Below are 144179 nucleotides of genomic sequence, written 5' to 3' on the forward strand. Positions count from 1 at the left end.
AACCGTTGACCCGAAAACCGATGGCTAGAACGGTTCCGTTTTTGGGTCGTATGGGTCATACGCTTGAATGACATAACATGTATGATACTGCTTAATGGACCTCACATACTCAATTTTTTACCTGTAATTTTTGTTGTCAGAACGAATTATCCATTTGAACCAGATGATCAAACTGTCAAACTAAAAATCAGTGGCCAGAACGGTTTCATAATTTTTTGCTTGCAATTTTTGTTGTCAGAACAGGCCGTTCGTTCGAACCAGACGATTGAATCGTTGATTGTCAAAATGGGTCATTCATTTGAACCAAACGGTCGAACCTTCGACTAAAAGCCAAACAATCGAACCTTATTTAAAAAACGATGGTCCAAGTGGTTTTGTTTCCAGGTCAGTTTTTAAAACCTTGATAAAAATAGAGATCCTTACCAAACAAAACCAAGGGAGACTACAACACGGAGGAGCAACTCCTTAATCCACACTACAACCAATCCAAAAATTTTCCAAATCGATATATGATGCTAAACCAAGATTGAGGAAGAGAGAGGGCTGCCCCTTCATTGGCTATTTGAGACAAAGACACTCAATAGGAATGGTGCTAATTCCCATGTTCCTTCTAATTTCGTTTGGTTTCGAGAGCTTCCCCCTCCTCGATGCAGAAATCATCCTGTATTTTTTTGATTCCGTATGGTGGCCTCACCTTCATACATTAATAAATTATTAGACAAATTTCTTTGGATGTCTATAAAATAGAATGAAAATCCCAGGTGGAAACACAAACAAAAGGAGAGAGGAAAAGTAAAAAGGGGAAGAAGTCTAGTCTTATTGAATTGGTGTAACAAATCTACTGAAAAAAAAGGCAAAGTGCACCTTGAATTGAAATCGATGAATTGCGTTTTTCCAGAGATTTTTTTTAAAAAGATTTTCCATTAAGGCTCAGTTTGGTAGGAGTACAAATGCAAATATGTACTATATAAAAACATATAAAATAATATAAAATACAACCTTTTGCACTCTACAAATCTATATTTATACTCTTTCCAAACTGAGCCTAAATAAATAATTCAAAGATAGAAAGAATCTAAATAAAGGCACATACACGGGAAGGAGGTCCCACTAGTTCTTCATTTAGGTGGGGTGGTGGGGCATCTAACCCACCTACCCACTCATTAATCATGGTGCTTTGCTGACTTGCACTGATAATTAGGAGCCCATCTTTTGATTCTTGTCAACTAATCTCTTCAATTTTGATTCTCCTCTATGTCAGAACATTTTTGTGAATGATTTTACAATCTAAGTGGTCCTATTCCGTGTCCCGTGCTAGGAAGAATTACTCCAGTTTCCATTCCAAATTCAAGAATATAACCGATACGATTGATTGGTTTGTCATTTGTGCGCATCTCTTATTCCATTTTTGTATCCCCCTTGCTCCTCAGATACAATTCGGTCCTTCTATGACCAAATCTCAAATTGTGGAAAGCCTTCGATGGATTCCTTATGAAAACTTAAATTTGTATATGGGTATAAACAATATCTCTTTATTCTTCATGATATTGACTACATTTTTAATCCCTATTTGCATATTTCAGTGGGTTGGTACGGTATGTGAAGTTTTGGGAAAAAGTATATTACAACATCTCTAATTCGTGAATTTCTAATGATCGTCGTGTTTGGGGCGGGGATTACATTCCCCATCCCTGACCCCGATTCTCAAATCACCCCATCTCTGTTTTCGATCTCTGTTGAGGAAAGAAATTTCCTTTCATCTTCAACCCCGATAGGGATGAATTTTCCAATCTCCGAAAAGAGAGACTGAGAGAAAATTGAGAGGAAGAGAAAGAGAGATTGAGAGTCTGAGAGACTGAGACTGAGAGAGAGAGAAAGAGAGAGGACCATTGCGAGTTGAAGCTGGCGACAAGAGAGAGAGAGAGTCCGATGAGCGACGACGATGGCGGTTGGCGATGATAGACTGGTAGTCTGAGATATTGAGATTGAGTTTCTGTTCTTTCTTCTGAGTATATATCTCTATCATCTGTTGAGACTCGAGTGGTAGACCAGTATTCGGCAACGATAGACGTTTGACGACATCCGATGTCCAACAGGTGAGTGGCGACAACGATGACGGTCGTTGAATCGGTGATGAAGACTAAAGAAGAAGACTGACTAGGGTTCACGGTTCAGAGTTCTCTATATGTGTCTGTCAAAGACTCTAACCTCTAAGTGTCGACTGTTTTTGTTTTTTAAGTTTTAATCTTTAAAATAATTAAATAAATGAATAATAATATAATATATAATATAAATAATATAATATTAATCGAAGATGGCTCGGGGCGGGAATTGCATTCCCCATCCCCGTCCCCAAACCTGATCGGGGATTCAGTGATAGCTCCATCTCCGACCCCAACTCCGCCAAAGTACACCCCATACCCAACTCCATCAGGTCGGGGAACCCGGGTACCCATTGGGGACAGGAAAAATTGCCACCCCCTACTCTATAGGGGCCTTGTATAGTAAACCCCTTGCGGGCAGTCGTCGATCGTCGTAAAGTAGTCCTCGCGAAGCTTTTGGGAAGAGGGGTAGTCTTGTGTGTAAGCATAGCATTTTTGGTTGAACCCGCTCAAACCAACTAAGAAGAACCCAACATGATAGACACATCTTTTTCTTTTGGGGGGAGCACTTTGAGTAATGGGTACCTTGTAGGACCTTGACCCGCCTAGTCGGGTCTTGTATAGATATGCAGGAAGGGGTGCTCCTAGGTATGTGTACGGGGTGTGCTTGTTCGCAAGAATGAATTCCTCAACAAGTTAGTTTAAGGGGTGTATGTAGACACACTTGCGTGAATTAGGGTAATGACTACAAGGGAGAAATCGAATGGAAACTGTACTTGACCAGGGATGGACGTAAACTCATAAGCTACAGAGGGTAGGAATAGTCATCTACGTCTTATTGTGAAACAAAAAATCCACTCCACCACAAAAGGCAGGTTGGTTCCTCTGTTATCGCCGGGGAGCTCTTGGTTTAGGATAAGTTGCTAAAACAAACGGGAGGGGAGGATTGACCTGTTTAGTATAACTTTGGAAGAAAGAATGTTGACAACTAGTGAAGACTTTTCTCCTCATTTAAATCTCTCTCATTAAGTTTTATAGTTAAAGTATCAACATGCACTAATATTCATTGAATCCTATTTTGACTAGAATACCCTCTATTTTTTGAATTTGCTCCCTCTAATTATAAGGTCACAAAATGTAATTTGAATTGCTACATTTCTCATCATTCAATTTCCTCTTATTAAGGGTATTAACTCTCATTCTTTCATTGAATCATATATGAATTTACCATGTCAAAGAAAAATGTGTTAAAGAATAATTGATTTTATTGATAATAGAAATAAAATACAAATTTAAAACCAACATAGAAAATGTTGTTTTTTCTATTTAGTGGCGAGTCAACAATTCAACCTTTTTTGTAAACTTTTGATGTCATAGTTAAATAATAATTCAAAAAAAAACACATAATAATAAAGAAAATACAAAAAATGTAAAAAAATTTGGAAACCTATTATTTACTATCACCAACAACAATAGTGACCGGAGATCCTCCTATTTCACCCCTCCTCTCTCTCCCTTGTCTTTGCAATGCAGGGCAACCATCGACAATTTTGCTCCGTCGACATTCTCGGAGCACTGACAGCATAGTGAGTAATCATTGAATTCTTAAATTTATGAACTCATCTAGTAGATAATTGATCTCTCTTTCTCAGAGTGCGTATATTCTCTGTATGTGTGGTTCTCAATGTAATTTTGTTTGATATTGGTGGAAATTCAAAAGGCAATCCTACTTCACTCAGCACTTAATAGAACCTATTTTTCAAATAAGTTGAGTTTTGTGCATGGAAATATGGAACAAGGCATGTTGTTCCAACTTATACCTCAAACTACATATGAAAAAATGTTTATCCAAACATATCCCTAGATTTAAGTAACATTTGTCAAGGACCATTTTTTCATAAAGGACAAGATATGCCTTGTATCTTATACAAAAGCAAGCAAAGGATGAGACCCTATTGCAACGGGGCTAATCGTTGACGCCCCAAGCAACACTCGATTGTGTTGAGAAAGTTTACGAAACAAACCAACAAGCAATAAAGACAACAATGATGACACACAAGTTAGTAAAAAATGCACTTTATATTGCAATAGATGACAAACCCAAGTATACAAGTTTGTGTCAAGGGGACCACATGCTTAACTTTTACATGGTTTTGGCACCATTCAGCTACCTACTTCCCCTCAAAGAGTAACTTAAGCTTTTGGGGGAGTGATAGAAGGAAACATTAATAGTGGTGAAAAATCATACTGATAATTATAATAATGCCATTGAGATTCCCCCATACAAAATACATATATTGCCTCACTCAAGAAACACTTAAAGACACTCGAATGGAATACTGTGGTCATAGTGGATGGCACTTATTGATGGCATGGAGAAGAGCTCACTTGTGACAATCTCCCCCATTCAATTTAGTCATCGTCCTTGAAGATTGGCTTCTGTTGTTGATGATGAAGGATTCTTAAGTTGTTTCATGAACTTTATCTCTTCCAAGGCCCCCGGGCATAAGCTTGGATGGTAGGTTTGAAGGTGCTTGTTTGTTGGGGAGACTTATGGCCGGGGTCCTAAGTTAAGTCCTTTTCTAGTGACTTGAAGGTAAATCAAGCGTGGCCTAGGTTGGCTTGCACTGTTAGCTAAGTTAAGAGTTGGTGCAAAATTTGAATTTGGATTAAAAGTTTATTGGACATTGAGGGGTGTTCCCCAAGGCTCTCTCTAGAGATGGTAATTTGACCTGTCCCCGTGGGGCCTTGCTTTACCCCGCTCCGGTCAGGGTGGGTTTTTTGACTACTGATCAGGGTTCAAGGAAACCCGAAACTCTAGGGATCAAGGACAGGGTAGGGATGGTATTTGTCCACCTCACCCGACCTTATATATTATATATAACTATTAATGTATGTTATATTATAATATCATATCATATCATATATTATATTTTACTATATAATATAAAATAGTTATAGATAGGTTTCAAAAAAATAAAAAGATAAATTTATATTGGATGTGTTGGATGGATTTCGGGTGTTGGAATAATTCCTATTGTATGTGTGTGGCACTCTCTTCCCATGGTGATAGGTAAGGCTGGTGTTGGAATTGGTCTTGGGTCTTCTCTTGGGCTCATCATTTGAGGGCACATGCGGCTTTTGTTGTTGCTGTGGCTTTTTGTTGTGGTTGTGGTGGTGCTGGAACTATCTTCTTCTTGGAGATTTCATGACCACTTCTGATTGTGGTAACTATGGTTGTTGCCATAGAGCTCTTTGATGTCCCTTGATGTAGAGTTGGATGTTGGAGTTGTAGGGTCGAGACTTGCTTCTTCTTTGCGTTGATTGATGCAATCATGTTGACCATGCAAGGTGATTGCTCATCGAGGATCAATAAAGTGTCAAGGTGAGGGGTTGGTGCTACTTTCGCCTATGTCGTGAAGTCCATGCCTAGGACCACATTGAAGTCATCCATGTGTATGACAGAGTGGTCAATCTCCTTGTCCTAGGTGCTGATCTTGAGTCTTACTTTGATGAGCCATGCCTTCAAAGAGTTTGGCACCTGCATTGACGGCTTTGATCTAGCTTGGCTCCTTTGAGATGACCAAGTTCAATCTTTTGGGCTTGACAATGGATATGAAATAATGAGTGGTCCCTATGTCGACAAGGGCTCGGGTTGGCATTCCCCCCAAGGCTTATGTCAACGTAGCTCAATCCTCTCTTGGTTGAGGTGGGTTGTTTGGATGTAGCTCATTTCTTCTGCAAGGCATTGAATAGTTGTAGAGATCCCACTCGTGGAACCTATATACTCTGTTCATCATCACTTAGCTTGGCAATGAGGGCATTCAACTTCTCTCTCTTCGGGCAATACTTCATTAGATGTTCCTCCTTGCAAATGAAGCAAGAAGGTGGGCATGTTGGAGTTCTAGGAGCTTTGATCTCCTTGTGGTTGCCTCTCTTTCTAGTACTCGGTTGGCTTGTTATGATAGAGTGGTTTCTCCTTTGGGGGACTTGGTGATTTATCTCCCCCACTCAAATTTGAGGCACATTAGTTGGCTAGAATGCTTCCCTTTATCATTTGACAATTTCATTTTGCCAAGTTGTTTAGCCATGGCTATGGATGAGGCAAGGTCCTGAACATTCCATTCTTGGAACTCTAACTCAGCCCAAGGATTTAGCCCGTCCATGAAATTCAAATATTGGTCTTTGTTTGACATGTTGGTGACCTCCAATGTGAGAGTTAAGAATTCTTTGACATACTCGTGCAACTAGTCGTTGTGCTTGAGTGTTTTCATCTTGTGACGAGCGATGTACTCTATGTTCTCTGGATAGAATTGTTTCTTTAACTCTTGCTTAAAGTCAGCCAATGAATTAATAACACACATATCACGTTTTATGTCTACACATCTTCTGTGCCACCACAACATAGTGACATTAGTCAAATAAATAGTAGCCATACGTACCTGAGTTATTTCATCATTCACATTAGTTGTAGCAAGATACTTCTCCATTTGCCACATGAAGTTGTTGAGCTCTAACATATCATGAGTGTCTGAATAGGGAGTTAACACCCTAATATTAATGCCCGAGGAGGTGAGCTTGGTCAAGGTGCTGGCTGGGTTGGTCATTGCTCTTTTCATGATGGCACACTCCCCCTTGATTTCATCCAATTTAGCTTGGAGACTAGATGAGGCATTTAGGGCGGACTTCAGGGATGCCCATTCAGCTTTCATCTCATTTAACTCATCCTGGATGGCCATTGGTGTGGAAATGGTTCTTCTTCATGTTGCCCACTTTGTTTTCATCTTATCAAGTTGGGCTTGGAAGTTGTCAAACGTGCTTTGTATGGCAAAGCGGGATGAGCTATCTCATTGTTGATTTGGGGTGCTGTAGACTTCCTTGAGGGTTCCATTCAAGACGTCACGGACCTCGTCCATGACCCCACTTAGGCGGTGTTCCACCTCTCCCACTATGCTCTTAATGGTCTCTATATTTTGTTGGAGTTCATCAACTCGGTTACACGTTTTACCTATGGTGAATTCACAATGTAGCATGCATGTGTTAAAGTTTGAAATCTTGTTGGTGGACTTTTCATGTCTGCTTGCTTTTGATGTCTAGGGCTTCAATGCCCTCGTCTTTGACTGTGTCATTAGCAGGTGCATTGTCGATCTCGTGGGATGGGTTTTCATGGTGTTACTTGCGACACAGGTCAAATGGCTACCGATGAGCTCTTGCTTTGATAGTAATTGTTATGGGGCTAATCCTCGAACCCTATGAAATACTCGATTGTGTCGAGAAAGCCTACAAAATGAAGCAACAAGCAATAAAGACAACACTTTGTGTTGAGAGGACCTCATGCTTAACCTTTACACGGTCTTGGCACCACTCACTTGTCTACCTTCCCTTAAAGAGTAACTCAAGCTTTTGGGGGAGTGATAGAAATAAACATCAACAATAGTGAAAAATCATACTTATAATTACAATAATGGCATTGACTTTCTCCCATAAAAAATACATATATTACCCCACCCAAGACACACTCAAAGACATTCAGATGGCATGCCATAAGCATAGTGGATGACACTTGATGGTGCATCGAAGAATCCAATTGTGACACTATTGCATGGTATATGAATTTCATGGAAGAATTTCAACTCTTATGTATTTGTTGTTAAATTCTGAGCATGGTTGGGAGATGAAGATTTTAGGTGCTATAGTTAAGAATTGAAATCTTTTAGTTGGCCATACTTCAATGTCACACAAAACTTGTTTCAGTGTACCTGCATATTCCTTTCTTTCCAAATGAAACTGGTAGTTGCATAGAAAAAATGAATTCAATGTAATTATGTAAGCTACAACTTAGACACATTGAAGTGCAAGCCCAATAAAGCTTCTTTTATTTACTTCTTATATTTGATATCATTTAGAGACTCTACACACTATACTATCATGATCTAAAGCATTGGGAACCTATGATCTTTATTACAATTGATACACTAATTACTTGATTGAGTTACATGCCTTTCAAATACCCCAACTGTTCAAACCCTACTTAAAGTATTCTCGAACTATCTCACAATTACTTAAAGTGTTCTTGAAGTGTCAAACCCTACTTAAAGTACCCCTAAAAGATTTATAGATATCACACATACTACCCATTCGTTAATTATTGGTCAAATTCCATTTACATATGACATGACATATACAACCCATTTGTTAATTGTCCGTCACATTCAATCACTTTCCTCAACTATAGGTACAGGGAACTCTTTAGTGCTTTATGTCGCAGCCTTAACCTCCTCTCTCGTAGGGGTGTCAACGATATTCGAAAATTTGATTTCAAATTCGAGATTAAACATAATCGAATTGGATTTGAATAATTTGAATATCTAATCGAATAAGTTTGGATATCCTATTCATACCGAATAGTTAATTAGATTTGAATTCGGATACAACTTAATTCGATTCGATAAATATTTGAATTTGATCGACCGATTATTTAATTCTTATATATAATATATAAAATATTTAAATGTCTAATATCATTTATATATATAATAATTAACTTATATGAATAATTTATATATTTATATACTTTATATAAATAAAATATTTATTAATTACCTAAAATAATTAATTAATCGAATTCGAATCAAATATTTGAATATTTAATCGAATTCGAATTCGGATACTGCTTGATCCAATTCAAATTCGATCCTTTCACACCCTTACTCTCTCGTGTGTCTAACACCTTGCATCTGAAATAGTATCATCCTTAGCCTCTTTTGTTGTCTTTGTCACTGGGGATGCTCGGATACATTTGCACCAAAAGTTTCTGTAACAAAATCTTTCTTCTTCCTCGGTGCCTTTTTCTTCATCAGGGGGTTACTACCTTCTGTCCCGATTTGCCGATTTGGAGTTTTGGACTTAGAGGCCTTCTTTTTCCCCCGCCCTTTTTCCTTTCTTTTTTACAACCTCCCCTTCAGAGGAACCATTGGATGTTGCACCCTTGTGCTTTGCGACATAAATTCTATTTTTTACCCTTCAAATTATTGTTGTAGGCTCATAGCTTCTTCAGATTGCAAGGATGACTTACTAAGCTTGCTAATAGCTAGAATCAAACCAAAGTGAAATCCAAGAGCATTGCAACAAAAATAATGCTGGGATGAATATTGAGGAAGTGATAAAGGAGTGCAAGCTATTCTACTTTTCAAGGCAGGAAACAACGTGTGTAAGAATTGTGCATGGGAAGAGGTCTTGCAATTCATCATTGGTAGCAATGAACCAAACCATGGTGGGTTAAACCACCTCAAAATTGTAAGTATTTTCTTTTTTCTTTTCTTTTTTTTTTTTAGCTTTGAAGAATCTAATTAGGCATTCTAGATTTGGTTTCTTAAGTTCCTGAAAACTCTATTGCAGGTTACAATGATATTTTAAGAGGTTCTCAGGTTGTACCCACCAGCATTTTTGTTTCTTAGGTCTATTTACAAGAAGGTTAAAATGGGAAAATTTACTTTGCCACTTGGAGTACAATTAATTACAATTACCAACAATGATTGTTGGTAATTCAAAAAGATTTTCAGAAGGGATTTCAAATAACAAAAACATTTATTTCTTTGTTTTTGCATGTTGGGAGTGAAGAAATGATCCTTCTGTGCGTAGAACAAGCAACATAACTTTTGAAAATTTGAAAAAATTGATCAAAAAAATTAAAAAGTGGAGATTTCATCAACTTGTGCATTATATCAATGCATATCCACTACTATACTTTGATACATCACAATATATTATGATAAGGTTGATACCATGCCAGCATGAGTGGAATTTCCATAAATATGTTCAATTCACCGGTGCCATATGTGTTCAGGCCAACAAAACATATTCCGACCCTCTACCAACATATCTCACACCATACATCTCATACATGACAGGTCCAAGTTTTATGATGGCCCCCAGTCTAATAATGAGATGTGGAGTGTTAGATCAAGTTAGTAGAGGGTTGAAAGTTATTTTGTTGGTAAAAGAGCTCAACTCATATGTGCCACCCCTCCCTTTGGATATGAATATTATATGCTTCTTTCATCTTAACTTGAGACGGGAAATGATCATAGAAGCCATGTATGAGATGTGTGGTGTGAGATGATATTGATAGAGGGCTGGAATGTGTTTTGTTAATGGGGCTCCCATTCCAGCGGGTTCAGATCTGTGAATGTTAGAAAACAAATGAGAAAAAAAAAAGAAAAAGAAATGAGAAAAATTTACATTACAGACTACTTACCGCCTACCGGTATGGTCACCGGCATCGGTTGGCAGAATGCAACGGGTTAATCTTCGGTGGGTGGGTTACAAAAGGGCAAGGGTTTCGGTTCGAAGTGAATGGAGAAGACTGGGAGAAGAAATCCTTTGGGCGAGAGAGGAGTTAACGGGGGAGCTTGAAACGACATCAAAGTGATTTTGCATGCATCTCGCTTAGTGCGTGTGTTTCATGACATGCGTCACATTTCGATTGTGTGAGACGTTTTTGGGGGGCAGATGAGAACCCTAAGTGGGACATGTTTTACATAGTTATTACGTGCTCACTCATGGTGCTTACCTAACGTACCTACTACATTCGGACCCAATATTAAACTGCAAGTCTGCAATGAGACCGGATCTGCTCCTCACACCTGGCACCTCACACACACATCCTATCATGTATCGGAAACATCTCTCATACTTTTAGTTATTATTCACGGGAGATGTTCCATGGTGGATGTGGATATGAGACACCCATTTGTGAGTAGTGTGAGGCACCTCACACGCACATCCTATCATGTATTGGGATCACCTCCCGTACTTATTAGTTATTATAAACGGGAGATGTTCCCAATGCATAGTGGATGTGGATGTGAGGCGCCTATTTGTGAGGAGCAGATCCCGTCACGTTTGCAACTGGTGGGGCGTTGTAATATGTAGGTGATGGAATCTGTTTCTCACAAGTGAGCGCCTCACAGGCACATCCACCGTGCATTGGGAACATCTCCCGTGAATAATAATTAATTAGTATAGGAGATGTTCCACATGCATGATTGGATGTGATTGTGAGGCGCCAGTGAGGCGCTAGGAGTGAGGAGCAGATCCGGTTTCAACATATAGCATCCGATTCCCATAAATAAAGCCAGTTTCAACAATTCCATGGGCCCGCTTTAGCTGTTCACCTTTCTCAGCTAAGCTTCGAAAACAGAGCTTCAAAACTGTCCCTTGCTAGCTTCAAGGGACAGTTTTCTGGTTTTAATTCCGACCTTCATCTTTTTAAACTGCCCCCATCTCACAGTTTTAACCGGATCTTACACCAAAGCAAACTGCAAACCAAACCAGTTTCACCCCTACGGCCACAACAAAAGTCAATCAAATCAAACTTTAAATACACATAAACCAGTTTCAGTCCCAGAAGACATTGCAACTGTGCACTGAGAAGACCTCCCATATATAAGAAGTATGGTTTGCGCAACTCAGAAGTGCTTCATGGATGATGGAAGGTGGTCACCAACAAGTGATTGTTGAGACTATTGGAGCTTTACTTCTCTCGATACGCATGAGACCCGCGTAGCAGGTGCTCTCTCATGTCTCCACAGTGACATGTCTTGATCAAAGTGCAATTTTGGGACCTTCGCCTCCCTGGTCGGTTTCCCTTTTGTTAACTCCTCATCCATTGTCTTCCTTTTCTCGATAGGTAAATCCATCATCTTGTCAATCATTCCTTGCTGTTTCTTATATTTCAATGAATTCTTGCGAGACGATCCCAGAGGGCTATTCACCTCCACCTCCCTCCTCCACCCCACGATGGAACTACGACGTCTTCTTGAGTTTCAGAGGTGAAGACACCCGTAGAAGCTTTATCGATCCCCTCTACAGCGCTTTGGTCGATGGAAGAATCCTCGCCTTCAAAGATGACGAGAAACTCAGGAGGGGAGAAGAAATCTCATCTGAACTTCTGAAAGCAATCGAAGAGTCAAAAAGCTCTATTGTCGTTTTCTCCAGAAATTACGCTTCTTCCAAATGGTGCCTCGATGAGCTCGCCAAAATTGTGGAGTGCAAGAAAACGATGGGGCTGTTGGTTCTGCCTGTATTTTATGACGTCGATCAGTCAGATGTCCGGGAGCAGACTGGGACTTTCGCTGAGGCGTTCGTCAGACATGAAGAGCGCTTCAAGGGGACGGAGATGTTGGACAAGGTGCAGAAATGGAAGGAATCTCTCGCCGAAGCTGCCGACTTGCCCGGGTGGAATCTGCAAGATATTGCCGACGGGTTGGATTCATTTCTTTCCTTAATTATATTAAATCTTCTCTCTAATCTTTTGGTTTTTAAGTTTAACGACAGCATGATCATTGAACTGTGCTTTGTTTTAATTACAACATGTTTTGATGTTGGATTTCTGGCAAGCTTACCTTTTGCTTAACCCCTTTTTTTTGATAGCCAAACAAACATATGCTTCCACCAGATAATCTGATGTTGAACAGGCTTTGCATATTAGGCTATGACATGAGCAGCCCCATTAATCCTTGAAATATGATACGCGACTTTATCAAAACGTATCAAACTACTTTTTATATAGTCCAAAGTAGACCAGTAGGACCAGGGTTGCATTTTCAGAACCCCTTAAAGTGAAAATAGGTATAAGAGAGTCTGATTCAACTTTTATCATCATTTATCCACAATTACAAACAAAACGCACAGCTTGATAGACCGCCCATAATTTTGATTTAATGCACCTCTGAACAAACTCCACTTGTCCACCTGCAGCTACAATACAACAATTATTGATAAAGTGTAAAATCCTGTATTTTGTATTGTTTTATATGTATTTGTACTGTACATATTTGTATTTGCACTCCTTCCAAACTGAGCCGGAAGGAGTACCCTGGTTTGATTGTATTTTTACATATTTGTATTTGTACTGTACAACCCAATCCTAAGGCTCCGTTTGTTTGAGATATAAATGCTGAACCGGGGTATTTTCTGACACTTGCAAGAATTTGTATTATGTACCCCGGTTCGTGTTTGCAAGAATTTGTTTCATATGTAAAAAAAGATCAAAAATGTATTTTCTGACACTTTTGTACTCTGAGAAGAGAGCATTACTGTACCTAATTTTTGGATACAATTTTGTGTTCTTTTGATAATTAACTTTTTGACCAAAGTTAGCATAAGATGGTTGGAGCATTTAATGATGGGCCCACACTTTGCACCGATTTCAAACAAACAAGATGAGTGCAAAAATGATTTAAAATGTGAACCATGTTTGCATTCTCATGAACCAAAAAAGGGTAAATATGCAGTGTACATATTTGCGTTTGCATTGCATCTAACTGCAGCCTAAAGAGCAAATCCTTGTGAACCTTTAATATCCCTTAAGACACCCATAACATTTTACATGATAAATCTGATCCTCCACACCTGCATTTGATCACAGATTTTTTATGGCTGCACTGATTAGAGAATTTGATGGGATCCAAAGTTGCAAACAAACACACAGAACCATTTAGAATTTGCAAAGTACAACTCAAAACCAATACATCAGATCTTCACCTGTTACTGAAAACTAAATACTTTCTTGCATCCTATATATAATAAAATACAACAGCAATGGAAGCCAGGAACTTAACTCCTTCATTTTGCGCATCCAAACTAGTAAAGAAAAAGAGAACGGAATCCAAAGAAAACCCAAATTGGTTTTCTTTTACAGTGCACCTAAGGGCTAGCAAACAAAACTGCTCTGGGTAAAAATAATTGACAAAAGAGATGAAAAAATCTACTCAGCCTTAACTTTGGAAACAGAACATAAGCTAGTTTCATATATACCTTTACTACATAAAACATCCTTGGTGCCTAAAAAACCCCTTCAAATTTGCTACCAAAAAACTTAAACTTTGGGAGAATTTTCAATTTCCAAACCTTGCTAATTTACATTTGTAACTGAGTAGGAAGTGTAATACTCAAAGCAGACCATTCTTTCCAACAAAACTATGCAACAGGACACTTACTAGACATAGCAACCGTAAAATTCAATTTGTCCTCCCTTACTTCTTTAAAGATGGGAGTACCAAAGTCTTATTAACTTCCATCTCCAAGAAACTATCATTTAGTTTTTGAGATTCCAGTGTTCCTCTTGTCTTCTTTTCCCTTAAGAAAACGTGGAAAAATCAATTAGTGAGGTTAGATTGGTTGGTCACCACTTCCTATAAGAGAGGTAAGCTCTGGCTGAGCAGAAGATATGGTCATATAGATTGAGAGATGCACATGAAAAATAAATTTAAATAAAAGTGTAAATACACTTTTGAGATTCCAGTTTTCCTGCATTTTTTTTTCTTAACACTTGCCCTACACTTTCATTCACTTTCTTAACATTTGTTGGGTATTTGTAGGGGATCTAGTCCTACAAAATTAAAGAAACAATTAAGCTCTTGGAACTTGATTTCATCAAATTCTTCATGATAGGATCCTTTGAACTTGATTTCTTCATGTTTTTATGAGAGAATCCTTTCTTCTTAATCAATACACGGTCTATCTAAGGGAAAATAAAAGGGTTTCAACACTTGTATCTCAAACATATTAGTACCTTCAATGTGTTTGTTATCATCAAAGCACATAGAGTCAGTGTATTTCTCTTCATACATCTTTAATAGCTTGATTAAGAAATGACACTTTCACTTATCTTTGTTAATCGTCTCTGACTTATGTTGGCCATTCTGGATTCAGATGTTGTTATTGTTTTGCATTTAATTGTTGAATGTTTGGCATGCATACTTTCTTTATATGATTTTTTTTTCATCCATTGCATATTTGTTGGGTAATTTGTGTTTATTTCTTCAATGAACTCATACTATTCATGCCTTAACTTGATTTTCACCTACTTATGTACTTGGAATTTTGTAAACTTTTGTCATTAGGTGTATGGACTTCAGGGGCTTTCTCTTCATTGGGGTTAGGTGCCTAACCTATACCTCCAAATATCTTGTTCTTATTTTCTTGATAGGAAACAGTAACTTTCATCAACTTTAAAGAAGAGAAGTACAATTGTCATGCTCCAAAAATAAGGTGACTCCTCAAATCACAAACAACTTAAAACCATGCCTAGAATAATGCCTCCCTATTAACTCCTTGCTTTGCTAAAGCATTAGCTAAACCATTTGCTGACCCCCTAGTCCATTTAAATTGTGCTCCAAGATCCCTTTTTAGGTTCATTATTTCCCTTACAGATTGTCTAAGGGACCAAACGCCCAAGTTGTTTGTTTGCATCCATCCTATGACCAACTTTGAATCCACCTTCTACTTCCAAATATTGAAAGCCTAGCTATTTATCCAATCTGAGCCCTTGAAGTAGCGCCGACACTTATGCTTTAATTGAGTCACCAATTCCAATTGGGTTAGAGAAAAGGGCTAAGACTCTTCCTTCCACATCTTTAAAAACACTCCCTACTCTAGAGGGTTTGGGGTTACCAATAGAACTACCATTAAAGTTCAGTTTCACCCTATACTGTAAAGAAAGGGACTAAATATCTTGAATGGTAGGAAATGATGAGGAACCCACTACTGCACTCCAACCTCTAAACAATTGTCTACAGAAAAAACCTTGATGAGATCCAAAGTTTTCAACCAATGTATGATCTTGATGGTAATTCCTGTGATAAGTTCACCTTTTGATTTTTCTTTCTCTTGGAAGATCCTATTGTTCCTCTCTTCCCAAATTTCCTAGATAATGTCTGCTCCTGTTATCCTCCATATCACCCTTCTCCTTTTCTTTGGTTGTTGGAAGAATCTAAAGTCAAAAAGGTCCACCATACTCGAGGGGGGAATCCACCTGCAACCAAAGAGAGAGGAGAACAAAATATCTGGTTCTTGGTATCTCATTTTCAAACATAGTTGCATCATTCTTGTTATATATACTTTGAATTGTCAAATTTGGAAATCCTTTTTAAGTATTTATCAGCTTTAAATATAGGAATCCTAATGTCATAGGAGAATCAATACTGTGGATGTTCTACAAAGAAAAGGCCAAATTGGTGCATTTCCCCACATGTATGTAGCATTTGTTTGAGTGGTGAGATGGTGATGACTTATCTATTAATCTCTTGTCCTATTTTTTCTTATATTTGGGATTGGTTCTCTCTCTCATTTCTTGTAGGTGGAATCCTCTCTTGGGTAGGGTGAACCTTTTTGACTCTAGCTTCTTCTAAAAACCAAAGAAGACGGGTGGGGTGATGTGGAGAACAACAAGAACAGATATTTTGTGGTCGTTTTGGGAAGAAGGAAATAAAAGGATCTTCCAAGGGCAAGAAAAATCAAAAGAACTTATATAAGGTATTACCATCAAGGTCATGCACTAGCTGAAAACTCTGAATCTTCAAGGTTTTCTCTTCAGATGATTTGATTAGAGGTAGAGGACAACAACTGTTTCCTCATCCTCATCTCCCACCCTTCAAGGAAGTTGGTCCCCATCTCTACAACATAGGGTGGAATTGAATTTTGATGGAAGATCTATAGGTAACTCATGTCCTCTGGAGTTAGGGGTGTTTTTAGAGATTCGGAAGGAAGAATGCTGGCCTTTTATTCAGGCCCTATTGTGGTAGGTGATTCATTGAGAGTAGAAGTGATGACTTTACTCAAGGGTTTCAAATTGGTAACAGTCAGGAGTTCAGCAGCTAGAAGTGGAGGGGGTTCCAAGTTGGTAATAGGATGGATGCAAGTGAGTAGATTGGGAACATAATCCTTTAGATAACCTGTAAGGGAAATTATGTGTCTAACAAGGGATCTTTGGGTGCAGTTAGATGGACTAGAAGATCAGCAAATGGAATGGCTGACACTTTAGCAAAGTGTTTTGGGCTAGTTTGTAAGATTGCTGTGTTTTGAGGGTTCACCATCTTTCTTTGGATGATGACAGTTGTAATCCTTTAATCTAATTAATGAAAGTTAACATTTTCTAACAAAAGGAGAATCCATTTCACAAAAGTTGAAATGAAGTTTAGAGCAAATCTAAATTTTTTTCAGATGGGGATCCTGTTTTTGTGCTTTATTTCAATTCATGTCTATTCTGCTTATATAACTTAATCTGGATGACAATCGACAGGAATGTATCAAAGTTTATCCAAGTGATTGTTGAAGAGTTTTCCAAGAAGTTGAATTTTGACGTTGCAACCTATCCAGTTGGCATAGATTTACGTGTGGAAGAAATAAATTCTTTGTTAAGCATTCAGTCAGATGATGTTCGCATTGTAGGGATTTGTGGCATGGGGGGAGTAGGTAAAACAACCATTGCCAAGGCTGTCTACAACCTAATTTCTTGCAGATTTGAAGGTGGCTGCTTCCTTGCAAATATCAGGGAAGTTTTGGAACAACCTAATGGTTTGGTTCATTTGCAAGAGTTACTACTTTCTGATATCCTAAGGGAAGAAAGACCCAGGATAAATGAAGTCGGTGAAGGAACCAAGATGATCAAAGAAAGATTGTTCAGGAAAAGGGTTCTCATTGTCCTTGATGATGTGGATCAAAAAAGCCAATTAATTGCATTAGTTGGAAGCTGTAATTGGTTTGGTTTGGGAAGTAGAATAATTGTAACAACACGAAATGAACATTTGTTATGTGAGATTGAAGCAGATGAGATATACCAGGTTAAGGAATTGAATAGTGAAGAATCTCTTCAACTCCTTAGTCGGCATGCCTTTAGAAGAAACCATCCCATGGAAGATTACAAGGAGCTCTCAAGTGATGTCATCAATTATGTTGGAGGGCTTCCTCTTGCTCTTGAGGTTCAGGGTTCTTTTCTATTTGAGAAGGGCATCTCTGAATGGAAAAATTCCCTAAAGAAACTAGAAAGAATTCCTCATAATCAAATTCAGCAAAAACTTAGGATAGTTTTTGATGAACTAGATGATGTAGAGAAGGATATTTTCCTAGATATCGCATGCTTCTTTAATGGAATGGACAAGGACAGTGCAATCACAATACTTGGAGGTTGTGATTTCTTTCCAGAAATTGGAACAAGTTTTCTTTTGCGCAGGTGTCTTATAACCATCAATGAAAAGAATGAGCTGTGGATGCATGATATGCTACGAGACATGGGAAGGCAAGTTGTTTACGAAGAATCTCCCGAGGAGCCTGGGAAACGCAGCAGATTGTGGTTTTACAAGGATGCTTATGATGTCTTGACGAAAAACTTGGTAAGAGATTTGTTAATCTTTTGTTGCACCTAAAGGATCATTTGGCTGGTTTTTAAGAAATGAAGTGAATCGATAACAAACTTCATGACTGTTGAGGTTCCTCAGTAGCTTTTTTTCTTGGCTGTTGAGGTTCCAAATCAATTAAGGGGTGATCAGGGGAGGCCTAGAATATTAATAAACACATACACACTGAATCAAAATTCTCAACACTCAACATTAGGCTTCACCACAAGTATAAATTAGCAAATAAAGAAGATAAAATAGAAGAGGAAGCAAGAATTAATTCTGCTATAGCTGTTGGCTATGGTAGAACTAGAAAACAAAAGAATTTTTTTTACTCAATTTAATGGAATAGATTATTTTTTACAAGATCTCTTGACATCCTTTTATAGACCCAAAGTAACACTCCCAACTCTCATTTGGATTCTAACTTCTAATTCCTACTTTTAATTCTTATGTGTATTCATACTTCAAATAAAAATTAAAAACTTCCTTTTCAAACTAGGACACACTATAATTCCCTAATTCCACTAAACATAAGAAACCCAAAATTACTAAAAATAGCAAGCCATCTTTTACTATAAATAGTCATGACGAAAATTACTATAAATGCTAGTCAACTTGTTGACTAGGACTTTGATTATGACTTGCAGAACACAAAATCCAGTGAACTTAAAAGTCTTTAGTTGGGGCACTTTCAAATGTTGGATTGAGCTGAAATTCTATAGTATTGGAGTTCTGTAAGTGTAGTTTAATGCCACCAAATTTCAGCCAAATCAAACAACATTTGACTGGACAAACAGTCACCTTTCCAGTTGATGATGCATTTTGCAAGTATACTATTTTTCTTCAATTTCTTTCGTTGAGACTTGCTTAAAATGTTATTATTATACATGGTGTTTGGAAGCGTGGGCGCTTTTGGGACCGATTTTCAAGAAAAAACGCCCATGCTTTCAAAACCCGTTTTTCACAAAAAAATGCTTCTACCAAATAGGTAGTGAGAAACACTATGCTGTTTGGCAAGCACCGTTTTTCATGTATGTGCTGACAGGTAAGCACCACATAGGATATACATCAGTTAACCGTTGGGGGAAATGGTTTACCGATGCATGAAACGCCAATCGGTGGGGTCTTGATTTTCGAGGCATGCCTGATTTTTTAATAATTGGCTGAACCAAACAATGAGATACATGGGCATTTGTTGAAACACCTATGTGGATCCAACGTGGCACCATTTTTTTGAAAAACGGCCACGGTTCCAAACATCCCCTTGAGCACTTGCATCACACACATACATATATTCCAAACCTGGCCTGGACTGAACTTAGGGCTGGAAATTTGTGGGCCAGGCTAGAAATTATTGCTGGGATACTACCAAAATTTGACACTGGCGATCCAGTTATGGGCTAAGATCGGAATTCTTTGCCACTTATCCTATTCTCAGTTCGAATGAGAAGTGGAGAATGGAGCGAATCCAAATTCTTTTCACCGTAATGTTATGTCAGAAGGAATAAGAAAGAACAAAGAGATCCAGTTAGAGATTTGATTTCATTCCTACATTTGTCATTAGGGATGGTCATGGAATGGGCTGGGGCCCAGCCACCCAGGCCAAGTTCTGGCCTGTCATTTTAAATATAAAATATTAAATATATAGTATTTTATGTTATATGACTTTATATGTATATAATTTATGCTATACATTACAGAATTTAAAATATTATATAATATGTATTATAGTTATCACACTATAATATTTATATATAATGTAAAATATAACATAAATAACACTGCACATATATATATATATATATATATATATATAGTCGATCATAGCCCAACCCGAAGTTCTAAACCCTCAACCCTAATCCTATCCCAATCTCTTAAAATCTCATACAATCTCTCAAGTTCAGATCTAGACTCAACTTTCAGTATTTGTTTGCTTGATGTTTTTATTACAAAAGAGAAAAAGTAAATAAGATGTGATTCAGTCCACTAAAAATCTGTAAAGTAATCTCTGATTATAGCAATGAAAGAAAGCAGAGAAGAAGAAGATAAAGGAGAAGAGAGTTCGATGATCTTCTCTCTTATCTCTCTAATTCTTTTATTAATCTATCTTAACTAAGTCTAATTACAAATCTGCCCTTAAGTGGGCGGCTAGTTCATCAATATACTTAAAAAAACAAAAAGAGATTAGCAGGCCCCTGACAAACATATAAAAAGGGAAAATAAGCACTAGGGCCCATTTGTCCTGTAAAATCAACAATAATGAAACATAAAATTATGAAAAGAGAATCATTAATGACAACTAATAAAATCAAACAATTAAATTGAATATTCAATGAATCTTATATTATCCACATGCTGATAAAAGAAATCTTATATTAGCCAAACTAACATGTATCATATATATCAATCATGTCATATTTTTATATAAGATGTGTACACAATAGTGTTGGGTTGGGTTGTCTGAGGGGTCAACCCTAACCCAACCTGAAGTTGGGTTTATAGATTGTGCCTTAACCCTAATCCAATCCAACCTGACTTTTTTGGGTTGGGTCTGGGCTAATTCAGCCCAAGTTGCAGCCTTGTGTATCTATATATTGCATAGAAATGTGTGTGGATTGGGTCAAGCCAGGCCATGCTTTTGAGCCAGGTTATAAATGATCCCCCGTATATGTCATGGAACTCAGAGAAGAAATCAAAACCTTCTGTCTGTGCTTAAGGTTTCCGTCGAAAAAAAAGGTGTGGTATCAAATAGGAATGAAAATGGGGCAGGGCGGGGACGGGGAGCCTCTCCCCATCCCCGTCTCCACGGGGCAGGGAGTGATCTCTCCGTCCCTGCCCCGTCTCCGCTAATGGGGATGAGAATTTCCCCATCCCCGTTCCCATGGGGGAATACATCCCCGTCCCCGCCCCATTCAGAGCGGATCCCCATAGGGATCAGGGAATGGGGAAAATTGCCATCCTAGCTAGTGGGCTTAGCTAAGCATGCACCCTGCTTCTGTCCCCATCCCCAAGTTCTGTAATTTGTACTGTGTATATCGATTAAATAAAGTAACTAATTCTGCTCGTGTCCTTTGTATGCAAACTCATCCAATAAGGCTCTTTATTGTCAGGGAACAGAAGCAATTGAAGGTCTCATCCTAGACTTGCCAAGGTCAAGAACACTACATTTGAGTGTTGAAGCATTTTCAAGAATGAATAAATTAAGATTGCTCCAGCTCAAGAATGTACACGTTACAGGGAGCTACGAAAAATTTCCACAGGACTTGAGATGGCTTTGTTGGCATGGATTTCCTTCAAAATTTATACCAACCAATTTTAATTTGGACAAACTAGTTTCTCTCGATTTGCAACACAGCAGAATCAGACAAGTTTGGAAGGAATACAAGGTTTGTTGTAGTATATATCTTATTTTTTTCCCAATTATTTATCTTTACGTAAAAGGATCTCTTACTATTTTTTCTTCTTCTTCCTCTTTTTCTTGCTGTACAGTCGCTACAAAATTTGAAAATACTTAATCTTAGCCATTGCAGTCACCTAGTCAAAACTCCAAATTTCTGGGGGCTCCTTAATCTTGAGAAATTGATCCTTGAAGGTTGCACAAGTTTGGTTGAAGTTCACAGTAGCATTGAAGATCTTGATAATCTTGTTTATTTGAATCTGAAGGACTGCAGAAAGCTCAGGGAACTCCCAAGCAGCATTTATAAGTTGAAAGCTCTTCAGGATCTTGTTCTTCCTGGCTCCTCAAAACCTGACGCGTTACAAACTGAACCATGGCTCTCATTCTTTTGGTCCTGTGTACCACGAAGAAAAGGGGTTTCATGATCCCAATCATTTCACTCTAATGTGAGTTTTCTGGGTCTCAGTTTAACTCAAATGGTTTGAACGATTGTTTGGTATACAAGACATTTAAGATACAAATACTTCTAAATCAATATTTGTTTTACTATGGTTCAGTTTGAAAGGGGTATACAAATAAGTGGTTCGGTTCTGGTTGAGTTTTGTGTTCTGATTATAATTGGGTTGCCTAGCTTCACCCAATCTCAGAACAGACCTGACCCATTGACAGCCTTCATTTGGGTTGGGTCACAGAGGCCTACATCAGTTGAATTTCTTCAGTCCTAATGCATTAATTAATGCCATTTGTAAACATGACCCTGTTGCCATGTATTGATTGAAGCATGCACTGAACCAATACAACCCAGCTAACTGAAATTTTAAATTCCTATATATAAAATTTAAACTTTGGGTTCTATATTTAGTCTGCGTTTGATATCTTACTATCTTTTGTAATGGAGATTTAACCTTTTTCATCCATTTAAAAATCAGAATTCAGAAAGGTACAATTTTTACCATTTGGTGAAGGTGAGGATATGTGCCTTTATTTTTTGACTACATTTATCTATAATTTCCATTTTAATTATGGATCACGAACACACCTATTTGACCCATATGGTTGAACTGTTGACCCATAATCCATCTTTCTGCTTAGTATGATGAATACATAATATTTGTTGTCTTTTACCTAAATGGTTGAACCTATGACTTGCAACCCGTTTGGTTCTTAAATTTTCTATATATTTTCCTTTTTTTGTATTTTCTATATATTCTATTAAATTTTGTAATTTTACCTTATTTATGACATTCTATGATCTTTGTCTAACAAAAAAAATATTCTAGGTTGACCTATATTGTTGAACTGTTCACTTGGAACCCAATTGTCTATTCTTAATATGATGAATATGTAATATTTGAGAGGTGAACATTTTTTTTTACATATTGTTTATTATTTTTGTATATTTTATATATTTCTCTATAGCTTTTATTTTATTTATGTCATCATAGGTTAACTTATTTGATCTGCTGTCAATGGGTCAGGTACAGGTAGAACTAGAACCGACCTGACAAGTAATATCAAGGACCCAGAACCGAACTGATTGGTTCTTGGGATAATTGGGTCTAGCCCGATGGTCCCAATTATAATAAACCTACTGAAAATATTATATTAAGTTAAGTCGGATTTGAATCAGTTTGGGACTGGGTGGAACTGATTCCCAATCAATAAGAATTGGGACCCAGTTCTTGGAATTGAAACTAAACCAATTGGTTCAGGTCCATCATCGGGTCCAACCCGACCCATTGACAGCCCTACAAATGATTATGAAGGGTTAATTACTTAAAAGCACCCCTAAAGTATCTCTAATAATTACTTAAAAGTGCCCCTAAGTTTGAGAACTTACTTAAAACCCTTAAAGCACAACATAATATGACTCTGTCACATCCTGTTTGTCACATGGCTCTTTCAATATTCCAAAACTTAACTTAAATTGGAAAAACCTTGGCTGTTGGGGTCAACAGCCATTCCTGTTGAGAGAATTTCTGTGTTGGACACGTTAGCATGAGAGTGGGCAAATTAGTAATTATTCATTGATTTATTTTAAATAAAATCAAAAGCATGCCCATGAATTGGTGAACTGCCGTGAACGTATTCAACCCAGAAATTCTCTCAACAGCAAAGGCCAAAGTTAACCCACTTAAATTGGGCTGTGCTAGGCCCATTATTGTAGCACGTGGGCCATGCTGTGGCACAACCTGAGGGTGTCAGACTTAGCTTTTCGTAATTTTATTCCAATTGTATTGTAATTTTTAATTTATTTCATTATTTCATATATAAACAATTGTATACATCAATTTTTATCTATTATGATAATTTATTTTAAAATTTTCATTTTTTTTATTTTTTTTTTAAAAGCATGCCTCCCACTCCCATGGCCCAGTTTGACCCGCAGCCCAGACTGGTCTCGTGCCATGGGCCTTTCTGGGCCTGACATCTGAAGTATCCCAGAAGAGACAAGTACAGTATAACACAGCCCGGTCAAAGCACGGATATTCCGCAAAGTCGTGTCATGCCATCCCAGCACTTCCTGATTTATACTTAATCTTCCCACATGTTTCCTCTATCACTGCTAATAAAACCATCGATTATTTTCTTCCTCATTTGAGGAGTTTTAAAGTCCAAAGAGAAACCCACTAATTTGAAATTTGAGAGGTGCCTGCCTTCTTGATGTTTGACGTCATCACCCTCTACCTATGATACATTAATAGAACATAGCAGAATTGAATATTCTAGAATTCTTGGGGCACTTAGCCACTTGGCACACTTTGTGGTAGTTAGTTAAGTTTATTATTCACGTAAGTATAAATACATGCCTTGAGGGTAATAAATTACGTGAATGTATTCTTTTCCATTCTCGATACCAACTCACAATATTAGAGCAGTGATTGTTCCTGGCTTTTAAGACTGCTGTTGCGATTAGCTTTGAAAGGCATTCGTGTTCATGGCCATGAAAGACATTCCAGGCTTGATGGCACCTGGAGTCACTACAAGAAAAATGCTCTAAGCTGGTGGTTCGGGTTTGGCTTTTAGACAGCCACCTTAGTTTTTAGGGGGCGTTCTTTTTCAGGATTTTGAGAGGGGGGAAAGTTGGTCAATGGGATTTTGGTTCCCATTGACCAAGAATTTCATGTTCTTTTTTCAGATTTATGTGGGGACCAGAGAAAGTTTATTTTCCTGCGGTATCACTTACTTGGGGGTAAATAACTTTTCCACCTAGGGGGAAAATTGCCAACATTTGAATTGGACAAAAATGCCCTTTTTAATAATGGATTTTTATGACTAAAATGGCCATTGCATTATTTACATGACAAATAAAAGAACATGGGTAAATACACTTATCTGGGTAAGTGTTTCCCAGGAAAAACTTATCCAAGTAACTACATTTACCCCGATAAATAACTTACCGAAAAGCGAACTGGGCCTTAGGCGTGGCAATCATACACCCACGGATATAATTATAAAAAAAAATGATTTCATGTGAAAAAAGAGTAAAATAAACGGATGATAAAATGAGAAAAGATTTTAGTTCTGCTTTCAAATTCAACATATATAATTCAAATTAGGTACATCATTTGAAGGTGAAAATTTCAGAGAAGAATTAAACATGGCCATTTTTGTAATTTTATCCTCATTGTAATGTCACTTTTAACATAGCTGGACTTGAGTGTAAATTTCTAAAAGTTCAAAGAACTAAAATGCCTCACTTCAAAGTTCAGGTCCTAAGTGTCACTACACCCAAAGTACAGGGTATCTATCTGTAATTTACCCAGTAATTTTTATTAAAGTTCATTTAAACAGCACCTAAAAATTGCTAAATCTGTTGCTCCTCCATAATGGCTGGTAATACTTGGTTGCAACAGCCAAGGCTGAGCTTAATAGGAGCAGGATACTTGGTTGCAAAAACCAGAATCAAAATATCATTTAATCATGGAAATTCCATTTCAGGTGTCTTGGCAATCATATGTACGCGACATTAGCACAAGCATAAAATTTCCAAGGGATATTAAGTACCTTCATTGGAGATATTAAGTAACCCAATGAGTTGAATGTCATAGCATGCATGATTGAGGAGCTATCAAAGCAGAATCCATGTTCTCTTTGTTGCTACTATGCAATGCTTCAAGCTCTCTCATGGCACACATTCTGTTTACTTTCACATAATATGTAAAAAAAGAAAATCAAAGGTATTTTCTAATCCTTCTTGAATTTCTATTAATTTGACTTAAGATGTGGCCCCAATCTTTGAAATTGTCTTTGTTATAATCTGAATAACAGTCAAATAACATAAACATGTCCCAACTTTATAGTACGTATTACCTATCAAAATTTAGATTTCATGTTAATTAGCATGGTTTTTCTTTAATTTCCAAACAAAATTCCTTCAAGATGATGCCCATGCAGTGGTGCCAGTATAATATAAAATATTTAACAAACTGGGATGAAAGGCCAGAGAAAAATCAACGATTAAAGTTTCAGAACCAATCATCAAATACTAAAAATTGATACCTTCAGATGTCGTTGGTTTCAAGTAACATCAAGGAAAAGGAAAATATACCAAGTGTTACAAGCTATTTAATTCATCACTAAAATGAATGTTTGACAAATATACGAGCTTTGCAAAGTGTATGTTGAGAGGATCAATGATCCCCGATTGGAAAATGACATCAAGAAATTCAGAGGCAATGCAATTTTCCTTGACTCATGTCCAGAAAGCCTTCATCTTCCACAGCCATTTTACATGCACCCATACAACAAGCCACAGAAAACACCATAAAGTAGCATTTATTTTAGAAACTACACTGTACCCACACTTTAAATATCCATTGTTATGCAGATATCACCTTCATCTGCATGGACTGTACACTCAGATTGGATCCATGGGGTGGATTGCACAGCGTGCACATAACCAATCACACCCCATGGTCAATAAAGATGAACCCCTTCAATTGAATTGATTTGGCAAAGCGGTCAGTTACTTTGGCCACATTATCTTCTTCAAATTTCAAACTCATATTGCAAGGAGCAAAGGATTCAATCATTAAAGCTTTAAACGAGGAGTTCAAGTAAATTAACAACTTCCTCACTTCTTTCTTGCGAGGCTCTGTTACTTGCTCTACTATTTGAGTCCTGGTCTTCATGTCCTTCAACCTCATTAGACCAGTCACAATTTCTTTCCAGTTATCTTTATGGCCTCCCATTTCCATAAAGAACAATATCAAAATGACGAAGATGCCATCAGATAAATGGTTGGTTCTTTGATTGTGGACCCTTTTCATTTGACTCGTATACTAGTTGGACCCCACACTTCTTTACACGGAGCGGTTGACTCATTTCTACTTCAATCTCCATTTGATCCCCACAGTCCAACTGATCACCAAATTCATTGTGTGGTATAAGGCCCAGCCACATGTGATCCTGATGGGTTACTGGAACTGTAGCTCCTGGACGGTAGTCCCACTGGAAACCAGTGGTTTTATTAGTAATGATGGTACAAGGACTTGTAATGAGGCTCGTATCAGCTTCATCAGATGCATAAACAGCACATACAGACAATCCTTGAATTTTATGGTCCAAAATTGAAGGCACCTCAAAAGATACTGAAGACCCCACATTTTGATGACCGAACCACTCTGGCACCTCACTTCCAGGAAGAAAGACATCAAAGTTGCCAGATGGACCCTGCTCCATGGAAATAAAGAGGTTCAACAATAAATGTGTATGTGTGTGTGTGTGAGAGAGAGAGAGAGAGAGAGAGAGAGAGAACCTGAAGGAGATATTTTCTGAATGTATTTTCCAGACTATTGCACCCTTCCATATGTATCCCTGTTTGTAAAGATTCTAGCTTCTCTGTGTTCTGAATCTCAATCAAATTGTTGCTATTAGTAACTGCAAGCGATGTGCAACCATCTACATAAAGGTTGGTTAAAGTAGGAGGAAGCTCCGGAAGTGATTGGATCCTTTCATTATTACTTATCCAAAGAGCCTCGAGCTGAGAAAGGCAACTAATGCTGGGTGATAGGCTACAAATCTTGCTTCCTTCTAGATCCAATTCTTCCAAGGAGGATAAATTTCGAAGATCTGGCAATTTTTCCATCGATGAGCAATCTTTTGCAAACAAGTACTTTAAACTTGATGGGAGCTCTGGGAGTGTTTGAAGCCTGGTGCATTTGTCCAAATCAAGGAATTTGAGCTGAGTAAGGCAACCGACGCTGGATGGCAAACTGGAAAAATTGTTGCATCTTATATCCAATTTCTGCAACGAGGATAAGTTATCAAGATTTGGTAAGCTTTCCATTGATGTGCAACCCTTTGCACATAAGATTTTTAAATTTTGTGGAAGTGGTGGAAGAAAATGAAGCCTTGTGCAACCATTCAATGCAAGCAACTTGAGCTGAGAAAGGTAACTAATGTTATCAGGTATGGTACAGAAATTGTTATTGCTTAGATCTAACTCCTGCAAAGAAGATAAGCTCCCAAGGTTACTTGGAATTGCACCTTCTGACAGATCGCAATTACTAAGATCTATTCTTCTTATGGAGCATAAACCTAGGAAGGAAGGTGGCAGCAAAGTGATAGAATCAGGATTTTTTTTTCGAAATCTCCAAGGCCCAAGCAATGAACGCCGTGATTTAGACAATGGTCTCTCAAGTCCTGAGCAGCCAGAAAGATTAAGATCTTCAAGAAATTTCAACTTACAAATGCTGCTTGGGAGACTCCTAAGGTTTCTGCAGTCTTTCAGATTCAAAACAACCAGTCCCTGCAGATTTCCAATAGAATGGTGAACCTCAACTAAACTTGTACAACCTTCAAGGAACAGTTTCTCAAGATTGGGCAGTCCAATGAAGTCTGGGGTACTAGTTAAGCAAATGGAATGACTAAGATTAAGGACTTTCAAGTTTTTAAGAACCTGTATTGAGATAGAGAGAGGAAAAATAAGAAATCTAGCACCATGAAACATATAATTAACATCTAAGAAATAAAAGCATAAGAAATTTGCTGAACCTTGAGTTCCTTCCAGACTTTTTCCAGTTTGCTACGTTGCATGTCAAGAACAACAAGGTTCTCCAAATAAAATTTGCTTGGTATGAATTTAAGAGGGAACCCATGCCAACAGAGCCACCTTAGCTCTCTAGAACAATGTCTGAAGTCCCCTGTGATGTCTACAAAATGGAGTTGGAGAAGTCTCAGCTTGTGCATCTTTCTTAATGCTTCAGCACTACAGCATACCCTACTTGATCTAGGCAAGTTTCGTAGGCTGAGACCCTGAACTTCTTCCGTTCCCTGGTAAAAGGGGAGAAACAACAAATAGTATTAAATGGGTAGTGTGTGCACCAAAGCATGTGTGTGTGGAAACAGAGATCAATGAGGAAAAAAATTCCATTAGAAATAATAGTTACACTGATCTCTAATGATATCAATGCCCTTGCAAACATCTTTCTAGCCATGGTGGTGGCATATTCTAGCCAAAATTCATTGAACACCTTGATGAGGTTGTTCCATCCTATGATACAAAGATACCTGTACAAGGGTGTGGCATCATGCTGAGTTCAATTTTAGTCTAGATTTTAAATTTGGCACCATGTCATTGCTATATCTGGGTAACATAGATTCCATCTACGATTGATAATTGATTGAGATAAGTTGAAACCATCAATGTCCAAACTAAACCATTCTTCTTGAATGTATACCATTTTATGTCCTGGATGATGTGACACAGTTCTAGGTAAATGCTAGGCAAAGAGGGCTAGCTTCTCAGATTAGTAGGCATCATTAGATCAAGAATGCATGTGATAGAAATCGACCAGCACCCTTGAAGACTTGTTCTAGAAAGAAGGCCTTACAACAGGTCCTGATATGGCATAGTGATGGTACTTGGGATTTGGACTGAATTGAACACCAAGGGTATTTTTGCCATTTTGTATTTTTCTGTAGGGTCCAATAATAGCGTTTGAATGTCTATTTATAGTTTTTTTATGTTTAAAATTTCAGAGTCATTGCGTAAGTAGGATTAGAGTTATTGAGTCTTTGAATTGAAATATGATATGATAGCTTAGTTTGAGTCCTACTAGGGTTATTGAGTCTTAACAGTTTGATTCCTAGGACTATTACGAGTCTAACAGTTTGACTCCTAGGATTATTATGAGTTTAGAGTGTATAATTATGTATGGATGTTTTACACAAAGGGCAATGAAATATTCAGCTTATGCTAACTATGGTGAGTGATTCCTATGCCCTAGAGTGATTCTAGGCACCTTGTGAGTGATTCCAGGTATTTTCTCTCTTATTCCTTCAAGAAGCCATTACAGCCATCAACATCCATAAGATTCTGATCAAAGAAAACCATTCAATATTCTCTAAGGTCTAGAACTGGGCTGGTCCTACATCAGCATGCCAACAATTTCTGGACTTGTGGTCACAAGGTAGTCCAACATTTAGGACATGGATGAGTTTGGGCATGTCATCCAACTTGTATCTTTTTTCAACTGTTAGGTGCCACTAAAATGTTCAACCAGTGAAATCAGCAAACTGGGGCTGCAAATGGCATCTGATCCTCCGAATTCAAATTTGACATTGATCCTATGAAGGCTGATCCAAATTCGATCTGTTTATAATTGGATCAAATATGGATCAACCCCTATCCAATATTCAATCTGGTAATAATCAGATTCACTTCAATTAAAATATATGTGCTTATATATACTTAAAAATTTATATTATAATTATTAGTAAAGTTGGTTTGGATTTTGTATTTTCACTAAATTGTCATAGGTTCAAGTTTCATACAAGTAATATTTAATTCATTTTGTTCATAAAATATACTATTAAAGTCATCTTTAACTCATTTTATTAAAATATAACATTTTGATTATTTTTAGTCTTAATTCATTCATACAATTTAATATCTGATTATAATCCAAATCCGCTAGACATCTGGATACGATCTGATTCGAATTCAAAATAAATGAATCAAATTTGGATCTACCCATATCCGATTCAATTTGATTCGTTTGCAGCCCTACAGAAAATCATAGTTTTGTGTGTGTGTGTGTGTGTGTGTGTGTTTGGCTGGAGGTGTTTTCTTCTAGTTTGATTTTGGTCTTTTTTTTTTGATAAATTGATCTTAATTTTGGTCTATTTTCAATGTGATTCTCTTAACATGTTGCCTCTTCAATGAATCAGTTTATTCATCCAAGGAAAAGAACATTTTTTCTTGCTTTTATTTATCAATAACATGTAACTTTCATTAAAAAACAATGAATAGTACTCTGCAATTGTTTGGATGATGGCTTAGCCAAAGCAAGGGGTTTAAAGACAGATTATGTATTGGGCACAGTTGTAATATCTTTGGGCATTTTTTGTGTTTTCTTTGGTTCTATGGTTTCTCACAAGTTCTTGTTGTATCTTCTTTTTTTTTTTATTTCTAAATTCTAATGAATTAATATTTCCTGCATTGCTGATAACAAAATGAATATTAAGTACAGAAAAGGGGGAGACAAACTCTCTTAACTCACCCACCAAAAGTCAAAAAAAAAAAAAAAAACAAGATTACAAATTAGCCCAAAACAAAGAACCTATGGGCACCCTTTGTTTAGCTAACCCATTAGCAAAGGAGTTGACACTTCTTTCTACCCAATTCAGTTTTAGTGTTTTACTTTGATTTCCTTTGTCAGCCACTTAAATTTCCTCTTCTCATTACTGTAATTCCAAAAACCAGTTAAATCTTCCTTCAGCCATCCCACATTTTTTTCTCGGTTTTAATAACAAGAAAAATAGTGAGGACAATACTTTGACACTAAGAGAACAAACCATAGCATCATACTCCAACCAATTAGGATCAGGAAACTACATGGAGTGATTTGAAGGCTGCTCATTCTAGTGTTTTTGTCAGATTTAAGATGGATATTTGGAGATCGGTTAATCAGAGATTGATTGCTCAAGGAAAATTATTGAAGTGGCAGAAATTCAAGAAATATCTATCTTTGGAAATAGTTTCTAGGAGCTTTTGGAGTGGTGATTAGCCTTTCTGAGTTTTCTACAGAATATTTGTAGGGTGCAGTTGTGTGTGTGTATTTATCTTTTTATTTTTTGCAATCATCCAGGATCCCTAGAGTGAATGCCTCCAGTTTCTCCTTTTTCTCCTAATGTGCTTATGGAGGCATTTCCCTGGAGATACAATTAAGGTTGAATCTTCCCTGGCTCATAGACAACCATTTGTCACCTATAATATTCTTAGTAGTTTATTTGCTGCTTGGTGTGGAGTATGGACTCTATAAGAGGAGAGATTAAGGCTGGTGCAGATCCCTGGAGACTTCCCAATAAGGTTCATGAGAACACTAGTCTATAGATTACTACTATGGGGCTAGATTGTCAAGACTGTTGGAACAGACCAACAGAAGGCAGTTAGTCAGTTTTACAAGAGGATGCCACATCAGCTCAACTAACCACACTTGTAATAACTGCCATCCACTTGTAACAACTGCCATCCAATTAGATTGTCAAGACTGTTGGAACAGACCAACAGAAGGCAGTTAGTCAGTTTACAAGAGGAGGCCACATCAGCTCAACTAACCAGCCACTTGTAACAGCTGTAACAATCAAGATTGTAACACTATAAGTAGTAGAGCAGAAAATGAATAGAGGAGGATTCTTTCAGGATTAAATTCTCTCTCTCTCTCTCTCTCCTTCCAAGAATTCAGGAGGTTGGCCCCTCGAAGAGCCCTGAGTTAGGCAGGTTCCTAACAATTTGGTATCAGAGCCAGCATGACCAACACAAGAAACACATCAGTAGACACCCGAGTGGATCAGATGGAGGTCGAGATCCATCGAATGTCTTCAGATCTCAAGGAAATGAAGGAAAGCTTCACTGCTCTCCTCCTTCGACTGGAGCAGGGGGCAACAAACATTGACAGAGGAAGCCCCGAAGAGCGCAGCCATGAAAACAATCGCAGAACAGGGGTGACAACACGAATAGCCAAAATCGACTTCCCCATATTCTCAGGCGGCGACCCAACCCCATGGATTTTCAGAGCAGAAAGGTATTTCAATTACCATGAAACACCGGGACAGGATAGGGTAGCTCTGGCTTCTACGCATCTTGAAGGGGAAGCTAGCCTCTGGTTTCAATGGTACCGAAGGGGGCACCCCCCTCAAACCTGGGTAGACTTCACGGACGCCATGACTGTCCGTTTTGGATCATCTGGGTTCAAAGATCTTGATGAAGACTTGGCAAAACTGCGACAGGTGGGATCAGTAAAAGAATACCAGATGGAGTTCGAAAGGTTGGCCGTGAGAGTCCAAGGATGGACTGAGAAGGCGCTGGTGGGAAGCTTTGTCGGCGGCCTAAAGGAAGAATTGCGACTGGAAGTGAAGGCGATGCAGCCCACTTCCGTCATCAATGCAGCAGCACTAGCAAGACTGTATGAGGACAAGTTCAGCCGAGCAAGAAAGGTGCAGCAACCATGGGGTCCAGGAGCAAGAAAGGAGCAAGAAAGGACGACAGCACCAGACAAAGAGGAAGGAGTTCCGGGCCCAGGCCCACTGGTTCCCTTCAAGCGACTGAGCTGGGCAGAGATGCAAGCCCGCAGAGACAAAGGTCTCTGCTACAACTGCGAAGAGAAATTTGGGCCAGGCCATCGCTGCAAGAAACAACAAGCGTTTTTCCTCCAAACAGATGCTGAAGAGGAAGACGACAACACCGGTTGCGGAGAATCTAACCCAGGTTGGGAAATACAATCCAATGGCATGCCTGAAATATCCTTACAAGCCCTTACGGGACTTGCGTCACCTCAAACAATGAGAGTTGCAGGGCTGATTCTAGGGCACCAAGTGTCAATCCTCATAGACAGTGGCAGCTCCCTTAACTTCATAACCCAAGTCTTGGTAGATAAAATGGGACTTCCAGTTCAGCCAACAACAGCCTTTACGGTTCATGTGGCCAACGGTAACAGCCTCTCTTGCAATAGCATTTGCATGAGCCTACCCCTAAAGATTCAAGGTCATCAGTTTGCGGTGGACCTATATCCTCTCCATCTCATTGGAGCGGACGTGGTACTAGGCATTCAATGGTTAAGACAGCTAGGACCCGTGGTCTGTGACTAGGCCCGTCTCACCATGGACTTCACATCAGGAAACTCTACAGTCCATCTACAAGGGCAGACATGCAAGGGCCCAAGGCCCATCAGTCTTGCAACACTAACAAAGCAAAGAGGAGACCCAGATCAGCCCATATTCATGCACGTGGACTCAAATTTTCCTACTTAGATCTGCAATCAAATTTTCCTACATTAGACCTTGAGGGCAAGGTCACTCTAAAGGAAGGGGGGATTGTCAAGACTGTTGGAACAGACCAACAGAAGGCAGTTACTCAGTTTTACAAGAGGAGGCCACATCAGCTCAACTAACCAGCCACTTGTAATAACTGCCATCCACTTGTAACAACTGCCTGTAACAGTCAAGATTGTAACACTATAAGTAGTAGAGCAGAAAAGGAATAGAGGAGGACTCTTTCAGGATTAAACTCTCTCTCTCTCTCTCTCTCTCTCTCTCTCTCTTTCCAAGAATTCAGGAGGTTGGCCCCTCGAAGAGCCCTGAGTTAGGCAGGTTCCTAACATAGATGAAATGAATTATTTGAAGGATGTGGTAATCTTGGGTCTTTGACTAGTGTAGCAAAGGAATTAAAAGCTACAGATTCAAGTTATGTAAGCTGTGCTCAAGAGAACCATATATCTACGTCATGGTTATGTGGATCTATAGTTCCACATATTAGTAGGAATTATTTATGAATGAGAACTGCCAAAGAAATTTGGGATAGATGTGGTGAAGGCATATCAACTCATATGTGAGATTAACTTACAGGGGATAAGTCTAGCAGTGTATTTCTCCATGTTGAAATCATTATGGCAAGAGATTTTTGAAGCAGTATAGCGAGAAAGTTCTAAAGATATATGACATCACCCAACAGTAATAAAAAGGAACAGAGTTTTAAATTTCTGCCTGGTCTAAACTCAATATGACATCACAACAGTAGATCCTAGTCATGATAGTGCTACACTATCACAAATTTATTCCATAGTTCATAGTGAAGAAACTAGAGGCATGTGATGCTACAAGTACTGGGATCTGACCTACATTGGCAACATCAGCTCCCAAACCTACAAGTTACAAGGTGGCTGATGGAGATGGTAGGAGGGAATAGGGAATGCAAAAAAAGGTAGTGGCATGTGATTATTATAAGAAACATAAGCATACTAAGTATAGAACACTGTTGATATCATGCTCTTTTGCTGCCAAATTGGTGCTTTATGTGTAAAGTGAAGGGTGAGGACTGTAACCATTTGCTGATATTGTGCTCTTTTGCTGCCAATATTTGGAACTGGGCTGTTTCACTATTTGGGTGCAGGTGGAACTTGCCCTCCGAAGTAAAGCTGCTGTTCATTCCGGCTGCCTTTAGGAGATTGACAAAAAGAGGGAAGCTAATGTGGAAATGTATCAGAGCCGCTACCTTGTGGACGTTATGGGAGGAGAGAAATACTAGAATATTTAAAAAAATGGAAAGAAGTCTTGCTGAAATCAAGGAATGCATAATGACAAGGACAGTCTCATGGCTGAAATCTTCACACTTGTTGGCAGATTACTCCTTTGATGACTTAAGGAGAAACTGGGCAGCAGTGGCTTCTACAATCTCCACAAAGAACAAATCACAAGCTGAATGGAAACCCCCACTGGATGGAGTGATAAAATTGAATTTTGATGGTAGTTGCCAAGGTAACAAAGGGCCATCAGGAATAGGAGGAATTCTGAGAGACAAAGACAGCAACATGTCTTTATTTTCAGGACCAGTGGGTGTTGGTGATTCTGTTAAGGGCAGAGATAAGGGTGTCAATGGACCAGTTTTGGATTGGATCCCGTCCAGTCCAAAATCAATTTGAATGGATTGGACGGACCAACAAGACATATTGGATTGGACCAATCCAGTCTAAAATATTTATTAGATTCGATTGGACCTGGTCCGTCCGTAACAAATTTATATTGGATTGGGTTGGATTAAGCCAATTCTGACACATTGATATAAGATAAGAATATATGTGTCAATGGACCGGGTTTGGGTTGAAAACAATCTAAATCAAAATGAATTTGAACAGATTGGATGGTCCAGACATTGAATTGGACCGGTTCAAATTGGTCCAAAACATTCATTGGATTGGATTGGACCCGGTCCATTTATAATGGACTCACATTTGGACTGGATCGGATTGGACCAAATCCAGTCCAATCGACACCCCTAGGCAGAGATACTAGCAGCGGTACAAGGTATACAGATGGCCAGTCATCTTGGAGTGAATAATTTGATGGTATCCAAGGTAGTAGTGAGCTGGCTGACAAGTCCAGAAACAGCTTGTTGGGGCTACAAGGATCTGCTAAAGAAAGTTAAATGGCTGACAAGAAATATGTCAGTCAGGTTTTAGTGGGTCAGCAGATCAGCAAATGCAATGGCTGATTCTCTGGCCATGCAAGGGGTGTCAAGGGGAGATTTGTTTTGGGCCACTTTGTAACTGTACTTTAGGCTTGTGTTTATGGTTCAGTCTTAGGGGGAGGTTACACCTCGTGCCTCCTAGGCTGATTGTATTGTTGTTATTTGAATTAATAAAACTACTCTCATTTATCAAAAAAAAAAAAAAGTATAGAACACTGTTACTAGCAGTTCAGTGATACCTAGTTCTACAAGACAAGGTTCAAAGTATCAATACATATTGTATCATATAATATGATAAATCAGTTTTCAAGGTCACAAATATGCTAAATACTATGACTTAGAGGGTTTCTATAGGTTTAAACATTAGAACCACTCCTACTAGTTTTATTTTGAAACACTGTTTGATAACTTTCCATATGGGATTTTTTCATATCATGAGTATCGATACCTTGAATCTTGCTACACGTTCTACTGCAATTGCTAACTTAGGCATGTGTGCCACTACAAACTTAGCTTATGCTACAAGTAATTCTAGGACCCTTGGATCATTGATTCTGGAGCATTTGATTATAAGGTGTGTCTCCACCTTATTTTATTCATATCATTTATCTTTAGGTAGGGATAAGGTGTCTATGGTTGATGGGTTACATGTGCCTATTTCTAGGAAGGCTCATTTTAAGGCTATAGATGGGTTGACTTTATCTTCAATTCTCGATGGAGATCACATTGAGATTGATGTGCCTTGCATATTTTGCACTTACATTAGGAGCAGATGACATTAGTTTAGAACTTATTTTGCTTAATGTAAGATTTGGGGTCATTTGTAAAGTGGGTTAATTTGTAGTATTTCTTTAATAAAGGGATTATATGTTATTTTATATAGTAGGGGTTTACTTGTAATTTTCAGTTTTAAGTTTCTCATAAAGCTTAACATTATGAATTAGGGTTGTCTTGTTCTCTTACAAGAAAAGAGGAAGAAGAGAGAGGAGAGAAGAGAGAAGAGAAGAGGAAGAAAAAAAATATGTGAAAGTCAAAAGATGAGTGCTGGCAGCGCCCAACTTCTATTTTATATTAATGTGATGTAACAAATAAGATATAAAAAAACTACAAGTAGGTCCCTGGCAGCACACCCTAAAAATAAAGAAAAGAACATGCTGACAGCAGCCTAGGCTGACAGAATTCAAACAGCAGAAGTAAAAAACTTAAATCTAACAACACTCCCCCTCAAGTTGGGTTGAATATATCTATCATGCCCAACTTGCCACATAACTCATTGTTCTACAAGTGTGGAAGTCCTTTTGTGAGAATATCAGCAAATTGCTCTTTGGATTTGACATGAGTACAAATTTCTCCCTTTTCCAATTTTGCTCTTATGAAGTGCTTGTCCACCTCAATGTGCTTGGTCCTATCATGTGGGACTGGGTTACTAGCAATGTTAATGTTTGCCTTATTGTCACGGTAGAGGGACATAGGATTGTGGACAGTAACCCCAAGTTCCCCTAAAAGGTCCTTCAGCCAAAGAACTTCAGCCACCCCATGTGCCATAGCTCTATACTCCGCTTCAGCACTTGACCTTGCCACTCTACACTTTGTTTCTTACTTCTCCATGTCACTAGATTTCCTCCTACAAATGTACAGTACCCACTTGTGAACTTTCTATCATCCACAACACCTGCCCAACCAGCATCTGTGTAGAATTCCACTTTTAGATGATTATGTTTGCTGAATAGCAATCTTGTTCCTGGATACTTCTTCAAATACCTAAGGATTCTCTCTACTGCATCCATGTGTGGTCTCTTAGGGGAATGCATGAATTGGCTTAGGACCCCAACTGAGTAAGAAATGTCAAGACGTGTCATGGACAAATAAAGCAACCTTCCAACTAATATTTGAAATTGTTTCACATCTTTTAGTGGTTCATCATCACAATTTCCCAGTTCATGGTCAACATCCATAGGGGTATCTACTGGTTTTGCACCTAACTTGCCTGTATCTTGTAACAGATCTAGGATATACTTCCTCTAAGAAATGAAGATGCCCCTTTTTGAGCAGGCAACCTCAATTCCAAGAAAGTACGTTAGGGGACTCAGATCTTTCACTTCAAATTGAGAGACTAGGAATTATTTCAACTTTTGTATTTCTATGCTCCAGTTTCCTGTAATGATGATATCATCCACGTACACTATCAGAACAACCACTTGTTCTTGACATCTCTTCATAAAGAGAGAGTGATCAGATTGACATTACTTGAACCCTACTTGTTGAACCGCCATATGAAATTTACTAAACCACGCTCTAAGAGATTGTTTTAGACCATAGAGGGACTTTCTTAGTTTGCACACCTTACTTTCACTTCCTTTGGCACAGAAACCTGGGGGTTGAACCATGTACACCTCCTCCTCCAGATCACCATTTAAAAAAGACATTCTTTATATCTAGTTGATGCAATTTCCAGCCAAAGTTTGCAACCAATGATAGAAGAACCCATATTGAATTCATCTTAGCTACTGGAGCAAATGTCTCATCATAGTCAACACCACAAACTTGGGTGTACTCTTATTTGACTGACTATGCGACTCTGAGGATGACACTGAGAAGCCAATCTTGTTGTCGAGAGTGTAGAGACCATCCATAAGCTTCCTCTACCAATCGTCCTCCCAGACGTTAGATCCTGAAAAATACATGAATCAGGAAAAAAGGTTACATTGTAGTTTAATGAGTTTGTGATATTACTAATAGAAGAAGGTTGATGGGAAGTTGATGGACATGCAAAACATTATTCAAGTTAAGTCCATGAGGAAGGGATATTGATCCTTGGCCTACAATGGAGGAAAATGATTCATCTGCAAGTCTCACCTTATCCCTTCCTAATAAAAGGTTATAAGATTGGAATAGGTTTGACTTACCAGTCATGTGATTAGAAGCCCCTAAGTCAATGACCCAGGGGGAATTAGTGGCAGTGGAGACATGGAAGGCAGAAGTTGCATTACCTTATGTAGATGCAAATGAAGTAGAAGTGTTACCAGTAGCTGAATTGTCCATCCGACACAAGGCCCTACCATATGATTCCAAGTGACTACGAAAGGAGTTTTTTTCGCAATTACAAGCTTCCCATGGAGACACACGAGCTGCGTCCTCTCCTAATAGCAGGAAGAAAGACAGAGGAAAATAGATTACAGAAAATAGAAACCCAAAAACAAAAAACAAAAAACAGATTCAATCTACAATTGAGCCCAATATAAACTTTCCTTGTTTACTCCTTGCTTTACAAGACCATCAGCCAAAGAGTTTGTAGATCTCCCCACCCATTTTATTCTCACTGTCAAGCTCCTTGTCAGACAGTTGAATTTTTTAATTTCATTCTTTAAACACCACACTATAGAGTCCCGGTTTTGTAGCCATCCCACTACCACCTTGGAGTCCCCTTCTATTATCAGATGTTCCACACCTATCTACACAGTTAGCTGTACTCCTTGGATAGCAGCTGCAAGTTCCTCCCTAGTGGAGTTTCCAGCTCCTATGGGCCCCGAGTAGATAAGAACCACATTCCCAACCTCATTCCTTAGTACCCCTCCCACCCCTGATAGACCTGGATTACCAAGACTACTTCCATCAAAGTTCAGCTTCAAAAAATTTTCAGGAGGGGGCTTCCAAGTCAAACTCACTTTAGTCTTTCTAGATGAACAATTAGCCACTGCTAACCAATTCCTCCAAATATCACTATATGAGAACTGATGGAATAATTCCAGTGATTTTAGCCATGAGATCATCCCATTTAGAATGCAGTCCTTCATCTCTTCTAAGTTTCTCTCCTTCTATTGGAAGGTTCTGGTATTCTTTTCTTCCCACATGGACCAGAGCAGCGCTGCTCTTGCACATCTCCACATAATTCTTCCTCTTCTGTGCTGCCAAGGGAGGAAAGCAGGGTCAAAAATCAAACTTGCATCCACTGGCCTAACCAACCTGCACCCAAACAATGAGAAGAGCCACTCCCATAACTCTGCAATAAATGAACAGGAAATTAGTAGATGGTTACAGTCCTCACCATATGACTTGCAAAGGATATACCAAGAAGGTGAAAGACAAAGATAAGGTCTTCTGTTTTGCAGAATGTCTAAGGTGTTTATTTTCACATAATGCACTTCCCCACAAAAAGCCATAACCTTAGGGGGAACAACCTACACCAGATTTCCTTAAAAGGAAAAGGCCAAGTGGGGTTAGATTGAGTAATGGATTTAAAGAAAGAAGCGCAAGAGAAAGATCCATTTGGCTTGGGTGTTCAGATCCGTTTGTCGGGTTCAAAAGGGTCCAAATACACTGTATCAAGTAGGTTTAGCAGATTTGTTAGGGACACAATCTCCTCTTCCCTTAAACCTCTATGAAACCCAAAATCCCAATCCGGTGTTAATGGGTTCTTCATAAAGGAGCAAAACTTTGAGATAGACTCCTTTTTGTACCTTGAAACAGAGAGAGCCTCTCCAACCAAGGTATCCTCCTAAAAAAGAACAGAGTTACCATTACAAACATCATACCTCACAAAACTGATAAACTGAGGAAGGATTCCATGAATAGCTTTCCAAGGAGTTGCCAAGGTTGTCTGTCGTGATACTCTAGCATCCCACCCATTATCAGAGCGACCATGGATACTACCCACCACCTCATGCTAGAGCCTCTCTCTCTCCATTGGCCACCTCCACAACCACTTCCCCAGCAGTGCTTTATTTTTTTTAATCAAATTCCCTAACCCCAACTCCCCCTCCTCTTTACTTCGGCATACAATCTCCCATTTTATCAAGTGATCCTTTTTACCTTCTCCCGGCTCCCAGAGAAAATCTCTCATCACCTTCTCTAGCTTCCTAGCTTCCCTAGGTGGTATCCTAAACATGGATAGGAAATAGGTTGTAGTTAGCTAATGTGGCTCTTATCAACACGATTCTTCCCCCCAAAGAAATATAGTTTCTCCTCCAAGAAGTCAATTTCTTTTCAAACCTCTCCACCACTGGACACCAAAAACTACTTTCCCTAGGGTTTGCCCCTAATGGAAGCCCCAAGTAGGTCATAGGCCATGATGAAATGGAACACCCTAAGCTTCTTTCTATAGCCTCCACTTGATTGTCGTCCAAGTTAACCCCGGCTACACAACTCTTCCCAAAGTTGATACTCAGTTTTGACACTCTCTCAAAATTCCTAACCAAATCCTTGAGATTTCTCACTTTCTCAATATCGTCCCCTTCACAAAAAATCAAAATATCATCTGCAAATTGGAGATGGGTAACTGGAATACCATCCCTACCTATCCTCTACCCTTTAATCACTTCTTCTCTATCAGCCTTTGAGATCATTCTACCAAGCACCTCTGCTATTAGAGTGAAGAGGAAGGTTGATAGAGGGTCCCCTTGCCTAATACCTCTACAAGCTAGGAAAAAGTCCTTCACCACTCCATTAACCAGGACAGAGTAATGGCATGAACTCACACATCCAAAGATCCAACTGCACCACTTATTCCCGAAGCCACAATTTCTCATTACTTGTACCAAGAAGTGTCAGTCCACCAAATCATAGGCCTTCTCCAGATCCAACTTACAAACAAAGCCTCTTCTTTTTGATCTCCTCATATCCTCCACACATTCACTAGCAACTAGGATCTAATCTATTATTTGTCTTCCTTGAACAAAAGCCCCTTGGGCTTGGCTTATTGGGATGGGAGAACTACTTTCAACCTCAAATACAACACCTTAGCTAATATTTTGTAAGTGCTAGTTACCAAACTAATTGGCCTATAATCCTTAGGGTGGGTGGCATCTGGTTTCTTGGGGACCAAGACCAAAAAGGTGGCATTGACTCTCGGGCTTACTATATGATTCTCAGCGAATTCCTTAACAGCGTCACATAAATCCTCTTTCAAAATGTCCCAACAATCTTGGTAGAAAGCTGTTGAAGTTCGACTTGCCCTAGAAGTCCGTTTTGTTTGTTAGCTAAAAAGTAAAGTAAACAGCAAGAAGGAAGAGAGAAAAGAAGAAGGAAGAAAGAGGAAGGAGAAGAGAAAAGGTCTGGTTCGAATTAGAGAAAAAGTTCACCCTAGCTTCGGCCAGACCTGTTATTATATTATTAATATATTGGAAAAGACTTAAGTGCCCTTATTTAAGTAAGAGGCACTCGAACTAACATAACAGTACACATCAGCATTCTCAACAGGTACAAAGACCGAAATACCCCTTCACTAACACTCCCCCTCAAGTTGGTGAGTAAATATCATATAATCCCAGCTTGTTACATATGTAGTCCACTCTCCCCCGACTCAAACCTTTTGTAAACAACTCTGCCCACTGGTTTCCCGTACTAACATATGTAGTCTCTAAAACTCCATTCAGCACCTTCTCTCTCACAAAATGACAGTCAACTTCGATGTGCTTGGTTCTTTCATGAAACATCGGATTGGAAGAGATATGAACCGCTGCCTGATTGTCACAATAGAGCTTCATTGGAGTACTGATGTCATAACCTATCTCCTGTAGAAGGTTCCTTAGCCACACTAATTCACAAGCAGTATGTGCCATGGCCCTATATTTTGCTTCTGCACTGCTTCTTGCCACAACTGTTTGCTTCTTACTTTTCCACGTTACCAGGTTACCCCCCAGAAAGGTGCAATAGCCTGTGATAGACCGTCTATCAGACATAGAACCTACCCAATCAGCATCGGTGAATTCTTCTACTTCCAGTTTTCCCCCACTTTTGTACAGCAAACCACGGCCAGGAGCTCCTTTCAAATACCTCACAATCCTTAGCACTGCATTCCAATGTGGAACCAAAGGTTTCTGCATGAACTGACTCACCACACTAACCACAAATGAAATATCTGGCCGAGTAATGGTTAGGTAGTTTAGTTTGCCTACAAGTCGTCGGTATCTGCCAGGGTCTTCAAATACTTCACCTATATCACTGCTCAGCCTCGTATTTGTTTCCATAGGTGTCTCAATCGGTTTAGTACCCAACAAACCTGTTTCTTCCAATAAATCAAGCACATATTTCCTCTGACACAAATTAATGTCATGCTTAGATCTTGCTACCTCTATGCCCAAAAAGTATTTCAACTTGCCAAGGTCCTTTGTCTGAAAGTGTTCCTGCGGGAATGCCTTCAATCTGTCAATGCCCATTTTATCATTCCCAGTCACAATGATATCATCTACATACACCACCAGTAGTATTTTGCCTGCCGAAGAGTCAAGACTGAAGGCAGAGTGATCAACTTGGCACTGTTTCATACCAAACTTCTTGACCACCTCACTGAATCTACCAAACCATGCTCGAGGGGACTGTTTAAGTCCATATATAGCCTTCTTAGGTCTGCATACCTTACCATCCTCCCCCATGAGCAACAAAGCCTGGTGGTTGCTCTATGTAAACCTCCTCGAGCAAATCACCATGCAAAAAGACATTTTTGATATCTAGCTGATGTAGAGGCCAATCATACATAGCTGCAAGGGAGATGACGACACGAACTGACCCTATCTTAGCAATCGGGGAGAATGTCTCTGTGTAGTCAATGCCATAGGTTTGGGAGTACTCTTTTGCAACTAGCCACGCCTTCAGGCGCTCAACACGACCATCTGGCAAGTACTTAACGGTATACACCCACTTACAACCAACAGTCTGCTTCCCAGGAGGAAGAGCGGTGAGGTCCCAAGTGTGATTATGATGGAGAGCAGAGAGCTCTTCTTCCATAGCACGGCACCACTCTGGAGAGGTAATGGCTTCCTGGACATCCTTAGGAACAACCATGGAGGATAACAAAGAGATGAATTGGCGATGGGAGGTGGAGAGGTGAGTAAGTGAAACAAAATTGGAAATAGGGTGAAGGGTGTAGGTGTTTTTACCTTTCCGGAAGGCAATAGAAAGATCGAGGTCGGAGATTGGTGTCAGATCTGGAGCTGGATCTGTCGACGGTGATGAATCCGGAGGAGTCGCAGCCGGTACACGTGGGCAATGTGTATACACGTGACGGATAGGTGGACAATCAACAGACGGTGGCACCGGAGGCAAGGACGTAGGCACGACTGGAACCAGAGGAGGAGGATCAGCCACAGGAAAAGGAAGAGGAGGAGGTGATGTGGAGGAAGCAGCATCACTGGACCCCACGAAGAATGGAGTAGACTCGAAGAATGTAACATCAGCACATACCAAGGAATGACGAGAACTGGGATGGTTACACTTGTACCCTTTCTGAGTTCGGGAATAGCCGAGGAAGATACACTTAAGGGAACGTGCATCTAACTTGTCAGTCCCGGGACCCAGATTATGGATGAAGCAGACACACCCAAATACCCGAGGAGAAAGCGGAAACGGAGACATGTTAGGGAACAAGACACTAAAAGGAGAACGACCATCAAGAATAGACATGAGCATCCGATTAATTAAGAAACAAGAGGTGAGCATTGCATCACTCCAAAAGGGTTTGGGAACATTCATGTGGTGCATGAGTGAGCGTGTCGTTTCTACAAGATGTCGGTTCTCTCTCAGCAACCCCATTTTGTTGTGGAGTATAGGTACATGAAGTTTGGTGTATAATGCCATGTTGGTCGTCCAAGTATTCTTGAAAAGATGAAGACAAGTACTCACGGCCATTATCAGAACGGAAAATTTTGATGTGAACGCAAAATTGATTGCGGATCTCAGCATAAAATTTCTGGAAGATGGCAAATAATTCACTTCTTTCTTTCATTAAATAGAGCCACGTCATTCTTGAACAGTCATCAACAAAAATAACAAAATATCTGTATCCATTATATGACATCACTTTATAAGGACCCCAAACATCTGAATGAATTAAAGAAAAAAGACTCGACACACGATTATCGACCCTAGAACGAAAGGGAACACGATGGTGTTTCCCAAATTGACATGACTCACAATCTAGAACAGAAAGTTGACTCAATGAAGGGACCAAAGACCTCAACACTTTCAACGAAGGATGACCAAATCTACAATGCCACTGGAGAGGAGAAATGGATGACTGAAGGGTCGTTGACGTTCTTCCACCACCATCAAGATAATACAGTCCACCGGCTTTATGCCCTCCACCAATCTTCATCCCCGTCTTGAGATCCTGAAAAACACACATAGAGGGGTAAAATGTGATGGAGCAATTAAGGGACTTGGTCAGCTTACTAACAGACATAAGATTAAATGGAAGCTTAGGTACATATAAAACAGAGGATAGGGATACAGGGTCTAGGTCAACATTACCAACTCCACAGATAAATGGTGTGAAGCCATTAGCAAGGGTAACAGATTGTGATGTTGAGCAATGAGTGAGAGATGAAAACACACCTAGAGTTCCCGTCATGTGATCGGAGGCTCCAGAGTCAATAATCCAGGGGTTGGGTGTGGATGCCAAACAAGCCATACCTGAGTGTGCAAAGGTAGTTGTGTTCTGCTGCGACTTGGATTGAACAAACCTTTCATACTCATCACAAGGAACACTCACCATCTCCTTGCCTGGACCATCTGAGGGGGTAGAAGGCATCGGGTCAGCTGACCGGTTCTCCTGTCTAAAGCTTGAACTGGTGTCACTAGTCATGGCATGGTTGGCCCACGTCGAGGGTGGACCATGTAAGTCATAGCAGTAGTTAATGGTATGTCCATCCAAACCAAAATGAGTACACTTCCGTGGACTCGAGTCACGTCCTCTACCACGATCTCCCCCTGAATCTCTTCCTCTAATACGACCACCACCACGGATATGTGTAGATCCACTACTACCACTCTGGCTAGGCTGGGGTCCTCGAGCCCCACTTCTGCCACCTCGACCTCTCGACACTGCAAATGCTGATTTATCTGAGATATTAGAGTCCATAGATCCAATGGAAGTTCTCCGAAGACGAGCAAACACCTCCTCTAAAGATGGAAGGGCAGATCCTCCTAGTATCTGGGCTCGTACTGGTTCATACTCAGACTTCAGCCCCACCAGAAACCGAGTCACATCAAACTGCTCTCGCTGTTGCTGTTGAACTTTGACATAAGAAGTGAGAGGATGATAGACATTTAACTCATTACGGATATTTCTCACACTGGCATAGTACTCCTCAAGGCTCTGATTTCCCTGTTGCAAATTGAAGTATTCCTGATACAGTTGATATACCCTAGTGGTATTATCCTGACCAGAATACAATTTCTTAGCATGATCCCACACCTCTTTGCTTGTGTCAAGAAACATGAAGTTCACACTGATTCTGGGTTCCATACTGTTCCACAACCATGTGATGATCTGTACATCTTCCTGTTCCCAGTCTTCATACTCCTGAGAATTAGCGGGGGGTTTCTCCTCTCTTATGTGCTTTACCTTCTTCTTCACCTTCAGAAAAACCTCTACAGACTTGGCCCAAGGGACATAATTTTCTCCATTCAATTTAATGGAGGTCATTTGGATATTCAGGTAGTCAGTAGATATCATGACACTAGGTTTACTATCACTGTTATCTGCCATTGCTGAATTCCCTTATCACTGAATTCTGAGCACTACACACAGACACTTCACCGAAATCTGCACACTGATATCAGCAATAATAAATGTTGAAAACTGCACTGATTTCAGCAATAATAAATGCTGAAAACCACACTTGTAACACCACAAACCCTACTCCACAGCTACCGGAAGTTTCACCATTAAGTAGACACTACTTCCCTTCAAATCACACACAAACCAGCATAAACCCTAGCATACTGCAATCTGAAAACCCATCATACGATCTGTACCACACCTCTCATGTATTCCATAATAGAAAATATGCATAAAATAGAAACCTTTACCTCATCGCCTGAAGGCCAACCACACGAAGGAATGAAACACCACTGCACCACACGTACCAGCCCTAATTAGGGCTTAGAAACCACAACAGCCAATCACCAACAACACAACAGGAGGCATAGGAACCTCCAAGGGAAGAAGGCGATCACTCCTTTTCAGCCCTTTACCCAGTCTCCAACTAACGGCTAAGAAATCCAAGAGAAACCCTAGTTCGAATGTGCAGAAAACAGAATTCTAGCAAGTCTGATTTGTTTGATGTTGCTCTGATACCATATTGAAGTTCGACCTGCCCTAGAAGTCTGTTTTGTTTGTTAGCTAAAAAGTAAAGTAAGTAGCAAGAAGGAAGAGAGAAAAGAAGAAGGAAGAAAGAGGAAGGAGAAGAGAAAAGGTCTGGTTCGAATTAGAGAAAAAGTTCACCCTAGTTTCGGCCAGACCTGTTATTATATTATTAATATATTGGAAAAGACTTAAGTGCCCTTATTTAAGTAAGAGGAACTCGAACTAACATAACAGTACACATCAGTATTCTCAACAGGTACAAAGACCGAAATACCCCTTCACTAACAAAAGCCATAGTAAAACCATCCGGACCTGGTGCCTTAGATCTATCCATCATGAACACTACCCTCCTGATCTCCTCTTCTTCAATGTTCCTTTCTAACCACCTTGCTTTTTCTCCATCTAACCTCGGTCATTCCAATCCTTCTATAGGCACCCTCTCATTCAATGTCCTTCTAAAGATAGCTTTAAAATGGTCTACAAAGGTTCCAGCTATCTCCTCCTGATTGGTAATTACCTGGCCTTCTACCTCTAATCTATCCACTAAGTTCTTCCTCCTACCATTTGCCAACTCATGAAAGAATCTAGTATTCCCATCTCCCTCCTTAATCCACTTATGCCTTGACTTCTGCCTCCAACAGATCTCTTCTCTGAGTAGAACATCTTCTAGATCCTTTTTTAATTGCCTTCTTGATTCTCTATCCTGGCCACTCAACAATCCTTGGGCTTCCCTCTCATCCATCTCTTCAATTTGTGTGAATAAGTTTAGCTTTTGTTCCTCTACCTTACCAAAGTGGTCTTTATTCCACTCCTTCAACTTGACTCGCAATCTCTTCAGCTTCTGATGGAATTTGATTCCTTTCCACTTTATTCCCCTTAACACCTCATTCTAGCAATCCTTCACTATGTTTCCAAATTCCGGATGAGTTAACCACATATTCTCAAATCTAAATGATTTTGGTCCACTAATTAGGGATTCCACACCAATCTTGATGGAGTAGTGATCTGATGTAACCCTAGGCAAGGCTCTAGAAACTAGATTTCCCCAATAGTTTTATCCAGCTTTGAACAAAGCGGATTATCTTGAATATTGGACCAGGTGAATCTAGCTTGCATTAACGGAATTTCATTTAGTTCACAATCTTCTATAAATTCGTTAAATTTCCTCATGCTTGTTGTGATTGACTGTACAAGATTACTAGATTCCTCTGAATATATTGTGACATAAAAATCCCCTCCTAAACACAAAGGCCCATCCCATAAACCTCGAATTGCATACAATTCCTCCAAAAAACCATTCATTTCTCTGTAGGTATTAGGGCCATACACATTAGTAAGCACCCAACAGAATCCATCCTCCACATTCTTGAATTTCATGGAGACAGAGTATCTGCCTACTAGCTCCTCCACCACTTCCACTACCTCATTCTTCTAGATGGTAAAATTCCTCCAGAGGCTCCCCAAGTCCTCCAAAAGCTGAGGACCAACCAACACCCTTAGTCCTCCAAAAGCTTCTTATCCACCTTCCATCTAGCTCAGAGAGCTTCGTCTCTTGCACCATAACAATATCAGGCTTCTCTCTTGTTAATAAATCCTTTATTACCCTCCTTTTCCTCGCACTTCCCAATCCTCTCACATTCTAGCTAATAATTCTCATGGATAAACATGCAAAATAGTCCCTCCTGAACTCGACTCCTTACCTAGGGTTCTTCCTCCTCTCTCCCCTTCCGCTAAACTCAAGATCAGCCTTGATGTCAGATATTAGCCTTTGCACCTCAATTCTTTTCTTCTTCTTATACTCCTTTTTCTTCTCTTTTCCCTCCTCAGGTTTCTTATGGTAAGTTTTAATTATGTCATTCCCCACCCCTAGGTCAACCTCTTGATAACTTCTTCCTGTTATAGGATTTAATTGTCCCCTCAATATCTTCTATTTCACCACTCTCTCCTTCCTCACTAGGCAAAACCTTTTTCTAATGATTCTCTTCCAAGTAACCTTCCTTCAGTTTAGTTGCCTCAACTTCCACACAAATCAGCTTCCAAAATCTCTCCACCTCCTCCCCCACACCCTCACAAGGACCCAACTCTTCCTTCTCCTTAAGTTCATGAATTCCACCAGCACCTTCAGCACTTCCTTTAGACACCAAAACTGCTCCTTCCGGGTGGAATATTAGAGTATCTGCAACAAGCTGAACACACAGATCAGTAGCAAAAACCGAATGGACACCCATACTTGATTGTTGGGTAGGAGAAAGAGGAGCAAACAAGGCTTGCGGCTGAGACATTACTGGTGGTGGTCTGTCCATCCCTTTAGTTCGCAGTTGCAGTGAAGTGGTTAAGGTTAATATTTCACCTTTGTCTATTCTTATCGCTGGAGAAGCCTGTTCCTTCTCCTTCCTTCCTAGCCTATCTTCATAGATCATCAGAGAGTCCTGTGACTTTGTACTAATTCCATTTATGGTCTAAGAGGTTGGAGTTGCTCCCTCATGGAAATGGGGGGGTGATAAGCCCGGCTTCTGAAACTGAACTTCCACTCCTCACCTCCGCATCTTCCCCTTGAGAGCTTCCTTCTAAAAAAAGAATCTCTGTATTAAAGCTTCCTTCCTGGAGCATGTCAAGGTTTTCTTACAGGTCAAGACTTCCCAAACTCTCTGTATCAGTCGCATCTTCAGCATCACTACCTTTTTCATCTAAGTAGTCACTGTCTTCCAGAAGGTCTAGATCCCGCCAGTTTATGCTTTTGGGATTCCGCTTATCCGGGGAGAAGTGGTTTACCTTTTTGGTCGGAACCCATTGCAGTGACGAAGTGGCCGAACCTGCAACTGGCACACAGATATGAGAGGAGGAGCTCAATGGAGAAGGAAATAGATGGTTTTTACCATCTATTGGAGCCTCCCCCTTCCCATTCACATGTGACTTAAGTGAATCACACGCCCTTTTTAATTGAGGCTTGATTTGGGCCGAGTTAGGTTGAGAACACGGTCCACCCTTGGTTTTTTTAACAGGCCCAGCAATTTTTAAAGGCCCACGCGTGCTTACTTGCATTGGCACGTGAGGCTTTACAACTTCACACTTCATAACTTGAATTTAAAACATCCTTCTTGCCACCTTTAACCATCTGAGCATAATATTTACTGCCCTCCCTTCTGATAACTTGCACTCCACGTAGTTGACCACCCATCTGCCCCTTCTCTTTAAAAGTCTCCAGTGTTTGCTTACCCAAATCGGTGAAAGATTCATCAACCTTCGGGATCACCAATTTCCTTGTTCCACGTAGGGCTTCTTCTTCTACCTTCTAATCCCTTTCCTTGTGAGCCTCCCTCCACAGTGTAGCTTCTATGGAGGAAGCCAGCCAAACTGAGTAGAAGCGCTCTTCCACGTTTATCTCCACTTTTCTGGGTATGTCTTCTGGTTTCACTCCATTTAATAGAAGAGCTGCTGATTGAAGGTCCCCCCCCCAAAAGGCTTTGGCAAGATTAACACCACATAACAGTGAAATGAATGCAGCCACTTCCTGTTTCCACAAATAAAAGGGCAGACCTAGAACTCGTGCCACCACCCCGTCCTCAGTGAAGAACGCTTTAGAGTTAGATGATGGGTTCCACTTAGAGATTGTAATGGCACCATATTCTAATTGAAAACTTATAGTTGAGAGCTCTAACTTGTCTTCAGTCAGATCAAGCACCACTTTACTGATCTCAAAAGGTGTTAAAATGAGCATCCCTTTTAACTTTAGCTGTAATACGAGCAGGTCTACAACTCTCCTCCAGTTGCTAAATAGATTTTTAACTTGAACCACATATTTATCTTCCCCACTCTTCTCTCCTGGAATAGCCAACCAGCCTGTTCTATCCAGAGGCTAGTAGCACTTGGACTTGGTCTTCATCTTCAGATGAAAGTTTGTTGGTTTTTCCACTCTCCTTCAGTATATCCAAACACAAGGTTTCCAGATGTTGGATAAACTCTTCCAGTATTCCACTAATTCTCTTCCATCCAAGTCCCTGTCTACCTTCAGGAAAGTAGACTAGTTGCCTCCTTCCTTTCCCAAAATATTCAGAAAAAGCTAAATAACCCCCTTTGCTGTTTCTTCTACATTCTACAACATACCTCTTCCCTTCTTGAGTTCTCAACTCCTTCCAATTTGTTTGTTTACCTTTGAGGCATGCTTCCTTCACGTACTCCTTGAACCATTTAATCATCTCCATACCGTGCAACAACATTGTGGTCTTCTTCCCTTCCCTAATCTTCAAGCTCACCCCTCCTTTGTTTTTCAGCTCTTCAAGCAGAAACTCCTTGGTTTCAATCTTCAGCAATCTCCTCCATCGTCTTGCGGCCACAAACCCATCCATTTCCTTCTTACTGTATGTATTTCCTCTCTTCTTTATATTCCTATTTTCTTTCTTGTTCCTTCAAGAAGACATTAAAATCATGTGAACCTTCAAAATAGCACTTCTCTTACAGATGGATATGAATACCTGGTCGTTCGTCAGGATGAGACATCGCATTCGTGGAGAAAAGTTCATTTGTTATTACAGTACATTGATAAAGGAGATGGAGGGAGTGAGCCGAGTGGGAGAGACAGGAGTTGTTGTTCAGCGGGTTTCGGAGGTATAACTATGGAAAGAGTTCATAATGTCTTCCTTGGGGTCAGAACCAATGAAGTGCTCCCGAGTAGTATCAGTTGGCACCCCAATAGACTGAGTTTCACGGGTTACCACATTTGCTGCATTGTGTGTTGTATTAGGCTTCTTCTGACCTTGTACCTTACCCATTCTTGGTTCTTTACAGCCCACTTTGGTCTCCCATGGAGCTCCCAACATGAGTCACGTGTATGTCTTGAACGTTGGTAGTGGATGCATAACTTATCCTTATCATCAGCTTTCCTGTCGGCATTTTTCTTTCCCATATTATTTCCACTCATTGCAGCTAATATTACCTATTGCTCCCCCTCAGTTGTAACCATCACACTCCGCCTACTTTCCTCAGACTGAACAAGGACATATACCTCTTGAACTGAAGGCAACTCTTTACTTCCTAAAATCCGAACTCATATATGGGGTTTAGTCCCAACAAAAAGGCAAAAACCCATTGTTGAGAAACCAGCTTCTTATAGGCTCCAGCATCACCATCATTTTTCCATTCTATAGCTTGATAGTGGTCCAATTCCTTCCATAATAAGGTAAGAGTTGAATAATAGGATGATAAGCTACAGTTTCCCTATTTACAGGTTGAGGATTCAGCTTGTAACTAGTAGATCTTAGCATAGTGCCTTTGCTCAGAATAAGTGGTTTTGGCATGTTACCATATCTCATTTGCAGTGCCTGCCCACATAAAGTTCTTCTTCACATCAGATTCCATAATTGCAAGAAGCCAGGACATCACCATATTGTTTTCTTGGTCCCACTGGCATGTTCAGCAGTCCCACTCTTGGGTTTTTTCACCTTTCCATTTATGTAACCAGCTTTTTCCCCTGTTGTTACATAAAGTTTTACACCTTTGGCCCACTCCAGGTAAGTCAGACCATTTAAAGGAGTAATTGGCAAAGGGAACATCATACTTTCAGTCCCCATACTTATTGTACTATGGGTTGATGTAACCCCAGATGAGGCAGAATCATCATTCGCCATTTTCAAAGGCAGCTCTACAAGTCAAAAACAAAACTGCAGGTGCACAAGACCAGTCCTCATACCAGTACTACTTCTAACAGTCACAATTAGGGCACAAAACCCCACACACTGCTTCTGAAAAACAGGTACACAACACTGAAGGGCTACTGGCAGCAACTAAACAGTCCAGAAATAAGGAGAATACTGCTGTAATCTCCACACTTCACAGACCAATTTAAACACAGTACATACCTGTGACAAAGGGGATCACACACCCCTGTATAGCACCTGTATAAAGGTGCAAAACTCACGACTAAGCCTTCATAGCATCAGCCAAAAGAAAATAAGGAAGCTTCACAACATCGGCCTCCTACTAGGGTTACCTTGGTGCTACGACCAAGGAAGAACCTAGAAGAAGCGATGAAAAATAGTCTGAATGGATACAATTCAGCGAAACAAACAACTCCTATTGCCCATAGTTGTGCTCTGATACCATGTTCTCTTACAAGAAAAGAGGAAGAAGAGAGAGGAGAGAAGAGAGGAGAGAAGAAAAGAGGAAGAAAAAAAATGTGAGTCAAAAGATGAGTGCTGGCGGTGCCCAGCTTCTATTCTATATTAATTTGATGTAACAAATAAGATACAAAGAAATTACAAGTAGGTCCCTGGCGGCACACCCCAAAAATAAAGAAAAGAACATGCTGACAGCAGCTTATGCTGACAGCATTCTAACAACAGAAGTAAAAAACTTAAATCTAACAAAAGTCATATTTTGAGAAATGGAAATTTACAAATTCTTCTCTTCGACTGTTCTCTATCCTTTGCTACTTCTCTTCTTGCTGTTTCTTCCTCTTTCTTCTAACAGGTGGTGCTGCATCAGTTCTACATTTACTAAGCAAATAAAATCTTCTTTCAGTTGATGGCCAGAAGGAGAACAATCTGGAGTGGATGTGAGGTGGATGGCATATATATTCTTGACACTACTGCACCATATCCTTCTTGGCAGAGCATGCTTCAATGTTATACTTGAGCTACCCCTTTCTGAACCATGAACCAAGCACCACCTACTTCAATGAGAGAACAGAATAGCAAAAAATTAGGCTGCAACAGAGACCAACATGTGGAGTGACAGTGACCAGCACATGGCAACCCCATGGCCGCAAAACAAGCCGAGGAGAATGGGCAAAGAGAGACTGAAGAACTATGAAACATTAAGGTTACACTAAGGGGGCAGGAGAGAAGCAGAAAAAGCTGCTTGGAATCAGCAATGAATCAGATATGCCATCTACCCAAGATATGACTTAGCCACACTTACCCAAATTTCTTTGGCAGTTTTCATCCATGCATAATTCCTACTGATATATGGAACCATAGATCCCATAACCATGACATAGCAATATAGTTCTCTTGCATAGTACCATACTGTTGCTAGACCGAACCCTTCTTCTTCTTCTTCACTTCCTCCACCTCTTCCTCCTCCATCTCTCCTCAAATCGAACCCTTTTTCTTAAGGTTTTGGAGATTAGCTGGACTATGCCAAAATCTGTGAAGGAGCTACTGATGTGTTGGAGAGTTGAGGGTCTCAGCAAGAAAGGAAAGCTTGTTTGGAGTACCATTCCGGCAGCTGTGTTATGGTCCATTTGGACTGAAAGAAATAACAGAATCTTCTGTGGTAAATTTAAAAGCCTGGATGAAGTAGTGCAGAGTGCCATGGGCAAGCTATGTTCCTGGGTGTTGGTGAATGAGGAATTTAAAAACCAGAATGCATCTCTTTTGTTTTGTTCTAAATCATGGATGAGCTTGTAATTTGACTTGTGTCGAGGCAGTATTAGTGGTCTGGGTCTTGTATCTCTCTTTTATGTTCTGAATAAATTACATTACTTTTTCCAAAAAAAAAAAAAAAAACCTCTCCTCAAACCATAACTCTTGAACACTAATCCTCTATCTTACTCTTCATACATGTCAGGCAGTTTGAGAGACTAAGATTTGAACCAGGTGTGTACTTTTCACATGCCCAGAAAACAACCTTATATTAATCTTAATAAAGAGTCTCAAAAGATGATTGCGCCCTTCACATATAAGAGAGAAAAAAAAAAACATATATTTAGGAAGCAAAAGAAGAAAAAATATGATACAAAAGGTGTACAATATAAACATAGTTCCACTGGGGAATCACCCCATATCTTTACAACCCCCCCTCTCAAATTGATGCTATGCGACAATCATCAAATTGTCAGTAAGGAAATGATGGTGAGCACGTGTCAGAGTCTTGGTGAATAAGTCCACCAACTAAAGTCTAGAAGACGCATGTGGAAGGGTGATGTGTCCAATAAGAAATTGATCTCGAATAAAATGGCAATTGACCTCAATGTGTTTGGTGTGTTCATGAACCACCAAATTGGTGGCAATATTGATTGCACTAACATTATCTGCATATAGAGGGATTGAGGAAGAGAGGGAAAAGCCAAGATCATGCAATAGAGCACAAAGCTACACCAACTCACTATAAACAAAGGACATAACATGATACACAGCTTTAGTGGAGGATTTGGAGACCGTTTGTTGTTTCTTACACTTTAGAATACCAGGGAATCGCTAAGAAAGACACACCACCCTATAATAGAGTGTTGAGTATTTGGACCCCCAGCCCAGTTAGTGTGCACAAAGGCCACGAGTAAATGGAGGATGAGGAGAAAAAGAGTCCATGAGACAGAGTCCCCTGAATATACCAGATAATTTGAAGAAAAATCATATGTGGCTGCCTAGTAGTAGAGACGAACTGACTGACAATCTGAACTGCTAAGAGATATCAAGACGAGTCATTGTATGATATATGAGTCTGTCAACCAACTAACAATAGAGAGTAATATCAATCAGAGCTTCACCATCCTCTTTAGATAGCTTATGATTGAGTTCAAGAGCATCTACATGCTTATCATCTGTCATGTGGGCTAATTTAATTAAATCAAGAGCATACTTATGCGGGTTTACAAAGTACCCATGGCAAGAATGGGGCACTTCTAGTAACAAAGAGTAAGACGACTGACCAAGGATCATCTTGAATGAATTATTGAGAGTCTCCTTCAAAGAGGAAATACCATCAATGTCATCTCATATAATTAGAATAGCATCCACATAGAAGTGATGCTACAGGAACTCCAAAGAGTAAATAAAGAGTAGTTAACTGAACTCTAAACAAACCTGACCTCAATGATGGTAGAGCAATTTCTCAAACCAAGCTCATGGAGCTTGTTTGGGACCATACAATGACTTCTTCAACTGACATACCATATGAGAATCAGAATTATATCTAGGAGGAGGCTTTATATAGATTGTTTCTTCTAGGTCTCCGTGCAAGAATACATTCTTGGCATCCACTTGGTGTGCATCCCATTGTTTGATAGCAGAGATGGCAAGAATTATAAGTATAGTGGTCATCTTAGCTATCGGAGAAAAGGTCTCTTCTTAGTCAATACCATATTCCTACTTATAACCCTGGGCAATCAGTCTAGCTTTGTACCTCTCAAGGCTCCCATCAAACTTCAACTTGATAGAATATACCCAATGACAAAAGTGTCGGGTGGAGGCAGAACAAGCTTCCAAGTGTCATTTTCATTCTCCAAGAGTGCTTGAATTTCTATATCCATGGCTTCCTTCCAACGGGTGGCAACCCCACTTATTACTTATTGCAATCCTGCATCAAAGATACAAAGTGAAAGCACTTTTCCAAAGCTTAAATGATGCAGTCCCATTCCATTACCTATTGTGATCCTGCATCAGAGATACAAAGAAAAAGCTGATGGTGACACGCAAACACAAACATGATTAGAAAATAGTTGCATGTTAAGACATTCTGTTCATATAGGTCTCATGAACTACTCTCTTGAAACCTAACTACTAAGTCAAAGCTATCCACTAAAAGAAAGGAAAGCAAAAGATTGATATTTGATGCAACAAAATCTGAATAGATGGAAAATAGAGAAACATTATAAATAACAGAATTTAATGTGCTTTTATTTTCAGGGGGAAATTTTTGTACAGAACTTAAGGTAAGAATCTCTGATGGTGTAAACACAATTTAGGCTCTATTTGTTTCAAAATAAAAGGGGTGGGAAATTATTCAGTCAAAATAGACAAAGCTATATTATCAATCTCTGATGGTGTAAACAGAGTTTCCACCTCCTTTGCATGAAGACAAGCCTTAGAAAAGGAAAAACATGATATAAAACTTAGGAGTATCAGTTATAATACCCAAAAAAAAAGAAAATAAGGATGCAACTAAACACTGAATCCCATTTTTTGTAAGGGCTACCCCTAAGGTTCAAATTTTTTATACGATATCAGGTATATCGTAATGTATCGTTAGCTTTCTGGAGCACCCGATACACCTGTTTGTGCGTGCATATCGGTACTTTAAACAATGGCTACTCCTATTCTGTGTAGCCCATTTCTTTCCTCAATTACCAAAAAAAACCCATTTTTGTTTATGGTGTTTAAAATATATGCTTAATTATATTCATTCATTTTCAGAGTTTTATAAATGCATGTATATGTACAGATTTGTACATTTTCATGTTGTAGCTGCATGAAGAAGAAAAAGTACATGCAATGCTTCTTACTGTGCTTTTTGTTAAAACATCATGAACATCCTTATGGAACCACAGTCTACTGCGCTTTCCAGGCTCCTTAGGAGATTCTTCATGAACAATCCTTCTTCCCATGTCCCGTATCAGATCATGCATCCTCAACTCGTTCTTTTCATTGATTGTAAGAAGAAATCTACGAATGAGAACATTGATTCCAAACTCTGAGAAGAAACCACAACTATCAAGTATTTTAACTGCATAATCCTTGTCCATTCCGATGAAGAAGCATGCTATATCAAGGAATATACTCTTTTCTTTATCATCTAGAGCATCAAAACATAGTCTAAGCTTTTTCTGAATTTGATTATAAGGAATTCTTTTGAGTTTATCCAAAGCACTTTTCCATTCAAGTATGCTTCTGTTGTCAGACAGAAAACAACCCAAAACTTCAAGAGCTAGAGGAAGCCCTCCAACATAACTGACTATACATTTTGTAAGCTCTATAAATTCTGCCATGGGCTGGTCTTTTCTGAAGGCATGCCAGCTAAAGAGCCGAATGGATTCATGCTCATCCAATTCTTTGACCTTGTATATACAATCAACTTCAAGCTCATGTAACACATGCTCATCTCTGGTTGTTATAATGATTCTGCTTCCCATGCCAAAGCAGTTGCGCTTTATAGCTAACAAATTTAATTGATTTGAATAAGCTACATCATCAAGAATGACAAGAACTCTTTTACAAGAGAGCCTTTCTTTAAGCAAATGGGTTCCTCTATCGACATTGCTCATCTTTACATCCTCTTTCAATAGAATATCAGATAGGAGTTTTCTCTGTAAATCAAGTAGACCATCAGGCTGCTCTAAAGTTTCTCTAACACTTGCAAGAAAGCAACCACCTTCAAATTTGCGGAAGAGTGCATTATAGACAGCTTTAGCAATTGTCGTCTTACCTATTCCACCCATGCCACAAATTCCTACAATGTGAACATCATTTGACCAGAGATTTAATAATGACTTCAAGTCCTCTAGACGAGAATTTATTCCAACTGGGTAGGTGGCGACATTCAAATGTGTTTGATTCAATGTAGCTAAAACCACTTCCACAATTCCACGAATAAACTTCGACTGGTTTCTGCCCATCATGATTCAAATATAGTGGAAGAAAACAACAATAAAATGTATTACTTGAGACAGTACAGGGAGACAGCATGAAAATAAATGTCATTTGGTTGCTCCTACTGAAATATTAGCATGTAGGCTCATAAATAATGCAACTAAAACAAAACTGAAAGTAACAAATACTGGACTAATGAAAAAATCTATACCAACCATCTAAATAACTAAACGATATGGTTTAAACATTTTCTAATTCCACTGAATGGGCTATCCTATATGTTACATACATGGAGAAGGAAAAGAAACCATGGAAAAAAAAAAAAAACAAATTCTGGGTCAATTTCAGTTTTGGGGAATCCACTGCATTTGTCATAGAAATTGATTTAACAGTCAAAATAATTAAAAGTATTATCAATGAATTTCATGGTTGTCAAGGTGTTCCCTAGGAAGGCACTTTTGGAGGTGCACCTAACCACCACGCCTTACACTTATTATTATTATACATATAATAAAAGTCCATTTGTCTTCTGATATAAGATTCATAATAATGTGCATCACAATCAGTATAGCATGGATATAGACACAGGAGTAAGAACCCAACGTGTGTCCAAGAGTCTGACTCAGCAAGATGAGAAAACATGGATTCGCCAACATGTCTATAGGAAAGTATACAATTAAAATAAATTATATTTTTTTGAATCCTAACATTATGTACCATCAAAATAAGTTGCCTTTGTTACCAAGTGACATTTGATACAAAAAATGGATTCATCTTGTAGATTAACTGCCCATTTATGTCAAACAACCTAGGAGATAAAAAGGAAATGTTATGTAGAAATGCCCTCAATAATCCATCAAGTGTTGGACTCAGAGACTCAGAAGTGTGTCCAACACAACAGGCTATTAAGGAGAGCCTATGCAATATTGATCACAAATTTACAATAATGTGGTGTTGCAATAAATTACATAATTTAGAATAAATTACAGGCAGACACCCTGTACTTGGGGTGTAATGACACTTAGCCCCCCAAACTTTGTTTAGCGACAAAGACCTCTTATTCTTCTAGATTCTAGCACTTTGCCATTACCATTAGCTAACTTCTCAAAAGGGCAATTTAGTAATTTTCACTTCACTGTCAACCCCGTTAGCAAAGAAAGGGGCAAAGTGATGGAACCTAGAAGTTCAGGGGGGGGGGGGGGGGGGGGGGGTCTTTGAGTGTCACTTCATTCAAGACTTGTTTCTTGCTGGCTCCATCTCTCTTCCTCATGTTGCCTTCATATGCAGATTGCTGACATTTTCACCAAGGTTATAACAAGATCACATCTTTTCATTGTTGACAAACTGATGCTTCTGTCGGTGCAATAGTTTGAAGGGAAGGGTAGAGATTAGGAGCATTGCATTATATTATCATAGCTCATGTTGTATATTATCTTGTTCTTTTCTTAATTTTGTCCTATAAGGGCATTCTTGTAAGTGTATATAATCTATAACCATAATAAAAAGAGATAGTTTCATGCTTAAGATCTTCGTCCATGATCAGATTGTTATTCCAATAATGCCCTCATTGACTACTTGTAATGCCATAAGTTAATTCCTTTCTATCTCATTCCAAGTGTCTTTGTTTCTCTCTCATCATATTACAAGTTATCTACCTCTTTTTATCTTGTTTCCAATGGTTCTTCTCATCGTTACAAGCTATCTTCCTCTCTTCTTCCTCTCCGCTCGAACTTAAGAAGGCCTATTGACATCAAACTGCTGTCGGATGACATCAGCAGTCCGTACAGGTAACGGTGGCAACCCTTGAAACTGGTATACTTTGGTGCACCTGCTTTTAGGGATTTTTATGGTATGGTTCTCATCTTCATTTGATGCTCCTATGATGTTTCCTGGTTTGGTGTTTGGATTTTTTCCTCATCTAAGGTTGGTACTTGCTTGACACTTGTTGTGTTTGATTCATTTAACTTTTGTAGAGGTATGGGAAGTGATTCATCCAAGGTTGGTATTGCCAGCAGTCCAGTTTTTGGCCTCCTATTGGACTCCAACCAAGTGTTTCCCTGTTTTGGTGGGTCTAGTGTGCATTGGTTGGTTGTTGGAGTGTTGTAAAACTATCAAGAAACCTATCCAAATCAAATGGACTTGCCTAAGGAAGTACAGATTGTTTCCAGAGTGCTCCCAGGCAATGTTGATGTCTCTAGTGGTATGATAACCGATGTGAATCTTGATGGAACCAACTTCCTAGAGTGGTCTCAATCAGCCAAGCTTACTATTGAAGGTAAGGGTAAGCTACGATTCATTATTGGTAAGGAGGGGAAGCTGAAACCTAATGACCCCAAATTTTCCAAATGGGAATAGGACAATCCCTTGGTAATTTCATGGCCAGTGTGTTCAATGCAACCACATATTGCCCATAACTACATGTTCCTCTCCACTAGGGACGCAAACGGATCAGATCAGAAATCAAGGTATATCCAAATCCGATCCAACAATGTTAATTGGTCAAATTTGCCAAATGGAAATAGAACAATTCCTTGGTAATGCCATGGCTGGTGTGTTCAATGCAATCACATATTGCCCGTAACTACATGTTCCTCCACTAGGGATGCAAACGGATCAGATCGGATTCGAATTAGGGTATATCCAAATCCAATCCAACACTGTTAATTACAGATCTGATTGGATCTAATAGACATGGATCTGAACTCGAATCTGATTGGGAAGTCGGATATTTGGATCTGATCCGATCTGATTTGTTTTCTTTAAAAATTAATAAATTATTAAAAGAAAAAAAAATGCACCAATTTAAATAAATAAAAACAAAAAATACAAGTATTTTTGTCATATATATACATGTTTTTATAAATAAATAAATAATATAACTAATTTACGAAAATATAATATAAATAATATATTTATAAATAAATAAATAACATATATGTGTATTATATATATTTATATAAATAAACATATAGCATATATATCAGATCGGATAAGGGGTGATCCAAATCCGATCCGATTTCTGATCGGATCCTATTATCCAATCCAAATCCGAACTGGGGTGATCTGAATTTGACCAAATAGGATCGGATCTCAGATCAGATCGGATCATGAACCAATCCATTAGCACCCCTACTCTCCACTACCAAGGATACTTGGGATCATGTAACAGCCACATACTACCAGGCAAAAAATACAGCCAAAGCCTACCAACTTTGAAGAGAAGCCTGTAATATGCGTTAAAGTGAGAGGTTTGTAGCCATGTACTTCTCTTCCTTGTAATCTTTATGGGAAGAAATGGACCATCTAGAGGCCTTGGAATGGAAAAATCTTGAGGATGGTGAACAATACCGGAATATGTTGAGAAGAACCGAGTGCTTGACTTCTTGGTAGGGTTGAATGCTGAGTATGATTTTACTCGACAACATATCTTGAGTGCAAATATTGTTTTTCTTGCTACTACATACTCCCTGGTACAGGGAGAGGAAAGTAGAAGGGTTGCTATGATGCAGACTTCAGTGGTGGACCATTTTACTTACATGTCTTCCAAATCCAAGCAGAGTATAAATAGATAGGGTATTAATGAAAATCTTGATGAAGTGGCACGTGAATACTGCAAGAAGGCAAAACATACCAAGGACGTGTTGGAAACTGAATCCACATTTGAAGCCAGAAAAGTATAAAACAACAAAGAAGGGAAATGCTCATCTTGCTACTATTAGTGTTAATTGTCCTCTTTCTAATGTTCAAGCTCCTACACATGACCCCTCTGATGTGATGGAGAAGCTTAGGATCCTATTGACTCAGCATGAGAAGTGTAGGTCCCCTACCTCAAGTGGTTCTAATCAATGTTTTAAAACGCGGAGGCATGATGCGAGGCGTTCCGCTACCTAGAGGCATGGGGTATAGTTCAGAATGTAAGAGGAATAAGCCTCCCGAACACAATGAGGTGTGAGCCTCCTTAAGAGGAGAGGAGGATGAGGGGGAAGAAGAATATCATTTTTCTTTAGTTTTAATAAAAAACTTTTATAATAAGAAGAATGAAGATGCATAGCACTAGTTGAAAAGGGGGGGGGGGTCATGTTGAAGCGAAGGCGAGTTCGAATCTTGTGTCAATCTATGTCTGGTTTGGGTATGCAATGTGAAGTTTGTCATCTCTCAAAACAATGTAAAACCACATATCTTGTAAATAATAAGAGTTATGCTGCTTTCAACTTGGTACACGATGATGTTTGAGGCCCACACTCTATTCCATGTATGAGTGGCTATAAATATTTTATATTGTTCATTGATGATTACTCTAGATATACATGGTTATACTTGATGAAGAGTTGAGATGAAGTTCCTTCCATTGTTCAAAACTTATATTCTTATACTTTGTAGCAAAATGGTGTAACAAAGAAAAAAAATAGACACATTGAAGTTGCTAGAGGCCTACTCTTCCAAATGCATGTGTCGATTCGCTTCTAGGGGGATGCAGTTGAAGCAACAGTGTATCTCATTAACAAAATTCCTTCACAGACCCTTGGCCTTCAATCTCTTCATCAACTTCATTTCCCTAAAGGTCTCATTTTTTGTCTGCCTTTCAGAGTCTTTGGTTGTAGTTGCTTTGTTCATGATATGAGTTCTTGTCTTAAACTTAATCCTAAATCTATCAAATGCATTTTTCTAGACTATTCTCCAATCCAAAAGGGGTACAAGTGCTTCGATCACCACTTTGCCCAACGGTATGCATCCAAGGATGTTACATTCCTTGAGTCTACTTTGTATTTCCAACCCACTCATCCTTTTCTTCAGGGGGAGAGTGTTAGTGAAGATCGAACACTCTTCAGTTTTCCTGTTCCATCCTTTATGGACATTCTTGGTCCATCTTCTTCCCTTCTTACTTGTAATAATAGTATTCCTGCTCGTCCTCTTCCTCATGTTCCTTAGCAGCGGTCTTGGCAGCAGTGGTTCATAAGGCACAAAAAGAAGGTTACTCCTAAGCATGAATGTCCACAACAATCTAATCACCCGCCTCTAGGTAATTTTGAAAGCAAGCCTTAACTTCCTATTTCTACTATTATCAAGCCTGTTATCCCACAATCTAACTTTGACCTTCCCATTGCAATTCAAAAAGGAAAAAGAAAATGCACTGCCTACCCCATCACTAATTATGTCTCTTATGACGCTCTTCCGCCTTCCTATTATGCCTATATTTCTGCTATCTCCTCTGTTTCTATTTCTTGTAATGTTTCAGATGCAATGTAGTCCCCTTAGTGGAAGGATGCTATGAACCAAGAGATGGAAGCCCTCATAAAGAACCACACCTAGGAGCTTGTTCCTCTTCCTGAGGGTAAACTTCTAGTGGGCTGCAAATGGGTGTATACCATTAAACATCGGGCTGATGGAGCAATTGAAAGATACAAAGCGTTGGTGGCAAAATGGTACACTCAAACATATGGGATTGACTATCACAAAAGTCTTTCATCTTGTAGTCAAAATGAACTCTATTCGAGTCATCATGTCACTTGTAACTTGTTGCTCATTATTCATGGCCTCTATACCAAATAGATGTGAAGAATGCCTTCCACAATGGAGATTTTCAAGAAGAGGTTTATATGGATCTACCCCCGAGGGCAAGCTTCCCTAATAGTGAGGGGAAGGTTTGCCGTCTGAAAAAATCCCTAATTCTCTTTATGGGCTTAAGCAGTCTCCAAGAGCTTGGTTTGATAGATTCAGAAAAGTTGTTCTTAGAATTTGGTTCACACAATCACAGGCAGACCATACTCTATTCATAAGAAGGGTTAATGGCTTAGTAACCCAATTGATAGTGTACATTGATGATATTGTTGTCAGTAGAGATCATCATTCTAAGATAAACCAACTAAAGTCATTTCTTGCTTTTGAATTTCAGATCAAAGATCTCGGGTATCTCAAGTACTTTCTCGAAATTGAAGTGGCAAGGTCAAAGGGAGGGATATTCATTTCGCAGGGAAAGTATGTCCTTGATCTCCTTCATGAGGTTGGGAAACTGGGGTGTAAGCCAATTGAAACTCCAATGGACCCCAATCATAAACTTAGTATTGATGATGGAGATATTCTTCCAAACAAGGGTGTCTATCAAAGACTTGTTGGTTGGCTTCTTTTGACTCGACCTAATATATCCTATGTTGTAAGTGTGGTGAGTCAGTATATGCATAGTCTTAGAACTTCACATATGTAGGTTGTCAACAAGATTCTTGCCTATCTAAAGGGGTGTCCATGAAAAGGAATTTGTAGAAACCCTATAATCAATAGATTGAAGAGGGTTGTTTAAGGTGGTATGGTGAACAAATTAGTGCAGGATTGATTTGTGAAGTTCAAATAAGTGGGTTATATGGGTGATATAGTGTGATTGCACCCTAACTCGAGTGTAGTGTTAAGTGGGCAAGGGTTTGCTAGGATGGTCCCTATAAGTAACCCACCACGGCAATGCCTAGTTGTGGTGTCAAATAGGCAAGGGTTCCAACATCCATGTGGATGGGGGCAGGTAAAGAAGCTAGTCCAAGAAACACAACTTCGTTTAGACACTTGGAATGTAGGAACACTAATAGGAAAAACTATTGAATTAGTAGATACTATGAAGAGATGGGTTAATATTGCAAGCATACGAGAAAGTAAATGGGAAGGTAAAAAAAAAAAAAAACTAAAGAAATTGATGGCTACAAATTATGGTACATAGGAGAGGTAAACAATAGAAATTGTGTAGTGATAATAGTAGATAAAGATTTAAAAATGAAATTGTACATGTTAAAAGATTTAACGATAGAACAATTTTAATTAGACTTGTTTTAGGAGAGGGGGAGAGTTTTCTTTCTAAAAGCTTGATATGAAGTGCTAGGGGCATTTTTAGAATTAATAACCATGAGTCCATGCCCTTAAACATTTTACTCAGTTTAGGTCGTCAAATGACCATTTCCAAATGGTAGTATAAACAATTCTTAATGGAAAGCCAATCAACAATCAAGTAAATCAGTTGCAAACTATAGGTGTGTTTTAGTAAAACACAAACTTATAAGGTAGGTTTTAGTAAGTCCATAAAACTATAGGGGTGTTTTAGTAAATGAACATATAATTAAATACAATTTTGATGGTTGCTCTTTCAGTGATCCAAGCCCCTCCAGAGTTGTAGCAGTTTTCAAGATCAAACTAGTTCCGTTGAGTTTTTCTGCTCCCACCAGTGAAGGTGTTTCTTTCACAGTAATGCTCTTTCAATAATCCCTTCAACATTTTTGTGCTCCCATCATTCAAGTAGGCCCTCAGATCAGCTAAGGCCTCAGCAAATGCACTGGCTAGTTTAGAAGACCAAATCTAGCACAGGGAATCAGGCCCTGGGGTTGATCAGTAAGCGCAATTGTATTTCTATGTTCTTCATTTCTGTTTTATTTAACTCTATGTCATATTGTACTTCATCTTGTTTTGTTTCCTCCTTGTAGGTTGTCCTCCTAGGAGTGTTTCATCTCCTTCCTTAATAAAAGCCTTTCAATCGTTCTTGATTAAAAAAGGAAAAAAAATCTAGAACAATGAAAGATCATAAACCCTAAGCTTCTTTTCTTGAAATTTCACCAGAATTTCGAAATATTATCTATGTTTCAAATTGGAACTAGGTTGATACTTGGAACTTAGTATGAAACCTTGACCATACACAGTGCCAACAGCAGCCAATCTCGTTGCTGGGACTTCCTAAAATTGTTGCAAGTCTATCACATTTACAGAGACCATTTCTGTCTCAATGTTCCAATAAGATTAGTTACCAGTGTATATGGATATCAGATAATTTTTGCTGGTGCCAACATCTCCCAAGGACTAGTTATCAATCAGTCTCCCTGCTACTGATCAATTTTTACCATCTTGTTTAAGAAAAGATTAGAGCTGATCTAGATTTTACTATGTCAAGATTGAACATAAAACCAAAGAATGTCAGACAAAGATTGCTGAGCTTTCTTCAATATCTGGAAGAGCGTGGAACCGCGCTGTACGTTAGGAATTGGGAAAAACCTGATGAGAAATGATTTTGATATGTGCTTGAGAACTCACCCCTGAAAGCTAGCAGTTAGAGGGAGGGAACCCACCCATACTACCGATGTGGGATATCTCACGTTAGCATCTCATACTACCAACATGGAACAAATGGATCGTAACATTCCACCATGCTCCACAGTCCCGGCGCTTACGCAGGCTGGCTTTGCACTAGTCCACCTAGTCCAGGCCGAACACTACAAATACCGACGTCACCACCTGTGCCGCATGGTTGCAACTGGGAGGCATAGTGTAGGCTCTGATACCATTTGATATGTGCTTTAGGAGAACTCACCTCTACAAGCTATCTGTTAGAGGGAGGGAACCCAAACACCCCCACAAGAGCATCCCATACTGTAACAGATTTTCATCTTGAGAATAAACAACCATGTATTTCTCGACGCCTACCAAAACGATAACTACAGAAAATAAATATTCCTTCAGAAATCAACCATCGCTGTGACATTTATTTTAGGAAAAAGGGAAGAAACCAAAATCCAACTTTATACGATTGCAAAGACAAAAGATAAAAATAATAAAACAGCGGAAGAGATATAGTTTGGATTAGCGGTTGGAGAAAAGGGATTTTGAACTTTCCAAAAATTAACTGAAAAACTTATAGTCATCTAAGTCCCAAAGTTACCAGAGTATACGGTTATCATATAATTTTTGCCAGAACAAATAGCAGACGGGAACTGATTCAAAATTACCTTTTGTTAGCATTTCGTACATCCCACCCGGCCAAATTGGCAGCTTCGGTGAGAGCTGTCCTCCACCTCTGCACCTTCTCCTTCATCTTCACCACCTCGTAATACTCTTCTTCGTGTCTGGCAAATGCTTCCTCGTAACTCCCGCTCTGTTTCCGAACATCCGACGGATCGGCATCGAAGAAAACGGGAAGCACTAATCGGCCTCCTGTTTTCCTGCATTCCAGGATTTTCACAAGTTTGTCCAGGCACCATGTCGAAGAAGCATAATTCACCGTGAAAACAATTATCGATGCCCTTGACTCTTCTATTGCATTTAGCAGTTCTGAAGATATGTTTTCTCCTGTCTTGAGTTGGTCGTCGTCTCTGAATGTGCGGATTCCCCTTTCATCCAAAGCAGTGTACAGGTGATCGATAAAGTAACTGTTGGAGTCTTCGCCTCTGAAACTCAGGAAGACGTCGTAGTTCCGCCCGGTCCTCGTCGCAGCCATGGAACGAAAGTTCTGGAGAAACAGGTGAGTTTCTAAACGCGTGAATAAGCTGGGAGTGTGAAATGTGAATTATCTGTGTATGAAACAAAGAACAAAAACAGCCTGAGCGAATACACACTACCTCATTCCGTTTCTCGCTTGTCTTATTACTTACAAACTCCTGTACTGTATTTGGGCGGCTGTATCCGCTGCTGGGAATCAGGATTAACTCTCACAAAACGCGCCTCACACCAACCTAACATCCCATCGCAGCCGTGCATTGAGAGCATCTCTCGTACATAATGTTACCGTAGAAGGACGTTACTAATGTACGGCTGTGATGCGCTGAGACATTAGTGGGAGGCGTACTCTATGTATCTGACGTAATGGGATCTGCTACTCACACTTGGGCGTGTCTCATGCACATCCACCGTGCATTGGGAACATCTCCGATGAATAATTTTTTTGAGAATAAACTACAATGCATTAATCAACCAGAAATATCACAAACAAGCAAATCCTTCACAAATGCTAGAGGCTCATGCCAGATACAAGGATTAACGAGGAACACTCATGAGCGAGGGAGCCAAATTCAGATAGGTCTAAAGCTGGAGCACGAAGGGCTTTCCATACTATTAGGGCATCAATTTCAAATACCACATTCTGGATATCCATGCTGGTCACCCATTTAATTGCTGCTATAAGGGCCATTACTTCCCCTTCTTTTGAAACGAATAGACCAGGAACTGTGGACGTGTAACCTTTCATGAAGGCACCAAGCTCATCACGTAAAACTATCCTAAACCCAGTGAGGTTACTGCTCGTGAAAGAGGCAGCATCAACATTACACTTGAAGGAACCAGGAGGGGGAGCACGCCAATTACCGTCACCTTGGTGGTTAAGATTAATAACCATGCCCAATCGCTTCTGTATTTGAAGTTGCTTCCAATCATGGAGAAGCTGCAAACTCCCAGTAACAGCATGATCAGGCAGCTTAAAATTATTCTTCCACAGCTTTGAGTTACGTTGAGACCAGATGCTCCACAAAACCATGCAAGCACGTCTAGACTTGTCATAATCAGTTTCTGCTAAAAACTCAAGATGACAATCAGCAAAAGAGGCGTGATTAGACACATTTGCGCTAATGCCAGCCTTAGACCAACAAGCTTGAGCATACGGACATGATAACAAGACATGGCTTAGACTTTCAACGTTAGTATTACAGAGATGACAAGAAGTATCTAACTAGATGCCATGCCTAGCAAGCTGGTCTTTACAGGGCAAGCACCCCCTACAAACCCGCCGAACAAAGCTCTTCACCTTAGGCGGAATAGGAAGCTTCCATAGCTTATCCCATCCACCCGAAATAACAGCTTGAGAGATAGTGGTATTAAGATCCCTTGCAACCCTATATCCTAACTTTACTGAATATACAGCTAGTACTCTTGACTAGCATAAGACAAGGGAATATTCAAAATTGCACTAGCATCCCTTGGGCCAAAAAGCTCATGAATCATTTCGATATCTCATTCCTTGTGGCCTAGAATCCATTGGTCCGAAACCACAATATCTTCAAGCCCCTCAACTCTAGGCGAATCAACCTTAAAATTGCCCATCTCCTTAAGACACGGATCATCCCACACACGGATATGTTGCCCATTCCCAATTCTCCACCTACAACCCTTCTCCAAAACAATGTGAGAATGCTAGATGCTTTTCCAAGTATAACTTGGATTATGCCCACATTGGGCTGCTAGAAAATTCCCCCTGGGGAAGTATTTAGCCTTGAAAACACGACAAACAAGAGCATTTGGGTTGGAAATGATATTCCAACCTTGCTTCGCAAGCATTTCTAAGTTGAAAGGTTGCATATCTCTAAACCCCATACCACCCTCTTCATTCCTTACACAAAGCTTCTACCATCTAAGCCATTTAATGCCCCCACCATTAGAGTTGGAATTACCCCACCAAAATGAGTTCATCATTCTCTCTAACTCTTTGCTAAGAGAGACAGGAATCATAAAGGTACTCATGCAGTAGGAGGGGACAGCTTGAGCCACATATTTAATTAAAACCTCTTTACCCACACGAGACAAAAGCTTACTCTTCCAACCCTGCAATCTCTGCCATAGACAATCCCTGATAAATCTGAAGACTTCATTCTTCTTCCTACCTATCTGAGAAGGCAAGCCTAAGTACCTCCTTGTGTTAATAGGATTAACAACCCCCAATACGCTAGTCTCTCTAGCCTTCACATCCTAAGGCACATTTGAGCTGAAGAACACACCTGACTTGAAAATTGATTGCTTGCCCCGATGCTTCTTCATAGACTTTTAGGATATTCTTCATGGCATTACATTCCCTTTCCTCCACCTTGAATAAGAAAAATCTATCATCTGCAAACAAAAGGTGAGAAACACTAGGCGCACCCCGACAAATACGACAACAAGAAATCAAACCTTCTCTTTCAGCTTTATACATCAAAGCAAATAAGCCTTTAGCACATAAAATAAATAAATAAGGGGAAAGCGAGTCACCTTGGCGAAGACCTCTACCAGGAATAATAGGCCCAACCTCCATGCCATTGAAAGCCACAAAATAGAAAACTATAGTGACACAAAGCATGATCAACCTAATCCATTTGTTAGAAAAACCCAATTTCTGCATCATAAGCTTGAGAAATTGCCAGTCCACCCGATCATGAGCCTTGCTAATGTCTATTTTGAGAGCAACCTCGCCCACCTTACCCTTCCGCTTCATCCTCATAAAATGAATAAGCTCAAAAGCTACCAAGACATTATCAGTGATAGCTCTCCCAGGCATGAAAGTAGATTGAGCATTCAAAATAATGTTAGGAAGAAGAACCTTAAGACGATTGGCAAGAACTTTTGAGACGATCTTGTACAACACATTACAAAGAGAAATAGGTCTCAAATCTTTCATAGTTTTCGGGGACTCACACGTCGGAATAAGCACTATAGTAGTGTCATTTAGTGAAGCTGGAAACTCTTCTCTGGAAAGCCAAGACACAACAGCTTGAAAAATATTTTTACCAATTAAGGGCTAGAATTTTTGATAGAAAGATGGATTTAGGCATACGGACCTGGGGACTTGTCCAGATGCATTTGGAAAACAACTTCCTTAAACTCCTCAAAAGAAAATGGAGATAGCAACTTCTCATTATCTGAGTCTGAAATTTTACAATCAACAAAATCGAAACCATCAATAGCATGACTAGAAGACAAGGAAAACAACTTACGAAAATAATCTTGGACCACTTGACAAAGACTACTTGGATCATCATGCCAATTACCCTCATCATCCATCAATCTTGAAATTCTATTTGTCCTTTTCCTCGTAGATGCTGCCGTGTGGAAATATTTAGTATTGGCATCACCATCGCGAAGCCAAAAACTCTTGCTACACTAACGCCAATAATCTTCCTCCTGCCCTAAAAGCTTTAAAAGTTCAATTTTGTTTTCTTTAACAGTCTCAATATCTGAAGAAATACTGTTGTCCTTGAGCCTCTCAATAACTGCTTTACATTGAGCAATATCCCTAGTGAATTTCTGATTCAGACCCGAGCCCCATTTAGCAAGAGCTTTTTCCACATAAATCCAAACGAGAAGAAACATCACCCATCCTCGACAAACTCCACGCATCCTCCACCATTTTATTCAAACCTGGCTCCCGTAACCACTCATTTTCAAAGTGAAAGCGCAGCTGACAATGAATGTGAGAAACACTCACTATTTCTAATAGGATTGGATTATGGTCCGAAACAGGAGCAACCAAATTTCAAAGCTTTGCGTCCGAAAATAACCCCAACCACTCTCCTGAAGCAAAAGCCCTATCAATTCTTTCTGGACCCATGCCTTAGTCCCTCTACCTCTCTCCCATGTGAAGCAAGAGCCAATAATAGAAATCTCGTGAAGGTGGCAATCTGAAATAGTCTCACGAAACCTAGCCAGAAGCCAGTTAGGATGATCCAATCTGCCCCGCTTATCCTCAGGAGAAAGCATGTCATTAAAGTCTCCAATGCAGCACCATGGCAACCTAGAAGAAGCACAAATAGTATGAAGAAGATTCCATGAGTCCCTCCTACGACTTCTATCCGGATAACCGTAAAAGCCTGTTAATCTCCAAGGACCCTTCTTATCATCACATACCTACACATTAATATGATTATTCAAATAATCTAACAGAGAGCATATATTAGGATTTTTCCAAAGAAAAGCAATACCACCACCCCTCCCTTCCCTATCCATTGCAAAAGCACCAACAAAGCTAATCTGAATTCGAATTTCTTCAATTTTATTGACATGAACAAGAGTTTTAAATAAAAAGATAACATCTGGCTTACGAGAACAGATAAGTTCTCTAAAATCACGAACTGCACGAGGATTGCCAAGTCCTCGGCAGTTCCAGCTTAAACATATCATGGTTCTCGGCAGGCTTGAGAACCAGGTCTTGCCGTTAAAAAATGACCAGCTAGAATATCATCCTCACTATGTAACTGAACACTACTGTTCCCAACTTCACCATTTTTGTCTTCACTGTCCACGACCATATGGTCCGTTTTTTGTTCTGAATTGAAGTCTCCATTGCTATTCGTTTTTTTCCTATCATCTTGCAAAGTCAGCCCATTATCTTCACGGTCCAGGCCCATATCACTTTCTTTATCTGGTTGCATGTGCTCCTTACCAGCTTCATGATCTTTTTGACTAATTATAGAAGCGTGCAGACACGTTACCAAAGTCTTCGGCATTTTGCTTCTACTGGAGCTTCCAAATTTGACAATGTAAGCCTTTCCATAACTGTTATTCATATTAGCCATGCACGATTCTATATTTTCTGCCCTAACCTCATGCAACTTACCATCCTCACCCTGTATTCCCGTATCATTATCCCATAACCACCGTTCCCCACCATGCACGGTGGTTCTTCTGTCTGGCGCTCGCAACCACTGCCCCCATTCCTTCTTGACTTCTTCGTCGTTTGCGGAGAATAGCTTGTCACAAAATCAATCTATATGCCCCAATAAGCACAAATGAAACAAAAGTGGCTTAGCCTTTCATACTTAAATTTCACCAACGACCATTCTCCACTCATCCTTCTGATCTTCTTCCATCGTTTCAGGGGATTCCTCACGTCCAGTTGAACCTTTATTCTCATAAAGTTCCTCCACAGCCCCGAGTTGTTGTTGTCATCATATTCTACAAACTCCCCAATGAAATTACCTAATTGTTTTCCCACGTTTTATAGACATAAAGCCTACTGGTAGGTCGTAAACTTGCACCCAATAATCAACATGAAACAAAGGTATTTGATTAGGGATCTCTCCTGGTTTCAGATGGTGCAACAATAGGACATGATTATCATAAGTCCACGGACCACCCTTCAAGACACGTTTTAAATCCACACTATGAAAGAATTGGAATAAAAAACATTGATCAGATATATCTTTAATACATACCTCCTTCCCTGGACGCCAAATACTCGCCATTCTGTGCTTCATGACGTTGAACTTGATACTTCTGTCAGTGAGAAACAGACCAACTAGGCACCTATCATATCTCACTAGACTTTCACTCTCGGTCCCTATTCCAGGATCAGTTCTTCCTCCTCTTCATCCATCAGTGATAACGCCGCCATATGTTGATCCATCACAAGCACGTGAAAGCAGTCGAAAAAAGATGAAAACCAGCACTCAAAAACATGAAAAAGACAAGTAGACAAGGGCACAAACTCTCACAGACAGAGAGAGGACAAAACTCTCACGAGTGGAGAGAAAAAATTGTGTTTTCTACTATCTAGTTATCTCCCATGAATAATAACTTGAAAGTACAGGAAATATTCCCAATGCATGGTAGGATGTGCGTGTGAGACGCGAGTGAGGTGCCAAGTGTGAGGAGCAAACACGGTCTCGTCTTTGACTACTTGACCTGTGTCCCTCACCGTGATCCTTCCGGATCTGCTTCCAAAACATCCCAAAATGGATTACCAAAAAACTGGAGAAGTACGAACAGACCCAATACAGATTTCTGATTTTTGGGCCTAACAATTCTGACACTGGGCTGAACCGTCATTCTCAAAAAAAAAAAAAAGGATTTGCTCCACGCTCAGTTTTAGAAGGGATAAAATTGTAAAAATACAAATACGTAGGGCCTGTTTGTCTCTTGAAAGTTTGAGATTGAAAGCGTCTAAAAGGTGGACTGAAGTATAAAAACCTCTAATTTTTTTCCAAGATGCATTGATCTGGAATTGCTGAACTTTTCTTAGTTATGAAGTACTGTTGTTATGTAATGAATTTTAAAAGATGTCAATTGACCGTTTTAACCTTCAAGAGGAGAAAGTTTGTTTAATTATTCAACAAATAAATTAATAATTAATAAAATAAATATAAAATAATTTATAAATAATGAAATTGATGAAAAATTATAAATGATTGGATATTTTAAAGAATTGAGCAATTATTAATTAATACATATCTAAAATAAACAATTACATAATTATTAATTAATTAATGATTTTAAAATAATTAATAATAATAGAGTAATATTTAGATATTATTATTATTTTACTAATTATCTACATATTATTTGGTTACCTATTTAATTATTTTACTATCAAGTAATATTTATTTTATTATTCGTTAATTTTTTAATAATTTATTATTTTAATTAATTAATTAACTATGAAACATATAATTGTTAATTTATGTAATTAATTAATTACTAACAAGCTCTCAAAAACAACTAATTACTAACAAGCTCTCAAAAACAATTAATTACTAACAAGCTCTCAAAAACAACTAAAAACTATTATTATTATTAAATAATAATAGTTTTTAGTTGTTTTTGAGAGCTTGTTAGTAAGAGTCTTTTCTTCTTTAAAGAGACTTTTGAATTTCAAGAGTTTTAAAGGTGAGAAAAACTAAGAAGCCATTGAGCTCTTATAGTGTCACCTGCCTATTAAGTGGCCATTTAAGAGGGCTTTCAGTTGGTAACTTCTTGCATTGGGAGGTGGATCCCATATAAAAAGCCCCTAACACTATGTTGAAAATTTGAAAAGCTAAAATTGGCCTTCACCGAGTCAATTAAAGCCATATTTGGTTCGTGATCAAGTTGCGAAATAGAAGCTACATGTTCACTACATGTCTCTTCTCATGATTAAGTTGCCAATATTCTGACCAAGCCTCTTGGTATTCCATTGTTCTCTTCACACCAACACAAGCTTTGTGTGGTCTACCCTAGGGGTGAGCATGGGTCGGTTTAGTTCGGTTCCATGGCAAAACCTAGAATCTATGCTGTAGGGGTTGGTTCTAGGTTTTTGGAATCAGAACCTACCTTGTGAAGGTTGGTTCTAAGGTCTACCCATAGAACCTGTTCTTTCTTTACTCTCCTCCCTTCAAAAAAATGAAGCATCAATGGAAACATATGTTCTTTAAAAACTTGATTTTTAATAAATATAATATAGTTTAAAACTTATATCATCTTTATTGATTAAATTGAGTAATTAACTTAATATATAGATTGTCATTATATGGTTCAAAAATTATAATTTAAATTTAAATTTTGTAAGTATTACCTTTTACATTATTTATTGTACCACATTCAAATATTAAAATGAGAGCAAATGATCAAACAACTTAAGTAACTTAATGGTCAAGTGAGGCCATGGCCTTTGTAACCATAAGTGTTTGGGTTCAAATCTTCACACCCCCAAAAGTATTTTGAGGTTTATTTCAAGGCAAGTCTGGTTCCAAGGCAGGTTCTGCCAAGGACAACCGAGGTTGGTTCATTAGGTCAATTCAGGTAGGGTAAAACCCCTAGGCCCTGGAACTTTCTTGGGTGGGGGTACCAGACCCTACCATATAACAAATTTGGTAGGGTCAGTTCAAGGTCACTTAGAGGTCGGTTCCATTCAGTTTCAGGTAGAACCTACCCATTTGCTCACTCCAAGCCTGCCTTACAGATCAGCTTGGTGGGGGGGGGGGGGGGGGTCACTAGATATGGAAGTCTACCATTAGTTATGGATGGACTTAAAGAGCCTCATACTTAATTTTTTATTTTTAAATTCAAAAGGCCACAAAATTCTAAAAGAATGGGGAAATAATATGAGAAGTCTGATGTGAACAATTGCTTTTAGGATACTGTATAGATATAGATTCCTATAGCGTAGTAAGGAAAGTTATAGAATGAACAGTTCTATACAACATGTAGTCTAAGGTGGCATTTGGCAACACTTTTCAGATCTCTGAAATTTGAAAATGTTGCTTTTTAGACGCCACTTATGTTTGGGTTGAGTCTAAAAATTTGGATATGAAATGCATTTTTAGATTTGAATTTGTAAGAGGCAAGCCAATAACTTAATGCACTCAAACGTTTTTCAAACCATGTTAAAAGACAAAAATGCTGATCCTTGATTTCCCTCATCCTCTCCCTCTTTCTCCCCTTGTCTTCCAGCCACCGCTGCTGCAACTCTTAGTAGTGGCATTTCCATTTCCCTCCCCCTTCTCTCTCTCCCATGTATTCTCACCACTATCACTGCAAAGAGTTGCAACGACATTTGATTTCCCACAACCTCTCTCTCTCTCTCTCTCTCTCTCTCTCTCTCTCCTTGTCTTCACACCACCAGCACTGCAACTCTTAACAGCGGTGTTTCCCTCTCCCTCTCCCTCCCCCCTCCCCCCTCCCCCCTCCCCCCTCTCTCCCTTTTCCTCTCTCTCTCTCTCTCTCTCTCCCTCTCTCTTTCTCCCCCCTTGTCTTCCCACCACCGCAGCTACAACTCTTGGTAGCGATGTTTTCCTCTCCCTCCCTCCCTCCCTCTCTCTCTCTCTCTCTCTCCCCCCCTTGTCTTCTTGCCACCGCTGCTACAAAGAGTTGCAGTGACATTCGATTTCCCTCTCAGCAGCAATGTTCAAATTTTATTCTTAATAATTCATTATTATTTTAGTTCTTAATAATTTATTTTTAATTTATAATTTCATATGTATTTCCAATTTTATTTTTATTTTAATAAACTAATTTTTTTTATAATTTTTATTTATATTAATTATTTGAAAATTTTAATTATTAAATAGTTTAATAGGTTTAACTTAATAATTTTATAATTATTAAATATTTTTTCATTGCTTCATGGATTTTATTACTATTTTTATTATTATTTTAACTTTTAATAATTTATTTTTAAATTACAAATTAGTATTTATTTTCAAATCTATTCTTATTTTAATAATTTTTTAATTCTTTCATAATTTATCATAGTTTGTTCATATTTCTCAATATTATTTTGAATTTAATAAATTATATTTTATGAAATAGTACAAATTGAACTCAAAATTATTAAATAGTATGTTCTAGGGGTAAAGTAGTAAAATTAAGGAATTTCAGATGCTGAAGGTTTGATCCAACACACACGACCTTCTCTTTCAGAGCTTCTAAAAAGTCAAAAAACATCAATGTCTCTTTTTAGATTTCAGATGTCGTTAATATCTTTTTATCTTTTCAGATTTCAGATTGATCAAACGCCAACTAAGGCTAGTATCAAACCAAAAATCATCTCTTGGCCTTCCTTATATATATCAAACCATCTCTATGAAAGCATGATTGTCAACCCTCTACATATTTATACAGTATAAATACATACAAAATAATAAAAAATGTAAAGTTTTGCACTCTACGTATTTGTATTTGTACCCCATCCAAACTGAGCCCAAAGGATTAAGGATTGTCAAACCATCTCTTGGCCTTCTCTCACTCCCTCACTGTCGCTCAACCAACACCCACAGTGTAAGCATGATTGTCAATCCTAGTGGCTGCTGCAAGCCAACCATTATGATAAACTATAACCATGACCTCCATCGGGAAAGTGCTCCTCTTCTTCTCTTCTTCTCTTCTTCTCCTGCCGATCAATCCACGTTTCTCAAGCAACCACAAAGCAAACCCAACTAAGCCCCAAAATGCAAGCATGCTTACTAATCCTACCCAATCTAAAAATAGACCAAGACGGCTGTTGTAGCAAGGATAATTGTGATCTTGATCAAATGCCACATCATATGCTTCCTTAGGCTGTGTTTGGTTGCAGTGCAAATTTATTTGCCCTAATATAAATGCATGGGAGTGAAAATGTAAAAAATGTAAATTCTTGTTTAATTTTGTTTTGGATTTTACTTTATTCCGTTTCATGTCTTAATTAATTTATTTAATCTGTACTGCAATGAGACAAAATAAGCTAAAATTTGAAACAAAAATAAGTCAGAATTTACACTCAAACCATTTGCACGGCCATGATTTTGCATCAGTGCAAGTTTTTTTTGCATTACAACCAAAGGGTTTCACTCTTGTCCATTCAACAAACCGGACTAAGTACTGCCGCAGCATAAGCATGCCCACCAACCCTACAAGTAGAAGATATCTTAAGAATTGATAAGCGTCAGCGTATGGCTGCATGAAAAACATCCAAATGCCGAAAAGCAAAGCCACCGAAGTGATTGCGATCATCGTGATCACCGTCAAAACCCAAAACAGATACCTCCGTTGGAAAGGGAATCCGGCCAGTATCAACACGATTATGCTCAGAGAAGATAGAAACCCAACAGTGTCCACATACACACGAATACACGATTATGCTCAGAGATACTGCAATTAACAGGCGAAAACAGTGTGATCGGTGCAGTCTCCTCCGGGAGGTTTGGTTTCGGCTTCAAATGTCACGGTTGCTATCAATATGGCCACTAACAACAGTGTGTTTGTATTTTTCTTTAACCAAAGACTATGATCTTTCTTCTTCCGCCTGCTCTGTGCACGAGGTTGTGCCCTCTGGGGTTCAGCATTTGTTGGGATCTGAATCTGAATATGGGGAGATTGAGACGGATCTTTGCCTCTTAAACTTCCGGCTCCTCAAAGGATCTCTCCGATTTTCATGTCACATAGTTTTGCTGGACTTTGTATTAAGACATCCAAAGCAGTAGCACCATTACTTCCACACTAGAACTGGTGGGCTCGGTAAGCAAGAATTTTATAGTCTGCACATTTTAATTTTACAAAAAAAATCACAACCCAGAAAAGCGAAAATGAAGGATTGCTAATAAAGAAACCAAACGAACGAATTACATGCCTGGATTTGCCGCTTGGCAACAGAAAGATGCAAAAGGGTGTTAACATCATTGTCTTGGACTTGAGATAGTAGTCTTTATCCTCTACACTTTGAAGCAGCAGCTTAAACGCTTCAAACTGATTATATTGTATACGCAGGTGCAGAATCGTTTCTACTCCATCCGTCAAGACTTGTGCCGACAGAGGCTTGGCGTTAATTAACTTGCTTATCACTGCAAGATTGTCAGGGTCTGACACATGCTTAGCCTTGCCTACGCTTGGCAGACTTACTTTAAGGGATCACCATCATTTTTGTCTGTAAGATTTTTGAGAGAATTGATGATATCTTAAAGCAGACCACCAAAATCTTAACGTACTCTTTGAGGAGGGGTGGTCGACCTCCTTGGGTGCCTAACCTTGGCACTCCTACACCATCATCCCTTGCGGGGCGGCCCTGGTTAATGGCTAGCATGGCTACCAAGGTTATTCATGGGCGCACACATGCTCATGGGGACAGTGCATGGACCGGCACTGCGCTACCGACACTCAAGGGAGGCTTGGCATGCGGGCTTGGCTCAAGCATGACCCTTCACCACACCAGCCCCTTGTCTAAGCTGAATGAGTTATCCCGTTGCCCCTAGCGCATGGGTGTGTTCCGGCCCAGCGGTTGCCTATCAACATGGCACAAAGGGGCCCATCATCATCTACATACAGAAGACCCATCACATCGGTGCCCAATCACCACTCATCGGTGCCCAATCGCCTCACATCATGGCCTTCCCTCTTTAGTACGTAAGTGGCGCCTCCCATGGACCGACCAGAGCTAGCCGAGTGCCTCGACCATGCGACTTGAGGTCATGATCCAGTCCTACTGACCTTGGTGGAGCCATCTCTCCGGGCAACACCTAGCCTCCAAGCACACATAAGGCTTGTGACAGTTGGTATCAGAGTGAGCTAGCCAATTGCTGCCGCAGTTGTCAAAGCAGATTAGCACAGAGCTAGTTGAAGTGGTCATCTTGACAAATAACACATTGTGGGGTGTGGTCCCTAGGCACTTCCACCTGGGTTCAAGCAAACAAATCACATCAGGCCTGGCAAGAGGCCATTCATCATGTCCCCATTCCAATGACCCCAAAACAGCGCCCTTGCAGGGGCAGACGCATTGGTTGCTGTGCTCATGCGGGGGCAGACGCATGAGCCTTTTCATGGAAGGCATATTGTGGTGGTTTGAGTGGGGGAGTGCCATGTTTCCTCACGAACATCAGTTGTTGTTCATTTTAGTGAGCTGTGGGCGGTGCACCTACATCTTGGTTTCATGACGGATGAGCCATTGTTCTGTAGCTTTGTCTGAGGCACTACTAAGGCGGGGACAGTAGTCCAAAATTGGTTGGTGTCGACAGTTGGTCAAGGAATATCACTGAAGTGGCAGTTTTGCACAAAACGAGTCCTCGGTTGAAGCCACAATATTGGAATGATAGGAATGTGGGTACACTGGCTGTTGGAGCAAGGCGGCCCTACACCGACAATGCATCGGAGGACTTGCTCAGCTCTACAACAAGGCAGAATATTCGCAGCAACAGAGCACATCACAAGGCGAGTGCATGTTCGACAACATCATGGGTAAAAGTTGTCACACTCGCGCACAACTTGGTCAGATCTCCTTAAGGCATCAAACATTGGGGCCCCCTCGGAGCGAAGATGTAGCCCAAACCGGTGAGGTGAAGTGTAGTTTTGAGGGCCAACAGAGCATAAGCCATGGCTAGGTTTGAGTAACCCGAACACAGCGAGGTGAAGTCTGCAGGCCAGCATGGTGAAAGGGTACACACAGGACACACGCCAACAGCAGGAGTAGACCTATCACATCGTGTTCGGTAGCACCACCGAAAAGCTACCAAGAAGACGGTCAAGCCTTGAGGTAATGATGATACATGGGGTAGACCTTCGCGAAGCACCACACAATTTCTTCGAGGGCCCTTCTCACACATTTCAACGGCATAGCTATTGCGCAGTTTGAGTAACCTCAACACAGGGGATGAAGTCGAGGCAAGTCGGCATGGTGAAATGGTTTCGTCCTCATAAATGGACGCCAACATAGGCGAGACCCGGGTTTGCCAGGCGAGCCCAAGAACTGGCAATCTAGTGGATGGCGCGGGACACAAATGCCCATTCACAAGAAGAGCCAAGCATGGCTACCAGGGTTCCTCATGGGTGCACACATGCTCATGGGGACAGTGCATGGACCGGCACTATGCTACCGACACTCAAGGGAGTCTTGGCATGCGGGCTTGGCTCAAGCATGACCCTTCACCACACCAGCCCCTTGCCTAAACTGAATGAGCTATCCCATTGCCCCTAGCGCACGGGTGTGTTTCGGCTAAGCGGTCGCCTATCAACATAGCACACAGGTGCCCATCATCATAGGCATATAGGAGACCCATCACATCGGTGCCCAGTCGCCTCACATCGTGGCCTTCCCCCTTTATCACGTAAGTGGCGCCTCCCATGGACCAGCCAAAGCCAGCCGAATGCCCCGGCCATGCGACTTGAGGTCATGATCCAGTGCTACTGACCTTGGTGGAGCCATCTCTCCGGGCAACTCCTAGCCTCCAAGCACACATAAGGCTTGTCCTGGCCTGCCTTTGCTTGGACGCCGCACGGGTGTCTTCCGTTGTAGAACTACCCTCGTGACAAGATGGTATCCTACTGCTGGTTTGAGAAATTTGCTGACGCTCTTCGTAAATTTGGGTTAACTCAGTCTGTAACAGATTATTCTCTTTTCACATCCACACAATTGACTTGGTTCCTTCATGGCTATTCTTGTAAATGTTGATGACTTAGTCATTGCGGTAGACGACCCAATTCGAATTGTTGCCCTCAAAGCCCACGTCAACGAATTCCTCCATCTCAAGGATTTAGGCTCACTTCGGTATTTTTTGGGCTTGGAAATCACTAGGATGGACTCGGGTATATCTGTTTGCCAGCATAAATATGCCTTGGACATCATTACGGAGACTGGAATGCTTGAGTCTAATACAATATCCCATACCATGAAACAACAACAACAGTTTGTGGATATGGATAGCCCATTACTAGAAGATCCTTCGCAATATAGAAGATTGGTGGGATGCCTCGTGTACTTGACCATTACACGACCTAAACTCAGCTTTCTGGTTTATATGCTTTCACAATTCCTACATGCCCCACGAGAGGAACACATATAGGCTACCAAAAGGATAGTTCGATATATCAAAGTTGATCCAACACAAGGCATCTTCTTCTCTTCCTCTTCAGCCTTGTCTCTTAATGCTTATTGTGATTCAGATTGGGCTACGTGTCCTTTAACACATCGCTCCACAACTAGATATGTTACTTTGTTGGGAGCATCTTTTCTCTCATGGAAGACTAAGAAACAAGCAACAGTCTCTCGTTCGTCTGTTGAAGCCGAATATCAGGCTATGGCAATGGCTACAAGCGAGTTGATTTGGCTACTACATGTTCTTCGTAACCTTACTCTCTCATTGGCACAACCCATCCAACTCTTGTGACGGTCAAGCGACCATACACATAGCCACCAATCATGTGTTTCATGAGAGAACGAAACACATCGACATAGACTATCATTTTGTCTGGGAACATGTATAGAAGAAGACCATTCAGCTACGACATCTTTCTACCAAATCCCAGCCTACCAGCTTGTTCACCAAAGCTCTTGGTGCAGATTAATTCCATTTTCTCCTATCCAAGTTAGGCATATCAGACTCCAACATGAGGGGGTGTTAGTGAGGACACACGGCAGTTAGGCGGTTAAAACCAAACCTGCTGACTTGACAAGACAGCTATACAAGATTCAAGATCCCAACCAACCGACCTCGCCATCGTCTATAAATATATAAATCTATCTCATATTTAATATATGGAAATAAGGAGGTTCCCTGGCAACTCTATTTTTCATTCTGTCCTAATATCATCACGCCCTACACATCTACGTAGAGTTTTTCTTTTGTCATTGCAAACATCCACGGTTTGTCATAATTCTTGCTCATTTTAGCCAAGAATGGGCAAGAATGAATAACATGCGAACTAAAGAACTGATAAAGACAACTTATAAAAGGTTAACAAAGAGGTAAAGCTAATTACAGAAATTTCTCGCAATCCCCGAGACACGAACACGCCAACGACTATGAACCATTCTAAACATGCGAGTGATTGGTTGTTATTGGGGCATCACAAGAGAGTACTGTAAACATAGATGTGCACTCAATGAAAATGCCATTTAACAATGTTGGTCCAACTAAGCGGATGTTTATATGAACTATTTACCAATTACCAAATAACATTTTTCTTGCTAACTATATAAGAACTTGACCTTGTCTTCACATCATGCCTTAATTGTTACCTGAACTTCATATAAATTAACATATCAGCTAGTTTTTGCTTTTATTTTTTGGATTTTTTCCATAACCTCTAACAGCTATAAATAGATATATAGGGGAGTATTTATATATTTTAGCTTTGGGGGAGAAAATGACAATAATGCCTCCAATAGTTATATACCAATTAGTTTGGAGGCATTTGGATAAAATGATAAATGGCTTTATAATAATTAAAATATTCCTCCCATCAACTAAAAAATGATTAGTTTTTCAAAGTATTTTGGACAATTGAATTCATTTCAATTTTTATAAATACTGGCCCATATCCTCCACCATTTTCATTACACTATTTCTCATACTATCTCTCTACTCTCCAATTTCTCAACTTTATTCAAATTTTAACAAGAAAAAGGCTTGCTCAAGTACTCCAAGTTAGCAATTTAGGTGGTTTGGAGGCTTCAACTGTTGAAATCAAGTTGAGATTTTGAATTGACAATTTAGGTAGTGCAATTAAATTAATTTTTATTTTTTAAAGTAAAAGAATGGCCATTTCCTCATACTGTAACCAATTCCCCAACATGTTCAATATTAACGATGTTCAGTCGCAATATGATAGTATCAATACCAATATGGATGCTACTAATATTGCCAAAGTTCCCACCCCTATTACTGCTACTAGGGGAACGAAAAAGAATGCTTCCCACTATGACACTGTCATATTGATGTTGTCGGAGTTCCCACTATGACCATGAACAAGTTCAATGTGGTAGTGTACATGCCTCAATGATCCAAAGAGTTTTGGAGATTTGTTCATTGTACATCTGGTTTCAATGATGAATGGAATTGAAGGTTTCACTTCTTTAAGGAGTCTTTAAATTAAACATGATGAATTGCAATAGGACTCCCTCCACCCTCACAATTCCAAGACAAATAACACATGGCATTGGTGGTGGCAATTGATGGATTGTCATTGCAGTTTTAGGGGACGTTCTACAATATAGATGTTATTGTTTTCACTTGTTTGAACTCAGTTTTTGTTTTCAAAGGAAAAAGCAAGTTGGTTTTGTTTCAAAAAAACAATACATGTTTTTGGAATTGGCAAAAATTGTTTTTTAAAACAAAAACAATTTTTTAGTATAAAAATTATATGATTTATAAAATATGATATTGAATAACTAGATGAAAATATGTTTTTGAAACTAGATTCAAGAATATATTTTTAATTTCAGTTTTTAAAACAGAAAACACATACACAATCAAGAAGATATTTCTTATATTTTTGTTTTAACAAACAATCTGTTTTCAAAGAAATGGTTTTGATTTATTTTTGAAACTGATAATAAGAAAAACAATTCATATTGTAGAACGCCCCCCTTACTAACGGCTTGGGCCATACGGGCCTCTCTTCTTGAAATTAGTTTCCACTTTCAAAGGAATGAAAACAGAGCAACCAGTATCCCGTTATAGAATTGTACTCCTGTGTTAGTCCAATCTGTTTACAATCACAGTGATGGACGGCTTGTGATTGACCCCATATATAGTGTCAGTATATTTTGAGATGATGCCCATAGACCCATAATAGCCCATCCAGGCCCAATGGGTACTTTGGTAATAAAAATGTGGAGGGTACATTCGTAATTTGAGGAGTGTGTGCTGATCCTCGATGGCTATATATAGTAGTGTAGCTTGAGCTTCAAGGAGTCGCCCGACTTCTCCATTCTGGGGCCAAACCGCTAGAGTTAGGGTTTGCGAATAAGGTATTAGGGATTTAGGGTTTGTCTGTGAAGCAATCGAGTTAGGGTTCTTAGTTGGTTAAACACGAAAAGATGAATGTCCTTCTTGTTCTTCTGTTTCTTATAGGGGTTTGTACCGGGACTGGAGTTTGGCTCTTGGCCTGTTTGTACATACCGTGCCTTAGAGATGAATGCAGCTCCCTATATCGATCTCGACCTTCCACTAAATTTTGCTGGACTCTTTCCAAATCTGGCGGAGTTTTCTGCGTTGGTCGAAACAGGTTATACTTGGCTTTTGTATATCTCTTTCTTATCTCGTCTGATGCTATTTTATCATCTTAGTTGAGAAACAGACCAAATAATAGATAGGCATCGATCATACGCTGAAAGAAAAATGAAAACATAGGTCCTTCTCGTCTTGCTCTTTGCTCAGGAGTCAGACTTAGAACTGATTCTAGGGTTTTCTCTGGTTAGTCGTGTTGCCGTCGTTAGCCTCTGCGGCTGTATGAGTATATTTGTTATATCGACTGAAATATTAAAATGTCTATTTCACCCTTTATTATTTTTCAAATTTTCAAATCTATACCACGCTTAGTGGCAGTATTAGAACTAAATCAAAATTCAAAACCCTCGAAATCTCTTGAAAATTCGATCACAGAACTCTAAACTATCCTACGATTCGGCCAACCTGTGCAAGCCGATGGGAGAAAACTCATAATGTGGACTTGGAACATTAAACCATCCTATGAAGGGAAATAACAACAGAAATTAGATAAATTTTTGAACTATTAAGATTAGAAAGAATCGTTAATCATCCAGCGATGTGCTCCCCAACACCTTTTAGCTATAGAATCTCTAACCTGAATTGGAGTTCTATGAAAACTAAATCAAAGTCTGCATTGTTAACAACTCCACAGTTAGCATGAATTGAAGAGACAGTATGTAATGGTTAAAAGAGATGAACAAACAACCGATTATCTAACTACATCTTAGTAACAACGAACTACTTGTGATTCAATGAGAAGCCAGGGGAAATTGATGGTGTCAATGCTTGATCCGAGATATTAACATGGGTCTATATTTCTTTCTAGGTTTAGGGTTGACAAGGAAAGATTGTTGATCGCGGAACACGAACCATAAAGAAACAAAACCCACTTATAACACTGATCAGCCATCAAGAAGAATGTTAAAGCCTATTTACCATTTAAGGTGATAAGCAATAGAGGATTTAGATGGAAAGTGGAAGAATGAAGTGGTCCCATGGGATAGGAGTCGAGAATAGTTTCAGGCAGCCCTCTGGTTTCAAGCTAGAGGGTAGAAAATAAAGGGGATTCTAAAGAAAAGACTGAGAAGAGGCATGTTCTCTGTTCTTCCTTCCAAAAATTGAAAAGCCATTGCTATTTGTATCTTCAGAAGACCTGATGCTGAGCCAACACTTAGTGGTGACCGTGACAGCTTTGATATTAAGATGACGACGGCAGTTGCCACAGTTCATGGGATAGAATATTAGCTGATGATGCAACCTCATTAGACTAATGCAGACAAAAAAAAAAAAAAAACTGATTCAATGGGCATAATCTTTGAAAATTTTTGAAATATCACAAATATTTTGGATCGGACTAGATCAAGTTTAGTAGGATCTATTTTGATCTGTTGGATGAAGAAGACGATCAGTTTTTTCTCTAGGAGGTATTTATTAGGAGACACTGTTAGGAAAGGTAAATAACCCTGATGCCTTTGGGTTCTTTCGAATAAGGGCCTGAAACATTTGAGATGGATCATTTTTTCTTCCGATTTCTAGTGGAAATCAGTGAGAAAGAGAAAGGGGCAGATAGACATCTTGTAATTGGAAATTTGACAAGAAAAGGAAGGGTTCAATCACAAAAGGGAAAATTTTGGGTTTGGAATAAAGTACGACAGTCACGTGCAATCACATGGAGATGTTTGGCATTGATGATGATTTCTGAAAATCACTGCCATGCCAGAGCTAGATCAGCATTAGAGGAATTGGCAATGAGATTTCTGTTTAATTGACTGATTTTGGTGATTTTTGAGAAATCGGCCAAAAATTGATTTTTAAAATCAGTCCTTTTCAGGAATCACAATTTTTTGGTGATTTCTTTATTCCTATTTTTTTGAGGATGACACAACATCATGATAACTCTAATACAAAAATAATTGGCCCTTGAGAGTCATTATCAAATAGACTCGAGCTGATACTCAAAAATCTACTTACATGGCTGAAATGATACAAAAAAATAAAATTTACTGTTTTTGAAAGACACTGATTTCAAAAATCACCAAATTTTGAAAAGTCGATAAGGAATAATCAGCATTAATGCCAAACATAGAAGTGTGACAACATCCTCATAATAGGGATTGATAGGGGTAGAGTTAGTCAATTGCAAAAAAAACCTAGGGTACTTTAAGGGATTTAGCAAACAGTCCAATTCCTAAAACTTAGAGATAGTTTAAGGGATTTACCATTACATTTTCTAACCAAAGCAAGAAAAAGAGATCATTAGGGTTTCATAGTGAGCATTTCTCATTAGTTCGTTTTTTTTTTTGGCTCGAATCGTATACATTCAAATCCAATTACAGTTAATCCTATTTTTTTCCAGATGAGATTATTCTCAAATGTCCTTTTGTAAGTCTTGGCAGTTCTTTTAGGTTAAATGGGGATTGATTTCCATGCTTGCGCCAGTACTGGATTGTAGAATCCTCCTATGCTGAGGATTTTTTAGTAGACTTTGGAACCAAAGAATCAGCTGGTATAAACCGTAGGTTCCCACCTACGGGACTGTTTGGTACGGTTGGTATCTTAAGTATAAATGCCACTATATCCAGCAGTGGCAATTGGGCGAGTTGGGTTGGGTTTGGTTTGGGTTGAGCTTCAACTCAATCCATCTAACCTGCCAACCCATTAATGATCCAATTATATAAAATTAAATGGATTGGATTCAACCCAAACCCGCTTTAACCCAATCTAACCTGCCCAAACCCATTAATCTTATATTTATGGACTTAAAAAAAAACAAACTCTCTCTCTCTCTTAACAAATAAGTTGGTCATAGCTTGGTGGTATAGTAGTTACTACTTACACAAGTTGTGAAGTTCAAATCACATTACATGCATGTTATTTTTACACAAGCGGTGAAGCCATTTGACTATGTTCGGATTTCGGGTTTGATCAAACCACTTAGGTTCAAACCGGTCATACCTACTTGAACTATCTAATTGGATTATCTTTGAGCTAACCACATCAAGGGTGGTTGAACCATTTAGATTTGGATCATGACCGGATCGGGCCGGTTTGGTCATGGTGAATTGACTTGGACCAACCCATATCGGGTTTGTGCATGGGTTTGGAACCGAACCGACTGACCCGAAGCGAGTCAACATAAGTAAATTGGGTCAGACCTGATTCAGGTCGGGTTGTGTGGGTATTGGTTGGACCGGATGGCCCAGCCTGGGCAAAGTGTGTGGACACCGAACCATCCCGTCCGACGCTCATGGTCTATTTTAGATTCGGGTCGACCCAGATCAACTTGTGCTGGGTCGGGTCAGTTTATGTTAATATTGGTTGGACCAGATGACCCAAACCAAGCAAAGAAAGTGATACCGAACCATCCCGCCCGGGGTCTATTTCGGATTCGAGTCGATGCTGGGTCGGGTCAGACCGCGTTGAACTGGTCCGGGACTCGGGTCAAATTGATTTGGATTTATGTTGGGTGAAGTGTGTTGATTTAAGACAAAACTAAATTTAGTTAATAATTAATACAAAAATAATGCATTAATTATAAATTATTTAATTCAAATGAAGAAAATTTAAAAAAAAGTCTAGGGAATTAATACTTATGTCTGTAACGATTAACCCAATGGTTTTCCACAACCCAACCCATTTAAATGAGTGGGTTGGATGATGGGTTGATCACACAACCCACCAAGTAAATGGGCGGGTTGGGTGGGTTAGATACTAGGTGGGTTGGGTGGGTTCAGCAGGTTGGGTGAAAAATTGCCACCCCTAACCATATCAATGTTATGTAGGTGTTTTGAGTTTAACAATCAATTTTCTATTTGATCGAAGTCTGTAACACATTTTGCATGGAAATCCTTATTAGGTGATGTTTCACAAAACATCAGTTTCATGTTTTTGGAAAGAAAATCTTCAACTCCCTAACTAATGTGGTTCTGACATGGTTGATAAACACTGGTTTCTCACCAAACAAGATTCAAGTACCAACAATGGTGTTCACGTTTTAAGTATAAATGGTCTTTCAATTCAAAATATTGTAGGTTAAAACACCAATGTACCATATACAACCTAGGGTGAGCAATGAGTAGGTTCTACTCGGAACTGAATGGCACTGACCTTGAATTGGCCTTGAACTAACACTACTCGATCTGGTAAAGGGTAGAGTTTAGTTCCAAATTCTTGGAGCTGAACCCACTTAGGCCGATTCCAGGGTCTAGGGGTTTACCCTACCTGAACCGACCCATTGAATTGGCCATGGAACTGAACTTGCCTTGAAATAAACCCAGGAATGCTTTTGGGGATGCAAAGATTTGAACCCAAGCACTCATAGTTACAAAGGTCATGGTCTCACTTGACCATTAAGTTACTTTAAGTGATTTGATCACTTGTTTTCATCTTAATATTTGAATGTGTATAATAAGTAATGTAAAAGGTAATATTTACAAAATTTAAATTTAAATTATAAATTTGAACCATATAATAATAGTCTACATATTAAATAATTTAATCAATAAAGATAGTATAAGCTTTAAACTATATATGTCATATTTATTAAAATAAAGTTTTTAAGGAACATGTTTTTTTCAAGGGGGAGAGTAAACAAAGAGCAAGTTCCATGTGTAGTCCTTGGAATCAACCCCAAAACCACCAAGGTAAGAATCGACCTTCACAGGGTAGGCTCTACTTCCAAAACCTGGTATCGACCCCTATAGGGTAGGTTCTAGGTTCTACCATGGAACCAAACCGACCAACCCATTCTCACCCCTACTACTTAGGAGACGCTTATGCCAAATAAAACAATCAAAATAAAAAGAAAGTCGATTTAGGTGACTAGTCTTAATAAGATTTATATGGGTTACATTAATGCAAATGGAATAAAATGATATCAACTAATTTTAAAATCCTCCCAAAAATGGAATAAGGATCAGAACTAGGGCTGTAATCGGTTCGGATTTGCATCAGATACAACAAAATTGGCATCAGATACAACAAAATTCGAATCCTAATAAACTTTGATCAAATTTGGATTTAATCTGACTCAACTATAAATTTTCTAATATACTAGAAAAATTAAAAATTTATTTATTTTTCAACTTTTATATAATAAATTAATATAAATATAACATATTAAATTTACTATATATAAATTCATATATAATATAATATATAGAATATATTTTTACAATTCTAACTATAATTATATAAAATTTATATATTAAATTAATAAATATGATAATATTATCGGATTCAAATTTTAATAAGATCAAATGGGGACAAATCCAAATCGATCCAATTAATAATCAAAAGTAAATTGTAACATCCGAAATCGATCCAATTATATAAATATATCATCCAAATCCAAAATAGTCGGATTGAATGTTAGATGGTGTCTTAAAATTTTGGGTAAATTTTCTAAAGTAGATTTTGATAGAACTGATAGAGAGGGCTGAATTGAAAATAATTTTAGGACCAAGTTTGAACGCAAAATCCCTTGCTATATAATCATAATTCATCACAATGCCTTCCTTTTGGACAAGTTCTAGTATTAGACACTAAAACTTTCAAAGAAATCGATCCAATTACAAAATTGTCACTTGCTTATATATCTAATGATGCATGATCTAACAGCTCTCATGTAGAAGATGACTCGGATGCCAAATTGGAAGTTCACTATGCCGGTGGACGAGTTGACTTTGGCCGAGCTAAGTTTGGCTGAGCGATATGATTCTATAGGAGAGAGAGAGTTAGAGTGCCCGTGTTGCTTTCACCCGAGGTGGGCACTCTGATGCTTAAGTTAGCGAATAGTTCTTAGAAGATTAGGGAATGTGAGAACTTAATCGCCCATAGCTTTTCAGGTGGAAATGAGACCTTTATATAGGTATGAGTGGTCTGAGACCTCCTGTAATAGGTCTCAGGCTCTCGCGGAGCCATTTCCGTTAAGTCAGGTGAGTAATGATGTCAGTTACGTAATCTACATAGAGGATTGAGGTCCGTACGATTGACTGATGCATGTGATGCGGGTAGGTCTGCCTAATGGTCAACTCATTAATACTTTGGAGAACTCGGTCTGCTAATGGATCTATGAGGCAAGTCAGCGAGCATTCCTTGTAGGTCGCCTATAGTACCTTTCTTGGCTTGGCCAGTCCCTAAGGTAGGTTGATCCTTGTTCGGAGGTCCTTTAGGTCGGTCCTAGTGAGGAGCTACTTGCCTACCTACCGAGGTGACCAGCTTACTCAGCACTGAGGTGTCACTTGAAAGCCACGTGTCGTGAGGTCATTCGAAGGACCAAATTACCCCTCATCCATTGCCCCCACTCCTGAGTCAACGTCAGCTCGGCGAAGAGAGTAACTCTCAATATGGTAATTGGTTCGGTTGGTTTGTAAGTCACTCGGCTCGCCCACCTGATCCAGGTCGAGAGTAGGCGGGACTGCAACAAAATTCGACTTTTAAAATTTTGAAAGGGCCATGATAAATGGGCGTGCAAAGTTCAAAATTCAAATAGTCTGCGCACGGTAATGCCTTCTCAGTGTTGATTTGCTGGTAGCGTGCTTCAACCATTGATTTTTTCTTCTTAGCAGACTATAAATTGGGGGTCCCCATTGAGGTCCCACTCGCACTATTTTTGGAGCTTTCACTAGGGAGAGAGTGATTGGTTGGAGGAGAGCTCAGTTGGAGAATCTCTGTTTGCTTGCCCGTTAGAGTTTGTTTGTCGCCGGTGTTAGCCTTCTGTCTCCCATCAACTAGTGAGTCAGTTCCTTTGTAGCTAGCTAGGTCTTCTGGTCCTTATGAGGGTAGATATTTGAATTTTAGATGGGCGAGACGGGGGGGGGGGGGGGGGGGGGGGGGGCTCGTCGCGAGACTAGGAGGGCTCTTAGGCCGAGACCTCAACGTCACAACTAGAGGTGGAGGAGGATTCCCAAGAGGAGGAAACCCCGTTCGGTCATTTTGAGCTAATCGACAAGCGTATAGTTGAGTTGTACACTATATATCAAATACCCAGTGAATTCGACTGCATCTAGCTCAACTCAGACCACTTCCCTGGAGTCACAGCCGAGATGAGGTCTTTGTCATTGAGGAGGCGCTGGTTGTTGGCCTCTGCTTTCCTTGTATTATGTTGTTTCTTTAGGTCAACTACACCCTAACAAAATTTGAACATTGGTAAGGTTGATTTCTTTGTGTCATCATCACAATTTTCCTTTAGACTTAGATATTTTTTCTAGGCTATGTGTCATGAAGAAAGTCCCCCACATGCCCTATTGCTTTTACCTTCCCTTCCGCGCGGTTATAAGCTATTAGACGACATTCCTTCAAAGGTCAAAGAATGGAAAAACAAATACTTCTTCCTTTCTCATAGGACCGGATGGAACATGGACACTGTATGGCAGAGGGGTTGCCAGAAATTCAGCGTAGATTTCGATGAAGATTTACGACTTGAGGTTCAATGCCTCACGCGCTGGAAGTTTCAAGTAGAAAACTTTTTAGCGGAGTATATGCTTATTCGGGCTGGCTTGATCCATGTAGGTTGGTCGACCAACATGTTCTTTGCCTTTTGCTTTGAAATTTATTTTAGCTCGGCTAATATTTTCCTTTTCTTCTTCAGATATGGTGAGCATGGAATCACTTTTGGCGGCAACAAAGAAGACGTTTAGGAAGAAGAGGAGGGTTGAACGCTTGTCAATGGAGGGGACCTCGGACAGTGCCAAGGCAAGGTCGGCGGCATTCGCTCCTAATGTCATCGACCTTGAGGGAGGCGACGACTCTATGAATGTCGAACAGGTCCCTATGGATCCTACCACCTCTTCATTCCAGGTTGGCCAAGAGGAACGTCCTGTCTGCCCTTACGCCTTAGACATACGCCACTTCATTCCAAACATCAACATCTTTGTGCTCGACCGCCTTCACGATCCCCAGGTGGCCCTTCGGATGGGGAGAGGTATGCTCCTCCCCGAGGATGTGCAATTCTATCGTGGCATGGACCCTACTGAGGTTGGTGCCAGGATGACTCGATGCATCCTCCAAGTTCGTCTCTTTGCTTCCTGAAGCTTATATTCTCTTGTTCTGTGGCCTTTGTACTGACTATACTTTTCTTATTCTAGTAGGCAAACACTATGGGTTAGGTTCTACTGGATCAGGTCACCTCGGGCCTGAGAGAGAGATGCAAGCTGCAGGCTGACATTGATGCTTTGTAGTCTTAGACGCAAGGGATTCAGCTTGGTGCTAAGCAAGATTGCCAACGGTTCATTAGGTTGAGTGCTGAGATGCAGTGCAAGCTGAACGAGGTCAAAGAAACCATTGCTACCCAAGAACGCTAGTTGGAGGAGAGGCGGACGAAGTATACCGAGGATATCCACCAAGCTGAGGTTGCACCTGTCAAACATTTTTGTCTATTGCCAGTGTACGCCCAGGTGCAGAGATGTGCCGAACAAGATAGTGGTGCAAGTTGACCAGGAGCCTTTGACTCTTGACGAGGAAGAGGAGGGAGATGGCAAAGAAGAGGGCGAGGAGGCAGATGATGTTGATGACAAGGTGCAGGGCGGTGATGAAGAGTAGGTCGACCGGGGTTTCTTCTTCAGTTATTGTTTCCAGGAGTCTATGCGCTCCTATAAGATACTCTTTGGAGCCTATGTGCTCCTTTATTACAAACTTTACTACTTGAGGGTTTTCCTCTCTTTTTTTTCGATGTACTTGCTTCTACAACATGAATGAAATTTGCTTTAGTATATGCTGCCTTCTCTTATTTTGTATTTTCAATACTGTGTTGCATGAATTATGTTGGCCAACATGCTTGTAGAAGTAGTTTGGCATAGGGGCCTTAGAGCCAAAGAGGCGATTTGAGATTCCCTACAAGTTTTATTCAGCCGAGTTGCAGGGAGGTCGGCCCAGGTGCCTTAGTGCTGAAAAGCAATTTGGCATCCCTTAAGTTTTATCTATAGGGAGGTCGGTTTGGGTACCTTAAATAGAAGTTGGGGGGTTCAACTCAATTTCCCAGTGTAGGTTAGGGTGACAGACATCGTTCGTTGCCGCGGTGAGCTGTACGGCTAAGTCAAGGTTGGGGAGTTGGAGACACTCCAAGTCGAACCTCTTGATGTATTCACGAAGTGTCTCATTGGGTCATTGAATGACATTCAGTAGATAGGTTGCAGACTTGGGGTGCCTTTTACTGGTGGCGAAGTGAGTGATAAATAGATTGGTGAGTTGATCCCGACTTTTTATGGACCCGGGGGCCAATCCTGAGTACCATAGTGGAGCTGTGTCTCAAAAAGTTGTTGGAAAGGTGATACACAAGCTCGCATCATTGGCACCATGTAATTGCATTAGGGCTTGGAAACTGTCAACATGGTTTATGGGGTCTATTGTTCCGTTGTAAGATTCAAGTCTAGGTGCTCTGAAGTTTTATGGTTGTGAGGCTATAAGAATCTCATGGTCAATGGTGAGGTGCGAGATATAGGCCGCCTAGATGAGGTGCTTTCCTGGATGATTTCTTTGCTTTTAATCTTCTTGTCCATCACGCTCATAGACGGAGCGAGTTGACTTTTCTTTGAGGCATGGTGAGTATGTCTGCGATGCCTCCTTTTGGACCACTCAGACGAACTGGTGGCTTCTGTTCTGATGGGTGCAGTAGCTCGGCTTTCCACCGGGAGTTGGTTCTCTTTCTGGTCAGGTACCTGGTTGTGAATCTGGTTAGGATTTTGATTAGGAACCCGAGTGGGAGCCAGTTAAGGTTTAGCCCTGCATTTTGTCGTTGTTGTGACTGCGGCTGCTGTGTTCGCTGGTTTTGTGGCTGATGCTGGGTTTGCTACTGTTGTGGCTATTGTTGCCCCCTATCAAGGTGGCAAACCTGTCCTCCCAAGCCCTCATTTGGTTGCTCATTCCACGGACACATTGTACCAGGTCATAGAACTGGTGCACATCGACTCCAACAGGGGCCACAGAGGGCTCGACCGCGAGAGGAGGCATGTCCACATGAGACAGTGCCAAGGTTGGGTTTAGAGTGGGAGGGATGCTTGGTGGAGTCAGAGGTACATTAATTTGTACGATAGTCACTAAAGGTACTTCTAGGATCATTCTGAGCTGTTCGTGTCCTCTAGTGACTTGATTATTGTTGTTGTTGGCGGGTTGGTTGCTTGATGAATCCATAGATATCAGTATAAAATGCTTAAAGATGAGAACTTAGATTTTCATAGTGTGTTCCCATAGACGATGTCAATTGATGATGCACAATCTGACAACTCTCACGTGGTAGATGACTCGAACTTCGAATCAGAAGCTTACTCTGTTGGTGGCCAAGCTAAGTCTGGCCGAGATATATGATTTTGTAGGAGAGAGAGAGAGAGAGAGTTAGACAGTTTTGTATGCCCTTAGCTTCAATCAGAATGATGTATTTTATGAGTTTCTTGTAAATGAATAAAGATACATATTTGATTCATGTTCCCTTGGTATATTTCTGTGTAATACCCTTAAACTGGACATTTAATGAGACTCGTGTTAGTTTAGAATGTTCACAGCCAGTGGGTCGGTCTGGGGAGACCTATACTGACAAGGCTGACACTGTGGTGCCACCAAGTCGGTTGGGGTGGCCTGTCTCAGCTGTCAGGGTGAGACCCTAGGCACATACAATGTAGGATTAATTGAATCTATGAACTGGACCAGATTTCCAGTATTGCCCTGAACCTTGGAGATTGATGGGCAAAGATGGACTCAATGGAGTTTGGACTCTAGTAGATCCACCCTTCGGGGTAAAAGCAATCAGTTGCAAATGGATTTACAAGAGGAAGAAGGGCCCCGATGGCAGGATTGAGACCTTCAAGGCTCATCTAGTGGCGAATGGGTACACTCAGAAAGAAGGCATCGATTATGAGGAAACCTTTTCGCCTGTGGCCATGCTTAAATCCGTTAGGATCCTGCTAGCTGTAGCAGCATACCATGATTATGAGATTTGGCAGATGGATGTCAAAACTGCATTCCTGAATGGAGATCTTACTGAAGATATCTATATGCAGCAGCCGCAAGGCTTCATTGCTGCAGGTCAGGAAAACATGGTATGTAAACTTAATAGATCCATTTATGGACTTAAGCAAGCTTCTAGAAGTTGGAACATCCGTTTTGACTCTGCTGTCAAATCGTTTGACTTCGAGCAAAATCCGGATGAACCCTGTGTCTACAGGAAGTTCAGTGGAGATAAGGTTACCTTCTTGGTTCTATATGTAGATGACATTCTACTCATTGGGAATGATGTAGGAATGTTAACTACAGTGAAAGTATGGCTTTCACAGCAATTCTCCATGAAAGATCTTGGAGAAGCCTCCTATATACTGGGTCTTCGACTCTATAGAGATAGATTGAAGCGGATAATTGGATTATCCCAATCTGCTTATATTGACAAAATAGTCAAAAGATACAGCATGGAAAACTCCAAGAAAGGAAATGTTCCTTTCAGGCACGGAGTCACTCTCTCCAAGAAGATGTCTCCCAAGACTTCTGAGGAGATTGATGGCATGAAAGACGTTCCCTATGCCTCTACCGTAGGAAGCATCATGTATGCCATGCTGTGCACTCGTCCTGACATTGCTCAGGCAGTGAGTGTAGTAAGCAGATTTCAAGCCAACCCAGGGCAGGAGCATTGGACTGCTGTGAAAAACATACTTAAGTACCTTCGAAGGACAAAAGAGTTTTGTCTGGTGTTCGACGGTAGCTCACTACAGATCAAGGGGTTTACAGATGTCGATTTCCAGTCAGACCCAGATGATAGAAAGTCTACATCTGGATATGTTTTCACGATAGGATCGTGTGCTGTTTGCTGGAAAAGCAGCAAACAGGGGTCCACTGCAGACTCCACGATCGAGGCCGAATACATTGCCGCAAGTGAGGCTGCCAAAGAAGCTGTGTGGATGAAGAAGTTCGTTCACGAGTTGGGAGTTGTTCCGTCCAGCACATCACCCATCCCATTGTTGTGTGACAATAATGGAGCCATTGCTCAGGCTAAGGAGCCACGAGCCCACTCGAAGTCGAAGTACATCGAGAGGAAGTACCACGTACTGCGGGAGATTGTTGGTAGAGGGGACGTCCTGATTTAGAAGGTAGCGTCAGCGGAAAATGTAGCAGACCCATTGACAAAGCCACTATCACAGAAAGTGTTTGAGAAACACGTGGAAAGCATGGGACTCCGGCTAGTACCTAATTGGACCTAAGTGCAAGTGGGAGTTGTTAGACAGTTTTGTATGCCCTTAGCTTCAATCAGAATGATGTACTTTATGAGTTTATTGTAAATGAATAAAGATATATATTTGATTCATGTTCCCTTGGTATGTTTCTGTGTAATACCCTTAAACTAGACACTTAATGAGACTCGTGTTAGTTTAGAATGTTCACAGCCAGTGGGTCGGTCTGGGGAGACCTATCCTGACAAGGCTGACACTGTGGTGCCACCAAGTCGGTTGGGGTGGCCTGTCTCAGCTGCTAGGGTGAGACCCTAGGCACATACAGTGTAGGATTAATTGAATCTTTGAACTGGACCAGACTTCCAGTATTGCCCTGGACCTTGGAGATTGATGGGCAAAACTGGAAAGTTACACCCGACCCCTAGACTCGATTATGATACTGCACTAGGTGTCGGATTGGGCTATCTTTGATGTACCAATCAGTGAGATCCTTAGCGGGGGTCAAAACCTGGGTATGTTGGGACAGTCCGAGAATTCATCTGAGTGGGTGATCATAGTGACAGGATCAGCCCCTTTGTCGGACAAAGGTAATGATCGGGGATGCACTCTCACTGATGGAAACCAAGACTGCCGGCAGCCGATTTCACTGAGTGGGTGATCATAGAGTTGGCTCTCTCTCTCTCTCTATATATTATATGTAATATAATATAATATAATGTAATGTAAAATAATTATAGAAAATGATGTATATAATAAAAATGTTATAAATCTTATTTTTTTTAAATATCAAATAAATTTTTTTTATATATAATTATTAATTTTTATAAAATATATTTTTTTTCAAATCGAGCTCGAGCTCAAGGTTTTAACTCGAGCTCGAGCTCGAGCCTCATACTATTCAACTCAGCTCGGTTGAATCCAACCCTACTTGGGTTCATATCATCTGTCCACTCTTAATAAAAAGCAAACACGACATCTTTCTTATGTTTTTTTGGGGTGCAAATCGGGTGGGTTGGGCCGGGTTTATGGTCAATCTGGGCCCATCCTTGAAGGTTGGGTTTAAGGCTCGAGTTCGAAGTTAAGCCTGATGTTCTTAACCCAAGTCCAACCCACACTATAATTTGGTGAATTTAGGTTGGGCTTGGGTTCATCATTGAATCAACGAATTTAATCTAAAATTATACATACATACATATATAACATTTAGGGAAAATTTCTGATTGGTACTCTGTACTTTGGGCCTAGTGCCACTTTAGTCTCCGAATTTTAAAATGCGACTATTTAGTACCTGAACTTTTAAAACATGACAATCCAGTACCTGTTGTTAACTAGCTATTAACCAACCATTAAGTGACATTTGAAAAAGACACAAATGCCCTTCGAGTGTAATCTAATTTTCTTTATCAACCATCCAAACATTGACAAAAAATTAACAGTTTCAAATCCTTGTCTCTTCTGTTAAAGAAAGTTGGGGTCACCAGAATGCCCTCTCAAATGACCCCAACTTTCTTGAATGGAAAAGGTAAGGATTTGGGACTGTTAATTTTTTTGTCAATGTCTAGATTGTTGATAAAGAAATTAAATAATGCTTGAAGGGCATTTGTGTCTTTTTCAAATGCCACTTAACAACTGGTTAACAATTAATCAACGATGGATAATGGATTGTCACGTGTTAAAAGTTTGGAGACCAAAGTGGCATTGGGACCAAAATACAAGGTACTAATCGAGAATTTTTCCTTATATTTATTTATGCAAATATGTATATATATGCAAGTATGAATGTGTATGATTGGGTTGAGTTCAGATTGGGTTCAGACTCTCTAAAGACTAGGCCTAGGCCTTCTTGGCCTGAGCCCAACCCGAAGACTGAAAATCCAAGCATAATGATTTCAAAGTTAATCATACTATTTAACTTAGGGCACGAAGTCTAACAAAACGTTCATTTTATTGTTTTTTAAGAAAATGTTACAAGGTATGTACCTTAGAAATGACCTTTGCAAAAGATACGATACGGTATGCCCGATACGGGACGTATCGTATCAATAAACCATGGTAATATTAGATGAGGAAATATTAATTTAAAGTATATCACTTCTCTCTAGATATATATTTAATATTAATCCAACATTTTATGTATTAGACCAGAAAATTAATTAATTTAATGCAAAACTTATTAAGAAAAATAATAAGGACATGTAAATATATCTATCCAAATTTAATTTAAAAAAAAGGCCCAAAACAATGAATCATTAGGTCTGTTCGTTTCCTCTAATTCTTACCTCTTAAAAGGAATCTTGCAACTTTAAGAGGAAACGAACCACCACCACTTTCTCTACCCATTCCCTTCAATTAATATATATGGTGGGTCACGATTTTTCATTCATTTAACACCGTCTATCCTTCATTCGCTTCTTCTTCTAACTTAATTAAAATGTTAAAATAGATAATCTTTATACAAGACTATATAATTAAGAGAAAATATAGTAGTATTATCACGTGTTGTAATCTGTCCGGACTTTAGCTTCTAAATCCAATAAAGTAACAAGGAAAATTACAGAAGGAAATAGTTGTATACAACCGATGTGGTCTAAACTCTAAAGTGTAAAAACTTCTAGACTAGCATCAAAGTTTCAAACATCTCGATTGCTGGGTTTCTCTCATCTCCTTCCCCACTTGTTGTCCTGTCAACTAATCCACTGTTCTGAGATAACAATACAGCAAACCCAACACAGAGCCACAATAAAGCATACACAAAAAAGACAACAATCCACAATGCAGACAAGTTAGACATGCTTATTAATTCAAACCAATATAAAATTGCTCCTAAGATTGCTCCAAAGATGGCCATTGTAACAACGATAACCACGTTCCTGATCAAATGCGGCGTCATCATATATCGGAGTTTCCCTCTTTTCCATTTTACAAACCGAAGCAACAACCACCATGCAGGCATGATTATTAATCCAAAATATTTCTTAAAGACAACCATTACGCCAACTATAACCGTGATCTCCATGAAATACCTCCATTGGGAAAGACGTTCATTTGCTTCTTCTTCTTCTCCCCTTGTTCTCCTGCTAACCAATCCACGCTTCTCAAGCAACCACCGAGCAAACCTAACTGACTCCCAAAATGCAAGCATGCTTACTAATCCTACCCATTGAAAAAATAGACCCATGACGGCCGCTGAAACAGCGATAACTGTGATCTTGATCAAATGCCGCATCATATACCTCCATTGGGGTTTCCCTCTTGTCCATTTAACAAACCGAACCAACTGCCGCACCATGAGCATGCCCATGAATGTCAGCCAAGAAATTATAAGAGAAGTTCGAAAGTCTGTCTGCAACTGAAACATCAAGAAAATCAAAGCCACTGAAGTGATTGCGATCATCATGACCGCTGTCAAAACCCTTATCCGATACCTCCGTCGGAAAGGAAATCCGACAAGTATCAGCACGATTATGGTGAGAGATGATAGAAACCCAAGAGTGTCCACGTAAACGAACATATAATACCTATCCGCGTCGATGCAATTAGGGGTGGTATTATGGGTCGTACACTTGTAATGGTTGTTTCCAGCTTCAAATGTTACGGTTGCTATCAATATGGCCACCACCATCAGTGTATTTGAATACTCATTTAACCAGCGATGGTCTTCCTCTTCCCGTTCGCTCTGTGCACGAGGCAGTGCCGTCCGGTTACTTGCCGGGGTCAGAATCTGATTATTGGGTGACTGAGAGATATCCCTGGACCTTAAGCCTCCGGCATCTCGAAGGATCTCTCCAATTTCCATGTCACATAGTTTTGCCGGACTTTGTATCAAAGTATCCAGCGCAGTGGCACCATTCAAGTTCATTGCATTGACTTCCACACCGGAACTGGTGGGCTCCGTCAGCAAGAATTTTATACTCTGCACTTTTAAATTCCTCTTCTGTTAGTATCACTAGCTACCTGCAAATATAGAAACCAAAAAAGAAGTAAAAAACGAATTTACATGCCTTGATTTGCCTGTTGGCAACAGCAAGATGCAAAAGGGTGTTACCACGGTTGTCCTTGGACTTGAGGAAGTAGTCTTTATTCTCCACACTTTGTAACAGCAGCTTAAACGCTTCAAACTGATTATATTGTAAGCACAGGTGCAGAATCGTTTCTCCTCCATCCGTCTTCACATGTGCTGACTCAGGCATGGCGTTAATTAACTCGTTTATCACTCCTAGATGGCCTTTTACTGCTGCTATATGAAGAGGAATTCTTCCTTCCTGATCGGAGAGAAAGCAAACGTCGGAGTTGACCTTCAACAGCTCTTGGACAAGCTCGACATACCCTTTAGCAGAAGCTAAGTGTAGAGGTGAGGCTCCTTCGGAGTTCCGCTCACGAGCCAACTCCGGCTTTCGTCTCAAGATTTCTTTAGCAAAGTCAAGATGCCCAAGCAACGATGCTATGTGCAGAGGATTTTCTGCAACAGGGCCAACCCTGACTCTGTCTAGAATCAGTGCATCTTCGTCAAGCAATTGGCACAGGGACGCTGTGTCACCTTCCATAGCTGCATCATTAAGCCGTTTCTCCATTCTCTCTCTCTCTCTCTCTCTCTCTCTCTCTCTCTCTCTCTGATTCTGCCCCTTACCTGGGACCTTGGGTATTAATGCCCCGATTGCCCCGTCTTCCCTAGAAAATTCTCAGCAGTTTCTAAGTCTTGGTGCAATTAGGTAGCAGGACTAAAACGCGAAGAAGACCAGAAAAAAAGTGAAAAAAAAAAACAAAAAAGATAATATATAGAGTGAACGATGAACACTGAGAGACGCTAGGCAAACTGGCAACGGGAAAGTCTTCTCTGCTTGAACAGTTCAACGAACGTCCTTCCACGCATCTCCATTGGACCAAGTCAATAGAGCCACTTCAGTCCAGATTAGTAAACGAATGCGTCCTTCCACGCATCTCTTTTGGTCCAACCCTCTCCGTCGGTTGATTATTGAGTGGTTGCAGAGCTTTCGCAAATTCCTTTAAAACTACGACAGAAACAATTAACAAGTCATATGAAAACCTAACAGTAACAAAAATGATATAAATGAAAAGTAAAATGGTAGAAAAAAGATTAACATGGTAATAGTTTCTAAATATTAGTTTAATTTCTTTTTGAACAGTTGTTGCAGGTATGATAATGGGTGCATCAGCATCGTCTGTTTAATTTCTCATGCTTGATGGTCGAAGGCATCAAGTAGTCCAACATATTATGATCAGAGCAAGAGCATGCTCTCCCTCCAATGCCCCATCAGAGAGCAGGTAGAGGAATTGCATTTACACTCCCTTGGTTATCTATTCGTTGGATTATTTTGGAATTTAGAAATATTATATGAATCACGTGGCATTACAAATGGACCAGGTTTAATCCAATCCAATGAATATTTTGGATTGATCCATTCCATGTCTGGATCATCTAATCTGTTCAAATTTGTTTTAATTTAGATTGTTTCTCTAACCCAAACATGCATAATCCAATAACCACCTATATTATCATCTTCTATATCAATGGACCAGATATTAGCTCAATCCAACTAAATCCAATATTAATTTATTACAGATGAATCAGGTCCAATCCAATCTAATAATACTTTGAACCATTAAGTCTGGACTGATCTAATTTAATATGTATATATGTCTTGTTGGTCGGTCCAATCTATTCCAATTGATTTTGGTTTGGACGGGGTCCAATCTAAAATAGGTGGTGATTGCAGGTTTAATTTATCCTTTGCACACTGTCAACGTCTTCGATCGATGGTATTCTCTCTCTTCATTGTAGATGGCTTCCAGTCAATCGAAACGAGCTATGAGGGATTCGAACATTTGCGTGAGTAGTTCCATCATTTGCTCTTGGCCGGTTGTCAATGGTTGAACTTTCATTTGCAGTTGTGAAAAGTGATGTTTGTAACCTGGAATCATGCCCGTTCTGATACCAAATGATATGATCCAATTATGACATAATGTGGGATTCCATCTACTTGGAGGGAGATAAGGCCACCAATAGCAATCTTAACAGTGTAAGGGTTAAATTCTTCCATTCATAATCCTCAAAATGATGCTAACAAGAATATATATATAGACATCAATTGACTCCCAATTTCTCACGACTCTTAACTTACCTGATGGCTCAATTGAGTATACAATTACTAAAGTTGGTTTGGATAATTCATCTTCGTTCGTTTTTACCAAGTTAGTGTTATTGTAGAATTTCTATCTTAGTTCATATTTATCAAGATAACATTATAGCGTGATTTCATAATTTGCATTCAATTAGGACATTCTTTTTGAGGAGTTTTAGCAAGATTCTAAGATAGAGTGTTCAAGATAGATTAGGAAATTTCTTTGTAGGAGGCATAAAGGTATAAAGAAATCTATATAAAGAGTAGCTAGGGAAAAACTAAGGGAGTTTTTGGTTATTTTCTCTTAAGTATTCAGTAAAGAGTGGTTCTTTCTATTTATTTCAGCTTTGGTTCTTTTCTTTGAAACTTCTTTGAATGTTGTTTGGTATCAGAGCACATGTTTGATCATTCTTTAGATTGTGCTCCTAAGAAGAAACAAGTGACTCACATCATGGAGCAGGAGCTCAACAACAAAGCACAAAAAGAGGTGGTAGATGAGTTGAGAAGACAATTCGATGAACTTGCTCAAGAGTTGAAATCGTTGCAAGGGGACAACGACACCAATACAAGTGTCTTCACTTGTTCCTTTTCATTATCAAGGCAAACATCTTGGTCGATTATAGTTGCGGGTGGTGACCAGAAACAGTAGGAAATGGGTTTTAACATTGAGATTCCAAATTTCATGGAGGTATTCTATACTTGGTAAGCAACCAAAATTGGTTGTAATTGCAAGTGGAGAACATAAGCGATGGGAAACAGATATCAAATTTGAGTTCCCAAAGTTTAATGGAGGTATTAGAGGGGACCTGTGTGATGTACAGGATTTGTTAAGTAAACGCTAAACAATAGGAACACATGAGAGTACGCAATTGTAAACAATAGAAACATACAACAGTTATAAATAGACCTGAGTTGGTAGGTTTTCTAGTATTTCTAGTCAGCTTTGATTCAATAATTTCCAACCCGACTAGGTTGGATCAGTTTCACTTTGACCATTTGTAAACCAACCAAAATTAAATGACTTGACCATAGATATATGTTGATATTTTATATTTTAAGTATAATATTTTAATATGGGAGAGTGGGAAAATTCTCATATTTATTAGTCTAAAATATTTTATATCATAAATTTAATTTATTTTTAATAAAACCACTATTTTTCAATTTAAATTTAATTTTTAAAGTTTAAATTTTTTAACCGATTGATCAAACCAAAAGTCAACCCAAACTGATACAACCCAAGTGGGCCAGTTTTCACAAATGGTTAATCGGTTTCAAGTGACCAACTCCCCAACCTGACTAGGTTAATTTGATTGGCCAAACAACTTACAACTGAACATAACCAACCTGTGAATAGTCCTAACTTCAGCTAAATTAATAGTCTAATCTCTAATAAATAACAATAGTTTAATTTCCAATATTACTGAAAATTTATAGAAAAAATACACAATTATTGAAAATACATTGATAATGAAATTATAATAAATAACTAGTAAAAATACAATAATTACAAAAATATACTAAAAAATAATAATTTGATCTCTAATAAATATTAATCAATAAATAATAAAAAATATAATAAATACAATAAGTACAATAAATTAAATTTAAAAGTTCAACTATAGTAGTTTAACCTCCAACAATTATTGGAATTGTTTTGTTAAATGACAAAAAATAAATAAATTTATACATAATTATTGAAAATATACTTATCAAAAAAATTATTATTGAAACACGATAAATATTAATTTTAGTATATATAATTATTATATAAATATAGATAAAGAGTTTAAAATTATTATTAACAAATATTTTTTTTGAATGTTATTTTCTCAAATTATTATTTGATATAATTGAAATTAGTTCTTTACAATATAATTTGTTATTTAAATAATATCATTATTTAAATTTTAAAATATTAATTATTTATTGAAATTAAATTATTATTAATTTCAATATTATGTTATTAATTATTTTTCTAAATATATTTTTAAATTTATTACATACTTTTGTTATTTTAACTAATTAAAATATAGTTATGTTAAATATTTCGTTATTTAAAATATTTAGTTTTTTATATATTTCAATAAAAGTAAAATATTTAAATTTTTTTTGTTATTTTAAAGTTATGACATATTATATATTAAATATTTTGTTGTATAATTGTTTATCTAATATTTTGTTATTTAGGATATTTACTTACTGAAATATTTAAATAATATTTTATTTTTTAATGTTAAATTTTTATTATATGAATAACATTTAAATTGAATAATCTAGAAATTCTTAATTTATATTGTTAGTACAAAATTTTGTGATGAATTTTATAAAAAGATAAAATTATTAATAATATGATTATTATTAAATCTATTTGTATTATTTTTTTTTGTTTTTAATAAATATTTTAAAGTTATTATATAATTTTTTAGAATATTTAAATAATTCTTAATTTTTCTAATTCAAACTTTCTTTAGATAGATACTAGCGGGACCCGTGCGATGCACAAGATTTGTAAAGCAAAAGCTAAATAATAGAAACACATAAGAGTATACAATTATTTTATATTTTGAATTTTTAAATAATTAATAATTATTTATATTTTGAGTTCGACAATGGTATAGGAAAGATATGATATGTGAAAAATTTTTGACCAATCAACTAGTATCATAAACGTGGTAGCCAATAGGTGTTATTTATCAAAATTCATGGGTGTTTCATTGGTCAAAACTCTTTTGATTCCATATCTTTCTAGCATCATAGATTTTCCCTTAGATTTTGCCTTATATACTATTATTAATAATTTTTTACAATACAAAAATAACAATAATTAATTTCATCTGGCGTTTTTCATCATACTAGTGAAATCGACCAACTCGACTCGAATTGGTTAATTTTCTACTATTTTTGGTTGGCTTTGGTTCAACAATTTTCCAACCTAACCAAGTTATTGGATCAGTTTTGCTTTGGTTATTTGTAAATCTACCAAAATCAAACGACCCGACCATAGATATATATTTATATTTTATATTTTTAATATATTTTTAATATAGAAAAGTGGGAAAATTTCCATATTTCTTAGTCTAAAATATTTTATATCATGAATTTAATTTTTAAATTTATTTTTTAATAATGCTATTGTAATTTTTTAATTTTCCAACCTAACTCGAGTTGGGCGGTTTTCACTAATGGTTAGTTGGTTTTGGGTAGGAGTGCAAATGGATCGGATCATGATCCGATGTGATCCTATATTCTTGGAATTATATAGCCCCATTTCGGTTCTTTGGATTAGATCAGATGGTAGGATTCGATAAAAAATCAAATCAAATTCATATCACTTGGCTCTTATATAATTTGATAAGATTCAATATGATATATATGTTATTTATTTGTTTATATAAATACATAAACACACACGCACACACACACACACACAAATCTATATATGTGTGTGTGTGTGTGTGTGCGTGTGTTACTTATTTATTCATTTATAAACATATTATTAATATTGCATTTTATAGATTTTTTATATTATTTTTTTATAAAAAACATGTATGTATATGATGAAAATAGTTGAAAAGATACTTGTAGTTTTTGTTTTTCTTTATTTAAATTATTATATTTTATTTTCATTTTAATAATTTATTATTTTTTAGAAAAATCAAATCGAATTGGATTGGATCTAAAAATCTAACTTCCTCATCGGATTCAAATTCAAATCCATGTGTATCATATCCAATTGGATCTTTGGATAAGATCATATATGCAATTAACATTATCAGATCGAACTCGGATATACCCTGATTTGAATTTGGTCCGTTCCGTTTGCAACCCTAGTTTCGGGTGACCAACTCCCTAAGCTAACTAGGTTGATTTGGTTGGCCAAACAACCTACAACTGAACTGAACCAACCCGTGAACACTCCTAATTTTAGCTAAATTAATAGTCTAGTATCTAATAAATAATAATAGTTTATTGTTCAATAATTATTAAAAATTTATAGAAAAAATACACAATTATTGAAAATGTACTAGTAATAAAAATACAATAAATAACAATAAAAATACAATAAATATAGTGATTACAAAAATGCAATAAATAAATTTATACATAATTATTGAAAATATATTTATCACAAAAAAATAATAAATAATTACTAAAACATAATAAATTTTAATTTTAGTATATATAATATTTTAGGTATTTTTTTATTGAGAAGGAGAGCATCTCAATGGTTATTTCAAAAATGACAAAATTAAAAAAAAATAAAAAATGAAAAAAAATGAGAAAATTCCTATATATACCATGGAAGAGTTGGCAATTTCTGAGTCAAAAGTGATGGATGGTGATTTGGCCCGACCTCGTAGCACGGGTACACGTGGGCGTGACCTTGCTCAAGCAATGACTTATCGTGATAGCACAGCAAGCGCAACCGCAACTCGGAGGGAAGGGCCCACCGAGTTCAGCCTGGCAACTCAGCGGGATAGGCTACTCGTCGAGAGCCGCCTGGCCTGCACCTCCCCCCCGAGGCTAAAGCACCCCGAGCTACCTCCGAGCTTGGGGCCCCCTGACCTTTCCTAATACCCAAGCTCCTCCCAGTGGATTTCAAGCCACTCCCAAACAAGAACACCCCGATCCGCCTCTAGATACCCCGAGGTACAGACACCTCGGGCCGGACAACTCGGTGTAGTTTGCCACGGACAGCTCGCCACTTGCGGGATAGCTCAGCACAGGGTAACTCGCGAAAGAGCAGTTCGACATATCGTAGGAAGATCTCCTGCCCGACCACCGTACCCGACAAATATGGGGACAGCAACCACGTCCCTCGTCAGACAGTGTCGTGCCTGCTACCTTTAGAGGGTGGTTTACACCTGACAGGCACGTACCCTACAATGACGGCCCCGCACGTGCCACCTCAGCCTTGCCTGTAACGGCTGCGGCAGGATGACAATGGCGGTTATACCTGCCCTGTCAGAGGCTAGTGGGCCTGATGCAACAGAATTCTGTTATAAGAAGCCCAATCTCAAAGAACAGAGGTAACTCCTATTACTTGCGCTATCTGCACTCTTAGCCTTCATCCTCTCTTTGCATCTTCCACAGAATTCTAACTTAAGCATCCGAGTGTTTCCGCCGGGCAAGCCCCCGAGGATTCTTCATCTTCTCCATCTCAAGTACCTTTCAGGAGCCATGCAAGTGCCAGTTAGGAGTGACCGGATTGCGCACCATAAAAAAGGTATACCAATTCTTATGACTTTATTGATTGCTTTAATATTATTGAGGATATTTGTTGAAGAAGTACATGTTGATTGGAGCAAACCTCCAATCTATGATGATGAACTAATTACTAAGGAGAAATATGACATCATTCATTATGAATTTCATAATAGTGGAGACAATAGTTATCATCTTGAGGGTTATGATGATCACATTGTCTTCATGTATGTCCACGAAGATCCTTATTAGCAAATACTGTTGCAATATTCAAAAAGGTCAACAAAAGAATATTTAGGTTCTATGAAGTGCAAGAAATATACTTCATAATATAAGATATACAGTGAAGAATTCTCAATTCGTATTAGAGGTTTATATCTCAAATTATCTATCAAAGGGTTAGAAACACAAAAGCACGGTAGAAGTGCAACAACATATTTTGGCAGCCTTTCAAATGGTAACATGAATCTAAGGTCGGATTCTGTCAATAAGTTGGTTTCAATAACCCATCTTAGTTCATTTTTACCAAGTTAATGTTGTCACATAATTTCTATCTTAGTTTGTATTTACTAATTTAGCGTTATAGCATGATTTTCAAATTTGTATTTAATTAGGACTTTCATTTTGAGGAGTTGTAGTATATTCTATGAAAGAGTGCTCAAGTTAGATTAGGAATTTTTTTGGTAGGAGATATAAGGGTGTAAAGGAATATATATAAAGAATTGTTCTTCCTGTTTATTTCAGCTTTGGTTCTTTTCTTTGGAGCTTCTCTAAATGTTGTTTATTTTTGTACTGCACCATGACTGCCAACAAATAAGACATTAAACACTAAAAGTCCAATACCATTACTCTAAAAGGCACTATCTAATGCCCTGATCACACTTAGACCCTATCTAATAGACATGTAATATAATGTCAGAAAACAAAGGCCAATTAATTTCTTAAAAAACAATACAGTCGTGGGATTTCTAGGCATTCCATAGAGTGATAGACACAAGAGTGAATGGACCTTGGCTCGACACAAGAAAAATGGAGGGCAAAGGGCAAAGAAGATTCATTCCTAGTCTTAGGACTGAGAATGATCCTACAAAGGAGAGATTTCAGGGGTATTTGGTAGGGTGATCCCCTATCCCTCTAGAGAAAAAGAATGACTCCTATTCAATTTGCGGGCTCTAATTATTAATGGCTAAGTTTCCAAGAAATTGTTTTTAGATCTCAAAGAAAAAGTAAATAACAAACTTGGAGGGTAGAAAAAGAAAACCCTCTCATTGGTAGGTAGAGTTACTTTACTCAATCGACCATTAGCATTATGCCCCAATTCATCATGAGATCCTATAAAATCCCAAACATTGCTATTGAAGATATAAATAAAAGTCAATAGATTTTCTTAAGGGACAAAGGAAGTGGTATGAAACCGTCCATTTATTAAGTTGGAACGAAGTTTGCCTCCCTAAGAGATGGGGTGGTTTGGGCCTAAAAAACATGTTTTGGGTTAACGAAGCTTGCCTTGATAAACTAGGCTAGAAAATATTAAAGGAGCAACCAAATCTCTAGGTTTAGGTGGTGATCCAAAAATACCCAAGGAAGGAGAATTTCTGAAATACTAATCCATAAAATGGTGTTTCTTAGGCTTGTAGAGGCATTCTTAATCCCATCCCTTTGCTCAATAGAGGACTTGGGTGGAGAATAGGAAATGGTAGAAATATCAACTTTTGGAAGCGCAAATTGATTGACTCAAGCCCCATTGAGGAGTTATTGAATAGATATCTCACCAACAGCTAAATGATTTCCTTGTTTATGACTTCATTGATCATGAGAGAAAAGTTTGGAAAGATGACAGGGTTTGTAGCCTTGTGTCGAATCATGTTTGGGATAATATTAGATCTATACTCTTCCCTTCTAGCTCGTGCATGGACCATCTTATATGGGAGGTTTAATCCCAAAGGAAACTTTACTATTAAGTCGATGCACAAGAAAGTTAGCATGATGCCAAGGGATTGGGTTGGACAAATATGATTTAGTAAGATTTGGAATCTCAAAATCCCTTAAGGATAAAATCTTTTATTTATCTTCTTCTAAATTCTTGGCTTCCATCAAAATCTTTTCTTATCTCTCATGGGATTGGTATTGAAGGATCTTATAGTTTTTGTGGAGAAAATGAAGATATGGGTCATATTTTTAGAAAGTGTCCATCCAAGTTTGGTCCTTAATTGACCTTATCATTGTGGGTTTGAAATGCAGAGATCTATCTATTTGGAATTGGTGGGCAAACTTAAGTGGTGTGACTAATCTTGAGAAATCCATGTTGTGTGAGAAATATAGTCTCATTCCTTTAAGGAAGTTTCTCCTCTGTTGACAAAGATTGGCAATGCAAAAACCCTAAAAACGTGGAAACCTATTATGTGGAAAGCCCCAAGAGATGGCATTGTTGAAATAAATTTCGATGCTTCTAGAAGGGAAGATAGGGCTTGTTTGATTGCTTGCATTGCCAAGGATTGTTTAGGAAATGTCTTGGATACCAAAGCGGGGACATGTTGGAATGTGGTGTCTCCTACTTCCACTCCTTCCGAGAGGCAAATCAAACTTCAAATTGGATGGCACATCATGATCTCTCTCCAGACCCTCCTTCCTTTTGTATCTCAAACCTCCCTTGTGCTTTATTATTTATTTGCAATAGTGATGCTTAGGGAAGATCTACCCCTCATCTTGTGTAACTCCTCTTGATCTTACCAAAAAAAGAGTGTAGCAATAACAACAATCAGCTCCATTTTTCTGTCTTTGTATTCAACACACCCCATGAACCATTTGAAAAACCATGAACCAAAGCTAGTGTTACAAGGTAGTCAGGAAGCAAGTGGGGCATGTTAGGCAGGTTATTTCAACCCAGGCCCAACTCTAAGAATTGGGCTATGGAGAGAGTCACAACTAGAAATTTAATGCCTAACACAATGGTACTTTGTCAGTGTTCTGCAGCCTGCCAAGTCTAAGAATTTTAGAGATAACATGCCCCGAGCCTTGACTCTCAACTAGCTTTTTGCAAGCTAAGAATCATTAGGTACCATAGGTTCGAGTGAGTTTGGATCTCACCCCTATGTGGTCCCAACAACCGGTCTCAACAGCCATTGCAGCCGTGTTGGGATTACATCCCAACTAAATCAATAGATTTGTCAATCTTTTCATGGATTTGCAACCATATGCATGCAAATGCTAGATTGGATGGAAGATCTGGGAGTGATTTGAGGCTTGTACAATTACTTAGATGAAGGTAGTAAGTTGTTTACTGTATTGAGAGTGTCTAGTAGGTTATAAAATTTGGCACTCACTTAAATACGAATTGGATCTACTGACCGCAATACATTGCTGGCTACGTTCACCCAGCCATACATCATGAACAAAGGTTATACTTTACATCACCAATGTTCCTGATGTACAACAAGATGAGTGTGGCCCGCAATGTGTTGGGGTCACTAGATTTGGACTCCTTAGATCAATGTAACTAATAATTTTAGCCATCCAAGAGTTGATACCACTATGATTTGCATTGACTTTGATTGAGGGACCATGCTTCATGGAAGCATTAGCATGCCGGAAGTCAAAAACAAAATAATGTTACTTTCAAATGATAACAACAACAATAACAATTGTATATATAATGGTGATTTATTGCATGTCAATCTAAAGACTTGTATCAAATCTTTTTCCTCTATAGTTTATATCAATATTTTCAATTTATTGTGCTAAATGAACCATTGCTTGTCTAGAGATTGATCAAACTATTTGATTTGTTTAGTAGGGTGATGGAATACACAATAATTTTCTCTTTTCATAATTTTTTTATTCCATTTCCGTCATTTAACAAACATGAAAGTGGTTTTATTGCTAAGGCAGTTTTAAATTTTTTGTTCCCTTTCTATTATTAATAAAAGTTTTCTCATCATTTATCATACTTGAAAAATCTGATTTTGTTTCCAAGTTGATTTTTGAATATACATGTTTTTATACTATCAAAATTGTTATTAATGAATTTAATTAGTAAAATTTAATGATGAGAAACAAAAATACATTAACCATATGATTTAATGAGAGAGAATGGAAGTTAAATATGAGACTTAATTAGAGAGAACAGAATGGAATGAAAAATAGTATTCAATTTCAATTTATATCTTCATTATATATATAGACAGAGAGAGCCTTAGAGATCTATTGCTACTTATGATTCTAAGTAAATTATAATTCATATGCAAAATCAACAATTAGCTCCAACTATGTAGAATAGTTAAATTTGTCCAGATAAATACCCCATGCAATTTCAATTACAACTCATTAAGTTTTGTGATTCATAGATGCCTATTTAGACACATTGTGAGTTATCAAAAAAATCAAACATGTCGTTTAGTTATTTGAGATGCATAGAAGAATTTTATTCCTGTCCTCTTATACAATTCAGCATGAAGGTACAAATGGAGGGTTCAATTTGTCCTTTTTTTTATCTCATTTTAAACAATAAACAAAATACTTGATTTGCCCTCAAATTCAAATACAAAAGTGTTAACACAAAAGGGGAAAAAACTTCTTGTAGGTTTTCTAGAAACTCCAGGGGTTCTTAATGACTTTCCAAAAAATAAAACTCGCTAATTTGTAAAGCCTTTTCTAACTTGTTGTACAATTGCTCCCTTACCTTCTCTTGGGCCTCAAAAGAACTAACTTTGAATTTTATCAATCTTTTGTTCATTTGAACGACATTTGAAATAGTGGAGTTACATTTTCTTTTTTTCTTCTCCATGGGGATACACAATAAAGGTGGTCCATCATCCAAACCCATAACCCCCCAACCTAGTTGCAAGGGGGATTTGATTCCAAGTCTCTCAACTACAATCACAAAGGGACCTTACCAATTGGCCAGTTGGCGCCTTATAAATAGAAGAACCATATTCAAAACTTATTTGATAAGGATAGCTCTTTCATCTTTAAAAGGAGTTTTTCAATTTCCAACCCTAAATTTTCTTCTTCATTTTAGTATGATATTATTCAGAGCCTTCTTATTAATTATGCCTTGAATAATTTGATCACCCAAGTGTTTGGTCAATTGAAGACACACTGGCTTTTGGTCAATTCTTTCAAACCAAGTGGCTTTTGCATGATCACAAGTGAATCAGTAGAAATTCTTTCATGTTTGAAAATGCTCCCTTAAACCCTACTACTACTTTGTTGAATATTATAGAATGATAAAGAGGAGGAGATTGACTTCTCGACAAGAATGGTAGCCTTCTTCCTCACTTCTTAGTCGGGCTAGTAATTTCTCTTTTTGGGTTCCTCTTGAAGCTGGTGTTATAAAAATCAATGTAGATGGTAATTTTCTGGTTAGAGGATCAGCAGGTTTTGGTGTTGTGGCAAGGGATCACAATGGGAAAGTGGTAGCGGCTCTTTTTGGCAACAGTGAAGTGATCTCCCCCATTCAAGCCAAAGCAGTAGCAGCATTGTAGGGTTTAAAGCTCTCTGCATTTTTTTGGGGTTTCTTCCTTTTGTTTGGAAAGCGACTGTCAAAACTTAGTAAATGCAATTAATCAAGTTGATTTTGATCAGTAAATGCAGGGTTTTAAGCTCCCTGCACCACCACTTTCCCAAAATCTAGCAAGGGATGCCTCCTTTCTAGTTCAGGACTTGATAAATGTTGTAAAGGATAAAAATATATGTATCTCTTTTGTGAATAGGTCAGCAAACAATGTAGCCCATAGTCTTGCTACTATGAGCCTAAAGAACTCTAGCTTCTTGGTTCAGGCATGTTGGTCTAGTGGGGTTTTTGGGTTAAAGTATGAAGGGTTGAGATGAGTTTGAACATACACAATGGTTTTATGTGTATGGGCCAATGAGATAGACGAAATGGAATCTCTATGTGTATGGGCAATCAAGAGTATTTTTGTTGAATTTGGCAAGATAGGGTGTTCAGGCATTCTGAATCAATTGGTGGGGTCAGATTGGCCCAACTGGGCCTAGATTAGGCAAATCAGGAGAGGGGAGTGGTTTGGTCAACTTGGAGCTTTGGAACGGAATCTTGGTGAGATAGAAGGGAAAATGAGGAAATCTTTAGTTGAAATTTGTTAGGGTGGGGCTTGTTGAGCATTCTAGACCTATTTGTGGGGTTAGATTCACCCAACCGGGCTTGGATCAGAAAGATATGGAGGGGTAGTAATTCAGTTAATCTAGAGCTTTAAAATGTAATCTTGGTGCAATGGAAGGGAAAATGAATGATTCTTTAGTTGAAATTTTGTTAGGTGTTGTGGGACCCATAGGTAATATTTGCATTTTTGAATGAGTTATTGGGTCCCGCACATAACATTTAACATGTATGTAAAAAGGATCGATAAGTATGCTTGCCAAACACTCCTTCAATCTTTTTATGAAAAGATCATTAAAAATATTGCAACCAAACGGTCTTTGGTCTTTGAAGATCTGTTTGTGAAAACTCATCAGTCTTTTGAGGTCTTGAGCTTTTGGAAGATCTTTTTAAAAAGACTTACCAAACCCCTCCATACTTAATACATCAATAAATTAATAGATTATTGAACAAAAATTCACCTTAGATTAAGCTAATCCTATGACAATAACAAAAAATGATTCCTCCAATCATATTTTATATTCTTAAATTTTAATAGGGAAGTCAATGCATCGGGTTCAATACGAGTTTGGCTTGAGCCAAACCTAACTTGATCAACTATAACAAATTAACGTGACCTGATTTTTTCATAGCCAAGTAATTAATAAATAATTGAAAATAGAGTCAACTTATGATATCATAATTAAAATAATAGTATGTACAGATTTATTAAATAAGATAAAGAAAATGAAAAATTGAAGAAAACTATGTAAAAATATTAAATATTTAAAGATAATGATGGAGATGTCCAATTAAAAACATAGAAATTGAAAAAAAGTGATGAAAACTGAATACTTTCTGAGTTTTAACCTTTTATGACAAATATATAATTTATATTTTTGGAGTTCAAATTTGATACTGAAATTTAATCAATGAACCAATATCATGAAAGTAAACCAAATTAATAACCTATCATGGTTATCGGATCATAGTTTAAACCAAAACTTTTGGAGGTGGGACATGCCATGCCTTGCTAATTTTGTCTTAAATACTATTTTTTAGTATTTTTTCTACATAAAAAAATTAAGATTGAAATAAAAATAAAGATTAAGCATAAAATAATACTTAAATATACATGTGTTAGATGCATGCAAAATATAATTATATATTAATTTATGGGAAAATTTTCGATCAGTACCCTATACTTTGGCTCAAGTGACAATTTAGGATCCAAACTTTAAAATGCGATAATCCAGTTCTCAAACTTTTGAAACACGACAATATAATTTAGTACCTACCCTTAATGGACCGTCAATTATATATATCATATGACCTCATGTGCGATTTAAGACTTTTAAAAATATCAAAATTACCCTTATAAATAAAACACATTGTTCATCATCTTCTTTCTTAAGAAAATGAAACGGAACCTAAGCTCTGAACAGTCAAGACCATTATTTCATGACAAAAACCCAAAAGCCCAAAATGAAGGAATCGCTGCTCGCTATCCTCCAAGAGCCCAAAATAAAGAAAACAACAAACTCATATTTTAAAGCCCAAACTTCTATGAAAGTCCGGATCTGCTACACCTATTTTTTTCCCTCTTACACTAATAAGCAACAGCTGTGTAATAGAACAACTCTGGGAGTATCTTTTGAATTTTAGGTTGGCGTTGTTTTCAGAGAAAAAATATAACAATAAATTATACCAATTTTAATTTCATATCCAAACATTGTTGTCATCCAGTCCATAAAGGGATCATCACCATTCACCAGTCTTCTCTCTCTCAATTACACTGCAATTTTTAATATATTTACACATGCAGAATAAACAAGTGTAAAATGTTAGGGATTGAGAGATCCTTTCCTTGCGTTACTAAGAGGACTCCTCTTCTTTTTAATTTTCTCATTCTAACAGGTCCTTGTTCTGCTCGCTATGTTTCATCAATTGTCATTAGCATTTTTTTACACTAGCTTGAAAGAATATATATATATTGTCATTGGGAATGTGGCTTTCGGAGCAGAAACACTGGACCCACCAAATTTATGTTGTTGTCAATTAGCGTTCGACCTTCTTAATTGTAATATTAATTTTATAGAAAATAGCATTAAATATCAGCGTTGATGCTACGGATGTATACAGAAAATACACGTTCAGTTGAATCAACGGCCTCCGACCTCCGAGCACTCACACCCATGGTTTTAAAACCGGATCGGACCGGATGGTCGAATCAAAAAATCGGTAACCAGTCAGCCCCCCGGGTCCAGTTATACTAGAAATTGGAAATTTGGGAAAAATGTTGAAAAGTCAAAAAACCACTGATCCGGGCGGTTGGACCACTAAACTATTCAATCCGTGCAGCGGTTTGCGGGTTATCCTTTTTTATTTTCACAATTTTAATTAAAAATAAAATAAAATGACTTGAATCCCCAAATCAAAATCGAATGCCTTTAGGGTTAGAACCCATTTTCGTTCTAACACTTCCCTTCTCTCAACCCTTACACCCAACCGACCACCTGCAGCAGCCAGTACCTCTGGTGTCCGATGACAACACACACCGACCAACGGTGAATAATGTCTACCGGCGACGGCGAGTTTGCAGCACTTACAGAGTTCCAGCCTCTAGCAGTAAGAGTTGCAGCAGGCGAGTTTGCAGCGGCAAGTTTGCAACACTTACAGAGTTCCAGCCTCCAGCTGTAAGAATTGTGGCAGGCGAGTTTGCAGCGGCAATTGACTTGTAGTGGCAGACGACGAATTTGCAGCGGCTGTCCGACGAGTTTGCAGTGGACAAACATCTCTCACAAGTCACAACCCAAACTCATGAGTTTGCAGCGAGTTTGTCTCTTTTTTTTTTTTTTTTTTTTTTTTTTTCTTTTGGAAAAACACCGGACCAAGCTGGGTGAGTTCTGGTTTAAGTGCCTTGCTAAGAAAAAAGACGATGAATAGTGAGTTTGTCTTCTTTCACTTGTCTTCTTTAGCTTGCTCCGGTTTGTCTCTTCAGGCTAGTTGTCTTGTTGCTCAATCTTTGTTTTCAATAAATCAATTTCCTCCTCAAAGGGGTCTTTCATTTCACGAATGAAGAATCTTCAGCCAAACATCTCTCACAACCCAAATTCATGGTTTTTTTGCACTGATTTTTACATATAGATTTAACGGCTTATTCCAAGCTATTTTTTCTGTATATTTTGATTTTTTTGTGTTTTTTCTGTGTTTTTTAGAATTTTTCTGTATTTTATGTTTATATTTTTTCTGTATTTTATACTGTATTATTTTTTATTTAGATAGTTTTATTTTTTGTATTTTTTCTGTTTTCTATTTAATTTTATGTTATTTTTATTATTTATAAATATATTTTTTATTTTTAATTTATTTATGACATCATGGGTTGAACCGTTCGACCAGACGGTTGAACTGCTTAACTGGAACCGGTCCCCTGACCGGTTCTGTTTCCGGTTCATTTTTAAAAACTATGCTCACACCACTTTGTCTATTAACGGAAGATCCCCGGTTTTCCCTTTGAAGACTGGTGAGTTCTGAGATGTGTTTAACTTGAATGGCATTTGTTACACAGTTGTTGCTTTATCAACCAGTAATGGAACACCTGGATCACCTATTAACAGATGGTTGATAAATAAAATTAGATGATACTCGAAGGGCATTTGTCTCTTTTCCCATGACAATTAACGATGGGTATTAAAGTTTGGGTCCCCTGACCGGTTGTTGCTTTATCAACCAGTAATGGAACACCTGGATCACCTATTACCGGTTGTTGCTTTATCAACCAGTAATGGAACACCTGGATCACCTATTACTAGTTGCTTTATCAACCAGTAATGAATGCTAGATTGTCGTATTTTAAAGTTTGGATATTAAATTGGAACTAGACATAAAATACAGGGTACCTATCGAAAATTTTCCCTTAATTTATTGATATAATGTATAAATCATGTTGATGTGTGGCCTGACCTGATTGATGACCTGAATGGTTCAACCAATGACTTGCGACTTTAGAGACAAGAATGGTGAACCTCTAGGTTGGTTTTATATAATATCATTCTTATGGTGATGTCAACTGAATGGATTTGACATGACTACCCAACCCAAAATCATTCTGAAACAAATTTGACTTGAACCTGAACCGAAACCAATTGAATGGAGAGGGATATATACCAAACCCGCCCTGCCCCACTTCATATGCAATATACCTATACTTGATTGGCACTATTTAAACTACATTTCCAAAGATGTCAACAAGTTGAGTTCGGTGCAGGTTCACCCCAATATGAACCCGACCTCAAATCTTGATTTTTAGTATAAGAATTAAAAGTAAAAAATATAATAAGATGACTTACCAATATATTGATTGGTTCACCCAATGGATTAATTCAATGACCCAAAATAAAATAAAAAATATAAGGGACTGAATCTATACCTCAATAAGAAGACCCGTATTAGGAGACTACAATGGGTCATCAAGAAATGCTAAGAGGAGCAGCAACACGGGGACAAAAGCTTTTGGGTTGACGAGGAAAGCTACGTGGGTTACTTGGCTCGGAGAAGGTCACCGTCTCACGGCCGGACACGGAGGAGGAGCCACTCCTGAGTTAAAGAAAGTGACTTTTCCCCTTCTCTTTCTGGTTTTCCTAACTGATTTGTATATTTGTATGGGAGAGAAGGGAGAGCAAAAAGAGGGGGGGAGGGGGGGGATAAGTAGAGAGTGTCACTGCAAAAGAGCTTTGATCCACTCTCATCCGTGGTGGTTCCAATCCGAAACTCCTTTTTTCATCCTCTTCTTGCCTAACACTTGTTTTGTTCCATTAAATTACCCTATAATCTTCAAAACCGATTGGAATTTCTTCAGAGTTCTCTTGCCGTACATGGAAATTCGGAAATCTCGTAGGTTTTCACTCTAGATCTTATTCAGTATAAAATCTTTTTAGTCAGTTTCTTAGTAGAAAACTCTATTTATTTCACAGACTAAAATACTAAATCAGAGATAACCAGATTTGTTCTTGGACTTGAGCTTTAGTTGGGGAAACCATTACTCCAACTAATGGAGGCAGATTTCTGGAAATTAAATATCGTACATTCTTTAATAGAAACTGGCAGCTAATCATTTCCCACCCCAACATAGCCGAAGTCACCAGTAGTGTAGGATGTGAAGAAGTCATGCCGTGAAGTTACCTTGAATAAGGCACCCGAATCTACTACCCAATTGGAACCTTGGCATGTAATTATGATTTAAACTAGCATCACCACAAATAATAACAACTTCATTAATCTTCATCGGTTGCAACTACAATTGTATCTTTTTCTTTTCTTTTTATGTTCACCTCTTTCCCTTGATTGTTCTCTTTTAAGTTTTCTACACACTTTCTTCATATGATCGGGCTTATCACAATGATAACATTTAATTCCTTTTCTTGACTTGAATCTTCCCCTTGTCTTTACTATCACCATCATAGGGTTTTCTAGTTTTGCTTCTTCCCCACTTCTCTATAACAAATATTGCTTTTAATTGAGAAAATGTACCATGCTCTTTCCTTCTGTTTCTTCATTAAACATGCCATTTTTCACCATGTTCATTGTTAACACACCATTAGGGATAGGATTTCTAAGTGAAACTACCAATGTTTCCCAACAACTATCAGGCAAGGAACTCAAAAGTAGTGCTTAAACATCATCATCAAACACAAACTTCATGCTGGATAGCTCATTCAAGACTTCTTGGAAGTTATTCAAGGGTTCTACAAAATTACAACCATCATTGTATTTCATATTTACAAGTTTTCTAGTCATGATTGAATGCTTTGCTTTGTAAGGTCTTATACTTATATAGACTCTCCAACTGTTGGAAAATGGGGTCACTGAAATTTTAGAGGAAAAGCTCTGAGGCGTATTTGAAAACACTGTCTTTAAAACGTTATTTGCCCCCACTCAGTTTCATTGAGTGGTTTAACACAGTTTAGTTTAATGGGCTGAAACATCTCTTTATAGTATAAGACATCCTTTGTTCTTGTTTTCCAAATGGTATATTTTGATACTATCAACTTAAACATGGTACGTACAAGAACTTTTTTTCCATTTCACTTGGGACAAGAGAAAATCACAACATAGCCAACCACAACTTTGATACTGGTTTGTAGGTCTTCTAAACATTATGAAATGATTAACAAAACACTTTTCAGCAATTTAAAATAGATTTGCTCATATTTTTAAATACTCTGATTCCAACTTTAGAATACGCTATTATAGTAGTAAAACAAATTAAGTATTCTAGAGTTGCAATACCCTGTTTCGCACTGCACAACCCATGTGCAAGTGGCTTGTTCTAAACTGACTTAAATCTCCATATAAATCAGAATAACAACAATAAGCAATAAATAACTAAGAAATATCAAAGAAACAAAAGGCAAGCATACAATACCAGTTTTTATCATGGAAAACCTCTCCAATGTGAAGAGGAAACACTCGTTGCTCAAGCTCAAATCCTTACTAAAATGGTGGTTTACAACAATAAAACAAGAATAAATCTTCTCACCACCTCAAAGAGAGAACAAACACTCTTGGAAATGCTTATTGGAGATAAACGATATTACAATATCACAGCCTTGCTCTGGATGTCGCCTTCATAGCAGCTTCTTCTTGTTTGAACCCCTCCAAGAGACCCCTAACTTTAAGAGCCCATGACTCACCCAACGTATGTGATGAGAGAATGAAATTATTTTTCCTTAGCCCCTATTTTCTTGTGTCTTTTTGTTTTCTCTGTCTTGAAATAAAAGACAAAGGAAGATGGATGGGTCCATTGTTTGGTGCAATGGCATATATTCTCTATTCCATCAAAAAAGCCACACAACCTTCTTAAAAGAACTTTCTGACCCAGCTATATAATCTAATCACCCTACAGCACCCTACAGTAACCTCCTTCTTCACTAGACTTGTCTCTTGGTTCACCTCCAAGATGTACTCCCCATTCCTTCACTTGGACTGTTAGACTCCTGGCACTTACTAAGATCTTGTCTCCACTTTCGAATGGAAACCTAAAATCAGTATGTGGTATGCTGCACAACCACATTTCATCATCACTTGTCAAGTCGACGACTTTGTTTCCTATATAGCATGCCCATTCGGCTTTAGTTTTTTTACTAGTAAAACAAGCACCGGGAGAATAACTAGAATACGGGTTCTCAGTACCTCCATAAATGGCGCATACAATCAACCCTTGTATCTTATGATCCACAGGCACATCGAAAGATAGTGAAGAACCACTTCTTCGATGGCTGAACCACTTCGGAACCTTGGACCCAGGAAGAAATATTTCAATTTTGGCACCTCCAAATAGTTCCTGTTCCATGGAATCCATTTAATTAACACAGTCCACAAAAACAGAGAGAGAGAGAGAGAGAGATCAGAACCTTGAATAGAAAGTTGCACCAAGTATTTGCCAGCTCTTTGCAACCTGCTAGGTCTATGAGTTCTAAATGTAACATCTGCAGGCCTTGAATCTCAACTAACTTGTTGCAGCAACGAAGCACCAGTGACCGTAGATTCAGATTGTTAGACAAATTTGGCAATCTTTCCATGGATGTGCAACCATTTGCATGCAAATGCATTAGACTGGATGGAAGCTCTGGGAGTGCCTTGAGGTTTGTGCAATCACTTAGATGAAGGCTCGTGAGTAGTGAAAAGTCCTTGAGGGTGTCAGGTAAGCTACAAAATTTGGCACCATTTAGAACTAATGTAACTAATGATGTTAGGCACCCAAGATTGGATAGCGTTGTCAATGATTGGCAGTCTGATGCACTTAGGGACTCTATACCTGATGGAAGCATTGGGAGCGATTGAAGATTTGTGCATTTATCCAACGTAAGGAATCTAAGCTGAGAAAGACTCTCAATACTATCTGGTAATCTACGAAAGTTGTTCCGACTTAATTCCAGCTTTCGCAACGAGGATAAGTTCCCAATGTCACTGGGCATTACATATTCTGAAAGTCTACAACCACTGAGGTCTAGTGAACGTAAGAAAACGAAGCTAGAGAAAGAGACCGGTGGCAATGCTCCTGATCCCAAAGCCTTAACATTACGCGAACTGAGATTCAAGTTTATGAGGTTCTTCAAGCGTACAATGGAAGGAGGTAGGTGTTTTATACCCGTACAGGTTGCATCGAAGTCCATTAAGCGTTCCATATTCCCCAATTCCTCTGGCAACTTGCAAAGGTTTTCGCAACCGAGAAGATCAAGTTTCCTAAGATATTTCAATTTACAGATGCTGTTTGGAAGTTCTCTAAGCATTCTACGACAGAATCGGAGATCCAAAAGAACAAGCTTTCTATCAAGACACCCAATGGATTCATGAACCTCGGCCAAATTTTCACAACCTCTAATAATCAATTTCTCGAGATTGCAAAGTCCTAAGAAGCTGGGGGTTTTGGTAAGGGAAGGACAATGACTAAGATCAAGGAACTTCAACGCTTTAAGCGACTCCACACTTTCCATTAGTTTCAGCATGTTAAGTTTTTTGCAGGCATGTAGAGAAAGATATTCAAGGGAAGTCAAGTAGCAAATGCTTCTTGGAAGGTGCGTGAGTGCAAGGCAGTATTCCAAATCCAACACCACGAGTTTCTGAAGACATCCAATGGATTTGTGAACACTAACCAAACTTCTACATTTTTTAAGAAGTAACCTCTCAAGATTGGGAAGGCTTGATAATACAGGGGTTTCAACTAGTAGATTGGAACAGCAGAGATTCAGAAATTTCAACTGCATTAGAGACTGCACAAAAAAATGGTTGAATTAGGAGTTGCTAGAGAATACCAACCTATTCAATGACCTCACCTAACAGCTTAATCTTTTAGGTTGGAGGGTTCTTTGAGATGGTATTAGAGCCACTTTCACCAAGTGGTCTAGTCCTCGTTACCCCATTATAATTAATTAAGTTTCAGTACAAGGTATGGGTGGGCCCGTGCTTGTTCATATTTCAAGCCCAATGGGCCCTGTGGGAGGGGGGCCTATTCAATGACCTCAGGCTAACAGCTTAAGCTTTTAGGTTGAATGGTTATTTGAAAGGACTGAGGATCTTCTGCCAACAAATCCAAAACCGCACAGCTCACCGTGAGACTGTGTGCTGTTAGACCGTGCTGATAGAGGGTTGAAATGTGTTTAATTTGTTGGTAGCTGATCCGGACTACTCAAAATGGATAGTGAAGATAAGATATGAGAAATTAATTCCTTTATATAGAATGATAAAGGGGGAAATGTATAACTTGCGCCTTACCTTTTCTCCTTTCCAAAGTTGTTTTATTTTACTGTGTTGGAGGTCGAGTGCAACAACTTTCTCCAAACCAAAGTTTGCTGGTAAAGATTCCGAAGGGAATCCATGCCAACAAAGCAACCTTAAGTTTTTAGAAAGGTGTTCATAACCTCCATTGAGATGTACATAATTGATCTGAAGCAGTCTTAGGTCGCACATCTCTGCGAATGCTTCAGTCCTCAAATCTAACCTTTCTTTGCTGGGCCAGTTTAGGAAGAGACCTTGAATATTTTCTTTTCCCTACAGCAAAAAGAACATTAAATAAGTTAAGAAAACAATCAAAACACACAATTATGGCTAACAGTTAAAATTTCAAAGGAAATTAATTTTTTATTAAGGGCTTTCAACCCATCCATGGCAAGAGTAATTTTTTTTTCCCTACTAAAAGCTAAATCGAATTTGCACCTTGCATAGTCCTCCTCATACCAACCGCACAGCACATTGCAGCCAAATTTCCTGTTCAGCTTTTTTACCCACACCCTACCCTCTGTGAATTATCACAATTCATAATAGAGATGTGTGGCTTCAATTCACTGCAGGTAAAATATGGGTAGAGAGTAGTGGGCAGGAAATCCCATTTGGTGTTGAGGCGGGCTCCCCTCGAGGAGCAAATCTGGATTTTTCATAGAGCCTATTCATATTTTAAATGTTGCAACCCTCTTATGTGCTTGCATGCATATATACACATATATAGGCAATATCAATACATGGACAAATAATTTCCATATCAAGAACAACAGTATTGTTTTACTTTATTAATATAACATCTGTTTTGTTGTGTCTGATTTGATGGAAAATATATAAGTGAGAAAACTGAAAGGTGTGGAAAAATTTTCAAGCAATTTGATGAGATTCCTTAAAGCCTTTTCCACAACTTTCTCTGTTTTTCTCTTATTTTTTATCAAATCAAAGATTATACCGAAGTGTAAGACCGAGATACCACCACATTCTGCTATATGTTTCATATACATAGTAACAGTCCAGGATTTAACCCTTACTTTATGTTCTGTCAAAACCTCATACGCATGATCATGAAACCACAATCTGCTACGTCTTCCAAGGAGGTTGTCTGGGACTTCTTCACGAACAACTTCTCTTCCCATATCTCTAAGCAAATCATGCATCTTCAATACATTCCTCTCGATTTTTAAGAGACATTTACGAATGAGATCACCGTAATGACAGCCACCTAATCTTGAGCGTTTCGGTAATTTTCTCGGGAGGAATTTCTTCTAGACTCTTCAAAATACCTTTCCACTCAACCTTGTCTTTTATTCCATATAAACGAGAACCCAAAACCTCAAGAGCTAAAGGAAGACCTTTACCATGTTCCACTACTATTTTTCTTGAGAGCTCCATAAAGTCTTCTGGAGGTTGCTCTTTTTCAAATGCATGTAGACTAAAGAGTTGAACAGATTCAACATCTGTCAATAATTTAGCTTCATATTTTATTACATTGTTCTTAAGCGAACGTTGATCTCTGGTAGTTATGATGATTTTACTTCCTGAAGCAAAGGAATAACTCTTTCCAATCAGTTTGTCGATCTGGTCTGGTTCGTCTACATCGTCAAAGATCACAAGAACCTTTTTAAATCGAAGTCGCTCTTTGATCTGAATGATTCCATTATGCTCATCGTGGATCTGTATTCCTGTTCCTATATGATCTCTCTTAGTACCTTTTGGCTCTCTCCCTCTCTCTCTAATAAAAGTAGGGGTGAAAATTAGATAAATTGAATTAGGTTAAGGGTCAACCTAAATATGAAAACTTGTTTGGTCCAAACTAATGTCAAAACCCAAATTTGCCCGCTAATACATAGGGTGAACCGATCTTCTTATGTAAAACCCTAAAGAAACCCTTGTTTCCATGGTTATCAGGTTTCTCTCTCCTTTTTTTATTTGTTCAACATATAGATTTGTTTTATAGATTATCCATGTTCAATAATAAAATGCAATAATAAACCCTTAACATGAGTCATTTGTTATTGTGGTCAGTTCAACTTGAAATTGTGTTTTTTAACTGATCACATGCTATAAGCATTTTTATTTCTTTTTATTTGTATATGCTATTTTTTTCCCTTAAAACACAAGTCTTTAAACAGGAGCCCGTGCATTGCACGGATCACCGTTAGTATTAGAAGATGAGGTAAAAAACGAAAGAAAAAAAAAAAAGTGCAAATAATTGTAATAAGGTATCAAGGAATTGATTTCATACCCATTCGCCAATGTCTGTAAATCCCACCCGGACAAATTTGCAGCGTGTCTGAGTGCTCTTTTCCACCCTTCCGTCTTCTCCGATTGGAAACGCATCTCATGTCCGGCGAACGCTTCTGCAACTGTCCCACTCTGATTCCGAACATCTGATGGATCAATGTCGTAAAAGACAGGAAGCACCAACATGCCGTTTGTTCTGCTGCAATCCATGATTTTGACAAGTTCATCCAACCACCATCTTGAAGATGCATAATTCCTCGAGAATACTATTATCGCAACCTTCGATCCTTCGATTGCTTTCAGTAGTTCTGACGAGATCTCTTCCCCTCTCCTGAGTTCTTCGTCATCCCTAAAGGTGCGAATCCCTCTTCTGTTCAAAGCTTCGTAAAGGTGGTCGGTGAAGCTTCCACGGGTGTCTTCACCCCTGAAACTCAAGAAGACCTTCCAAACATGGTTGGAGTCAGAGGACGAAGAAGCTTCATGGGAAAAGTTGGAAAGAGCCATGAAAAATGCAGAAGGCACAATAATGTTTGAAATGTTTGAGTGAGCGATGGACTGACTTCTGCAATCACGTTGCTTTATAACTACCAGATTGCTGGTAGAGCTGAGACCAGTTCAATGAATTAACAGTTAATTGCTCGTGTATGATTAATTGCAGAATTAATTAGTCCTTTTGACCTTTCCATTGCAAGTTGCAAATGCAATAATGCATGCAATTATTCAATCCCTTTCAACAGAGTGACAGACCAATTCAACATGGCAGTCTATTCAAGACTAATTCAAACTTTCATCCATTATTTTATTTCCGCCATTGTTTTCCCTCTAAAAAATTGATCATTCAAGGACAAACCATGCACGATTAGTAATTCTGGACCACCAATGGTTAATCCAAGGCATCGGATACTTAAACTCATTAGTCTCCAAACTTGGCTAGAAAATTCACACTTAATAATGAACAGGTGATCAATGTTTACCCCCAACCCATTTACCACCAATGATTAATCCAAGAAAATTCACATTTATCCCCAACCCATATCCTAGGCTTTAGCAATACAATTTACAATTTATCACCACCAAATGCTTCATTACAAAGGACAAAAATATAAGGAGACAGAGGGTCCCCTTGTCTGATACCTCTACTCGCAAAACTAGTCTTGATAGGGGGTCTATTAATGAGGATTTTGAAGGAAGTAGACTGGATACCTTCCACCACCCAATGGATCCATTTATCATGAAACTAAATTTCTCCAACACTTATAATAAAATTCCATTCCAAATTTTTTTTTTTTTTCTTTTTCATTGTGGGCATTTGGAAGAAGAAAAGCGACAAATGTTTCAATGATAAATTGGGTAATCCTCAGCCCATTATTGAAAGAGCTAGTGGTTATTGGAAGGAGATCAAGGATGATAATCTAAGTGAAAACCTTTGAAATAAGAAGGTTTGGAATCTTATTGCGTGGTTTAATCCTAAGCCTAGTAGTGTCGAGATCAACTTTGATGCTTCCAATAGGAATGAAGGCATCTATTCTATTTGTTGTAACGCAAGGAATCATCATAGGGATGTCCTTGTGATCAAAGTTTATAACATTGGGTATACAACGATAAATCTTGTAGAAATGTGGATGGCATGGGAAGCTATAAACATTGCTATTTACTTAAAGGACCAACTAATCATCATCAAAAGAGATTCGAAGCACATAATCGATTGTCTTAGAGGAAGAGTTAAACCCCCATGGAGATTGGATTACATCATAAAGTATTGCCTGAACCTCTCAGCCACATGCTCAACTTGAAGATTTGCTTCAGACATGCATTTCATGAGGCAAATCAAAGTTGTTCATTAGGGATGGCAATTTTCCCCATTTCCCCATTCTCTGTGGGGCCCATCCTAAATAGAGCAGGGATAGGGATGATTTTCCCCCTGCACAGATAAGAATGGGAGAATTTTCATCCCCATTGACAGGAAGGGGGAGAGTACTCTCCACCTAACAAGGACCCTAATATATATCTAAGTATGTTAATATTTTTAAAATCATGTTTAAATATATTTGAATATTTTTAATAATATTATAAATTTTAATTATTTTATTTTTAATATTTTAAATAAAATAATTAACATTATAAAAAATCATGAAGAGTGAGCATCCCCATAAAAACGGGGATGGGGATAATATTGTTCCTGCTAACAGCCAGGAACAGGAAACTAACGAAATTGCGTCCGTATTGGGAAGCTTGTGTTCACTGTACGTGGACTATATAGAATCAGTCGATTAGGTAGGTAGACTTGCGTTCTTTGTATTTAATGCTTCTAGGTAAAAGACTTAAACCCATGGGGTTTGATGGAGATAGATTTGGCCCGACCCCTTGGTTGTGCGACACGTGGAAGAAATCGGGGTGACCTGGCAGGAACGTCAGCTCGGCACGGTGACATAGCACGGCCATATCCCAAGAAGAGGCCCGAGCTTCCCGAGCTCTTCAATAAGAGGCCCGAGCTCCCGAATTCCCCAAGAAGAGGCCCGAGTTCCCCAAAAGAAACCCACACTTCCTGGGAGGTGAAACCCGAGCTCTCCCTAAGAATCCCGAGGTTAACAGAGAAGCCCGCAATGGGCAGAGCCTGGACTAGCCCACCTCGGGTCAGTCCGGGTCATATGCCGGACAATAGGACATACTCCCATTCAAACTCAAGACTTCACCTCGCGCACCACTCCTGCACCTCGGCTCCAGGTCGCGCAACTGTGAAACCGTACCTGACAGGTCCGTACTCTGAGGCAGCACGCCTGAGTACCTGACAGGTCCATACTCTGAGGCAGCACGCCTGACTGGTCTGGATCTTACAGATGGCAATCACGTCGTAACGGCCACTTGCTACCGCCATCTCAGTTGGGGCAGAGACGGCCCTGACAGAGAGGACAGTGGCGGTTATATCTGCCCCCCACAGAGGCGGTTATACCTGACTTGGCAAAAACTTGGGAGTGAGTGCACTAGGTGGTTATAAAAGACTATCTTCCCCCAGAGAAAGAGGTGTGTGATATTTGTGCTTTGCGGTCTTGAAATTTCTTATTATCCCTTGCCTTCTCAAAAGTATTAAGTTGAGTTTCGGAGTATTCCTACTGGGTTCCTCCCCGGAAATCTCCAATTTCTTCCTTGTTTCAGGCATCTTCGACTCCGTCAAAGGCAAGGTTACCGGCAGCTAAGTCTAACTGGATTGTGCATCACCATTTGGCGTCATCTGCGGGAAAGACTTCAAAAAGCCTCCCCTAACCTTTAACTCACTTCAAAAGAAAACATAGCATTCATGGCTTCCTCCAGCAGTGACAGACGTAACGCCGACCTAAATGTTGTAGGAGAACACCCTTAGCCCGCCACTGTATGCATCGGGCAATTCACCGTCCCCCTCTTGGAGGACGGAATCCCTAGCCTTAATGCACCACAAACAGTGGCACCTATGAATGTTCCCCTTCCCCCCTCTATCGAGACAACCTTCGTCGAACCGACCGTTGTCCCTCTGGCGACCAGCCAGAATCAGTTTGATGACTTGATGCAATGCATGCGGGCCATGCAAGCCCAAATGCAACAGTTTCAACAACACCAACTTCATCAGCAGCAAGTACTACACCACATTTCTCAGTACCACTACCAGCAGCAGTTCCCCCAACTGTCTCAGAACCAACCACAACTACCACCTCGGCACCCTGTTCTCAAGCAGGTCAAGCCCTCTCCTCAAGGCGGGACCTTCACCAAGGGGAAGTTTCCTAGCCTCAGAACCCCTCCAGAAGCCAGTCCTCATCCCCTGGCAAGAGGGAAAGACTAACTGCCCCCGCCTCGCAGCTCGCCGGCGGATCGGGAACCTCCCAGCCAATCAAGTCGGCACCACCTCGGCACTCTAAGTTAGGGCTCCCGCTCACGGAGAACCAATTCGGCATACTGGCCGCAGACTACCACCAGCAGTTTGGGCCCATTGAGCTCGGCAACACCGAAGCAAGTAGTGCCAATACCGGAACTTCCAAGCAACAGCGGAGGCACCAGCGAAGTTGGCGAACTACCACCCGCGTCCTGCCCGAGCTCCAAGGTAAAGAAGAAGCAAGCTCGGACGAGGTAAAAGTTGCCCCTATTCTTTCAGTCCCTTCCCCCCCTGTCATCATCACTCCTCGTTGTTCCCATGCCCAAAGATTTCAAACTCCCTCCGCTAGACAAGTATGATGGGTCCTTTGACCCCAGTGATCACGTTGATGCCTTCTAGTCCCAGATGCACCTGGCGAGGGCCAGCGAGTCCTGCATGTGCATGGCCTTCACTACCACCTTCAGGGGAGTGGCCCGCACCTGGTACAGGAACCTGGCCCTCGGGTCGATAAGGAGATGAACCCAACTTGTGCAAGTCTTCACCGCGCACTTTGTCACCAGCAAGCGGTGCCCCCGAACGGAGGAGAGCCTCCTCAGGATAGTCTAGAAGGAAGGAGAGTCCATCCGGAGCAATATCAAGCGGTTTAACGACGCGTGCTTACAGATACCGCGTCTAGACCCAACAGTACAGCTCGCGGCGGCCAAGAGGGGTGTGACGCACAAGGAGTTCAAATGGCACATGGTGGTCAGCCAGCCCGCGACTACAGCTGAATTCCTCAAACTCGCGGACAGATTCATAAGAACAAAAGAGGAGATAAACCAAAGAACTGAGGGCGAACCTCCCAACCAAGACGATAGGTGAAAGAAATACTCACCTCGGGGGGTGAAGCCGAGCCAGCTGTTCCGAGCTCCCATGGCAGATCGGGCAGACTACACGCCCTTGAATGCAAAGCGGGCTGAGATCCTGATGACGATCAAGGACGCCCCGTACGTGAAGTGGTCACCTCATCTGAAAGGGAACCCAAATGAGAGGAATAAAAATTTGTATTGTAGCTTTCATAGAGACCAGGGTCATAGCACCGAGCATTGTAAGAATCTCCGCGACGAGATAGAGGAGCTTATCCGTCGCGGGTACCTAAGAAATTTTGTACTACATAATAATAATAATAATAATAATAATAATAATAATAATAATAATAATAATAATAATAATAATAATAATAATAATAACAATAATAATAATAATAATAATAATAAGATAGGTCGGCAGGGGGAGCACAATAGAGATGCCCCCGAGTCTAGCAGTCGCCCAGTAGAACAGTCACAGAAGCAGCCCCCGGAGGAAAGGCCAATTTGGGGAACGATCCATGTGATCGTTGGAGGATCGATTGTAGCAGGATGCACCATGGCAGTAGCTCGGGCATCAACCCGTGAGGCCGCCAGAGAAGAACAAAATCCCCCAAAGCGGCCAAGTACGAAAGACCCCATATTCTTCACCGAGGACGATGCACGCGGGGTTCACTCCCCCCACGACGACGCCCTCGTCATAAAGTTAAAGATCAATTACTTCGAGGTCAGGCGCGTACTCGTTGACTCGGGCAGCTCGGCAGATATTCTCTTCAAAGCCGCGTTCGACCAGCTTCAGTTGTAGGGAAGTGACTTGAAGCCCACGAACACTCCTTTGGTAGGCTTCAGCGGAGAAGAAGTCAGGCCCTTTGGGAAAGTGACAGTACCTGTGGAAGTCGGCACATGGCCCTGCGTAGTCAGACTCAACCACGACTTCCTGGTGGTCGCAACCCCCTCCCCATACAATTCCATAATAGGTCAGTCGATCACCCACATCCAACAGGCGGTGGTCTCCACTTATCATTTGGCAATGAAGTTCTCTATAGACTTCGGTGTGGGGGTAGCACGAGACGACCGGCTCGAGTCCCGCAAGTGCTATGTCGCTGCCCTAAAGGGAAAGTCCAAGGTGGCCGACAACCTCGAACTGGAGTAGCCTATAGAGCAAGGCGAAGAACGAGCTGCGCCCATAGAAGAAATAGTTGTTGTTTCGACCTCAGTCGCAAACCCAGCTCGGACGCTTCAGATCGGTGCTTTCGTCCAGGAACCCTTATGATCCGAACTGGTAAGTTTCTTACTTCAAAATTTAGATATTTTTGCATGGTCCGCGGCAGAGATGCCCGGTATAAACCCCGACCTTATAACTCACAAGTTGAATACTGACCCTGTAGTTAAGCCCATTAGATAGAAGAAACGCAACCTAGCCCCAGAACGCTGGAGGGCGGTCGATGAGGAGGTCAGAAAGCTCCTCGCAGCAAACTTCATAAGGGAAGTTCATTACCCGAGTTAGGTGGCCAACCCTATTCTGGTAAAAAAGGCAAACGGCAAGTGGTGCATGTGCGTCGACTACACCGACCTGAACCGAGCTTGCTCGAAAGATTGCTTCCCCCTCCCCAGGATCGACCGCCTAGTGGACGCGACCTCGGGACACGAGTTTCTAAGCTTCCTGGATGCCTACTCAGGCTACAACCAAATCAGGATGGATCCGGCCGACAAGGAAAACACCGCCTTCATAAACGAGTTCAGCCTATACTACTACAAGGTTATGCCCTTCGGACTGAAAAGTACTAGGGCAACCATTCAAAGGCTTGGGAATAGGTTGTTTCAACCCTTAATTGGCACAAAGATAGAATGTTATGTAGATGACATGGTCTCCAAGACACAGTTTTCGCATGAATTAATACAAGATTTGCATTTTGTCTTTCAAATCCTGCGTCAATTTAGCATGAAACTAAACCCAAACAAGTGTGTCTTTGGTGTCACCTCGGGTAAGTTCCTAAGGTACATCGTCAACCGGCGTGGTATTGAGGCCAACCCGGACAAAATAAAGGCCATCCTAGATATGAGACCACCCCGTATAGTAAAAGAGGTTTAGAGGTTAAATGGCAGAATAGCCGCTCTGAGTCGTTTCATGTCCAAATCAGCAGACCACTGCCTGCCCTTCTTCAAGGCAATGAAAAGCAAAGGGTTCGAGTGGAACCTAGGATGCCAGCTCGCGTTTGACGAGCTCAAAAGATACCTCGCAAGTATCCCGGTTTTGACCTGGCCCGAAGAGGGCGATGTTTTAGAACTGTACCTCTCGGCAAGCGACGAAGTGGTCAGTTCGGTACTGATAAAGAAAGCAGATCGGGTCCAATGACCCATCTATTATGTTAGTAAAGTATTGCAGGGAGCAGAGATGAGATACCCAGAGATAGAAAAGCTAGCCTATGCGATGGTCATTGCGGCCCGTAAACTCCGTCCGTACTTCCAAGCCCATACCATTATCGTCCTCACTGACAAACCCTTGAGGCAAGTGTTGCTCAGGCCCGAGGTCTCTGGTCGATTGACAAAGTGGGCCATCGAACTCAGTGAGTATGACCTCCAATACAAGCCACAAACTACTATCAAAGCCCAAGCCTTGGCGGGTTTTGTTGTAGAATGCACATTCAGCTCCGAGGTCCTTAGCCCGGTTGAGCACAAGGCTCCCAGTTCGGGTGAGCTCAGTGCTCCCAAGCCGGTTGAGTCCGAGCACCGTGAGGTCGCATCCAGTTCGGTATCTCTTCTGGTTAGGCCAAGCGCAAACTGTGATGAAGAGCCCTGAATCCTTCATGTAGATGGCTCCTCAAATTAGTAGGGCAGCAGAGCCGATGTAGTTCTCCGCGGCCCGAACGGCACAAAACTGGAGTACACACTATGCTTTGAGTTCGCGGCATCCAATAATGAGGCGGAGTACGAGGTGTTGATAACCGGGCTAGCCCCGCAAGAGGTAAAAGCAAAACACATTGTTATCTGCAGCGATTCCCAGCTTGTGGTCAACCAAGTTACAGGCGAATACGAAGCCCGCGAACCAACTATGATTGCCTACATAGAAAAAGTAAAGGAGGCTCTGCTAAACTTCCAGTCACACTTCATCAGGCAAATCCCGAGGTCAGAGAACGCTGAGGCCGATGCCCTGTCCCAATTAGCCAGCACTAGTGACAACACCATGAGAACCGTGTACATAGAGGACTTACCTCAGCCTAGCATTCTCAGGGGGGCAGAGGAGGTCACTCCTATCGCCCAAGCAGAGCCGAGCTGGATCGATCCACTCACGAGCTTCCTGCTACATGGAACCCTCTCCGCAGATCGCAATGTCGCTAGGAGGGTAGAGCGCCAGACAGCCAAATACGTCATAATAGACGGACGGTTGTACCGAATATCCTACACGCTCCACTACCTGTGCTACTTACGGCCTCCCGAAGTGGAGCTTTCATAAAGGCCTGTATGACCGACACCTGGGGGGCAGGGCCCTCACTCAAAAAGCACTACAACAGGGGTACTACTGGCCAACAATGAAAGCAGACGCCATTGAGCTAGTCAGGAAATGCGATAAGTGCCAGAGGCACGCCAATATTCACCACCAGCCCGCCACCGACCTCAAGTATCTCACCAGCCCATGGCCCTTCGCACAGTGGGGCATCGACCTACTCGGGTCATTCCTAGAGCCGCTCCTAGAGCCTATGGGCCAGAACACCGAGGTAACAAAGACCTCGACACTACAATTCCCAATCGCCTCTCCGGCATGGGCAAAAAACCTAGGAAAGTATCCTAAGGGCTAAAGCGCCAAGCTGAGGATGACCACGGGACCTCATCAACGCAAACTAAGTGTTAGTGCCAAGAAGAGCAGGCAGCACGGGTATGAAACCCAGGGTGTATAGCTCACTCCAAGCCAGGCCTACTAAACTGATGTTTCCTTTACCCAGGCGGAGAACAGATCGGGCATATAGCCTTACTATGTTGACCCGCCTCAAGCCTCGTTTCGGGGACCTAATTCTATGTAGCTCAGCAATATAATCACCTCGGAAAAAGAAGAATAGTTGCACAACACTTGAGCAGAAAAAGTACTTCATTACTAATGTTCGCTTTAGAGTGTTCAAAAAAAAAAGAGAGGGAAGAAAAAATGAGCTCACAGGCTCGATACATATCACTTCGGAGGGTCAACCTCGTCGTCAGAGTCTAGATCTTCATCGGCCGCAGCAGCCATCTCCAAAGTGATACGCGAGGTGGTGATGGCACAAATATCAAGTTCGGGGTAGGAATGCCTTATCATCCACCGGTTCAATTTGAAGCCCCTCCGGTATGAGCCCACCATCAGGTCGTCGAAGCGCTCTGACGCTATCTAGTCCTTGATGACCTTCATCTTGGTGTCCTCAAGGGCCTAGAAGAAGATCTCGGACTTCTCCTTGATGTCAGCCTTGAGGTATTCCACCTCGTGCTCCATGCCCCCTTTCGAGGTCGCGAGGTGTTTCACGACAAGCCTCAGGGCGTCGTTCTCCCTTCGGAGTCTCACCAACTCACTCCTCTAAACCAAAGTCTCGCCCTCAAGATGCTGGACCCACTCACGAGCTGATCCCAAAGCCTCTTCGGCAGTTTGCACCTGCTCCCGAGCTGATTCCAAAGCCTCCTCGGCAGTCTGTGCCCACTTTAGGCTCCTCTCTGATTGGATAATTTGGGCATGGATGGAGGAGTTTGCCTGCCAAGCAAGGAGTCAGTTCAGAAAAAAAAAGAAAAAAAAAATGAGAAGGGCACAAAGGGAACTGTGTCAACTTACCACCATGACATGAGACGCTGCACGTGCGCCGATGTGGCCTAGAGGAAGCTCGGACCATGCCGCGACCTCGCTTGGGTAAACGGCCTTCTTACTCTTCCGAAGAGCACAGCTTGGAGCAGCACACTGCCAACCCCCTCCTGGCTCCCCAAGCTGGAAAACATTGTCGGAGTTCGAGAAGCCTTTGTGGTTTCGGCTTCCCGAGCCTCTGCGATGTCGGGCTCCGCTGCCACTTCGGGGATCGGCCCCGCCGCTTCAGGTTCCCAGGGAGAAGATGACCGGAGGGTGGCTCGGGGCTTCGGACTCCACGACCTGAGGAGACTCCACGCAAGCACGCTTGGTGACCCGCTTCCTCCTCTTCATTCCATCAAGTAGGTTGGCATCGCGGGTCTTCTCTGCCTCCATGATACCTACAAAAAGAGCTCGGCATCAATACAAAAAAAAAAAAAAGAAAACTAAGTAAAGAAGCCTACCCAGACTCAGACCGGCCTAAATAAGTTTAGCTTCCGAGAGGTATTCTTCGCACTCGAGCCCGACCTGGTCCTAGGATTGAAAGGTCTCCGCCTTGTCTTTATCCAACATGACGCCGGGTTCAAGGACAACCGCCCTCCATTGAGTAGAAAACGGCCACTCCGTAGCACTTCGGACCACGAAGTAGTCCCGCTTCCACGTCGGGACCTTGTTTGGAAGTTTGTGAAGAAGTTTGAATCCCGGGCGGGGAGACAGGTAGTAAGCCCGCCTGTGCTCGGGAAGGAAGCTCGCTTGTTTTTTGAGCATAAGAAGAGTAGAAAAAATTTCTAAGTCCAAAGGAATAACTTATTCGCAGTAGAGGGATATGGTCCCGATGACGTTGCGAATAGAGTTCGGGTGAAGCTGGCCGACTGAGACGCCGAAGTGGTTCAAGACTTCGACGATTAGGGGGTGAAGAGGAAGGCGCAGCCCGGCAATGAGCTGCTCCCGGAAGACCACGATTTCATCTGGACCGTGCTCCCAAGGGAAGTTGCCCGAAGGTAAGTTATATGCATACTCCCCAGGCAGGTTGAACTGACGAACAAGGGACCGAAATCTCTCAGACGTCATAGTGGAGGGTCCGAACGTGTCCGGCATCTGAACCCGACGAGAAGTAGACTCTAGGCTACCCGTGGTGACCCTGGCTGAAGGCCCTACCTCGGGCTCATCCAGAAGGCTATCAAAAGAGTTAGCCCGACTCGAGGTCTCTGCCTCAGGCCCTTCTGAGAGGTTATCTAAGCTACCCGAACTACTTGAACTAGGCATCGCAAAAGGAAAGGAAAGGAAATTGAAAAAGGCTAAGGGGACTCACCAAGGGAACGATACCGAACTAGGGAAAGTGACGCGAGCTGAAGACCTTGGACGCGACCTCCCTCGAGGGCGTGCCAGCCTGATTGACGTCCAGGTGGTGACCTGCGAGAAGTTCTCGCCGACAAATTCAGCATGCATATCCCAACACTCCCACGATCCTTGGAAGTTGGCCCACGTACCGAACGTTCCGGAGGGTGGTCAACGTGCATGGCAGTTGCCTCCAGGAATCTCGAACTACTTAGACGATTTCGCGGAAATCTCGGATGCAGTGCGTGAAGCCCACGCCAAACAATGCCTATATAAAGGCACCAACCTCAATGGCATGGGGGGGCAAGTAAGCACATTCTAGTTCTCATACTTTGTGATTTTTTAGCTCACAATCTACTATGAGAGTACTAACTTAATCATCGGAGCGACCTCGCCGGGTTAGTCACCCTAGGTCCTCTGACATTGATTCCTTGCAGGTCTCTAAAGAATTACGAAGCTCAACAATCAATCTAGCTCGCCACCAGTCAGCTCAGCGCCTAATATGCAGCTCGGCACCTAGCTTGCCCCCTGCTCGGCCTGGTCAGATCGGCACCTAATATGCAGCTCGACTCTCTGGTCAACTTGGCACCTAATATGCAGCGCAGCCCTCTGGTCAACTTGGCACCTAATCTGCAGCTCTACCCAGTCAGCTCGACACCTATCCTGCCCCCAACTCGGCCTGGTCAGCTCGGCACCGAGTCCACTCCCAACTCAGCCTGGTCAGCTCGGCATCTAGGTCCTCACCCAGCAAAATTCTCCACTTCAGCCTCTGAGTCATCGGCCACTTGGAAGCAGACCAAATGACGAGGTACTTAACACAAAAAATCGATTCATCATGTCCCACTCTGATTCTGAACATCTGATGGATCAATGTCGCGTAAAATACAAGATACACCAACATGCCGTTTGTTCTTCTGCAATCCATGATTTTGACAAGTTCATCCAAACACCATCTTGAAGATGCATAAATATTCTTCGAGAACACGATTATCGCAACCTTTGATTCTTCGATTGCTTTCAGTAGTTTTGACGAGATCTCCTCCCCTCTCATGAGTTCTTCGTCATCCCTAAAGGTGTGAATCCCGCTTCTCTTCAAAGCTTCATAAAGGTGGTCGGTGAAGTTCTTACGGGTGTCTTCACCCCTGAAACTCAGGAACACATCGTAATTCCAAACAAGGTTGGTATCAGAGGATGAAGACGCTCCATGGGAAAAGTCGGAGAGAGCCATGAAAACAAGCACACAGTCGCAGCAAGCAGAAAGTAAAACAATGTTTTGAATGAGAGATGAAGACGGACTTCTCTATAATAACGATATGCTTTTATAGCTACCAGCTGGTTGGTAGGGCTGAGACCAGATCAAAGAATGGGATGTTTGGAACTGTGACCGTCGAATCCACGTAGGTGTTTCAACAAACGCCCATGTATCTCATTGTTTGGTTTAGCTGAATATTAAAAAATCGGGTATGCCTCTCGGGATCCCACCGAATATTACAAAAACAGTTCATGTATCAGTGAACTGTTTCCCCCAACGGTTGACTGATGTGTATCCTAGGTGATGCTTACTTGTCAGATAATATATGAAAAATGATGATGAAAATCACCTTGCCAAACAGTATAGTATTACTCACTGCCTACGTAGTAGAAGCGTTTTTTTTGTGAAAAACAGGTCTAGGAAGCATAGATGTTTTATTTTTTTTTTTAAATCGATCCCGAAAAGCGCTTACACTTCCCAACACCATATAAATGATTGCTCTAGTGACCTTTTTATACAAAAAAGGACACGCGACGTAAAATTTGGGAGAATGACTGTTCACCTCACCTCAAAATTCTTAGCCCATCCTAGAGGTGGGATCAATCCTGACCCTGGATTGATGCTGGGGCTACTAATAAATTATGGAGGATCGACTGTAATTTCAGAATTCTGCAGTGTACTCACAAAAAATTTTGGCCTTATTTTTTCCAGTTTCCTTAACTCAATCTTACTCTTTAATTGTCCTTTTGACTAAAAAAACATTGATAACCAGATCAAGGAATAAATAATAGAGGTTTTTATTGTTCAGTTCACCCTTAGAAATCCTACCTCTACTGTATAGTCGGGGGTAGGTATCAGCACGGAATTGATGTCAATTTACAAACGGGTATGGGTGTTATAATGTGGAGGTATTTATAATTTTGAATCATTATAGTTCTGCAATTTAATTCAAAATTCTGATGTGAAATGCAGAAAGCAATTTCAGATTATTTTATTATTTTAGTCTTCATTAATTTGTTATGTTATTATCAAAAACATGGTTTTGAGAACCGTTTTGACCACCGATTCCCGGGTCAAATGGTCTAAATGTCCTCTGGTCGGATGATTCTGGGGTCTAAAACTGGGTCTGGATTCATGACCAGTTCCTGGGCAACCGGTCCAATCATCTGGTCCAATGTGGTTTTTCAAAACCATGATAAAAAATAACCCCCCTTTCGCTTTTTTTATTGTAACTTACCCTAGGTTTTGAAAACCTCCAATGATCCCATCAGATTATACTATCCCTCCATTTGAATTTTGGGTTAAGTACTCTGCAGCCCAATGCAGAATTCTGAATGACAATCCCCTATGGTCTATTAGTAGCCCCCCCCCCCTTATAAATCGCATTCTGCCCATGAATTTGACATCAATTCATGGTCAGGATTCATCCCCCTGTACGGTGGGACTACAAAATTCTGACCTGGACTGATCAGTCATTCTTCCTTGAATTTTTCACAAAATAAGATTGTACAATGATAAAATTTATTATATTGTCCTCCATCTAAACTATCTATGTAATTGGTTGGAGGCTAAAAGGATTAGGGGGTAAACCAAAAAGAACTTGAGTAGAAATAGTATCTAAGCACAAATAGTTTAACAAAAAATATGACTTAAAACAGGATGGAATAGCAAATTAGGATTCGCGTAATCAACCTCATGGGATAAGTTTTGAATGATGAGGATGATAGAAAAAGGACTTGGGACATTTTTCAGTTGGAGGATGGAAGAAGATTTTTTTATTTTTACTTATTTTTTCTAAATGATCATTTTCTTTCCTTCCACGTTTAAAGCGATTTCCATTGTTAATTAACAATAAAAAGCAACTTCCGTTGTAATTTCACAACCTTTTCTTTGCTTCTTCTACGACGTAGGTACTTTTGCTTTATCGTGGATGTTAAAGACATATCATCCAAATTGAAAATTTTTCAAAAAACATAATGGATTTTAGCTTTAACATCCAGAGTACAAATTTGCTTGTTTCAAGATCTATGCAATCAAGGAGCAATTTTTTTTGGTGTAGTTTCAACAATCCCCTAGGTTCGGGGTGGAGATCATATTCCCCGTTCTCAACCCCAATTCTAAAGTTAATCCCCGTCCTGGTCCTTGATTTCCGCCAGGGATAAAAGTTGTCCTTCATCCCCGATTTTCGATAAGGATGTTCTTGGTGGGGACCCAAATCTCTGAAATTTTTTAGTTAATAGTATTTTTTAAAAAATAAACTTACTTAAAATAAATAAAAATTTTAAAATGTAAATAATGTTTTAAATATGCTTTAATATACACAAATAATATAAATAATGTCATATATATAATAATATATTTAAGATAAATAATATTTACTATATATTTAATCAAGGTTAGGGCTGGGCGAGGTGGAGACCTCAATCCCCATCCCCGACCCCAACCCCAACCGGGGATTCCTATTAATCCTCATCCCCGTCTCCATGCCACCAAAGCAATCTCCATCAGGGGTGGGGAAAATTGCCATCCCTACAATCCCCTAGTCTTGAAGAATGAAAATTAAGTCCAAGTATTATAGATTTAGTCTAGGCGTTGGATAAGGATAATTGTAGATTAGTACACTGTACTTTGAGGGTGGTTTCCCATTAGTACCCAAACTTTAAAACATGTCACTGTAGTATCTCAACTCCCAAAAAATACCACTTTAGTCCAACACCGTTAATGGATGGTAAAAATGAGTTGTAAAATTACTAATCTGCCCTTTGTTATCATAAATAATCAAATACGTTTATAGAACCGGTGAATTAGTCTCTTCCATATGATGATCGATGGACTTACTCAAGAGGGCATGAATTGGGTAGGGGTTTAAAAACTGATTGTCTTGAAATTCAATCTAAATTCTTCAAGGCTCAAGACCCTTCCCCTCAAACTAAACCTACGCTTTTGGACAACCAAAGCGCAACGGAAGTTTAAAGCTAGGTCAGTTAGTTTCAGCAACTAATCAATCAACATGTTATTCTTAGATTAACCAAGCCATATTGAACAAGAGAACTTGTAACTACAAAAACAATCAAACAAGATAGAAATAGGAGCTGCAAGTTAAAGTCAACAATTAAGCATAGTAACAATAAAGACTGTTAACAAGAAGATAGTAGCTGAAAGATAAATTAAACAATTAAGAATGCAACTTGCTATTGGTCAGTGGTTCTACAATTAATAAAAAATAACAACAATAAATGTAATAATTGTAGAAAAGTAAAGTGTAAATAACCAAAAAGTAAATGAACACAAAATGGCAGCTACACCTAGTGGTCTATGCCTTAGCAACTGAAGAGAGAGAGAGAATTAGCCACTAACAATAGTAGAGAAGAGGACTTGCTACACAAAGATAGCTGAGATATTGGTATTCAACTTGAGATTAAAGTAGTAATCAATTGCAACAAGAGCCTTAAAGATAAATCTAAATGCTAAAAAGTAAATACTGTTGGAATGTAAATAAGCAAAGTAAATAAACAGTACAAAAATATATGTAAAGCAATTAGTAAGTTAATAGAGTTAGTATGGTTAATTGGGGATGTTAGAGCTTAATAACTACATTAGTTGACCTTGTATCTTGCAGATGATAAACAAAATAAAACAAATAAAGAACAGACCTACAAGATTTCAAGGATTCAGGTATTTCAATATTAAGAGAGTTAGCACAAAGAAAAATAAACTACAAATTTGTAAAGAAAAGAAACAAAACACAAGGCACACCAGATTTTTATAGAGGTTTGGTCAATCCTGCTTACGTCCTCTACCTCAAAACACCATCAAGGATTTTTCACTAACCAGTTGAACTTCCCGAGCTCCAACCAAGGCTTTATAACCAACAAGACTTCATGGGTGCTTGTAAAACCTGAACTAGTTGGACTTATATATTCAACTTGAGATTCAAGTAGTAATCAATTGCAACAAGAACCTTAAAGATAAATCTAAATGCTAAAATGTAAATACTGTTGGAATGTAAATAAGCAAAGTAAATAAACAGTAGAAAAATATATGTAAAGCAATTAGTAAGTTAATACAGTTAGTTTGGTTAATTAGGGATGTCAGAGCTTAATAACTACACTAGTTGACCTTGTATCTTGCAGATGATAAACAAAAGAAAACAAATAAAGAACAGACCTACAAGATCTCAAGGATTCAAGTTTTTCAATATTGAGAGAGTTAGCACAAAGAAAAATAAACTACAATTTTGTAAAGAAAATAAACAAAACACAAGGCACACCAGACTTTTATAGAGGTCTGGTTAATCCTGCCTACGTCCTCTACCTCAGAACACCACTAAGGATTTTCCACTAACCAATTGAACTTCTTGACCAATAGACAAGCTTTTATAACCAACAAGACTTCATAGGTGCTTGTAAAACCTGAACTAGTTGGACTTATATATTCAACTTGAGATTCAAGTAGTAATCAATTGCAACGAGAACCTTAAAGATAAATTTAAATGCTAAAAAGTAAATATTGTTGGAATGTAAATAAGCAAGTAAATAAACAGTAGAAAAATATATGCAAAGCAATTAGTAAGTTAATACAGTTAGTATGGTTAATTAGGGATATTAGAGCTTTATAACTACACTAGTTGACCTTGTATCTTGTAGATGATAAGCAAAAGAAAACAAATAAAGAACAGACCTACAAGATCTCAAGGATTCAAGAATTTCAATATTGAAAGAGTTAACACAAAAAAAAAAACAACAAAAAAAACAATACATTTGTAAAGAAAAGAAACAAAATACAAGAAACACCAGATTTTTATAGAGGTTTGGTCAGTCATGCCTACATCCTCTACCTCAGAACACCACTAAGGATTTCCCACTAACCAGTTGAACTTCCTGAGCACCAGCCAAGACTTCATAGGTTCTTGTAAAACCTGAACTGCTTGTAAAACCCAAACCAATATGGCTTTTGGGTGCTTGCCATACCTTTTAGTTGGAGTTAACAAAGATGCTAACAAGACCTTAAATGGTGTTCTACCTATTCAAAATTCTTTACATATTTAGCACCGGTGTAGGTTTAGCAAGAGCAAACTCTTCACTAGGCAGATATAATCAATAAGCTCAAACTAAACTCAACTAATATTGTTCTACATAGATATTCAAATTAGGAAGGAAAATCCCAACAGATGGATGAAAACAAGCTCAATGGCTTCTCAGCAAAAGTCATCTCTAACATTGATGAAGCACGCACAGGGATATTCTCCTCAAAATGACTATAGCCCTAACTTGCTCTTTCTAAGAAACAACTACTTACAATCTATACAAATTATGCACAGATTATTTGTTACAATTTTTTATTCAAACTTAGCTCTTACTTTCTTTTGCTTTTTATTTTTCTTTTTTTTTTAATCAAGGTAAACTTTTATTTATAGAGGACTTGAGAGAAAGTGGTTATTTTCTATCCATTGAAGGGATTTTACTTTCTTTGGAAATGATTTAAATTTTCCCTAACATGTTAGAAGGCTTTTCAAAATTAGTAGCAACATTGGAGCCTTCAAATCAAATTTTCTTCGTAGTAGACGATGTACAATTTGATAGTCAACAACAACACAAATGGAGAAATATTATTTTTCTCTCCTAGTTGAGTGGTTCCTCCTTATTACTTAATTCGTAAGCCTTTGAACTCAATCAGTATGAGTAGTCAACACATCATTACTGAGTAGTTGACACATCTTATAAAATTGATCATTTTGCATGCATCAACTATCACAATTAGTCGATACATGTTTC

At 39.4% G+C, this 144179-nt stretch overlaps 5 protein-coding genes across 13 annotated transcripts; 1 reads left to right on the forward strand and 4 right to left on the reverse strand.

Annotated features, from left to right (window-relative positions):
- The first annotated feature begins 11262 nt into the window (after positions 1–11262).
- Positions 11263–22236, forward strand: LOC104601613 (disease resistance protein RPV1-like). Of its 7 annotated transcripts, none has more exons than XM_019198496.2 (6): positions 11268–11673; positions 11794–12368; positions 15011–15049; positions 17188–18277; positions 21394–21669; positions 21773–22236. In XM_019198496.2, exons 2-6 carry the CDS (start codon positions 11842–11844, stop codon positions 22103–22105), a joined length of 2265 nt encoding a protein of 754 aa, XP_019054041.1. In that variant the 5' UTR covers positions 11268–11673; positions 11794–11841; the 3' UTR covers positions 22106–22236. The 7 variants fall into 7 exon arrangements, with proteins under 7 accessions (XP_088749576.1, XP_019054041.1, XP_088749577.1 ...); XM_088893451.1 differs by having other exon boundaries at positions 11270–11741; positions 11867–12368; XM_088893450.1 differs by having other exon boundaries at positions 11263–12368.
- Positions 22237–26149: 3913 nt separating this feature from the next.
- Positions 26150–67893, reverse strand: LOC104601614 (TMV resistance protein N-like). 3 transcript variants are annotated; one of them, XM_088892970.1, is made up of 5 exons: positions 67284–67893; positions 57453–58554; positions 28680–28958; positions 27442–27930; positions 26150–27356 (listed from the first exon to the last, which is right to left on the reverse strand). In XM_088892970.1, the coding sequence occupies exons 1-5, from the start codon at positions 67769–67771 to the stop codon at positions 26913–26915; spliced, it is 2802 nt and encodes a 933-aa protein (XP_088749096.1). In that variant the 5' UTR covers positions 67772–67893; the 3' UTR covers positions 26150–26912. The 3 variants fall into 3 exon arrangements, with proteins under 3 accessions (XP_088749096.1, XP_010263320.1, XP_088749097.1); XM_010265018.3 differs by having other exon boundaries at positions 27442–28584; positions 67284–67892; XM_088892971.1 differs by lacking the exon at positions 67284–67893 and adding an exon at positions 66592–66917 and having other exon boundaries at positions 27442–28584.
- A 31973-nt stretch (positions 67894–99866) lies between these two features.
- Positions 99867–101966, reverse strand: LOC104601615 (uncharacterized). Its single transcript, XM_088892972.1, has 2 exons — positions 101371–101966; positions 99867–101282 (listed from the first exon to the last, which is right to left on the reverse strand). The coding sequence occupies exons 1-2, from the start codon at positions 101938–101940 to the stop codon at positions 99981–99983; spliced, it is 1872 nt and encodes a 623-aa protein (XP_088749098.1). The 5' UTR covers positions 101941–101966; the 3' UTR covers positions 99867–99980.
- Positions 101967–121184: 19218 nt separating this feature from the next.
- On the reverse strand, positions 121185–126957 carry LOC104601617 (TMV resistance protein N-like). The gene is given in 7 exon segments (XM_088893845.1): positions 121185–122156; positions 122227–123585; positions 124088–124363; positions 124608–124656; positions 124889–125337; positions 125339–125843; positions 126297–126957. Coding segments are annotated over 7 exon segments (3624 nt in total). The 5' UTR covers positions 126839–126957; the 3' UTR covers positions 121185–121712.
- Positions 126958–137986: 11029 nt separating this feature from the next.
- Positions 137987–138381, reverse strand: LOC109114965 (toll/interleukin-1 receptor-like protein). Its single transcript, XM_019198468.1, has 2 exons — positions 138151–138381; positions 137987–138067 (listed from the first exon to the last, which is right to left on the reverse strand). The coding sequence occupies exons 1-2, from the start codon at positions 138379–138381 to the stop codon at positions 137987–137989; spliced, it is 312 nt and encodes a 103-aa protein (XP_019054013.1).
- Between the last annotated feature and the right edge of the window lie 5798 nt (positions 138382–144179).

This window comes from Nelumbo nucifera, chromosome 8 (genome assembly GCF_055504915.1).
Source record: "Nelumbo nucifera cultivar China Antique chromosome 8, China Antique-T2T, whole genome shotgun sequence".
In the NCBI taxonomy this organism is placed as follows: Eukaryota; Viridiplantae; Streptophyta; class Magnoliopsida; order Proteales; family Nelumbonaceae; genus Nelumbo; species Nelumbo nucifera.

Bases quoted from the DNA above. Each gene is read 5' to 3' on its own strand.
- LOC104601613 (XM_088893450.1), top strand. From the start codon at position 11,842: ATGAATTCTTGCGAGACGATCCCAGAGGGCTATTCACCTCCACCTCCC. The intron at 12,369-15,010 runs GTTGGATTCATT...TTTTGTCATTAG, and splicing joins CTGCAAGATATTGCCGACGG to GTGTATGGACTTCAGGGGCT. The intron at 18,278-21,393 runs GTAAGAGATTTG...CTTTATTGTCAG, and splicing joins ATGTCTTGACGAAAAACTTG to GGAACAGAAGCAATTGAAGG.
- LOC104601614 (XM_010265018.3), bottom strand. From the start codon at position 67,771: ATGGCTGCGACGAGGACCGGGCGGAACTACGACGTCTTCCTGAGTTTC. The intron at 58,555-67,283 runs GTAATTTTGAAT...CATGATGGGCAG, and splicing joins GTACGAAATGCTAACAAAAG to AAACCAGTCGAAGTTTATTC. The intron at 28,959-57,452 runs GTAAGAAGCATT...CCCTTTTACCAG, and splicing joins ATGTTTTAACAAAAAGCACA to GGAACGGAAGAAGTTCAGGG.
- LOC104601615 (XM_088892972.1), bottom strand. From the start codon at position 101,940: ATGGAGAAACGGCTTAATGATGCAGCTATGGAAGGTGACACAGCGTCC. The intron at 101,283-101,370 runs GCATGTAAATTC...TTAAAAGTGCAG, and splicing joins TTGCCAACAGGCAAATCAAG to AGTATAAAATTCTTGCTGAC.
- LOC109114965 (XM_019198468.1), bottom strand. From the start codon at position 138,381: ATGGCTCTCTCCGACTTTTCCCATGGAGCGTCTTCATCCTCTGATACC. The intron at 138,068-138,150 runs GTTGCGATAATC...CATGGATTGCAG, and splicing joins AAGCAATCGAAGAATCAAAG to AAGAACAAACGGCATGTTGG.